The sequence below is a fragment of the Acipenser ruthenus genome, chromosome 36, assembly GCF_902713425.1.
Source record: "Acipenser ruthenus chromosome 36, fAciRut3.2 maternal haplotype, whole genome shotgun sequence".
In the NCBI taxonomy this organism is placed as follows: Eukaryota; Metazoa; Chordata; class Actinopteri; order Acipenseriformes; family Acipenseridae; genus Acipenser; species Acipenser ruthenus.
The window spans coordinates 7,086,706-7,212,278 of NC_081224.1; the positions used below are offsets into that span (position 1 = coordinate 7,086,706).

The window sequence follows — 125,573 nt, forward strand, 5'->3', positions numbered from 1 at the left end:
CAAACTCCATATGATTTTCTGTACATGTCAATTTTTGTATTAGTTCTTTGAAGGAAATCAAGCCCCAAAACCAAAGGAAAAATTAGATGTTGGTCCTTCATGACATAAGTATCAATTTTCCATTTGACGCCATGGAAATTATACAACAGAAGGATCTTCCCCACAGCCCCGTAAGTACGCCCATCTGCCAGGACGAAAGCCTGCTCCTCACATGGTATGAGCGACTCTCCAGGTTTCCGAATCTGTTGCCAGAGTTGATTCTTCATCAAGGTGTAAGTGCAGCCTGTATCCAACAAAGCTGGACTTTGCATGTTTCCCATGCTGATCTGAACGACCAAAAGCTTTAGAATATTCGTATCATCTTCGGGAATCTTCAAGCTTTGCACCACTCCTACTTCAGTTTGCTTTTTCATAAAACTTTTAGCTCCCCTCTTGTCTGAACGTTCAGTTGACTGGTTGTTAACTTTAGCCCAATATTCCTTTTGAAACGACCAATCTCTCTCTACCATTGTTCCAACTTTTACGAGCTCAGCAACAGAAGTGACAGTACCACGCAGTGAGCTGGCCAGCTTTGGATTGCAATTATTTAATATCCTGCGTATTACTTCTGTTTCTTCCATATCCGCCTTCCACTTTATACAGAGAGCGCGATAATCGTAGGCAAAGTCTTGTATGCTTTCCCCTGGCGCTTGCACTCTGTCACGGAGCTTGTCTTCAATCATGGTTTGAAAATCGGCAGGTAGAAATGCTCTCAGGAACATAGTTTTAAACTGACCCCAATTCTTTATGGTCTGACGTTCGGCCAACCACCAACTCTTGGCTGGACCCTTAAGAACCGAAGAGAGGGTAGCAATTATTTCAAGATCTGACAAAGGACGCAGAGCTAAAAACTCTTCACACCTTTCAATGTATCCAATCGCATCTTTCTCTTCAGCCTTCTCACCGAACTCTGGGAAATTAATTCGAATAGGGAGCTTACCAGCCATCATACTGGTGTTCTCTCTTTGTACTATCGATGACGTAGATTGACGTTCCTCCTCTCTGGCATGTGAAGCCACCGGCTGGGTTCGAGGAAATGCTAACGATGATCCAAATGACACGCAGGGTGTACTAGCCTGTCTCTTTAATTGCTTCATTTCCTCCTGCCATATTTCTTCTCTACGACGCAAACATTTCACCACAGACCTCTCCAGCTTAGCAAGGGCAGATTTTACATAATTCTCTACATTCTCAAATCTCTGATCTATATAGCCTCTTAATGACTCTTCTCTATTAATCTGACTTTCCTGAGACTCCTTAAAATGTTTGCTTAAATCATCAAGCTTCTCCCGCACTTGATCTACATCAACTGATAAATTAAGGGCCTGATCTAACACCCCTTCATTTTCCAATTGGGACAGGTTATCTTCCAACTCTCCTTCTGCTCGTTCTAAATTATCTAAATAAAGCTCATCTAGGGAATCAATCAGTTCCGACACTGGTTCACGTCTGGTTACAAACGGAGCCGCAGCAAAATCAAAATGCTCAAGAGTTAATGTTTCACTTCCTAATACAGACATTTTACTTTTTTTTTTTTTTTTTTTTAAATCCCAATTAAAAAAGTCTGTAAACAATAACACACCACTCTAAACGTAACCCAGGTCCCCGTACGGGCCACCAATTCTGTAACAACCAGACTTTTAAGACACAAGCCAAGACTAACTGTTTTCAAAAACAGATAATTAAAGACTGATTGACAGCAAATAATGGGACCAAAAGTTCGTGGGTAAGAGTGTCGTAATCTTCAGTAACCTTTTTATAGTGGCAAAAAACTGTAGAACAGTACAATGTCGATACAAAGGAAGCAAAATATACCTTAAACATTGCTCTAAGAAACCTCATAGCACAATAGAATGCATAGTGTATACACTGATATAAATATTTTGGCAGTGAAACAGCAAGTAACACAGTAAACAGTCAAAATGACCCTGTTAACCCTGGGTATTACTGGTAAAACCGATTCGCAAAAACAGCTTGAAACACAATGAAGTAGTATTAACCAAAATTAACCAGTCCATGTAAATCAATGCGGTTATAAAGTTCCTTATTGCAGAAAGACAAACCAAACAAAGTCAATCCAAAAAACAAAGTCAAACGTGCTTCAAAACAAAACAAACTTGCAAAAAAAACATATTCCAGAGAAAAATAAAGTATCAAAATAAACACTCATAGTACTATGAAGAAAAAAAAACAATTGTAATCCAGCATTGTCCAGCGCAAAAAGGAAAAGTTTAACAGACCGTCTCACCCCTTCCTGCCGTGTGTCCAAGGACCGGCTGCAAGTTGTTCCTGGGACGTAAATCGATCTGTTTTCTTCAGTTTCAAATAATCCATATAAAACGAACGGTATTTCAAAGCTGTATTCGCGACAATTAGCTCAGTGACACTCCATAAAAAATGTTACATCGTCTCTAGATAAGCTTAAATAATTTAAAAAGCAAAAAAGAAACCGCAACAAAACTGCAAACGACACTCAGCTCTCCTTTCAGGCCATCCTCTCATTTCCCACAATACGCTCTTTTATCAATGAAACCAGGTGGCTTGAATTAAAACAATTACCGTAACTGGCAGAATATAAGAGCCTTCACATAGAAAAAAGAAATAAAATGAACCCCGATGAATCCCCCCCAAGCCTGGACAACTAAGCCAAACGGGAGATAGGCTAATAAACAAGGCAGAAATGAACAATTTATTCTAACCTGGCCAGGTATAATCCATTCTAATTAAAGAACAGATGATGATGTATTTTTAACATCATTTATGTGGCGGTCGCCACAAGTATAATCACGTTTTAGCGCATTTTCTATATCAAGTAATAAAAGTGCTGTCCTTAAGGTTTATATTATCCCAGGTATGGGGATATTGAATCTCTGCTAAGCAAACTTCCCATTTTCCCCAGTAGATTCAGTGTTTTAACCAATTAGGTAGTAAAATTGGATATAGCGTTTTTAGGGAAAACATCCTGTGAAGCGTTACTAGGCAGAGTTACATAAAAAGAGTCTTGAGACGTCTTGAATAATGTTTTAAGTGTAATTAAATACACTCCGTACTTGTTAACTCTTTAGATCCACCACCTGATGCCCCACGACCCAACTGTTAAATTTTTCAGGCCAACCGGCCTATTTTATGAGATAAGACTTTTTGCCATTTTCCTCTCAGCAACTATCTTCTCTATCCTAAATAACCTATCAGTCTTGACATTTATTTTCTGCAATTCTGGTTCATAAAAAGGTGCCCATTATAGGTTCTCCATCATAATCACATAGTTTATACACCGGTGGAAATCTTGGTATACATTCTGTTATAGTAAAAATCTCTGCTGTAAACTTCTGTTCATAGCCTTTTATAAAGGGAGCTCTTAAACTTTCAAATTCTTACGTTGTCACCGACGGCAAACTTAAACTTTATATGTTTAGGGCTTTTCTTCTTAGAGTATAAAGTTTTAAACACTTTAAATGAATTATCTTCATTAACTTCTGAAGGTTTCATTTGAATACTACGGTGAAAGGAGTTGTTATAAGCCTGAACCATTTCTTGTAGTTTATCCATATACTTGTGAGTGTTAAAAGCGGTGAAATATTTCCACATTTTTGTTTTCAGAGTCCTGTTGTATCTCTCAACAATAGATGCTTTTAGTTCATTCCCCGTGGTAAAGTGTAGAATATTATGTTTTTTTAGCATGTGCTGAAATGCTTTTTTTAGAAATTCTGTCCCTTTATCAGTTTGTAGTTTTTTAGGTTTCCTACCAGCGCTGATGATCCTCTTGAACGCCTCTGTCACCGTCTTAGATGACTTATTTTTCAAAGGTATTACCCATGCATATTTGGATCTGATCTGAATTTTCAGTTTTCCTTCTCTGAGGAGTCGCTGCAGTGACCTTACTCATATTCCAGATTCTCATTTTATTCTCTTTCTACGCATTTCAAAAACTGATCAGCTTCGGCAAGGTCAATGTATTCAATTCAATTTCAGTTATCAAAAATTGACTCTCCTATATGCCCATATACTTCTATGATGAAGTACATTTCAGAATGTAAACCCAAATCTCCTTCCGACCCCCTGTTCATCAATGCAAGCGGGTCTGTCATTTCAAGGCATTGGCTTTCTTCTCAGCTCTCCACTTTGGTTTCCAGAGCAGGACTTCCCGCTCAATTCTACACTCCTTATTCATTCAGAATCGGGGCAGCCACTTCAGCAGCAGGAGCAAAGATTAACCAGCATTTAATAAAAAATATGGGATGCTGGACTTCATCAGCAGTCGTAGCTTACATTCGTTCTTCACTAGCCGAAATAGCATCTGCCCATCAGTCCATTGCTAGTATGTCCGGAGTGGGGATGACCTTTTTGCCTGGGCCACCGAATGTTTCCTCCTTTAAATAAAATTTTAAAAAATATCTAAAATAAAAACAATTTTTTTTTCCTTCCCATTGTGCAGAGGGTCTTCACAGCCAGTAGGATACAGTTTCTAACCCCTGTGTCACGTTAAGTGTTTCTTTCTTTTTGTGTTACGTTTTCTTTTCTATATACATTGGCGGTTCTCTTTTTCTTCCCATAAACGTCTTCAGCGGGGAGCCGGGGGTCCATCCTTTGGGGGTTAGTGATTCCACTTTCTCCAACCCTTTGTCAAGCATCGCTTCATTTACCTCATAGAGGAGGGTTCTCCGTGAGTCAGAGGGGACCCCCAGCCAAACCCCTCCTTTAGCAAGCATGATTCCTTGTCTTTTCTCTTTCAGGTATTGATGCCTCTATTTATGCGAGTGCCCCAAGCGGCAGAACCCCTTTTGTTTGTCGGGTCTCCTCAAAGACGATGACCCCTCTCCTGTTTGTCGGGTCTCCTCAGCGATGGAACCCCCCTTCTATAATGTTGGGCTTTTGAAAGAGGCGGAACACCTGGCTCTATATGTTCTAACATCTACTAATTTGTTTTCTTTCCTGTTTGCGAGCCTCTTCGTTTGTCGGGTCATCTCAGAGACTGTGTGCCCCTCTTTGTATGTCGGGTCACCTCAAAAGACTGTGGCCCCCCTCCTGTTTGTCAGGTTTCCTCAATGATGGAGCCCCTCTTTATATGGGTAGGGCCTTTGAAGGACGGAACCTCTCTTTTATATGTTATACGTTACTAACTTAATGTCTTAAATCATGAAGTTAGTAACGTACAATTACTATAATATTTCTGTGGTGACATTACATTATTGGTGTAACACTCAAAGCAGGTTTGGATATACAGTCCTTTTGTATAGAACATTTAATTGTAATTTGCATGTAAAAAAAATAATGTGATATCTGTATAATGTGAAATAATGTGATATCTTGTAACAATTGTAAGTCGCCCTGGATAAGGGCGTCTGCTAAGAAATAAATAATAATAATAATAAGAAATTATATCTGACATTCTCTAGAGTTTTGAGATCATTTCAATATAGGTTTATCAATAGAAGTGACAAAGCTACAAAAAAAAAAAAAAAAAAAAAAGAAAAAAAAAAAAGAAATCAGTATTCTGGAGGACCTCACATTTATTTGTACAATAAGCAGAAATAGGGTGCGATATGTTGTCTTGTAAATGTGAGACCACAGGTTTCTTCTAAAATGCTTGTGATATGGTTGGTCTATTTAAATGAATCCATTCATGCATGTACTTTTTTCAAGAAAGAAATGGGGGAAATAAATGTAACCTTCTTTCCACAATTTATCTATTTACAGCTCTGCATATGAATGTAATTCCATAAAGGTTTTTTTTATATCTTATAATAATGCAGCAATTTCATTTTTCTTTATTATTGCCACGAATATATTTGATTAACATTGAATTCCTGGAGATCCTCAGGTACATCCTAACTTTCAGCCTCAAACTCCAAGCCCGTTGATGGCTCCAGGCATATGTTGTGCAGGATGCCACATGCTGCAATGGCTGTACTTATGTTATGGACTCCATGCATGTGTAATCCTTTCAGCTTCTGGAATCTGTTTTTTAACAGACAGAAGGCTCTTTTATCACCATTCTGACTGATGACAGTTTCTGATTGTATCGTTTTTGTTGCCGAGTTAAATGGCCATTGTCACGGAATGGGGTCATCAAATACTGTGATACTGGGTATGCAGCATCGCCAATAATGTGCAGGTCATGTGGTGGAACAGACTGGCTTTTCCTGGACTGCTGTTGCCACCTGTTTCATGTGGAAAACACAAGTATCATGCCAGCTTCCAGGATGGCCAAAATGCACATCAATGAAGCGTGAATTATCAGAAAATGCAATGAGGTTTATAGAGCACAACTGTTTTCTGTTATAATATGTTTCAAGGTTTTCAACACTCTGTGGTTTTTAGATGGGTATGTGGCATCCATCAACTACACACGGTGTTTGAGGGGAAACCAGCTCTCAGAAATTCCTGTTAAATTTTATTGACAGCATGGTCTGTAGGCCAAGAAATCTTGTATGAAAGGTGGTTAAATCAGGGAACACAACTCATGAAGGTGTGTGCATATGACAGACTTGCTGGTGTTGAATTTGTCTGCCACCCATCTGTACGACTCCTGGTTTGCTAGTGTCCAAAAGGGAGGCTAGCACAGTGTATTGAAAAGACCATTTCCTAGTTTGGAGATCTGTATACTAGGGCTGTAAATCTCTCATCAACTCCTGTGAAAAAGAGAGACATTTGTTTTCTTTAAGCATGGTTGCTTGGTCTTACCAATTACCAAGAAGTGTATTATATAATTGCATTATATGTTGAGAATCTGGCTACCTACATCAACTTGTCCTGGAGTTAGTCAAAAGTGACTGGAACTCACTCACAGTGTAATGTGGCACTACTTCCGAGACATTAATCAGCGATTTTAACAACCTCTCTGAAAACATAATATTGTAGAATGCATTGTGTATGGGTATGATTACAATTAGATATTCGTATTCATGAACACACATATATGTATAAACATAGAGAACAGAGTGAAGGAGAGATCTCTTAGAAATGTTTGTAATGCACCTTTTCCGACGATGCTGTGAATGCTCAAGTTCGTGGAGCACGAACAGAACTTCTAATGGGTCCACCACTTCTGCAATAAGGATCTCACACAATTCAGCCTCAATGTTTAGCAGTCGATGTCCCAAAGCCGTTAGCGCTCAGTTTGCAAAATCTGTGACGTCAGCCGCAGATTTTTTTTGTGGATGCAATCTAGCCAGGCAAAATAGTATCACGAACGCAGCCACTATCTCAGAGCACGGGAAGCCTAACTCTTAGTCTTATTTCTGTTTTAACTGTACATATTAACATTGCTTACATTTACATGTTAACATTCCTATATAGAGTGAATAGGTATGCTTGCTTATAAAACAAACTTAACTACGAAACACTTGAGTCAAATGGCAAGAATTTGAAATTATTATTTATTTCTTAGCAGACGCCCTTATCCAGGGCGACTTACAATTGTTACAAGATATCACATTATTTTTACATACAAATTACCCATTTATACAGTTGGGTTTTTACTGGAGCAATCTAGGTAAAGTATTGAACCCACGACCCTCCGGTCAAGAGTCCAGAGCCCTAACCACTACTCCACACTGCTGCCCTAAAAATGTTGAATAAACGGTGTCACATATATAAAAATAAAAAGAATCTTTAAAGTCAAACACTTAGATGCACACTTCCTATAGCGTGTGATATGTGCTGCTACGTCGCATAAATAATGACTGTGGAGAGAAAATGATGACTTTCTAAGCTGGGTGAAAACCCGGCCAGTGACCGATTGCCTTGTATGTATCTTCTTTATCGTCTAACTCAGACATGTAGGCGTCTTCCTCCTCTACAGCTTGAGATACAAAAAACGCTATAGGTAATGCCTTTCGCTTGCAGTTGTTTTTGCCTGATGCATTTTAACATAGTAGCATTAGACCATAGGAATCTTTGATAATAAGTGTTGAATATGTTGATACCAACCAATTCCTGATGTATTTATTTACAATGGATAAACACTTGCTTGGGTACCAATTTTCTTATGAATAGGATTCTAAATGCATTGCCAAGAAACACCTGGAATGTCTCAAACCGCTTATTTCATTTTAACAATATCATACAGGGCATGAGCCCATAGTAAAACAGCAAATGCTTCATGGTATAGTGGACAAAAACATCAATTACTGACATATTGGAAGAGGAACATACTATATGATGATTACAAAAATAAATACATTCTGTACATTTTTTATGATCCAAAATAATCACCCAATAATTGTGGTTGTGATGCAAAATATGAAGTTTTTCTTAAGATTTAGTTATTTATTCTTATCATTGCCCATTTTAAAATGTATGTGCAAGGATAAAACGGAAACCGTAGCAGTTCTTTAGAAATTATTGTAATCTTTATTGCAAACAAGATTTTCTCAAAAAAGGCACCTTTTTAATTTTCTTAGGTGTTTCCTCAGTCTATAGGAAGCACCATGCTGGTTGCAATTCTGACAGAAAAACTATACAATCATACATCCTCCTATACAGAGATCTACTCTCAGCCACTGCTAGTTCACAACTGATTCCATCAGTGTCACTCTGCCTGCTTATATACCTGCCCAGGCATCACATGACCCATTTGGGCAGGTCAGAGGTAAACTATAATACATTATTAAGCATAAAATAACTAGTCAATATATATACATAAACACGGATGCATACAAATAAAATGGTTCATTTATATATAAATGTATTAACAAAAATAAACAAACAGTGATTTTTAAAACTAAAATACCATAAAACAAACATTCAGAGAAAACTAAAACAAAATATGCCATCCATCCCGAATCTTCTTTTAATCTTGTAGTGGTGCTTGCTAATAACAAGAAGCAACAAGAGAATGTACTTATTTACAAATATATACAAAGATATATGATATCTGACATTTCCCCTTTGTTTGCTACAAAATGGGGAGTGGTCATGTGACCACCACAACTCATGCAAGGAGGAGGAAAGGTTTTATTATAAAACTTTAGCTCAAAGAATTATTAAGACAGCCAAAAAACAATGTTGGCGAAATTGGAAAAGAAAGTTCTGTAAGAAATGTGCAATAAAATAAGAAAAATGGATGGAAGTAATAGTGGAGGAAAAGGGATAGGTAATTTGAAAGACAGAAATACAAACATACCCAATAATGTGGATAAAGCCAATCTTTTAGGAAAGGCTTTTGCTGAGGTTAATTGTGATGAAAATCTAGATAAGAAATATATTGATTATGTATTAAACAAAATGTTATCACATTAAATAGAGATAGTTTGGATAATACTCAAGAAGATTATTTAGTTATCAATGAAAAAATATAATAATTGTTTGTGAAAATCAATGAACTGACATTTAAATTTGTGATTGAAAATGCAGTTTTAAAAAATGTAGGTTTTAAAACAAAATATTCAAATGTAACTTAACCTTATTTTTTAACTTGTACAGCACTCTAAGATTATTTATCATGAAAGGCACTATATAAAAAATAAAATAAAGATTGATATAATAAACCTGGTTCTGTGTGGTATTAAATCCAGCAACCGCAATGGGAGACAGAGCAGACTGCCTGCAGCTCTCTGATTTAATCTGTTTCAACTCAATACGTGTATTTGAATCCATATCAATCGTACATTCTTGCTAAGAAATAAATAATAATAATAATTCTTTCGTAGAACACATTCTCTGCAACACAGCAACACTAAACACAGTAGTTATGATTAAGGCTGGGATTTTTCACAGAAATTCGTACCAAAAATTATGGAGCAGTCAGGGTAAATTTGTTGAAAATCACAGAGGAAGTGGGTAATGGCGTGTGAAGTCACAGGGATGTAAATTCAACAATGACTTTTAAAAAAAAAATACAATATACCTAATAGAAAAATAATAGATATCTGTAAATCAATCTGAGATATCTTTATTTCATTTTTAGATATCTCTAATTGATTTACAGATATCATAAAATTAATTTTAGATCTTAAAAACTGCACAATTAAAGATACCTGTAATTCAATTTGAGATATCTTGATATGATTTAGAGATATCTTTAAATATTTCAAGATATGTTAAAATGCAATTTGAGATATCTCAATGATAATTTGGCTTGCCATATTCCTATAACTCAATAAGCGTCTAAGCGTATACAATGACAAACAAAAACATTCATTTTATAACATTCGGTGGGTTTTCATCCCAGCATTACAAGGCAGCAAACAAAAATATCGTTTTTACAGACCTTTGGAAAATAACGTTTCAAGTTCAAAAAGTCTCTTTGTGCCTCTACGGAAGCTCATTAGTGCCAGATAAAAATATATTGCGTTATTATGAGATAATATTGCCTTATTTCACAATATGGATTGCGTTATTACAAGATAATATTGCCTTATTTCACAATAATGATTGCATTATTATGAGATAGTTTTCATCATCGACAAAGATGTCCTAGTGTAGCAGAAGTGAAGTGCAGCTGGAAAGTGAGAGAAGTATCTCTATTACAGGCCCCTCAATGTGAAACATGTGTTTGCAATGGTGTCAGTTTGTGCAAGTCAGAATGCCTGGTTTTGTTATAATATAGTATAATTATAATATCTTATAATACAGTAGTCTCCACCTAAGTGAACACCACTCGGGAAGCAAGCAAAGTGTTCGCTTAGCTGAAGTGTTCTTTAACACGGAGCTGACCACCAGACACAATGTGAATTAATGAATAAATAATATTTATTACTTGTCATGATGCACATGCATCAACATATGAAATGAGCAGAATAAGTAAGTGAAAAGCAACAGGCAAGTGTATGTTAATAAATTATCATAATAAAGTAACAGACAAACTAACGTTAATAAACTAATTGTCAAACTAAATTAACACAGCACCTCTACACACATTACAAAATGCAACAGCCGCTCCATAGATTAATTATGAATACATGTACAGGAGCAATAGTCAAGACACGCACAACATTATTTAACAGAATGGTGAAGCAACTCACCAGAACGGGAAACACCAAATTGCACGACGACTTGTGTTGGTGGTTTTAGGTTTTTTTCAAGAGCTCGAAAAAATTCCATTATAAAACCTTTTGTAGCAAGAGAAACAGCAGCGCATTTCACTGTTTGTTTACATGCCGGTGACGGTTTTTATATATATATATATATATATACATAGGGGCGGGACACTCCGCCACACTGTTTCTTTTGGCCATTGTGCAGTTTATTTTGGTGTCTCAGTGTTTTGTTTTGTACAACCTGTTTGTTTATTATTAAATCTGCGCCTTAGCGCTTCACTCACCAATCTGGGTCCATTCTCCTTCCTGGTGTGACGTCACCATAAGCCATCCTGGTCACATAGCCATTGTGTAGAGATGTGGTTCATGCCTGGAAATCCGAATACAACACGAGCCAATGAACCAATCAGTGTTCCTCAAAACACTCTATCAATGACAAGTCACACGTTGAAAAGATTTGAATTTAAGTTTGATGATGATGAGTTATCAGGTTACAAAACAGTACTGTATCAGTTGTGAACGAATCGCTATCGGTGCCAAAAAGGTGTTCTTTTAAGCAAAGTTCCTGTTCCTTTAGGCAGAGCATTTACAATGGGAAAAATCTGTTTCACCACAAGGGTGTTCTTTTAGCTGAAGTGTTCTCTTAGGAGGTGTGCAGCAGTGTGGAGTAGTGGTTAGGGCTCTGGACTCATGACCGTAGGGTCGTGGGTTCAATCCCTGGTTGGGGACACTGTTGCTGTACCCTTGAGGAGGGTACTTTACCTAGATTGCCCCATAAAAACCCAACTGTATAAATGGGCAATTGTATGTAAAAAATAATGTGTAAAAAAATAATGTAATTGTATGTAGAAATAATGTGATATCTTGTAACAATTGTAAGTCGCCCTGGATAAGGGCGTCTGCGAAGAAATAAATAATAATAATAATAATAATACGCAGAGACAACTGTATTGTTATTGCAGTAAATTAATACATATTTTCGTTCAGCCCAGTTCTTGGTCGAGAAGTTACATTGTTTGCCAGAAATTATGTTTTGTTGCAGGTTTTTTTGGGTGGGGTAAAGCAACGTTCTGGTGAATGTCGCCATATTTACGAGTCAGCGACACTTAATTGCAAAGAAAATATTAAAAATAGAAAGATAGGCAGTTGTTTCTGTTTTATACTACAGTGTTATTTAAACGCCTTCAAATTTAATTAAACGGATTGCTGGTTTAGTTAAGAAGGCCATATTCGTTACAGAATCTATTTCCGAGATATGAATATACAAATACTAAGATATTGTGGCTGCAGTTTTTTAGATGTCATCACCCCTTTCTCTGATGTTACCGCCCCGTTTCATTCCCCTGGTTTTGCTATCTCTTTGCACCGTATCGGACCCCAAGAGACAAATAAGAGGAAGAAGGGACCCCCTCCTTGCAACGGTGGTTAAAGTGTGTGTGTGGGGGAGTGTCTTAACTATACAATAAATACTTTGTACTGGCTTATCATTAAATCCAACCAATTTTAAAGCAAAATGAAGAGTGTATGGAAATAGTGATGTGAGTGCTGTAAATGACCAAAACTATTTATTGCAAAATAATGCACTATTATCTCATAATGGGTTAATGTAAGGATATGCGCACAGTGGGTGAATCATGTTTAGCAGCTGTAAAGTCAGATTTTACCGGTCGCTAAAAATGCAGTGTATGTAAAGAATGGTGTTCACCTGCCGTTCTGCACCTGCTATCAAATTTGCAGTTTGCCATCATTAATCCATTAAAATTATATTGAAATGCATTAAAATAAAGAAAAGAGCATGGAATTGGGCGGGATGTGGATCCTCAGCAGGCGCAAACATTATAATTAAGGATACGATTTTGTCACGGAGGTCACAGAAATCGTGAAAATCGTGAATTTGAACAAAAGTCTGTGAAATCTTGGAAATGGATGTAAAACACATTTGGTTAGGCACTTCCTTTATTTCCTTTAAAAATGCAGTATGTCATGCACTGAAAATACAAATATGCGAGTATCTGGAAATTGTTTGGCTGTGTGTGGACGCAGCATTTACGTGTATTATTAACGGGGCGGAGCTATGCCACCTGATAGTGTTTATTGACAGAGTTAGTAAACATATACACATGGAGAGAGGGGCTCCGCCTCTTCCAGGCCCAACATTTACTTGATCGATAGACACGATAAACAGGAGGGGGGCCACCGTCTTTGAGGTGACCCGACATATGAGAGGGGCACCGTCTCTGAGGTTACCCGACATACGAAGAGGCTCGCGAACAGGAAAGAAAACATGAATTAGTATTGATAACACAAAAGAGGTTCCGGCTCTTCCTGACCCAACATATACAGTAGGGGGGTTCCGTCGCTGAGGAGACCCGACAAACAGGAGGGGGGCCACCGTCTTTGAGATGACCCAACATACCAAGAGGGGCACCGTCTCTGAGGTTACCCGACATACGAAGAGGCTCGCGAACCGGAAAGAAAACATAAAGTTAGTATTTGTTAAAACATATAATGCGTGGTGTTCCACCTCTTTGAAGCCCAACATAATAGAAGGGGGGTTCCGTCGCTGAGGAGACCCGACAAACAGGAGAGGGGCCACCGTCTTTGAGGAGACCCGACAAACACGAGGGATGCCACCGCTTGGGGACCCTCACATAGAGGCATCAGACCTGAAAGAAGAATCCCAAAAGAAACATACATGCAGATGGAAGGGTTTGGCCGGGGGTCCCCTCTGACTCATGGAGAACCCTCCTCTATGAGGTAAATGAAGCGGAGCTTAACAAAGGGTTGGAGAAAGTGGAATCACTAACCCCCCAAAAGATGGACCCCCGGCTCCCCGCTGACGCAACATGAAGAAGAAAAAAGAGAGAACCACCAATGCATAAGAAAGAAGAAAAGAGAAAAGATTTAGACGAAAGAAAACAAACATTTAACATGACAAAGGGGTTAGTAGACTGTACCCTAATGACCATGTGAAGACCCTCTGCACAGTGGAAAGAGAAAAAAACCCTTTCTTTAATTTTGTTTTTTAGGGGGAAATCTTTGGTGGCTCAGGCAGAAAGGTCGTCCCCACTCCGGACATACTAGCAATGGACTGATGTGCGGAGGATATTTCAGATGATGAAGAACGAATATAACTTTCAACTTCTGATGAAATGCAGCGCCCCATGTTTTTAATTAAATGCTGGTTAATGTTGGCTTTTGCGGCTGAAGTAGCTGCCCCTATTCTAAATGAATGAGCAGTGTAGAATTGCGAAGGAAGACCTGCTCTGGATACCACGGTGGAAAGGTGTGTTGAAAACCAATGCTTTAGAGTACGAGGATCTGGTAGATGGGGCAAGTGCTGATGCCATGTAATCTTGAGCTGAATTAAGAAGTTTATTAATAGTTGGATTTAGTTGAAAATCAGCTGATTGAACTGTGGCGTTGCTGCTGGATATTGCAGAGCTGAGGGCAGCAAACTGTGGAATTTGGAAATCTGTAAACGGGAAAGAGCATCAGCTGCATTATTAAAAATGCCCGGTAGGTGGCGAGCTTGTATTGGAAAGTTATTAGAGACTGAAATCCATACTAGCCGCCGCAGCAATTGCATTATAAGAGCGGAGGAGGAACGTCCTTTATTTATAATATGCACTGTAGTTGAATTATCACAGTAAAATAGTATTGATTTCTTAGACCAGAGATGACCCCATAGCTGGGCAGCTGCTACTATTGGGTATATCTCTAGCAGAGCTGTGGATTTTAGATGAGGAGATATGTTCTCGATTTCCTCAGGCCATGTACTGCAAAACCATTGATTATTAAATAGACCTCCGAATCCCAGAGATGAGGCATCAGTAAATAAAGCCATATCGTGAGGAGCTGAAATGAAATCATCATAAAACATAGAGAGACCGTTCCAGTGCTGAATAAGCGCAGACCACATTCTAATGTCTTTCCTAGCTTCTGAAGAGATATTTAAATAGGAGTCCAGATTTTTTGCTGTTGATGCCAGCGCTAGCAGCCGAGATATAAACGTCCTCCCCTGTGGAATGATACGTATTGCAAAATTAAAGTAACCCAGCAATGAAAGCAGTGCCCGTTTTTTAATTGTTTTACTGATCTGAAAATCCTGAATGAGCAAACGAATATGGTTAAGTTTAGACTCAGGCAGGTGGGCTTCAAACTTTTCTGTATCTAGAATGATTCCAAGGAATTCCAAAGAATGAAGGGGACCGATTGATTTCTCTTCTGAAAGCGGAACGCCAACTTCAGAAAATAAGCTTTTAAGATTGGAAATCGCTTCTGCTGGTGCATCTGAAGGAGGAGAAATTACTAAAAAATCGTCCAGCAAGTGGAGCAAGAACGGGACATGATAGACATTAAGGAGAATCCAGCATAATGCTTCCGACAGGGTATCAAATATTTTCGGGCTGCTGCGGCAGCCGAAAGTCAATTGAGTGGCAAAATAAAACATCCCTTCCCAGCATATACCAAACAGGTGACGGAGAGAAGGATGGATTGGCATTACTTTAAATGCGTCTGATATATCTGCTTTTGCTAACCAGGAACCACGACCTGCTAATTTAATTGAATGTATTGCGTCTGCAATAGTGATGTAATGCAGGGAAAATTGATCTTGGGGAATTAATGAGTTAATGCTGCTGGTGCTTGACCCCCGTGGTGCTGATAAATCAATAATGAGATGCCTTTTTCCTGACATTTTCCTCGTGGCAATGCCGATAGGATTAATTCTATATACTGGAAAAGGAGGAGCTAAAAATGGACCGACTATAAATCCTTTTTAAATTACTTTTTCGATGAGAGACTGCACTGATTGTGGATCTTGAGTCGCTGAATAAAGATTTTTGCTTTGGAACGAGGAGGAAGGAATTTGAGTAAGACCGGTTGAAAAACCATTTTTTAATCCGTCGATCAGGTAATTAATTAAGTTACTGTCGGGATGATTCTGTAATTTACTTGATAACGCCAGGATGTTTATAGGAGTAAAGACGGTAAGCATCGGGGAAAGTCACTTGCGTTTTAAAGGGCAGATTGTATTAGCGTGAGCGTCACCGCAATTGCTGCACATGTGGATAAAATTGCATTGCCTATTCGAACAGAAGCCAGTATTGAAATTGTTGCAGATTTGTCTTCCTCCTGAAAATCTAATACTGCACCCGTATTTGTCTTTCCTTGTAGATTGATCGAGGGGAGCTGAAGAATGTATAGGATTAAGTACTGAAGATCTGTATGAATTAGCGGCGAAACCGGGTGCTTTAGAAGTTGATGCAATTGCAGCTTTAGGGCAGAGGGCTGTTCAATGAGCTGTTGAAGCGCAGACCCCACATGCATTAGCCCTTAGACCACCAAAAATTCTATTAAATAGATCTGGATCAGGTTTTGCCCAATTGATGATGTGATTATCTGCTGCCAATATCGCTGCTGCTTTTGCAGAGAATGCTTTATGATACGGAGGGACTATGTTTTATGAGTATCTGACAGACAGCTCCACGATGTAATATTCGTAAGATTCCAATTCAGCAATGCGGTTAGGATATACCGAGCATAACACATCTCTGAATATGGAGAAAGCAAGGACAAACTCCCCTAATGTAAGATTTTTAAGCAGTCTGGGATCTCTGGATTTTAGAGTTACCACCAATTCTCCACAATTGACTACTCTATGGTCCAAGAATTCCGAAGTCGTCATTAATAGTGAAACAAGATTAATGTCCTTACCTTCGAGAATGATACGTCTGATTTGTGGAGATATAGTGTGACGTCTAGCTGCCGTTGGAGAGGAGGATCCGTATGTAGATGCGGTAGCAAGGTTGTATATTGGAGAATCTGCTTCGCTGGCTGAAATTAGGGCTGGACCGGAAGAAGCTGTAGGCAGCGCTGCAGTATTTGATGCTGAAATTAATGACTGCGCTGTAGATTGTTTTCCCTGTTCCATAATAGACACCCTTTTTTCTAGATCCGACAGTTGAGAACTGACCGAAGATAGAGTATCGGAAAAAGGATGCATAAATGATTTTATCTCGTTGAATATTTGCGAATGTTGGATTTCAATGGCTGGCTGCTGGTTAGCGGTGCTAGTTGTGGGGGTGGTTAGATCCGGAATAGACTGCCTGCTGTCTGTTTTAGGACGCTGAATGGCTGGGCGCGGCTGATTATGTTTTTTCGGAGGAAAGACTGGTTCTGCTGAGACTGAATTGCAATAGAGAATGAAAAGAGACTCTCTATCACTCCCTGCCGGAATCGCATTACCATTTTTAAGGAGGGTTTTTATCAATTTATTCATGGGCCAGTCCTTCCAAAACAATCGATCCGGAGGGGCGTCCTGAGGCCGAAGACGCTTGGATCGCCGCAGATTCGATGTTTGGGTGGCAGGAATGGTAGGCAGCATTTGAACTGGAACCTGGTCGAGAGCCTGATCTGGAGCCTGATCAGATGTAACTGAAATACCAGAAGGGGAGAAAAAACGGAGACTGGATGGACCCTGGATTGAAGCTGAAGGAGAATGATCTGTTAATGACAGAAAATCCTGGGAATCCTCTGAATCCGATGACAACTGCTGTAAGTACTCCATTATTGAGGTACGCAAAAGTAGATGGGTCTTGAAATCGCTTAGGTTTAAGCCAAAAACGAAAAAACATAAGACAGCGAGGTAGAGGTGACTAATGTTTAAATAAGGTAGATTTAATTGATGACAGCAGATGATAGGTTGTTGGTGCCTAGCTCCGCCCCCTGAACCCCAACTATAGGTTAACATTTATTATTTATTTCTTAGCAGATGCCCTTATCCAGGGCAACTTACAGTCGTAAACAAAAAATACATTTCAAGAATCACAGTACAAGTAATAATACAATTAAGAGCAAGATAAATACAATGACTTTGGTTCTAGCAAGTACAAGTATGACAAAATACGATTCAATAACGGAGCAGATAACAACGTCAGTGATAGTTACATCAGGATATAATTAAATACAAAATACTACAGATTAAATAGCATTTGACAGATTACTCTAAAGTACAGGATTAAATGCAGTAAAATAGGGGGCAGATAAGAGCAAGTAAAGCGCATTTAAGGAAGAGTGATAAGTGTCCAGAGGGAAAAAAAGAGGAGTTCTACAGGTGCTGTCTGAAGAGGTGGTGGAAGGTGGTCAGGGACTGGGCAGTCCTGACATCTGTAGGAAGGTCATTCCACCACTGCGGGGCAAGGGTGGAGAAGGAGTGGGCTGTGGAGGCAGGGGAGAGTAGAGGAGGTAGAAGCCAGTCTTCTAGTGCAGGAGGAGCGGAGAGGTCGAGGCATCTGTAGGCTAGTACAAGAGTCTTGAACTGGATGCGAGCGGTGATCGGGAGCCAGTGGAGTGAGCGGAGCAGTGGAGTTGCGTGGGAGAAGCGAGGCAGAGAGAACACCAGGCGAGCAGCGGAGTTCTGGATGAGCTGTAGCGGACGGGTGGTGGACGCAGGGAGGCCAGCCAAGAGGGAGTTGCAGTAGTCTAGGCAGGAGAGTGCCAGGGTGGGTGGCGTAGTTGGTGAGGAACGCTCGGATTCTTCGTATGTTGCTCAGGAAGAATTGGCAAGTGCGTGCCAGGATAGAGATGTGCTGGGAATAAGAGAGGCAGGGGTCCAGGGTGACTCTGAGGTTCTTAGCTGAGGAGGAGGCAGAGAGTGTGGTAGATTCCAGAAGAACGGAGATAGAGTGATTAGTGGAGGGGGAGGAGGTTAAGAGCAGGAGGTCAGATTTAGAGAGGTTGAGTTTGAGGTGATGAGTGCATCCAGGAGGAGATAGCAGACAGACAGGTAGAGATACGGGAGGGGATGGTGGAGTCAGAGGTGGGGAAGGAGAGGAAAAGCTGAGCATCATCAGCTTAGAAATGGTATGAGAAACCATAGGATGCGATGAGGGAGCCCAGGGTACGTGTAGCTATGTAGGTCAGCGAATGAGATTTGTATTGTGTAGCTGAGCGAGTATGTAAATGAACACAGATCGTACGTTACTGTAAACTCTCGGTTGTGATCTTCACATACATACAATGCTTGTTAATTTATTTTTTAAACAAAAAATTGGGCTTGCATCTTCAAAAAATATTAATTAATACTTACATGTTATTTCTTGAAACTGTTTTTCATACAATGTAGTGTACCCAAGTAGTCTGTTAAAAATAATCACTTTCTCTAAAACTAAACATTGCTAAACAAAATACTTCAGACATCTTTCTTTATTTCCTGCAAACTGTAGATAAAACGAGAGGTTCATCTGTCTTGTAGTCTCTTTTTCTAATCTTTGTGATGCCCCGCTTCTTGTACACGGTGCCTGCCTGTGTGATTTGACTTTGTGTGACTTTTCTGTGAATTCTTGTTTTTTTTCTGCAACTCGCCCGTGAAATGTACTGTGCCAAAATTGTAGCCTTAATTATAATGTGCAGGCAATTGCTGCCCCTCCAAAAACTTTACACCTTTTATCAAATTTAATTTTTGATAACTATAAAGATTATTATATAGAGAATACAAAATAAAAAATAAATGATAAACAAACGTTATTTACCTTGATAGCAAGTGTATGTGCTGATTAACTAATGTATGTTTCTGTTATGAATAAGAATAATAATGAACTGAATTAATTATTAGAACATGTATTTATTTACAAAACATTTTCTGAGGTAGTTGACTGATTGATACTGCCCCGGCACCTGATGCCGCTGTCAGTGGAGATGTGAATCAGCTGACCCAGGCCCCGCACTTCTGGAGATGTGAATCAGCTGACCCAGGCCCCGCCCTTCTGGAGATGTGAATCAGCTGACCCAGGCCCTGCCCTTCTGGAGATGTGAATCAGCTGACCCAGGCCCTGCCCTTCTGGAGATGTGAATCAGCTGACCCAGGCCCTGCCCTTCTGGAGATGTGAATCAGTACACTTGGCATCTGTTTTTTTTTCTAAATCTAATACTGGTGAACATGTTGAGTTTATAAATTTAAAAAAAAATAAAAAAAACTACAGTAAATACCTCCCCAATAATGTGCTGCTACATATATAGCTCAAAATCATGTGTATCGGTGAAATAATTATCGGTTATTTATTTAATTGGTGAAAAACTGCGTTAGCAGCTGCTGTATACGATGACTCGTAACTTGTTCTCCCATTGGAAAATTAATATATTGTTCACGTAACTTCAGTGATCCTCTGAATTACTAGATGACGCATCGACACAAAACAGGTACTGCACCCGATTATTTTCTGAAACGACCCAGTGGCATGAAATCTCAAGTAGCAGATTAATGAGTGGAGGAAGTGAGTCTTTTTTGTCTCTGTATCTAACTATTTGTGGTTTTAATATATTAACCAGCTCCATTACGCTTTCTTTTCTCATTCTGAATCCTTGTATAAAACCTTCGTCACTATTCAATAAAAGGATTGTTACAATCACGAACAACACGATATCTAACCATCCAAAATAACCGACCATCTTCACAAGAATCTAGACTCTAGAATGTCATCTAGGATTGAATTTGAATCTCGATCTGCGCAACGGAAAAAAATATCAATCCAAGATTAAATCCGAGATCGAGGCTGATCCAGACTGAATCTCGATCTGCGCAATCCACCCTAAGAGCTGTATAAAAGCACACACCTGCAGAGACCTGTCATTGGCTTCAGGGTGGCTGCTGTGATACACTTCCTGATGTGGTGACACTTGGCTCTTGTTGAGGAGAGGCAGGAACATGTTTGAATGAGAAGGGCAAGACGAAGAAGACCCTGCATATTCATTCCCAGGGTAACTTTGTTTGGGATGCCGGAGGATGCGGTGCTAAAGCGTTATCGTCTCACTTCACTGGTCATCCTAGACCTAATAGCTGAATTGAGGGATGAGCTAGACCCCCACACCAATCTAGGGACAGCCATCCCTGCCATGTGAAAGTGCTGTGTTCTCTCCACTACTTAGCCTCTGGTTCCTTCAGTTGGAATGAGTGGAGAGATGGCCCAATCCACCTTTTCCAAAGTGCTAGCCAAATTTCTGGATGTCATGCTGAAAAGGGCTGGCCAATACATATAATTTCCTAAGGATACTCACATAACTGGTGTGGGCTGAGGCTTTTCCAAACAACTCAGTTTCATGCTGAGTGACCTCAGCCGTATGCTCCTTCTCAGAAAACGTTTCTTTTTTTTTCTGTGCACCAAAAGGACTTTGCTGCCCTTCCTCTGATATATTTTTGCTTTGTATTTTCGGCTCCACAAATGTCATACAGTGACTACTGATCTCTGTTCTCCTAACTCTGCAAGTGTGGCCGCTAAATAGACTGATGCACTTATTGAGACCCTCATTATCATAATTGCGGATCATTATTTGTGCGTCTTGAGTAATTTGCATTGCTCTTAAGTTTAGATAGGGCGCAGTGCAAAATAATTGCTACTAATCTCATCTCTAATCTCTAAAATATTATCCCTGAGTATTCTTATAGGAATTGCAATGAGTGATAGTGATGACTCATTGCATGAGGGGTCTTTCCCGGAAGCCGCCCTAAGAGAGGGAGAGGAGTTAGAAACACAGGCTGGCAGAAGCCTGCTAAATGTTAGTCAGGAGAGAAATGAGGAGCTTCAGTATTCCACCTCTGAATCAGAGGAAGATGAACTGATCACAAACAAGAGGGATGGACCCCTTAACCCTTTGCGGTCCATTTATTCAGCGTGTCTCAGGCGTGTCAGGTCCAATTTATTTTCACATGCGCAGTTTATTTTAGACGCGCTGTTAGAAAATATTTTTTATTCACAGTAAAACAGGTTTAAAGGGCACTGCATATCAACAGGACACTCAGTACTGCATCTCCAGCACCGCCCCAGCCCTTGTTCGCTGTATTTTTCACATACCTCTTCATAGTCGTGCATACCGATAAATCATCTCCTGATCACTCGTTTTATCACCAAACTCCTCAATAATGCGATCCAAGTAATACTTTATTATTATGACATCTCAAAAAGCAGAAGCAGCTATCTTGTTTGTTTATGTCCGGGTTATCTCTGTGGTGCCAGGGCTATGTGTATTGCTCAGATATGGCCCTTTTTTTCGGCTTCTCTCGGCTCCTATCGGTCTCACTCGGCCATTGAATGGTTTTCTTGGCTTTTTCCGGAGAAAAAACAACTAGAGACCTGTGTTTTACGTATTTTTGAAAGAAAAGTGATAACTGGATCGGAGCAAATGGCCAGGTTAGGAGACAAGAAACAGCTGTCACTACAACTGGTCTGCTGCCTGCCACTAGTATTATTCATGTAGTTGGCCCAGAGGCAGGAGATCCTGATGAGTAATGGTTATTATTATTATTATTATTTATTTCTTAGCAGACACCCTTATCCAGGGCGACTTACAATTATTACAGGATATCACATTATTTTTACATACAATTACCCATTTATACATTTTTTTTTTTTTTTTTTTTTTTTTTTACTGGAGCAATCTAGGTAAAGTACCTTGCTCAAGGGTACAGCAGCAGTGTCCCCCACCTGGGATTGAACCTACGACCCTCCAGTCAAGAGTCCAGAGCCCTAACCACTACTCCACACTGCTGCCCCACATTCTCCACAATGGTTACCCTGTACACTGCATCAACCATAGGAGCTGAGTTAGCATGCCTCTCATTAGTGCAGGCATATTCTCCTGTGGGGTTCAGAACAATGAATTCTCATGAGGGAAACAGCGAAGGCTTGTCTTGTGTGGGCAGAGCAATATTAGGGCAACATAGTCAGGAAAGTTAACCTGATTCATGACCAAAGATCTGTTGCAGTGCAATAGGCAGATATTCGTATTCAAACTTAAAGGGAAAGAGATTTGCAGGGGATAAGTGGAGTTTCTTGGTATGAAATTAAAGATCAGGGTCTGAATTTAAGTACAGAGTACAAAGAAAAAGTAAGCAGTATCTCATCACCTAAAAATGTGAAACAGCTTCAAGCAGTAATGGGGTTATTTAACTATGCAAGGAATACAGTACCAGGGTACTCAGTATTAGCAGATACATTGTATCAGAAGATTTCCCAGTAAATATTTTCCTGGACAGAGGAGGATGAATTTAGGTTTAAACAGTTTAACCCTTTGCAGTCCATTTATTAAGTGCGTGTCAGGCGCGTCAGGTCCAATTTATTTTCACACACGCAGTTAATTTTAGACGCGCTGTTTAAAAGTATTTTTTTCCACAGTCAAACAGGTTTAAAAGGCCCTGCATATCAACAAAGCACTCACTAGGCATCTCCAGCCCCGCCCCACCCTTTCGTTCGCTATAGCTTTCACATATGCTAAGAAATAAATAATAATAATAATAATAGTCGTACATACCGATCAATCATCTCCTGATCACTCGTTTTATCACCAAACTCCTCAATAATGCGATCCAAGTCATTATTTTATTACTATAACATCTGAAAAAAGCTCTGCAAATGTCTGTGATATTCCCTGAGCGCTGATGCATTAGCAGGCAGCTTGTTTCCTTATGGCCGCTGTTATCTGATGCCAGGGGCAAGTATGACTATTGATGAGATACGCCCTTTTTTTTTCGGCTTGTCTCGGCTCCTGTTGCTCCCACTCGGCCATTGAATGGTTTTTTTGGCTTTTTCCGGAGAAAAAACTACTAGAAACCCGTTTTTTGCATCTTTTTGATGATGTCGGACAGGGTCCGACATTGGACAGGATAGGAATAATTGCAATAGGACCGCAAAGGGTTAAGACACTAATACAGGAAGCACAGGACATTACCACTTGAGTGAGCGGTAAACCTTTAGAAGCATACTTCCATATAGGAGAACAAACTGCAGTTGTGGTAGTGAAGAATAAAGGAGATGAAATGCCTATTAAGAATTTAGGTTTTAATTTCACAAGTACAGAAAAGCAGTTTTGTTATGAGGAGAGAATGCATACTGCTTTAACTAACTCTCTGTTCAACCTAGCCCAGGACAACCCTATTGAAGTTTTCAGTGATATCCCAGGACTAGCTACCCTAACAAAGGGGTCACTGGTAAGCACGAAAGTGCTGCAACCAACGTGGGATAGATGGATCACTTTGCTAGCTGATCCAAGAATAGTCTTTACCACCGTCGATTCCAGAATCTTCCCCCATTTGAAGAATGGGAGGAACAAAATACACCCGATAGTCCCTGACTGGTTGATATTTTCCAATGGGTCCTGCCAGAAAATTGAAGGCAACCCGACATGCGGTATAGGAATATCCATTGGAAAAAATAATAATGGAATTTATGATCTGCTCAAATAGCAGAAGCTAAGGCCCTCTTGAAGGGACTTCAGCTGGCTCAATATCTGGGGACACCCAGTGAGACTGTGTTACTGGTTACAGACCATCTATTGCACCTAACCACACGATATTAACTCTCTAGCATGGAAAGAGAATGGTTACTCGGACCGTAGGGGTAAACCTATAGCACATGCCAATATATGGAGAGACATTGAAAAGTTAAGGGAGAACAGAACCAGTCTTCAGCATGCAGCTGGCCACCAGAGGGGGAAGGAGGTTACGAATATAGGTAACAACCGTGCTGATGAATTAACACAAGGAGCAGTACAGGGACACCTAAATCTGACCTTTCAGGCAGCCGCTGCCAGAGTGTTTAATCTGCTTACTGACAGTCAATTGCTATTTGAATTTCCACCAGACGGCGACAGATACCAGTTGGAGCAGGGAGTATTATACAGAGTGTTTAAAACCAGTAAAAAAGTAATACCCCCTAAAGCAAGTAGACAGACCATACTGGTGGCAGCTCACCAAAGTATAGGAGCACTACATAGTGCACTTAAAGGGACCCTACATCAGCTAAGACAATACTGGTGCCCAGAGCTGAATGCTGAAACCGCAGAGATCTGCAGAGGATGTCTACCCTGCTAGGACTTTCTTGAACCCAGTACATATAGGAGGATTGATTTTAAACAATGTAAAAACAACCTCCAAACCTTGGTCACTACTAAAACGAATACCCCTATAATAATAATAATAATAATAATAATAATAATAATAATAATAATAATAATAATAATAAGTTTAGTGCCCTCTAAGAAAACAGAGAGGAATTGAATTAGCTGCTCTTTTGACATTATAATTATTAAATTAAAAGTTGCACAAGTGCTTATAAAACCTATACACAGATTAATGGTTATTAGGAAAATTCTTCAGGGAGAGAAAGTGCACATTACACTATTTAACTCTAGAGTATAAATAAAATAAATTAAATTCTGTTAATAACAATTTAAAAAAAAACATGTCATTGCAGTTTACTGGTAATTCTGTAATGATTAGAAGTAAAGCCTGATGTGGTTTTATTTTATTTTATTACATGAATTGGGGAAAAAAAACACACTTTAAAATACAAAATAGCAATAATAAATGTGAACAGTAATGAAAAACTGTTTATATTATGAATGTGCTTATTTTAATGGTTACATTCGGCTTTCATTAAGGAAAATTTGAAACATTTATCGCCTTGACTTAATGAATAATGCTAAATAACAGAGATTTAAAACCGCAGTTAGGAAGGTACAAAATACTTATGACTGTTTATTGAGTAAGTGTGTTAATATACACCGTCCTCTTGAAATACAGCAGGCAGCTTGTATATTGCAAAACTATAAAAAAGGAAAAAGAAAAGGGTAGAGTACAATGAAAGGTTTTTCTTTAAAAAAAAACTTTCTTTTAAATTCAGTGTTGATGTGTTCTGGGCGTTTTGCCAAACGAAGCGATAAGAAGTCTAGTCTCTGTGTTTTTAATGCATATATGTATTGAGTCTTGCAAGTTTTGCCTTGCTTGGAAACCATGGCTACACTGATAAGCAAGCCAGCTAGAGGCCACTTTAACTCCCTAGGTCCAGGTACAGTGGAAGCAGCTAATTGGGAATGCTACTGGAAGTTATAAGTTTGATGAAAAAATTATCTTCAAGGACAGCTGAGTCTGTCTTGATTTCAGTGATTCTATATAGTTGGTTAGGACCTATGGGCATTTGTGGTTTTGGGAAAGTAAATAAAACATTTAGCAACTTGAAAGTTTATTTTTCAAGTCTGGGTGATGTATTCATTATAACAGAGATAGCTGCTTGACAAAGAAAAACTTGCACTCATACTTCAATAGAGATCTTGAGAATTAATAGCCCTAAAGGTCAAACAGGTCATTGGGTGGAGAAGCAAGCACTTTTTTCTCTGTTATAAATTGCGTTCCCAGATAATAATAATAATAATAATAATAATAATAATAATAATAATAATAATAATAATAATAATACGTTTAAAAATGATATAATAAAATAAAATATATAAACTAGGTCTGAGCATTGGAATTTGCTGAACAGGTTCCTTATGCCCCAGGGATTTATGGGGATTCATTTATATGGGATTATCTTTAAATGCTTTTCCAGCACCTTACTGTATAGAAAAAACCTATATTTAGAACACCCCTGGATGTCGGGAATGACAAACATCCATTTCATAAAGCAGCAAGGAAACGTGTTAATATTTGAAACATTGAAGTAATAATAGTTGAAATGTCAGTACAAAATGAGCAAGTCATTATAAATGTTCCCTGGGATGAATAGAACGTAAAGGAGCATATGTACAAGGTAAAAATGGACTGTTTACAGTGTGAGCATTACAGTCCAGCCTCCACCACATATTCCAGATCGGGTACTGATTCTATCAAAAGAGCCAGAGGGAGAAATGTCACACGTGACCCTAAACCCTTCCTCTCTTGTACAAGATCCTTGCACCCTTTGAGTGGCAGGTGAATGTGGCAGAGATGCATGGCTCTTTGATAGAACCAGCTTAATTTCTTTTGCGGGGTTTTCCCACTGATGATGAGAATGAGAATGTAAAGATGGGAGCCCGGCTAACAAGGTTTAAGATCCTGTAGTGGCTTTGACAGACCCACTGAGAGCACAGCCTGACCAAGACTGTCACTCCTGCTGGAACCGAGCTGATCAGCTTGACATGAACTGGATGTTGTAAACAAATTGTTAAAACACATTGTTCAGGATAATGTTATAATATACTCTGCATTAGCCTATGGAAATATTGTAGGAGTTTATATTCCTTCTGAATATTCCAGTATAACAGTAGAAATGATTATGATAGGATCGGTGTAAGTTTGAGTAAAGAGAGCTCATTGAATTGAGGTTGTGCTGACTGGTAAACACATGTGGAATGAACTAGCTTTCCTTATCTGGGAGCTGCCAGATGCAAAAGTCTGTGACCTTGGGAGGAAAGGCAGAAACGAACATCTCATTTAAAAGGTAAGCTCCAACCTATATACAAACTTTTGCATGTTGCAAGCGCTCAATATGACATTTTCACTGACAATATTTTTTTCTTTTTGAAAAACGACTCTTGGTGACCAATATAGAACGAAAATGCCTGAAATGTATCAATAATTCCAGAAATTGCTGACCATGCTCCAAACGCTTCCAAAGTTACAGTGACGTCAGTTTGAGTACCTGGCAGACAAGGAAATGGAGTCCAATACAGAAACTGATGGCGATACCAGCGACAGGTATTCCGATTGCAGTAATTTGTACAACAGTGACAGCAAAAGTGAAAGTGACCCGGGACATGAAGACTCCCAAATGTCTGAAGATGGAAGAAACAGTAATGGAGCAGTGCCTTACTGTTTGTCTGTCTTATTCCCCGAACTCAGCTGGTCCTCCGTAGGGATTGGTTGAGTAGTGGGGACAGCCCCACATTTCTTGCAGTAACCCCATTGAAAATTGAACGTAATTTTTAAACTGCCGGGCAAGAAATGCTCTCCACAAATAGCTGAAGAACTAGTAGCTTCATTGAAGTCTTTTCTCTTTGTTTGTACAAACTGGATCTTTCAGATCTTTCAGATGCTATGTCTAGTATTATTATTATTCTATTATTATTTATTTCTTAGCAGACGCCCTTATCCAGGGCGACTTACAATTGTTACAAGATATCACATTATACATTATTTCACATTATACAGATATCACATTATTTTACATACAATTACCCATTTATACAGTTGGGTTTTTACTGGAGCAATCTAGGTAAAGTACCTTGCTCAAGGGTACAACAGCAGCAGTGTCCCCCACTGGGGATTGAACCCACAACCCTCCGGTCCAGAGTCCAGAGCCCTAACAACTACTCCACACTGCTGCCCAGAACTGTCTGAATAACACACCGCTGTACCACGGCAACATTTTTTTGTACAGTAGGGTTGGATGATAATGACATTTTCAGCTATTGATTAGTGTCTGTAAATTATTATTTGTTTATTTAGCAGACGCCTTTATCCAAGGCGACTTACAGAGACTAGGGTGTGTGAACTATGCATCATCTGCAGAGTCACTTACAACTACGTCTCACCCGAAAGATGGAGCACAAGGAGGTTAAGTGACTTGCTCAGGGTCACACAATAAGTCGGTGGGATTTGAACCGGGGACCTCCTGGTTACAAGCCCTTTTCTTTAACCACTGGACCACACAGCCTCCTGTAATATCACCATACTTGTGATTATCAGCCGAATAATAAAATATTTCAAATTCTTGTAATTTATCAAATTTGTACTTGAGCTGCATGACAATCGCTAGTCTTAAGTCAGAGTTTAGAAAAGAAAAAAAAAAAAAACTAGACAGTATATGCCCCGAGTTTTTACATTTCTGTTGGGTGCCCAGAACAAACGTGAGTATAAAAATACACCTATTGTAATTTGTTGATAAATTATGTTGTTTTCCTATACAATAATACTATTTAAACATTTATGTTACTTTGAGAATGTTTACTTTCATAAAAAAGTGCCACCAAATGTATTAATATAATGAAAAAAATTGCTAACATTACCTGAAAGCATTTGCTTTCTTTACTTGTGTGGCGAATCTGCTATTAAGAGAATCAAACTGTGTGTGTGTCTCTGTAGATATATAGAGTTGTATAATATTAGGAACATACTGAGTTTTGCACGTCGCTGCTTGTATGCAGACAGTTCAGTAAAATAAACTGCCTACCCTTCCATTAAAAGTTAACTCTCTTCTATTTATGCTACCCTTTTTTACAATAGCAATGCCATGGGAACAGATAGATATATGAGGGTGCTGAGCACGTCTGCTTATTGTTCTCCATGTGGTGCATGGGCTGCAGTACAGTACTCATGTCTTTAGTGTAGATTAAAATAACGAAGCAACACGTTGTTTAGGCTATATTAAACATTTGCCATATTTGTCAATGTTTAATAGTCAAAAGTTCCACTTTTCCACAGTAATTTTACAGTGACCTAGCGTTTCATTTTTATTTTTCAAACAACACTATTTGTATTTTATGTTCAAAAACCACCGTGATGTAAGCCGAAGCATATTGTTTAAAATCAATACCTTCTGTAACTTCCCAATGTACGCTGTGCTCACTAGGGATGGGTCGGTATACCAGTTTAGGTACATTACGGTATTAATACGGTTCCTTTTATTCTACACCACCAGTTAACGCATTTTTTCAACTGCAAACACACTTCTTCTAAATCAAGCGATGGTAGTTGCAGCCTTAGCAAAGTGTCTGAGGAAGATCTTTTTGTGAATTGTGACTGTATTTTGATAAATGCAGAGTAAATGCGGGCTTCTGCAGTACACAGCCTGTTTGTTCTCAAAGTTGCCAGATCGCGTTGTTTTTTGGTTGGGCCACTCGGCAGAGACTTCAAATCCATTTTTATTGGAAGTTAAGCAAAAAAAATATAAACAATGTATACATTTTTAGAAAGGTATTATAACGTACTGTATTTATATGTTGTCAACAAAACAAATGTATTTTACATGCTACTTACATTTTAATTAACTTGAATATGTGTTCACAGTGAAATTTCTTATCAGAAGAAAAATAAACTGTTTTTAAGCCAAAACACAGAGCCTCTTAGGTATTGAAAAAAACAATAACAATCTCTGGAGAGAATTCATATGTTTGGTTAAATTTAAACAGCATATTTGAAATAAGTGTCTTACTTGTTCAAGGTTTTTGCTGTAATAAGAAAACAGAAGTATTATTACAGGAAAACTGTTAAGTTTAAAAGTGATAGAATCTAATACAAGCTATGACTTAATTTAATAACCTTGCTTTTGCCTGCCTGAGCGAGGCAGCATTAGACATTCGGAGATAAGGTGAAATGAGTCTTGGCATTTAAAGCAGGATTTGCTGGTCAGACGCTGTCATCAATTCAAGGCTGTTGCTCTGTATAATCCTGTATATTCACTAACGAAAGATACCTTGTGATACAAGGAAACACAGTTAATGGCCTAAATGACCATGACCTCATTATGTTATCTATACAATTAATGAGAGCTTGGTAGTGAGAATTAGGATGTAGGAATCTTCTTATCAGTGGAGATATCATTATGAGGAGTCTTTTGAATCTAGCGAAGGTATGACTTCAAGCAATGAATTTGGGGAAAATGCTTACAGTAGAGTTTCTTATTAATTAAAACTAAACTCCGGTTTGAAAGTGGGCCCCCTCGAGTCCTTATCTATAAGTTGTCAAGGACTGTTGAAGCAGGGGATTTTAGCTAGAGAGAAGCCAAGTTTGTTAAAACACATTTACACATGAAAATGAACCAGCCTATTGAGAACACACTGAAAAGTGTGTCTTTACTGTTAACAAGGAAATATATTTTAGACTAATGCTGGAAAAGTTAAACAGAACTGGTGTTATATATTAAAAACATCTCTCTATATATACTTAATAAACAATAAAGAACTCTGTGGTACCGGAAAATATGTTATCAGTCTGAGGATTACTTCACCTATTTTAGAGATTAGGAAGGAAGAGGACAGGAGATCATATCCAATTACTTTTAAATTTGAGTTGCCAGGACTTATTCTTCACTTAAAGATAAGAGTTGCCAAAACAGACCAAATGTTTAGACTTAATAAAGTCTTCCGACGCACGAAGAGGAGGAAAAGTTCTATAAAAACTCCAGTCAAGTATCATTCAACTTGCTAACACAAGCTGTTTGGTCCTCTGAAAAGCTGGCTGCTGTTTGGTCATATTCAGAAGCCTCTGTCCATCTATTATTTTTTATAATACATGAATGCCCTTGTGATGCTGATATTAAAGAAGACGAGCAGTACAGTTTGTTTTTTTTAAACGTAGTGTTTCAGTGCTGTGCAGACTTTCTATGTCGTTATCCGTTTCTCCAGTTTCTCTGAGATATGAGTGTACCAGCTTTACATCTTATGTTTTTAACGTATTCTCATTTTGTTGATCATTAATGAACATTTCTGTACTGTGGGTGTTGTCGAGTGATTGAAAACAAGACATTTTGTGTTTGAATTGAAAGTGATGGTCTCGAGGAGTCAAATGGGTCAAAGTTCAAGTATATTTTCCTCTAGAGGAATTATCACTTTTTAACGTCACTACTGTGGTATTATGTCTTTTTTTTAGAATGGCTCAGGATGCAAATATAGCCTTCATCCATATATATATATATATATATATATATGGATGTATATTCTATATATATATATATATATATACATACATATGGATGTATATTCAATATACATCCATATATATATTGTATATTCAATATATATTCAATGGCAAAAACTTAATGTTAAGGTTTCACTGCAAAAGTCCAAAAGGTCAGGAAATTGCAAGTTAAAGTAGCCATCATCAATGACATCAGCAATGATATCACTAAGCACATGACAAATTCTCCAGGAAGACCATAAGGGACATAACACTGGGAATTCATAGTCCTTGTGATTGGTAACATGTTCATTAACTGCATTAGCATTCCCACAATGTTTGCTGTCAATGTGTGCTTTAATGAACTTCATTGTGTACCGTTACATTTTCACAATGGTGAACTGCAGAAATCTGCAATTGTACCTAAACAGTTTAATGTCATAATTGGCTTCCAACATAACAGTATGTTAGCAAACATTCGTAGTCAACTGTAAAGTTTGAAAGAAGAATGGTTAACCACATTGCAAACATACACATACTGCAGAGAATTCACTGACTCCTTTTGCCACGTGAAACAGTGCAATTAATACAAGAAAGCCGATGTTGCAGATTCCAGATAAAGATAAATATTGTTTGTATGAATATTGCTGATAGCATTTGGAGAAATATGACTTGTTTAACATTAATTCCAGTAATACATGGAAGGTCCCTAATTAAGTCTATAGCACTACTGTATTCCTAGGTTGCGTGGCTACGTGGCAACTTGCAATTTCCTAACCTTTTGGACTTTTGCAATAAAACCTTAACATAAGAACATAAGAAAGGTTGCAAACGAGAGGAGGCCATTCGGCCCATCTTGCTTGTTTGTTTGTTAGTAGCTTATTGATCCCAGAATCTCATCAAGCAGCTTCTTGAAGGATCCCAGGGTGTCAGCTTCAACAACATTACTGGGGAGTTGGTTTCAGACCTCACAATTCTCTGTGTAAAAAAGTGCCTCCTATTTTCTGTTCTGAATGCCCCTTTATCTAATCTCTATTTGTGACCCCTGGTACTTGTTTCTTTTTTCAGGTTGAAAAAGTCCCCTGGGTCGACATTGTCAATACCTTTCAGAATTTTGAATTCCTGAATCAGATCGCTGCGTAGTCTTCTTTGTTCAAGACTGAATAGATTCAATTCTTTTAGCCTTCCCAGCACATCTCCACTCTGGCACACACTTGCCGATTCTTCCTGAGCAACATCCGTAGAATCTGACCCTTCCTCACCAACTACGCCACCCAGCTCCTGATCCAGGCCTTGGTACTCTCCTGCCTAAACTACTGCAACTCCCTCCTGGCTGGCCTCCCTGCATCCGCCACCCGTCCGCTCCAGCTCATCCAGAACTCCGCTGCTCGCCTGGTGTTCTCTCTGCCTCGCTTCTCCCACGCAACTCCACTGCTCCGCTCACTCCACTGGCTCCCGATCACCGCTCGCATCCAGTTCTACTCTTGTACTAGCCTACAGCTGCCTTGACCAGACTGCACCCAGCTACCTCCAGACCCTCGTCTCTCCCTACACCCCAACTCGACCTCTCCGCTCCTCCTGCACTAGAAGACTGGCTCTACCTCCTTTACGCTCCCCTGCCTCCAGAGCCCGTTCCTTCTCCACCCTCGCCTCGCTGTGGTGGAATGACCATCCTACAGATGGTCCCAGTCCCTGAGCACCTTCCAGCACCTGTAGAACTCCTCTGTTTTTCCCCCTGGACACTTATCACTCTTCCTTAAATGCGCTTTACTTGCTCTTATCTGCCCCCTATTTTACTGCATTTAATCCTGTACTTTAGATTACTGTAATCTGTCAAGTGTTATTTAATCTGTAGTATTTTGTATTTAATTATATCCTGATGCAACTATCACTGACACTGTTATCTGCTCCATTATTGAATCGTATTTTGTCATACTTGTACACACTTGAAGACCCCAGAGATGTACCCTACTTAGCTGAATCCAGACGGTTGTCATGCTGATGAGCTGGGGAGACCGCACTGTGGTTGATCCCCGGAGCCAGCATCGCAGCCGTTGTGTGTGCTGATGTGCTAGGGAGGCAAAATAAGCTGATCCGTGGAGCCAGCATTACACTTCAGCCATCAACACCTGACAGAAAGATATCTACATCATTATATGGAAGGAAGCGCAAATGGATGGAGACACCTATGGATCACACTAGTTTACTGTAAAGCTACATCTTAGTTGGTGCTTATCTTGGCGAGAGCAGAGTTCAAATCAGCATGAAGTTTTAACATCTATTCTCATGTAATGGAAATCTTGCTAGAACCAAAGTCATTGTATTTATCTTGCTCTTAATTGTATTATTACTTGTACTGTGATTCTTGAAATGTATTTGTTTACGACTGTAAGTCGCCCTGGATAAGGGCGTCTGCTAAGAAATAAATAATAATAATAATAATATGACATGCCTTTTAAATCAGGAATAATTCTGGTTGCTCTTCTTTGCACTCTTTCTAGAGTAACAATATCCTTATTGTAGTAAGGTGACCAGAAATGAACACAATATTCTAGATGAGGTCTTACTAATGCATTGTAAAGTTTTAACATTACTTCCCTTTGATTTAAATTCAACACTTCTCACTATATATGCAAACATTTTGTTGGCCTTTTTATAACTTCCTGTGACAAAGAGAGAGTGAATTCTTGTTTTAGATCTCCCTTCCGACCGGTGACGGTGCTGGGGAGGAGGAGCAGACATCCCCAGGAGAGGTGGAAGCCGGCCATCTTGGAAGGGGGGCGGGTCCACGGTGCGCAACGTCATCAACCCAGACGGGGAGCGCTGTGGCAATCGCGCATTGGTCAACGGCGGTTGCCCGCGCTGCCCAATGGGAGCGGGACGGAGCGTACAAAAGGGGGCGTGGCCCGGGGTTCTGTTCCTTCTGGCAAGGTACAGTGCGTGAGAGAGAGAGAGAGAGAGAGAGAGAGAGAGAGAGAGAGAGAGAGAGAGAGAGAGAGAGAGAGAGAGAGAGAAACCGAGCAGAGAAACAGAGGAAGGGATTTGGATAGCAGGTTCTTTGCTATTTTGGATTTGTGTGCTAACCCTTCTGCACTTTGTATTTTTAGAGCACTAACGGGACGCTCCGGGAGTACGCCGCAGGAGCGACAACCCGGAAGTGCTGGGTTTATTACCCCCCCCCCCCCCCCCCCCCCCGTGTTTTGGATCACAAGAGGAAGACGGATCGGTTTTTGTTGTTTGTTTATTTTTGGGACTGCAACCCCTTTTTCCCTTTGTTTAGTCGGGTTACACATCGCTGTGTATCCCGGCGATATTATAATTATTGGTTTAGCAGGTTACACATTGCTGTGTATCCTGGCGTCCTTATTGTTGGTTTTCTTTGTGTGGCAAAATAAAACCAAGGCGCTTAATTGCATAACGGACTGGAGTCTCTTGTTTTACACCACATTACGCCTGTCCTGACATACCCACTCAGCTACCTGTCACACGTGGTGTCAGAAGTGGGATGGACCCCGCTGCTTTATCGGCGATTCTGGAGGCGTTGGACAGCTGGAGGGAGGCTGAGGAACGGAGGAGCGGTACACAGCCCTCATCGAAAGGGTCGGGATGGGGATGACGTCGGCGGCAACCGGCCCTGTGATGGTGGCCCCGAAGGCCCGGGCTCAGAAGATGACGGCGGAGGATGACCCAGAAGCCTATCTCGTAGCCTTCGAACGGCTGGCTACCACCGCAGCATGGCCCCGGGAGTACTGGGCAAGCCAACTTGGCCCTTGCTTGATAGGAGAAGCGCAAGCAGCGTACCGGGCCATGACTGATGCAGACGCTGGCCAGTACGAGTTGGTGAAGCAGGCTATCCTCCGCCACCTTAATATCACGGGGGAGACTCACCGAGTCCGCTTCCGGGAGTTCCGGCGACCATCAAATACCCGGCCCAGGGTGGTGGCCCAACGGTTGTGCGACCACATGGCGCAATGGCTGAACCCCAGCCAGAAAACTGGGATCCAGATGGGGGAAGCCATTGTAATGGAACAATTTTGCCATGTGGTCGGGGCGGAGACGCAAGCGTGGCTACGCCGGCACAATCCCACCACTCTGGAACAGGCCGTGGCCCTGGCAGAGAATTTTGAGGACTCCCTCGTGTCCGCCCGCACCACGTTACTGGACTGCACCCCTCCCTCCTCTACCAAAGGACCACCACAGAACCTCGCTCCCGGACCCCGACCCATCAAATCACCAGCCCCGTCGGGTCATCCAGCCCCCTTACCATGGAGGCAGAGGTTGGCCCCCAGCTGGGGTAGAATGGCTCCCCCTGCCCCGCTGACATACCAACAGCGGGACAGATATGTACCATCCTCACCCTCTGCCCCTCCAATCTGTTTCAGGTGCCAGCAGTCGGGACACATCGCGAGATACTGCCCGGCCGCTATGGAGTGCGATGTGGCTGCATGTCACCTGGCGTCTGAGACGGGTAAGAAATGGGGAAATGGTCGGGAGGGCCCGTGTATTGTTGATGTGGCGCTGGGGAATGTGAGTACCCACGCATTAGTGGACACAGGGTGTGAGCAAACTCTGATTCGAACAGCTCTCCTTGGCGGTATGTCGTGGCAGCCACAAGGCCAGGTGGCGATCTCCTGTATCCATGGGGATACGGCGACATACCCCACTCTAAAAGTATACTTATCGGTAGGTCCGATAAAGCGCCACCTAGTAGTGGGGGTGGCCGAGAAGTTACCACACCCAGTTATTCTGGGTCGAGACTGGCCGCAATATAAGGATTTACTAAAAGTATCGGCAGCCTCGACCACACGTGTAAACAAGGCAGATTCCCGAGGAAAGGAAGTAATTGGTACCGTTTTTCCTTTCCACGCCGGATTGTTTTCTCCCCTTTTCCGTCCTAGGAAAACACGTAAGGAGAGACGGAAGGAAAAGTGGGAGGGCGCATCGATGAGACACGGCTGGGGACTGGCGGGGGAAGGTTCTGATGGTCCCAAACGCCAATCGAAGGGGGTGGGGACACAGTGTGACCGGGCGGGCGAGGTTACTGGACCCTCGAGGGCAGAGACTGCTCCAGCCCCCGTCGATATCCCGGACGTGTGGGCCTCAAGCGCGGACCTAGTGTGGGAGCAAAACAATGACCCCACACTGGTGCACGCTTGGGAACAGGTCCGGTCTACTGAGGGTAAGGATGTTGATGGCATTGGGACACTGGTATATCCTCATTTCGTTGTAGAGGGGCACTTGCTATATAGAGTAAATCCAGCCCCGGGCACAGGACAGCCTGTCAAACAGTTGATGGTTCCCCCGTCCTGTCGACCAGAGATCATGAGGCTGGCGCATGACGTCCCCTTTGCAGGACATCTTGGTGTTGACAAAACGAGGGACAGGATACTGGCTCGATTTTATTGGGCAGGGCTCTACACCGAGGTGGCGAAATATGTAGCTACCTGCCCGGAATGTCAGAGAGTAGCACCGGGTCGGGTGCGCCCCGCCCCTTTGGTCCCACTGTCCATTGTCTCCACTCCCTTTGAACGCGTTGCAATGGACATAGTTGGGCCAGTGCTGCCTTCTGATTCCGGGTACACACACATATTAGTAATGGTGGATTATGCGACGCGGTACCCGGAAGCAGTTCCGCTGCGGTCCACTAGTGCCACTGCAATTGCGAAAGAGTTGAGTCAGATTATGGCTAGAGTAGGGATCCCAAAAGAAATATTAACTGATCATGGAACAAACTTTTTATCGAAAACGCTACAGCAAGTGTATAAAATTCTAAAAATACGTCCCATCAGGACGTCGGTTTATCATCCCCAAACGGATGGACTGGTGGAACGTTTTAACCAAACTTTGAAGCAAATGTTGAGACGGTTTGTGAGTCAGGAGCAGAAACATTGGGCTACTCTTCTTCCTTATCTCCTCTTCGCTGTGAGAGAGGTGCCTCAGAGCTCGACAGGATTTTCCCCCTTTGAGCTGCTGTATGGTCGGCAGCCACGGGGCATCCTCGACCTGTTGAGAGAAGGTTGGGAAGAACACAAGGGCTCCTCTAAAAATGTAGTGCAGCATGTGCTCCTACTGCGAGATCGCCTCGATTTAATTGGTCGATTGGCTCAAGACAATCTTAGATCGGCTCAACGTCGGCAACAGCAGCATTACAATACCAATGCACGAATTCGAACTTTTCGGCCAGGAGATAAAGTAATGCTGCTTCTTCCGTCATTGGAGTCAAAACTGTGCGCTAAATGGCAGGGGCCATATGAGGTGATACGGGCCGTAGGATTAGTGAATTATGAAATTAGACAGCCCGATCGCCGTAATAAAACAGAAATTTATCACGTCAATTTATTAAAGCCCTGGAAGGCAAGGGAGGTCTTATTCATAGCCCCAGGTGAGATGGAGGATGACTTTGGACCCTGTATAGAGGCCCCTAGCCCCAGCCAGATTTCAATGGGGGAACAGTTACTTCCGGATCAGCAAGACGAATTGTGTAAGTTAATCGGGAAATTTGGGGATGTGTTTTCTGATGTGCCCGGCAGGACTAACCTTACAAAATATGCTGTTATTACTCCGCCAGGTGTCACTGTTCGGGAGAGGCCCTACCGGATCCCAGAAAGCCGGCGGAGTGGCGTCCAGAATGAGGTGAGGGCGATGCTTGAACTTGGGGTCATTGAACCTTCCAGAAGCGAGTGGTGTAGTCCCATTGTGATAGTGGCCAAAAAGGACGGCACTAATCGCTTCTGTGTTGATTTTCGAAATGTCAATGCTATCGCCAAGTTCGACGCCTACCCCATGCCTCAGATCGACGAACTCCTCGACCGACTGGGGACGGCAGGGTTTATCTCAACTCTGGACCTGACGAAGGGATATTGGCAGATCCCTTTGACTCGTGATTCATGTGAGAAAACTGCATTTTCAACTCCGGATGGTCTGTTCCATTTTAAAACCATGCCATTTGGGCTACATGGTGCGCCCGCCGCCTTTCAGAGACTGATGGATGAGGTGTTACATCCCCATCGTTAGTATGCAGCAGCGTATATTGACGATGTGGTTATATATAGCTCCACCTGGAGAGAGCATGTAATTCGACTTGAAGCCGTCCTTCAGTCTCTAAGGGCTGCCAGGCTAACAGCTAACCTGAGGAAATGTGTGTTTGCTAAATTAGAAACACAGTATTTAGGATTTATCATGGGGAATGGACGGGTGAAACCCGTAGCCACCAAAGTCCAGGCTTTGGTGGATGCGGCTATCCCCAAAACCAAGTCCCAGGTGAGGTCACTATTGGGATTGGCTGGTTATTACCGCCGCTTTATCCCCGAGTATGCCACCGTGGTCAATCCCCTGGTAGACCTCACTAAGAAATGTGCGCCAAATTTAATCAAGTGGTCAGAAGAGTGTCAGGGGGCGTTTGAGACCATTAAACAAAAACTGTGCCAGGCTCCTGCGCTAATAGAACCAGACTTTAGCAAGAGATTCCTCCTCCATACTGACGCGTCAGAGGTCGGTTTGGGGGCGGTCTTGTCCCAGAGAGTTAACGGGGTGGAGCACCCCATTCTGTATATCAGCAAAAAAATGCTTCCTCGGGAGCGCAACTATTCGGTTGTGGAGAAGGAGTGTTTAGCCATTAAATGGGCAACTCACTCCCTCAGATATTACTTGCTGGGACATTCATTTAATCTGGTCACGGACCACGCCCCACTCAGATGGTTAAGCACTATGAAGGATAGCAATGCTCGAATAACTCGGTGGTATTTGGCATTGCAGCCTTATATGTATCGTATGGTACATCGTGCAGGGAAAGATCACCAAAATGCGGATTATTTTTCCCGGGAGGGGGGAGTAATGGGAATGGTAGGTTTGGCCGAGTGTTCCTTCGGCTCCACTCTGAGTGGTGGGATATGTGACAAAGAGAGAGTGAATTCTTGTTTTAGATCTCCCTTCCGACCGGTGACGGTGCTGGGGAGGAGGAGCAGACATCCCCAGGAGAGGTGGAAGCCGGCCATCTTGGAAGGGGGGCGGGTCCACGGTGCGCAACGTCATCAACCCAGACGGGGAGCGCTGTGGCAATCGCGCATTGGTCAACGGCGGTTGCCCGCGCTGCCCAATGGGAGCGGGACGGAGCGTACAAAAGGGGGCGTGGCCCGGGGTTCTGTTCCTTCTGGCAAGGTACAGTGCGTGAGAGAGAGAGAGAGAGAGAGAGAGAGAGAGAGAGAGAGAGAGAGAGAGAGAGAGAGAGAGACCGAGCAGAGAAACAGAGGAAGGGATTTGGATAGCAGGTTCTTTGCTATTTTGGATTTGTGTGCTAACCCTTCTGCACTTTGTATTTTTAGAGCACTAACGGGATGCTCCGGGAGTACGCCGCAGGAGCGACAACCCGGAAGTGCTGGGTTTATTACCCCCCCCCCCCCCCCCGTGTTTTGGATCACAAGAGGAAGACGGATCGGTTTTTGTTGTTTGTTTATTTTTGGGACTGCAATCCCTTTTTCCCTTTGTTTAGTCGGGTTACACATCGCTGTGTATCCCGGCGATATTATAATTATTGGTTTAGCAGGTTACACATTGCTGTGTATCCTGGCGTCCTTATTGTTGGTTTTCTTTGTGTGGCAAAATAAAACCAAGGCGCTTAATTGCATAACGGACTGGAGTCTCTTGTTTTACACCACATTACGCCTGTCCTGACATACCCACTCAGCTACCTGTCACACTTCCCCACATTGCATAAATTTTGAATGACCTTTGCTGCTGCAACGGTGCTGCTGCATTTTTGTGTCGTCTGCAAATTTAACAAGTTTGCTTACTATACCAGAATCTAAGACATTAATGTAGATTATTATTATTATTAGTTTATTTAGCAGACGCCTTTATCCAAGGTGACTTACAGAGACTAGGGTGTGTGAACTATGCATCAGCTGCAGAGTCACTTACAATTATGTCTCACCCGAAAGACGGAGCAGAAGGAGGTTAAGTGACTTGCTCAGGGTCACACAATGAGTCAGTGGCTGAGGTGGGATTTAACCACTGGACCACACAGATTAGGAAGAGCAGAGGACCTAATACTGATCCCTGTGGTACTGCACTGATTCTCCTCTAATGAGTACTTTCTGTTTTCTACATGTTAACCACTCCCTAATCCATGTGCATGCATTTCCTTGAATCCCTACTGCGTTCAGTTGCTTTAACAAAGTTATCGCCATTGAATTTCCATTGTTTTGCAGCAGGCATCCTGGAAAATCAAACAACCACATCAGCCACATAATGTAGTGATGAAAACACAAATTGAGACACTAAAAAGCACAGAAGAAAGAGACACACATCAAGTATGTAATGTGCTTTTTTTTTTTTAAAAGACAGATTTATTGAAACCAAATCAAATGTGAAAAATGTTAATCCCTGCCCCTGAGGCTGGAGAGGAGGGGACAACTTTGAACAGTGGTGCTGAGGGCAGTTATTCTTCATGTAGTTTGGCTCTGTCTACTCTCTCTAGAAAGGTCATGTAAGAATCCTGCAGGTTTTTTGGCGGTCTGATGCGTTGTGGGCATTGCATATCAAATAACACATGCGCACGATGTCTAGAAGTGCAATATCATATAATTTTAATTAACAATATGGGGGATAATTAATTCCGTGTTTGAATTTTAAAATGGCGCTATATAAATCTGGTGATACAGAGCAGTATGCTTATTTTCTAACTCAGCAAGTAATTTTTGCTAGGAATAAACGTATAAACTGCATTCATGTCTACAAAATTATTTTCATTTTGGAATATTCTTTTAAAAACTGTAAACAGGAGCATGTTATTTATGTCTTGTTGTCAACCAACATTTTGTTATTGTTAAACTTCGCTAAATGTGGACATCAGTACGTACCTCTGAAAGAAATCTGTATGTATGTGCAGATGCGCCTTCTCATCAGGTCCGTACAGATTATAAACTGCACTGTATAGTATCTACTGCTTGAGATCGATGCAGGGGAACATCATTTGCTTGTTGAATGGAACGGTATCATTGAACGCCCAGCCGTACCATAACAACAAAAGAGAGAGGGGGAAAATGAAAATCATATTTCCTAAATTAACAAATTATTATTAGTTTCCCCATTGTTGAAGGCACAAACACACACAAAAAAAAACATTATCACTGATTACCAGTTTTAATCCAGACAGAAACACAGATGTGACCCTTCAGGCCGTTATCTTTAGGGTTCAATTTCTGTAAAACTAGGATCCCCCTAAAATATAAATACCCCGCTGCACATCTACACCCCTGGTAATATGTGTATGCCGAGTTTGGTTCCTTAAGTTGCTATACTTTTTGAGATACAGTTGTATAAAAAGTGTCTGAGTCATTTCTAAAAAACAATAATGAAAAACAGCTTACGCCACTCTGTATCTCAAAAAGTATTCAACCAAATTCTATCCTGTTCACAGGATTTGTTGAGCCTGCCAATCCGACCACTCAAGAATTGTCATGCATATTGGTGGGATTTTAAACCCCTTTTGAGCTGGTTGTAAAATCGACTTTAAACAGGACATTCGTTCAAACCGTAACTATGTCAAAAGTTATGAGTTACTATTATTGTGCTTATGTTCAAAATAAGTTCAAGGTAGCAATGTCTAGTAACCAACTCCCTAAAAAGGAATGTAAGTATAAGTAGAGAGGGATATGAAATAATTGCACCGTTACAAATTGTGGTTCCAGATAGCCTTACAGCTAAGGTTTTCAAGACTCTTCATGGACATCCTGTATCCGTCCATCCCGTATCTGTCCATCTCATATCCAACACTACAGCGTGCAAACAACCTTCGCTACTGCTGGCCATACATGGCAAGGGATATAACCAAATGATGTCAACAGTGTACTGACGAATTGCTGGACAAATTGACCAATTCACGAATTGACAAACAAATTGACAAATTAATGTCTGGATAGTTTTGGCACAAATGGTGCTCCATAGAGGTTAGTGACCACTTATTCTCCGCGGAGTGACTACTTATTCCCTCGGTAGGCAGGACCGAGGACGTCACTCCTCGTAGGGGCCAATCGGCAGCTCTGACATAAAACGCGCAGTACATACCTGACCTGTGGCAGGCATATCCCAAAAGTAATGGTTGTTGGTCGTCTTTGAATTGAAAGGGAGCGCGTTCCATTCGCTTCTCTTGTCTTCCCTTATGGCATGACCGAACTGAGACAATCTATTTGGGAGTGGAATATGTTTACAAATTTTATTATAATGCAACCGCTGCTTTGTAATAATAATAATAATAATAATAATAATAATAATAATAATAAACCGTTTGAATGTTATGCAAAGCTGTTGTTGTACGTTCCCAATGAAATAACAGAACTTGTTTTGTTAAAACAGCACAGTAAGTAATGTTACTGGTACAGTACTACGATCAGAGCTGGAAGGTTCTCCGCAGTCAGACAAATTCCCTGTGCTGGGACCAAGTCCAGCATTTCAGTGCTGATGTGGGGAAAATATAGGCTCGGCACAGGGCTAGGTGCCAGCGCCAACGCAAGACAAATACACGGCCGCAACAAACCAGCTGCAACACACAAACAGATGGGCAAAACAAACGAGCTGCGACACACAAACACACGGGCGAAACAAACCATCTGCGACACACAAACACACGGCTAAACAAACCAGCTGCGACACACAAACACACGGGCGAAACAAACCAGCTGCGACACACAAACAGATGGGCAAAACAAACCAGCTGCGACACATAAACTGTGCTGTTCAGAATCGGATTTTAAACATTAAACAAGACTAACCGGACCGACATGCCAGCTACAGGGGGAGAGTAAGTACCAACTCCGTACTCAACGTTATGTTTCCGTTTGTACCCCGACAAAACATTAACTATAAAAACTGAAATATTTTAATTATATGTTAAATATTATTAGAATGTTATATATGCTATTGATGACAACTGACTGTCTCTTTTTTTCACAATAGCGCTATATATTTTAAACATGTATATAATTAGATAACCTGTAGTTATCTACTGTATACTGAAATATATTCATATTTATTTAACATAACACTGTACTGCATGTAAATACGTATTTTTACCTGTATTCTAGCTGGTTTATTCTACATAGCTATGGCAATTAAATATATTTTGAACAATTAACAGCTATCCATTCGAATGTATGTCTATGTTAGCTCCCATAGATGTTATTTTGTACTAACATTCTAATATAATTTTCATTGTTAAATTGTAACTTTCGGTTTTGAACCCGTTTTCTGAGAAACATCAGCTATTAGTATAGGATGGAAGCACCTGCCAACCAACCGTCCGTCCTGTCAGATATGATCAGCTTTTATATATTACAAAAAAGTTGGGTAACAAATTAATACAAAGACAATGTGTAATTGTAATTAATTTATTTTCTCTTGCTGTCAAAATAAGCATTAAAAAACAAGCAAGCTAGAATCCAGGTATGATGGGTATTACTTCAGACAATCTGGTCTATCTAAAGGTCAGTTTTATTTTAAGGACTGTATTTTTATTTAGTGTTATAAACATTCTCTCAAGTTACAGTGCTTTAAAAAAAGAAACTCCCTTCTAAACAGCTTTCATACACTGCAAACTTGATTTGATAAATCAAAATGAACTTTCTTAACAAAACATTCCTTAAAATATTAAAGTTGAGTGAATATGGCCCAAATATTACGATGAAGGTCATGCTTTAGGTTTGATATATTAAAAGTACATTGAAAACTCAGTATTAAGTCCTGTCTGTACCAACACAATGTGGCATTAATACTGAAGGTGCTTGTAACAGGTTAATGCAATATAATTTATATATAAGTCATTCATTTAGCCAGTTCTTTTAACTGGTTAACACTTCAGTTTAATAACTCTATGTGTATTTGTTTTTTGTTTTTAGGAACCGGTCTTTTTTTTTTGTTGTTGTTTAATTTTCATTCAGGGCTGTATGGTCTCATACTAAGGTGTTGCAGTGTAATAGGACAGAAATCTGTTCCTGGTGTTTTAGATGTAACTCTTCAGTTGCTAGGCTATTCCAACTCTCTCTGTAAAGAAATGCTTCCTACTTTCTGTTCTCAACTTACTTTTACTCAGCTTCAATTGATAGTCATCATTTATTATTTCAAAGAACATTTACGAACAAGAGGAGGCCATTCGACCCATCGGAACATGTCCGGTTCCTATAATTCATCTCAGAACTTTGTCATGTTGGGTCTTAAAGGACCCCAGTGATTCAACTACATGGCTAGGTAACCCATTCCATACCCTCATCACTCTCTATGTGAAGAAATGTCTCCTTCCCTCTGTCCTCACTCTGTCTCCACTTCATTTCAGACTGTGTGTCCTCTGGTCCTGGTTTCTGTGCTGCACTAAAGTATTGATTCAGGCTAACTGTGTCACATGAACTTTCACTGGGACTAGAAATCTGCATTGCATGTTGTATCGCGGGGCTGTCCCACGGATGACCTTTGAGCCCTGCATGGATCACTGAGCTCCCCATTTAGAAGAGCCCCTCAATGGGTTTTAAAAAGACCACAAGGGCCAGTGTTGGGTTGAATCAGGTCCAGTCAAAATGCAAATGATAATGTTTTAAACACATACTGAGGCTTTTGCCTTGTACAGGTTGGCTAAACCCTTCAGTACCTTTATTTTTATTTTTAGAAACACTAAAATAATACATTGATTTTCTTTTAGTATTTCTATGGAGTGTTTAATGGATATGGCTAGCGTCTCTTTTTTTAAAGTATTTTCTGCTATGTCTAGTAAGCTAAACCTAGTTTAAATCGTATCGGTTTACTACAGCTGCACAGCTGACTGAATACTGTTGGATAGCATGGCTCTTTATCAGCTCCCAGTCATCAGTATGACTCTTTAAACCAGAAAATCCTGTATTGAATTGACAGACGGTGCAGCCTGCACTGTAATGGTGAAGACTGTTGGATTCTTGTGTTCATTACAGCACTTAGACCTTGGAGCTGAGGACTCTCGCCCACACATACATGCCTGTCAGCTCCTGTTACTCCATGTGATGTGTGCAGCTGAATATAGCTGACACAAGGGCTCTGTTTACTGGGAGCAAAGAGTACTGGCTTCTCACACAGACAGACAGCACACAGACAGACAGCTGTTCAGTGGGAAACTGTTATTTAACTGGCATGGGCTTCTTCATGCTAATGATGCCAGGCCACTGTGGGGTCATACTATAAGTTAATATGTGGTGTGTAGGGTCTCTCTTATTGCATTAGAGATGAGGTTGTATAATGCACTAGTGAGACCACACTTGGAGGACTGTGTAAAATTCGGGTCACTACAGCATCGAAAGGACATTGTGGCCCTGGAGAGAGTCCAAAGAGCAACCAGACTAATCCCAGGGCTTAAAGGAAAGAAGATATGTTGAAAGAACTGAATGTATTTAGCCTAGAACAGGGGAGGCGAAAGTTTTCCTTTCCATTTCTGGTGTTTGTTCCAACCCTGTTCTAAATTGTTTAATTGAACCAATTACACCTCCATCCAGACCTGAAGTAGTTCATGATCTCACCTGTTAAACCTGGAGTGGAATGGCCCTCCAGGACCGCGATTGGACACCCCTGGCCTAGAACAAAGAAGAATTAGAGAGACTTGGTTAAAGTCTTTAACATTTTTAAAGTAGTTGACAGTTAACCTTTACTAATACTTTAAGCACTGCATAAACCGGTACTAGAGGACCCAATTGGAAATTAACTTGGAAATTAAAATAAACTGAGGGAAGTTGTGAGATCAATCAGCTACTAGGACCGGGTGAGCTTAGATATATATCGTAATGCGGTAGAACCTTCACAGGACTTACTGTATCCTTAACACCTGCTGTGCAATCCTTAGCGATGATCAGAAATGAGAACCTGACTCACCCTGCACACCACGCAATCGTGCTTCTATAGTGTTTTAATGGGGCAAATAATGTTTTTTTTTAATGTATTGAATAAATTGTTTTATATCCAATTTCACATCAAACTTGCTTGATGTATTTGGGACTAACGATGGTGGCCTTAATACTGAATACAGGGGTGGTCCTTAATGTTGAAGGTGGCTTTATATTCCTGTCAATATTGGACCAAATTGGGCCTGTAATAAGGCAGCCTTTATTGTGAGTTGCTTCAGTCTATTTGCTTACCTCTCAGAGGTTCTTATCAGAACTTGTCTCATGTAGCAGTCTATTAAAATCTCTGCATATTCCAAATTGAATGATTAAATACACAAGACAAGCAGAGAGAATATTGCCAGTGGTAATAACAGGTATGAAACTGGAGTTTCAGACCTTGGCTGACACTCTTTAAAGCAAGGTTTGTTGAGTATGTTACTTTGCAGCTGCTGTTAATTTTATTTGCAAGATCTTAAACGCGCCAGGTCAGTTTCTGTTTCATTAATGACTCACCACTGGAAAACAACAAGTTTGCTAACAAGAAAGGGCTGCTGGAGGGCTGGGTAGTGTAGACAAATAGCAGAATCGCTGTACTCTCCTGCCTTTCATCTCTGGAGGGCTGGCTTCTAATCTGGGGGATATGTCGCACAGACAAACAGCAGGCCGAGTTACTAGCCTCAATCCTGCCTTTCATTTCTAGAGGCCTGGGTTCTGGGGTGCTAGGTGGCTAGACACACAGTGAGCTAATTCACTAGCATCTCCTTCTTGCCTTTCACTTTTTTCTGGAGACATGTGTTCCAATCTAGGGGTCTGTGTGGTGCATTTATTTCAATTTGTAATGGATTATCCCGTTGTTGCTAGTCCTTTACAATATGCCTCTTAGATGAATCAGCAACAAGTGTTGGTAGATCTAGCATTGACCACCTTTGTTCATAGTCAGTGCTATATAGAGTGAATCACTTTATTTACCGGCTGGCAATCGCACAACTCCAACTGGGTGAATAGCATTGTTCCAAATTAGCAGTGTTGTTAAGCAGACAAACAGCTTGCTGTAAATTCAGTTGTTTGATTTAGGTTTAAACATGCTGTCTTTGCCATAACATTGTTCTTGTTATATACTCCAGTAACGTACATGGAGGGCTGTGTTTATTTCTCTCACTCGTTAATTGAATGAAGTGCTGTTTGATTAAGTAGCGGGGTTCCGGAAAATATAGCATTATACATCCCAATGTGTTGCTCCAACTGTTTAAATAAGGTACCTGTAAATTTTCTTTTCATTGTTAACATCCTCTCAACTTTTTACACTTAAACTTTAAAGTCTGTTTCAAAGCTCTTTTCAAAATATCCGCTCTAGTACACTGGGGTTTGAGATCTGCCCTCTAAATCACTGCAGGAAGAGCGATTAAAAAACAAAACAAAACATAAATACAAGTGCTCTGGCTTTTCTGTTCTGTACCATATCGTGGATTGTTATTGCTGTGTTACGTGTTTGATAATGTGGGCAATAATCCTCACACTATCAGTGCTTTACAGCGGACATTTTGAAAAGAGCTTTGAAACAGACTTTAAAGTTATAAGTGTAAAAAGTTGTCAGGATGTTAACAACAAAAAGAAAAATGACTAGTACGTTATTTAAACAGTTGTAGCAACATGTGGGGATGTGTAACGCTATTTTTTTTGGAACACCACTACTCACTCTTTAAGGTCTGCGCCTGTCCTCTATTAATGCCCTGGATGTTGTGCTCTGTGCTTTCCCAGCTCGAAGGGGGAGGATTACTCCACCGCCATCCTGAAACAGACGAAGCGCCCGAACCGTCTTGTTGTGGATGAGGCTCTGAATGAAGACAACAGCATCATCTGCCTGTCCCAGGTCAGTCTGTTGAAGAGAGATCGTCATTCACGTCTTAAGAAACTTCAATTCCCATATTATTTTAATCGCAATTTTAAATGTTCCTCACTACAGCAATCCCCACAGTTCCTCACTACAGCAATCCAGCTGAAGAAAACTGAGTCAGTACAGTATGTGTCCACCAATCCCACGACCAAGTCAGTAGCCTCTTTACATCCATGAGCCACACAGTGGATGTCAGCGAGCTACTGGACCCCTGCAGGTGTCCTCCCTGAGCTAACTGAGCGTTTGGCCAGTAGGGGTCACTGTTGCACGGTGAGGATAAACAGTCACTGCCAAATTGTGCCTCCCTAACCCACGGGAGCACCACAGCCAATGAAAACACTAAAGCAAACCTGCGCCGCCCTGACTGTATCCCTGCACATCAAACGGCCGTGTCTTTACCAGGTGAGTGACTTGGGGACCCACTTAAATACTTCTTACCTGTCTTTAACTCCGAGTTTCCCCCTGCAGAATAAGATGGATGATTTGCAGCTGTTCCGCGGGGACACGGTGCTCCTGAAAGGAAAGAAGCGGCGCCAAACTGTTTGTATCGTCCTCACCGACGAGACCTGCGCAGACGAGAGGGTGCGAATGAACCGCGTCACCCGCAGCAACCTGCGTGTGCGGCTTGGCGATATTATCAGGTATGGGGGCGGAGCTCATGATGCTAGTAGGATTAGAAAGCCTAGTAAGGGGATGGTGGTAATGCTGCTAGTGTTAATAAGAGGAATGAAAATAGTTTTTAAAGGCTTGGTTAGCACTCCTTTAAGGGGGTGGGGCAGGGGTAATGTTGCTAGTGCTAACAAGAGGTATGAAATACCATTTTAATTCTGTTAGCACTCCTTTAAAAAGGGACCAGTGATATTTGGCCTTATTTTTTGACAGGAGAAACACATGTTAATGTTACAGAATGAGAGTGCTTAAGACAACTTACAATCTACAACCTAGCGGGCCTGACAAAGCAAAGAGTACAGAAGAAATACACGCTCAACTTGTAGAGACAGCCACCGAACACTCAAACATACATTACAAAAAATACAATCAACTTGATTGGAGGCAGCCAGTGAACTCTCATAAACATACATTACGCGTGTGTGTCTCCAGTGTCCAGGCCTGTCCTGATGTGAAGTATGGGAAGCGGATTCACGTGTTGCCCATCGACGATACCATAGAGGGACTGTCTGGGAATCTTTTTGAAGCATTCCTGAAGCCCTACTTCCTGGAGGCATACCGTCCCGTACACAAAGGTAGGATCCTCCACACTCAGAGCGGGGAGGGAATCTCTGGTAATAACATTCTGTGTACGACTCTTGGGATGTATAAAAGAGAAGTGAGCCATTCGAGGCTGTTAATTGGATTGTAAGTACAAGTACAAGATGTCTTTGGTAAGGAAATGAAACTAACACAAAAATATATTTTTTTTAATATTTTTTATTTATTTCCTTCATACTATGTAGCTTTGTAGCAAACTACATGTAAACCTGGTAAATTACACCTATTTACAGTCTGAAATGTCTATATTTTGTAAATGTTCAGGAGGTCCTATTAAGGTCTTCTACTGTTTAAATTAAAATGCAACCCTATATATTAACAAATGAGGCAAAAAGCATGGGTAAGTGTAATTTTACCAGGTCTCTCGTCTCCCATTCTCCGCCACTCTAAGGTGATATTTGCCTGATTCGTGGGGGGCTGAGGGCGGTGGAGTTCAAAGTGGTAGAGACTGACCCCACCCCTTACTGTATCGTCGCCCCGGATACCATCATCCACTGCGAGGGACAGCCAATCAAGCGAGAGGTAGGCCATTTATTTATTTATTTGTCAATATCCCTGTTTTTCTACCCACACTGAAATGTTCAGTTCCTGCCTTTCATGACAAACTACTGAGCAGTGGAGGTGAGGGCCCATCCTCGATATCCACCTGACCAGTAGGGGTCTCTAATGAGCGACAAGGTGAACTATCCACGGACAAACTATTTCCTCCCTAACCCATAGGAGTGCCTCTAGCAAAGATCATCAACTCTACACAGCCAGGATTCAAACCAGCACATTCCAGCCCACATGACTCTCCCTGCATGCCACTATCAAATACTAAGCTGCTCCTGTTCTCCATTCCTCATGCCCTAACGCTGCCCTGTCTCTGTAAGGATGAAGAGGAGAGCCTGAATGATATCGGTTACGATGACATCGGGGGCTGCAGGAAGCAGCTGGCTCAGATTAAAGAGATGGTGGAGCTTCCTCTCCGCCACCCAGCGCTCTTCAAAGCCATTGGAGTCAAGGTGCGCTAAAGTCTTCAGCACTTTGTGTCTCAGTCATCTCCTGTTTTTTTTAAAAATGGGACTCCAAAACATCTGATACAAATGGGATCCTTTCTTTTTTTGATTTCTTCAGCCCCCTCGAGGGCTCTTGCTGTACGGCCCACCTGGGACAGGTAAAACCCTTGTGGCTCGAGCTGTAGCCAATGAGACGGGAGCATTCTTCTTCCTTATAAACGGTAAGAAGTCTGACCATTTTTCTTGTGATTAAAAAAGTCAAACCTGTTTTAAGAGCAACTTGGTTTGAGTTATCCTAATTCTTCTACTTGTTTATTCCGTACTTGCTCTAAAACACATACCTACACTTTTAAATCATGCGATATAGAGGAAACAAAGTGTGCAATTGAATACAACCATTGGAAAAGCTGTGAGTTTGTTTGTTTGTTTGTTTGTTTGTTTCTTTATTCATTAGCATGTTTTTTCCAGGGCCGGAAATCATGAGCAAACTTGCAGGGGAGTCGGAGAGCAATCTAAGAAAGGCATTTGAGGAAGCAGAGAAAAACGCACCGGCCATTATCTTCATCGACGAGTTAGACGCCATCGCTCCGAAGAGGGAGAAGGTATACGCACACACCGCCACTACACCCACATGCAGACACACACACTCACATACACAGAGACAGGAAAACAAACACACACACAGACAGGCAGACACACACAAATACAGACAGACACAGAGCCAGGAAGACACACACACACAGAGCCAGGCAGATACACAACCACACACACACACACACAGGCAGACACACAGAGACAGGTAGACACATACATACACACATGCATATTAATAAGGACATTGCATTGACTTATATTATTTTATAACTTATGATTTTTAACTCCAGTACACATACTCCACAAAGGGTGGTAAACAAAACACTTTTAAACTTTTAGTTTTTTTTTTCTGAGGGGTAAAGAAAAATGAAATCTAAGTGAGGACTATAATTTTGGCTTCATTCTGTTGGCACAATGTTGTACAAAAATTGTCCTCCTGTCATACAAAAGTTGGTACTCACACAGACATGTACAGCGTGGCTGTATTGATATGATTTTAAACTCCAGAAGGGCATGGATCAGCAAAATCGTCAGCATTTGGGATAAAGCAAATACCTGTGCATTAAAAATTTGGCTTTTAAGCCAAAGTTTAGGGTTTGCACACATTATACAGACTGGTGCCTGTACACATACAGGCTGCTCAAACAAATTGCTGAATGTTACTGTAGTTTACATGTTACGTTGCGTTAGTTAACTCTAGACTGTGCTCTTTAATTGTCTTATCTTTTTCCATCATCATTAAGTTTCTAAATGCAAATAGTTGAGTACAGTTTACTTCAGCCAGTGTACATGTTTACAGATATTTGTAAACATGGAAGCTGTAGCACACACAGTCAGACACTTTCTCCTCATACTGTGGGAGTGAGGGAAACCCTGTTGTGTTCCCCGCAGACTCACGGAGAGGTGGAACGCAGAATCGTGTCCCAGCTGCTCACGCTGATGGACGGACTCAAGCAGCGCACTCACGTTGTTGTCATGGCAGCGACCAACAGGCCTAACAGTGTGGACCCAGCCCTGCGCAGGTTCGGTAGGTCAACAGGAATACTGGAGCCCAGTGTGGCATTCTGGGCCGGCAGAATGAAAGAGCAAACATTCGGAATCAAAGTGCAGAAAAAGAGCCTGTAGAATAATTGATAGGAGTTTGGTTTATCAGGAAATGGAAGTTGACAGTAGTAACAAGGTAGAGTTATGTAGAGTAAAACTCAATGTAAACTGCAAGTATGAAGAAATAACTAAAACAAAGCCAAAACGTAGAGTATAGGGAGGCGAAAACACGATTACCAGCTGAGAATATTGTATCTGAGATGCTGTGTGTATCATTGGCTTGGTTTTCTACATTGTGTATTTACATATACTCATTGAACGTTTATTAGATAAATACTATTTTTGTTATCCCACAGTATTGTCTTAACTATCATTTATGTGTATTTGACATTAATAGTCACCAGCATATTTTACCATTGAACAAGCTTGAGCTAGGTGGAATTTCTGTAACGAGGCCATGATAAAAATAACCACTAGCAATGTGCTCCAATAAGTCCCCCCCCCTGAAACTGTGAACATGTTAGATATTCATGAAATCTCATTATTTGGGGAAGAAATAATCAATAACCTAATTTTTACAATGGGCACATTTTAGAATGATTTTTTTGGGCTTGCTCAAAGACAATTCTGGTGACTTCTTTGAAACCTGGTGGAGATGTGTGTACCCTCTAAATGATTCCTTGTGTCCTGGCAGGCCGGTTTGACCGGGAGATCGACATTGGGATCCCAGATTCCACTGGCAGGCTGGAGATCCTGCAGATACACACCAAGAACATGAAGCTGTCCGACGATGTGGACCTGGAGAGGGTGAGCTCAGGGGAGTGAATACCCACTGCATTGGTTCTCAAAGAGACTGGAGTGTATTCACTACACTGAACTTCCTTATCGAGTGTGCAGCGCCAAATTTAATGCTGTCTTCTTGAGTGCAACTTACACAGCAATTACTCAGAATTAGTTTTCTTACTTTTTGATATTCCCCTAAGTAATTGTAGCTGACAAAATAATTGCATCAATCTTGCCCATTTTGCACTTCTGTTCGCTCCATTGTTCCCAACTGTGCAGTTTATAAAGAAATTCGTACTAGCAGACATGTATTTTCATTTTCAAACAGACATCTGGTACTGCACCAGATTAAAGAAAGGTCACAGTTTTTCTTGCTTTGCCTTCCAGGAAGTGTGTTACTTCTTCACTTCCTTGGTTATTTCACCCCAGCAGTGTCATCAGGGTGGAAGCATGTTACTGGCTCAAAGCTGTTAGTCAGTAGGGGAAGCAGGCAGGCTCCCGAGTGGTGCATCCAGTAAAGGCACTCCGCGTGGAGTGCAGGATGCGCCCTATAGCCTGGAGGTTGCTGGTTCGGGTCCAGGCTATTCCACTGCCGTCCGTGAATGGGAGTTCCCAGGGGGTGGTGCACAATTGGCTGAGTGCTGCCAGGGGTGGGGAGGGCTTAGGTCAGCCAGGGTATCCTCGGCTCACCGCGCACCAGCAACCCCTGTAGACTGGCTGGGTGCCTCTGGGCCTGCCTGCAAGCAGCCCAGAGCTGCGTGGTCCTCCTGTAGCTCTGAGGTAGCTGCATGGCGGGCCTGCAGAGTGAAAAGAAGCAGATGGCTGACGACACACACACTCCCGAGTCAGTGCGGGGGTTGCAGCGGTGAGCCAGGCTTAAAAATTTGGGCATTTCAAATTTGGGAGAAAATGGGGTAAAAAAAACAATTGGCAGATCTAGATCCCTGCCATAACGTGTGTGCACCAGGCTAGATCAGCCAACGCGTCTCTCATTCTGCATCCCTTTGCTCTTATTAGCACTAGCACTATGGTGATTGGTTTCTCATGTTAAGGTCTTGGTTCTTGACTAATATTGTATAACAATACAGTTATAGTATGCTGCTGCTTCCTGCTACTCAATCATGTAATTATTATTGTAGCACTGTGAACTCACCCAATGGACTAGGACTGCAGTCATGTAATTAGTTATACTGTAGCACTGTGAACTCACCCAATGGACTAGGACTGCAGTCATGTAATTAGTTATACTGTAGCACTGTGAACTCACTCCAATGGACTAGGACTGCAGTCATGTAATTAGTTATACTGTAGCACTGTGAACTCACCCAATGGACTAGGACTGCAGTCATGTAATTAGTTATACTGTAGCACTGTGAGCTCACTCCAATGGACTAGGACTGCAGTCATGTAATTAGTAATACTGTAGCACTGTGAACTCACTCCAATGGACTAGGACTGCGGTCATGTAATTAGTTATACTGTAGCACTGTGAACTCACCCAATGGACTAGGACTGCGGTCATGTAATTAGTTATACTATAGCACTGTGAACTCACCCAATGGACTAGGACTGCAGTCATGTAATTAGTAATACTGTAGCACTGTGAGCTCACTCCAATGGACTAGGACTGCAGTCATGTAATTAGTAATACTGTAGCACTGTGAGCTCACTCCAATGGACTAGGACTGCAGTCATGTAATTAGTAATACTGTAGCACTGTGAACTCACCCAATGGACTAGGACTGCAGTCATGTAATTAGTTATACTGTAGCACTGTGAACTCACCCAATGGACTAGGACTGCAGTCATGTAATTAGTTATACTGTAGCACTGTGAACTCACTCCAATGGACTAGGACTGCAGTCATGTAATTAGTTATACTGTAGCACTGTGAACTCACCCAATGGACTAGGACTGCAGTCATGTAATTAGTTATACTGTAGCACTGTGAGCTCACTCCAATGGACTAGGACTGCAGTCATGTAATTAGTAATACTGTAGCACTGTGAACTCACTCCAATGGACTAGGACTGCGGTCATGTAATTAGTTATACTGTAGCACTGTGAACTCACCCAATGGACTAGGACTGCGGTCATGTAATTAGTTATACTATAGCACTGTGAACTCACCCAATGGACTAGGACTGCAGTCATGTAATTAGTAATACTGTAGCACTGTGAGCTCACTCCAATGGACTAGGACTGCAGTCATGTAATTAGTAATACTGTAGCACTGTGAACTCACTCCAATGGACTAGGACTACAGTCGTGACCTACAGCAAAGGCTCCTGAATGAAGCACTTTATTCACAGTGCTGTACTTGCAATATCTGCTTAAACAGTTGATAAACCTGCACAATAAAAGCGGACTAGCAATCATAAAGAAGGCAAGGAACGGAGTTTGAATGAGCAGTTAGCACTCTCTAAGTAATTGCTATGGATGATATGAAGTGGGTTTATTTGCATCTCCCTGCAGGCTGCCATGGAGACCCATGGTCATGTAGGAGCTGACCTGGCTGCCCTGTGCTCGGAGGCTGCTCTCCAGGCCATCCGGAAGAAGCTGATTGTCATTGACCTGGAGGACGAGACCATCGACGCAGACGTGCTCAACTCGCTGGCCGTCACCATGGACGACTTCCAGGTACACTGTGACTGGGGGGGTAAGGAATCTGCTCCGAGCAGCTGATGAACTAATAACATTGACAGCAGCAGAAGACACATACTGACCTCTCCACTGCTAGTTGAATGGCAAGACGTTCATCTTTGATGCCAATTCATTAAAGTGGCTGCCAGCTTGCGGTTCATCTTCACACCTCATGTAGAGAATCACTGTTTCCTTACAGTTACCAGACAGCCAGTCAATAGAGTAGAGACACCGAAGTACTGAAACATTTCCTAGAAACAATGTAGGATAAGGTCAAATCCCAGACAAGGAGTAGCACTGAAATAAGACATACAGGTTCAATCCACTCACTCCAACGAGTGCTCACACTAAAATAAATATTGCTTAAGAGTATCTACTGATAAAAAGTATATAACATAAAACAGCATGTCTAAAAGGGGTATAAAAGGCATTTTCTGAGAGTGCAAAAGCAACTCGTTGAGATTTCAGTAGCACACATGTGACCAGTACAGGGGGTGCAGCAAGCTAGTCGTTCTGCTCCCTGCTGCAGGTGACGTCAGGCAGACTGCAGCCGAAGCCAGGTGACGCATTTACTCAGGGAAGCTAGAACACCTCTATGGGGTGGCAACTGGAACTGAAGTACAGCTTTTGAACTGAGGTCAAAGCAACACAGACTTATCAAAATAAAAATACAAAAAACAGTGTTTCACTTATTACATTAGCATCATTAAAAGATAACAGAACAGTAAGAATAAATGATAAAAATGTAATTTGAACACCTTTTATTTATAAGCTTTCCTGAATGTTTTAATAACTTGAGTAAGAATCTTCCAATGAAATTGCGTGATGCATTGACCTTTGAACTCTGCTGGTACAACTGAAGTTTCATTGTCTGTGTGTGTGTGTGTGTGTGTCTGTTAGTGGGCGCTAGGGCAGAGCAATCCTTCAGCTCTGCGGGAGACGATGGTGGAGGTACCGCAGGTTAACTGGGAGGATATCGGGGGTCTGGATGAGGTGAAGAGAGAGCTACAGGAACTGGTGCAGGTAACTCGTTCTTGTCAGTAACACCATGCACTCACTCCTAAACTATGAGCTTACACTTCAGACAAGTATGTAGCCGTCACATTTACACATTATAAATAAGATCCCACTCCAGTCTCAATCAACACAACCCCGATTTCAAACGCATGCAGATCAGTTTGATATAAAACTAAAACACTCCATTAAAGCAACAGCACAACTATTAACAGATATTAACAAAATCACACCACTACAGTATGCCAGAAAATATTATCTACGTTCCTCGATCCTCCCCCTCATTTATTTATTTAAATTTGATTTCCCGCTTGTACAAAGTTTTTACATATTTATTTACTGTTTATTTGTAATTTATTTAGTTTCTTTTCCTCTCTTCTATTCTTGCCTACATGACTAACTAGCCCCTGTCACCTCTGAGAAGCTCCTACTCGTGGATAATCAGCACACACCCACTCCTCTCCATGTGACCATTAAGAGACCATTCACACTGTATCAATTAGGAGTCCACACTCCAAAATTCATCTCAAACCACTGCATCATTTGAAGACACAGAAAAAGGCTTCTAGTCTAAACATTTGTCATTGAATTTAAGTTTATTGTAGTATTTCTAACTTGTAAGAACTTGACAAATATTTCTGCTAATAGTATTATCAGTGTGTGTCCTAAGTTTCCCTCCCCTATCCTAAGTTAAGAAATGAGACATGCCGAGGTTATGTTTCTTTTTTGTAAGTTACCTCACTGCTAGTTCATTGTTGGTATTTTATTATGGGATGCTTAAACCAGTAAGGTTCGCTACTAGGGCTTTTTTTCTCCCCCAACTTCACAGTTCGAAGGTCAATGCAGTGCTCCTTATGGATCAAGATCAGCACAAGCACAATACATACCAGCAAGTCCTGCTGCTATTCACTGGATGAAAGCAAAATCTGTAATCGTACCATACAAAACGACTACTGATAATCGTTCTTATTTTTAATGCAAAAAAAAAATTGAGCGCTATATCAATACATGCTGCTCATGAACTGCTTTCCATTTCAAAAGGAAGAATGTCCTGTTTTTTTTTTATTATGTAAGCAACATGTATTAAGAACTTAAGCACTTCCTGGATAGACAGATTATGAGCAGGTTACAGCTCTCAGGGCTACTGCGATACTGCATATCTTCCCTAATTCCACCAACTTGGTTAGGCACACATACCACCAACACGAGGTACAGACTGCACTGGAAACTGCAGTAACCAGGATCAGCAGCTCCCCTCCCTTCTTAAAGGTACATGTCACTTTAATAAGCACGACCAGCCAGCTCCTGCTTGTGTTAAACCTGTGTGTTAAACCTGTCCTGCAGTACCCTGTGGAGTACCCTGACAAGTTTCTGAAGTTCGGGATGACCCCCTCTCGTGGGGTGTTATTCTACGGACCCCCAGGCTGTGGGAAGACCCTCCTGGCCAAAGCCATCGCCCACGAGTGCCAGGCCAACTTCGTGTCCATCAAAGGGCCGGAGCTGCTAACCATGTGGTTCGGGGAGTCTGAGGCCAACGTGCGTGACGTCTTCGACAAGGTGAGGACCTAGGACAGGTAATGAAGACCAGTGCTGGTGTGAGAAACAAAGATCAGAGTTAACTAATGCATTCCACCTGTTCAGATTCATGTCATATCATTTTCTGTTTTACTCGTCGTGTCCTAGTGACTTTTAAAATGTTTGAAGCACCCCTGTGGCCTAATCTTGCTGTCTCAGTCGTATTTAAACTAAACAGGAGTGTAACCACTAACCTGTCCCCCCTGCAACACTGTCTTTAGTGGCTCTAAAATACCTCATTAACGGATACTACAAATAACAAATGTGGCATTTCTTTGTCAGAATTGTACATACTCTTTTAATTTATATATATATATATATAATATACAGTACTGTGCAAACATTTTAGGCAGGTGTGAAAAAATGCTGTAAAGTAAGAATGCTTTCAAAAATAGACATGTTAATAGATTATATTTATCAATTAACTAAGTGAGTGAACAGAAGAAAAATCTAAATCAAATCCATATTTGGTGTGACCACCCTTTGCCTTCAAAACAGCATCAATTCTTCTAGGTACACTTGCACAAAGTCAGGGATTTTGTAGGCATATAGTCAGGTGTATGATTAAACAATTATACCAAACAGGTGCTAATGATCATCAATTCAATATGTAGGTTGAAACACAATCATTAACTGAAACAGAAACAGCTGTGTAGGAGGAATAAAACTGGGTGAGGAACAGCCAAACTCAGCTAACAAGGTGAGGTTGCTGAAGACAGTTTACTGTCAAAAGTCATACACCATGGCAAGACTGAGCACAGCAACAAGACACAAGGTAGTTATACTGCATCAGCAAGGTCTCTCCCAGGCAGAAATTTCAAGGCAGACGGGTTTCCAGATGTGCTGTCCAAGCTCTTTTGAAGAAGCACAAAGAAACGGGCAACGTTGAGGACCGTAGACGCAGTGGTCGGCCAAGGAAACTTACTGCAGCAGATGAAAGACACAGCATGCTTACTTCCCTTCGCAATCGGAAGATGTCCAGCAGTGCCATCAGCTCAGAATTGGCAGAAAACAGTGGGACCCTGGTACACCCATCTACTGTCCGGAGAAGTCAGAAGTGGCCTTCATGGAAGACTTGCGGCCAAAAAGCCATACCTCCGACGTGGAAACAAGGCCAAGTGACTCAACTATGCACGAAAACACAGGAACTGGGGTGCAGAAAAATGGCAGCAGGTGCTCTGGACTGATGAGTCAAAATTTGAAATATTTGGCTGTAGCAGAAGGCAGTTTGTTCGCCGAAGGGCTGGAGAGCGGTACATGAATGAGTGTCTGCAGGCAACAGTGAAGCATGGTGGAGGTTCCTTGCAAGTTTGGGGCTGCATTTCTGCAAATGGAATTGGGGATTTGGTCAGAATTAATGGTCTCCTCAATGCTGAGAAGTACAGGCAGATACTTATCCATCATGCAATACCATCAGGGAGGCATCTGATTGGCCCCGAATTTATTCTGCAGCATGACAATGACCGCAAACATACAGCGAAAGTCATTAAGAACTATCTTCAGCGTAAAGAAGAACAAGGAGTCCTGGAAGTGATGGTATGGCCCCCACAGAGCCCTGATCTCAACATCATCGAGTCTGTCTGGGATTACATGAAGAGAGAGAAGCAACTGAGGCTGCCTAAATCCACAGAAGAACTGTAGTTAGTTCTCCAAGATGTTTGGGCCAACCTTCCTGCGGAGTTCCTTCAAAAACTGTGTGCAAGTGTACCTAGAAGAATTGATGCTGTTTTGAAGGCAAAGGGTGGTCACACCAAATATTGATTTGATGTAGATTTTTCTTCTGTTCACTTACTTTGCATTTTGTTAATTGATAAATATAAACTATTAACATGTCTATTGTTGAAAGCATTCTTACTTTACAGCATTTTTTCACACCTGCCTAAAACTTTTGCACAGTACTATATATATATATATATATATATATATATATATATATATATATATATATATATATATAAAGAATCAGAGCAGTAGTAGTGCTCTTTCGGTTCATTAAATGCTTTAAAAATTGGATTGGTTGGTTGCGCAGACCACCGTAAATCCCAAGTAATAAGCAATCTGGGCGATCCAGTGCTTTTACAGGTTTAACAGCATATGATATGGTTATCATATGCTTAGCCTTCAAGCTATAAAATGCAAAAAGCTAAAGCACCCACAACTACGTCCTATAACATTCAATAGATCACTCTCTTCAAACTAACACATCATTTCTATACCTTATAGCAATGCATCCAATATAAGATATATAAAGATATAAATTATAATATATGCTTCCCTTCCAGTTTACGCTGTATTGTCTTATATTCAAACTGAACAGTTCCTCTGTTTTTTGTTGCAGTAAAACCTTTATATAAACTAAACATGTATATTCGTTAGTTTAATTGATATTTTAATAATTAAAAGACTTTTTGTTTAGTTGGAGACAGAAACTGAACTAATTCTTAAATTGATCAAATTAAATTAACACCATCTCAAATGTGTCTTAACAATTTGTTTACCGCATTGTCAATGTCAGGCGTCTGTTATAATAAACTTTTAATATGTTCTTTCAATAGTTTAACTTTAAATGACTCTATAACATATATTCCCAATTCAGATACTTCAGTAATTTTATTTTACTCCATTGATCTGTTATGAAGTCATTTAAGCTTTCAATGGAAGGTCCAGTTATTTATATCTATTGTTAACATGTTAGATTTTAATAGTTTTATAGTGACTGAACTAAATCTGAGACATCCTAGACTTTTGCCATTTTTGGTGTTGATTAATATGAAACACTACTGTTAGCATTTTCTAATACTCATTATTTTAGACCAAATTTTACTTAGTAAACCAGTCCTATGCTTTTTGTTTCCATTTCTTCCTGCCAGGTTCTAATTCATTTCTGTGATATATAGAAAATGTTTATTTTAATATAAACTCCTATCTTCTGTTATCCTAAAGGTATTTTGTTCATTAACATTAACGAGATTGCTCATTATAGAGAGGATCTTGGCTTTTAACCCTTTGCGGTCCATTTATTCAGCGTCTGTTAGGCGCATCAGGTCCAGTTTATTTTCACATGCGCTGTTTAAAAGTAATTTTATTCATAGTAAAACAGGTTTAAAAGGCACTGCATATCAACAGGACACTCAGTACTGCATCTCCAGCCCCACCCCACCCCTTGTTCACTGTATTTATCACATATCTCTTCATAGTTATGCATACTGATAAATCATCTCCTGATCACTCGTTTTATCACCAAACTCCTCAATAATGCGATCCAAGTCATTATTTTATTACTAAAATCTTATACAGATCTGCCTCCTTTTTTTCGGCTTCTATTAGTCTCACTCGGCCATTGAAAGCTTTTCTCTGTTTTTTCCGGAGAAAAAACGACTAGAGACCTGTGCTTGACGTCTTTTTGATGATGTCGGACAGGGTCCGACATTGGACCGGAAAGGAAAAATTGTAATGTTAGACCTGGTCCGACATAAGACCACAAAGGGTTAAATCGCTGACCATCAAAAAATCCCAGCTACATTGGCCAAAACCAATGAGTCATCTTCAACACTGCTTTTTACTACCAGCTGGTAAGGACGAGGTTACAAATCGGTTCACTGTATATGTAAAGATACAGTTTATACTTTAAGTGATTTTATAACATGTAGTTCTAATTCAGATACTTCCATATAGCAATCTCTTATAAACTGCAATTCTATTTTACTCCATTGATATACACAGAAGGCAAGAGGTTAATTTTTTAATTAGGCGCCTGCTTGGCAGCAAATGAAACCTTGAATATTAAAACTTAAAACTGCTCATACATTTACTTAATGTTATTATATTAGGTTTCTTATTTATTTAAATACTTTTGTTTTTTCTTACTATAAATTGAACTTAGTTCGATTGCTTCTGGCATATTAACTCTGTTCCATAGAGTTTGCCATTCTGCTCTTGCGGGATCAGAATGTTTTGAGGCTCTGAGTCTATAAAAAAGATGCTTTTGCCTGATAAGGGAGGCTTGGAACATTCATCAGGTCAGCCTGACCTTTTGATACCAGGAGCTCTCTTTTTCAGACCTTACACAGACTTATTCAAAAGGATACAAAATACAGGATCATACAACATTACTATTAGCAGTGTATTTCATTCTATAGTATCCAATCCATATCTAATAAGTCAGCTTGTTCACAGCAAGATTCGAATTTTCCTCCTGGCTCAGCTCGAAGTGGTTCTGCCAACACCACAACAGGCCTGTGCATCCAGCGTTTTACATCACAGGTGTAGGCGACAAGGGTCTTTACTTGATACCTGCAAAAACTGAAATCTTTTTAGCTGGGCTCCTAGCTCTATATTCTCATTCCCATCATCAGTGGGCAAACACATTTTAACTGAATCTGGGTCCATCAAAGAACCACACACCCTTGCAACTGAGGCCTTCTATGCAAAAGGATCTAATGACTTACAGCACAAAAGGGACGTGCCATAACCGTCTGTGACATCTTACATCCACAATGGTGTTGCAGGGGGACAGGTTATTAGCTACACTCTGATGTACCAGATGTGCTTGGAGGTTAGACATGATTCTGAGAGCTCAGTGGATGCCTTAACTGGTACAGAAAAATGATACAAAATGAATCTAAACAAAAATAAGTTAGTTAAGATAACTAATATTTTCTACCCATACTAAATTGCCATTTAATCTGACTTCAAAGAGATTGTTGACAATAAGCAGAGACAGCAATAATGCCTTTTCCCTTTTTAAATTCCTCATACTAGTACATTGCTGTGTACTTTGTAATCTAGGCAAAAGCGGTTCCTTCAACCTTTCCTTTTTGTAGCATCATATGGCAGTCTGTTATCATTGCAGCTACTTTAAAGGTTTTCTTGTTATTATAATAGTAACCTATTTTAAAATACTGTTGTCTTTAAAAATGAAATACATTGTTAACATGTTATTACAAAACTGTGGTAACAGTAAATAAAGGCTTTAAAACAATACAGCTTTGACAATGATAGAAGTAGGTGTGTGCAGCTGTTGATTTCTGGTTGCTTGTCTCTCTCTCTCTCTCTCTCTCTCTCTCTCTCTCTCTCTGCAGGCCAGGCAGGCAGCCCCGTGCATCCTATTCTTTGATGAGTTGGACTCTATTGCCAAGTCAAGGGGGGGCAGTGCGGGGGACGGGGGAGGGGCTGCGGACCGTGTCATCAACCAGATCCTCACGGAGATGGACGGCATGACCAACAAGAAGAACGTCTTCATCATCGGAGCCACAAACAGGTCCTGACGCATTCATCAAGAATGTAGCAAACTGTATTTTAATAAGCAAAACAGAAATCAAAACATTCTTTAAATACCTCACAAGAGCAAGCGGTTTCACAGTCTAACTAAAGGAAATATGTTATCTCCCTGGGTTATTTCACATGAGCAGTGGTTTCTGGGTCTGTTACTGGCTGAAAGCATGTCAGTCAACAGGTGAAGCAGCTGATTGGTTATTGACAGGAAAGAAGCCAGTGAAGGGGTGGGGACAACTATTTAAATCAAACAGAGGTTAAAAGGAAAAACATCATTAAAAGGTTCAGAGATGGTCTGTGTAATGGGGCTTTTACCAGAGTTCTGAAACAGCTCTTGTTCTAGTTGCCTGGCATAGATACATACTGAAGAAATATACCCAACAGCATTGGAAAGAGGCGTGAGAGTGTGCACTCAAGCAGGATTGGAAAAGGCGTGAGAGTGAGTGCACTCTACAGGATTGGAAAGAGGCGTGAGTGAGTGCACTCGAGCAGGATTGGAAAGAGGCGTGAGTGAGTGCACTCGAGCAGGATTGGAAAGAGGCGTGAGAGCAGGTGCCACTGTAGCGAGGACAGTCCAGCTGGTTAGGCTGCTCCAGGAGTCAGCAGAGTGATGGACAGAAAAAATATGGCTTGTCAAGCCTATCATATTAATGACTAAATGTGCTGTGCTAGCATCCCTCGATGCTAGCACACCTTCCAGCACCTTGTTGAGTCACATCGTGTCAAGGCTGTGATCAGGGCAAATGGTAGCCCGGCCAAGCAGTGTTTGTAACATATGCTAGGTCAGTGTTTTCATATTAGTAAGTGCCAATACAATAATACACAACACTGCCAGCAAAGCAAAAGGAAATTTGGCAGATCACTAGATGGCGCCGGCTCTCACCTCTATAGCTGATCCAGCCCATGTTACATATATCTATGGCAGGCACTAAAAAGAGCAGTTTTGAACTCAATACCATTTTAACACCATTATTATAAACATCATCAAATTATTAGTATTTAAGAAAATGTCTTTCACTGAATTTGGTGCAATGGCCCATAGGGTCTGAACTGAAACCTGCTGACTCCCTGTTTGTACTACTGCCTGTCCCCAGGCCAGATATCATTGACCCTGCAATCCTGCGGCCTGGCAGACTGGACCAGCTCATCTACATCCCCCTGCCGGACGAGCGCTCGAGAGTGGCCATCCTGAGAGCTAACCTGCGCAAGTCGCCCATCGCCCGGGTACCCATGCCATGCAGAGCCTTAAACGAGTGCCACCCAGCGCTTCAATAACCATTGGGATTGCTTTATTAACATTAATACTGACCTCCCGTCTGCTGTGCTGAGAATCTAGTGGTTCTTCACTTGTTGTAGAAAGGCTTTGTTTATAGGACTGGAGATTGAGAAAGAACCAGAACCTAGAAGAACATAAGAACAGTTTGGGATGAGAAAAGGCATCAAGGCCTCGAATAGGAGGATCTGATTTAAAAGGACAGGATCTAGCTATTTCTTACACTCTACAGTGTTTTAGATCCTACTCTATCATCTGATAGGCTATTCCACACATTTACAACTGTAAAAAAAGTGCTTCCTACCTTCTGTTCTAAACTTTTATTCAGTTTAAATTTATGCCCTGTGAGTTTGAACTACAAAACATTGATGGGCATTGCTTTTGTTTGTAGGACGTTGATCAGAATTACCTGGCTAAGATCACAGAGGGCTTCTCCGGGGCGGACCTCACTGAGATTTGTCAGCGAGCTTGCAAGCTGGCCATCCGAGAAGCTATCGAGGTGGAGATCAGAATGGAGAGGGAGAGACAGAGCCATCCAGAGACAGCCATGGTGAGTGCAGACAGAATCCCACTCCACGGTGAAGCAGACACCTCAGACCCTTCTGAATTGAGAGGCTGACTGATTTGGACCTCACGCTCATCTCATATAAACATTTGGATCAAGGCTCATCCCTCCCCACCTACTAAGGGGATCTTATTTAGAAGACACATAAAATATGTGTCATCCATGCCATTGAGTTAAACAAGCAATAGTAACGCCTTCAACGATGCAAACACAATACATTCAAGAAGTCACACAATACTGTAGTATAGATTGCAAGGCTGTACTTTTAAACTTATAATTAGGGCTTCTAACTGTTGGTTTTAACTGATAAAAAAAAAAAAACCCATACAACACCCCTGATGCAAAAACATATACAATAAACACCGAAAAAACACTGGAAATGGTTACTCAATTCACATTGACTCGACCCCTTTCCCCGTAAAAATAAATAGAAAATTGCGTATGAAAATAATCAAAAATACTTTCCCAATGTAGTTGGGCAATGTCCCTCCTTCCTGACTTATAATTCGCATTGATTTGTTCTGAATACTTTAACCCCACCCCAACTACTGAGTGGTAGCAAATAACTACATTTCTATAGGATTGTACACGCTTCCCGAGATTTAAAAAGAGATTACAATTTATTACGGAGCATTGTTCTTGCTCACGAGACTTAAAGCTATATTACAGTTCAATAGGGTTGATTTACACTCACGTGGAATTTAAAACAGAATTGCAAATTGTGGCGAAATGTAAAAAAAATGCTTAAACACACAAAAAACCCCAGAAGAATGTGCCTGTGACCATAAGGATTTTGTTGTGGAAGACAGCAAAGGAAAGAAGGTACAAACGTGCAAGTACTGTGCAAAAACTGACAAAAATTTTGGAAAGTAACCGAAAACTATTATTTCGTACAGTAAATAAAAAGCGAAAGCTAGCTACTGGGAAGAGAGGCAGCATCTGAAAAGAGTTTTAAACATGGTATTCTTACATGTAGTTTATGGAGGGTTTGATACATGAGCAGTTGTATTGGGCAGGCAGGATGATGTGGGGCCCTGGTGACTGTGTGTGTCTCTCTGCAGGAAGAGGACTCAGACCCAGTCCCTGAGATCAGGAAGGATCACTTTGAGGAGGCCATGAGATTCGCACGCCGCTCCGTCAGCGACAATGACATACGCAAGTACGAGATGTTCTCTCAGACCCTGCAGCAGAGCAGGGGCTTCGGGACCTTCAGGTGAGAGCAGAAGAGCCAGGATCTGCAATCCACTCATACTAAGGTTATTCGTTATTTATCCCCATTAGCACCTAGCCTGTAAATCTTGCTTTCTAAGGTGTCTAGCGGCTGATGAGTTAATAATACTGACATCAACATCAGACATGTACTTACCTCTAGAATACAGAGAGCTTTTGTCTTGAACTGCGAGGTTAGCGGTTTGTGATGAGCCCTTGCCTTCACATTCAATTGAAAAGGCTGACATGCCCAGCTGTTACAGCCTGTGTTTCTGTGCTGTTTTGTTCCAGATTCCCCTCTGGGACCCAGTCTGGCAGTGGAGAGAGTTCAGGACAGGGAGACAGTGACCGGGGAAACCTCTACAGAGACGAGGGAGATGAGGACCTGTACCAGTGAAACAGTAAAGACGAGGGCCCAAGACAGCACACAGCCTGGGGCTCGCCTGCACACTGCCTGGTAGCATGACTGGATACACAGCCTGGGCCCTCAACAAAGTGTCCCCATGGCGCTTTGCCACCAGTATATTGAACCGGGTTTAGGAAATAAATATAAATCACCTGTGTCATGCACTTGGCTTTGTAAGTCTCGCCTGAAAGACTTTAAAAAATGATCTCTGGTACAGTATTAGGTTAAAGAAATGTGTTTGCGAGCCATGCTTTCATCTAGTCCTGCACTTCCTAGGTCAGTTCACCTGGTGAGTGCTTCTCCTGGTGAGTGACTTGCTTTGCTTTGCAGCCAGTGATGTGGCCTCAGAAGACACTGACGACACTGACTGACTACCCCAAAGTAAGGCATGAGATTTCTGAAACAGTAGCTCAGTTTTGAACCTTTTTCTGCATTGTTAGCTTCAGTTTCAGAAACCATGTTGTCAAATCTGATTTTATTTATTAATTTTTTTAAGTAATTGTAGCTAATAAAACAGTTCCAGAAAATGTGTTTGCCATGCACATCCATTCATTATTTATGTTTAACATGTATTTTAATAGCTGGTACTACACTAGGTTAAAGAAAACTGTTTACAAGCCATGCTTTTAGACTGTCTTGTCTTTCCTGAGTCATTTCAACTAGAAGGTAAAATTATCCCCACCCCTTCACTGGCTTCTTTTCTGTCAACAACCAATCAGCCCCTTCCCCTATTGACTGACATACTTTCAGCCAATAACAAGCTTTGACTCAGTGCAAACAGATGAGAATAAGGCATAGAAAACGAAAGCTTCCTTTAATCTAAAATATTACCAGATATCGTGATTTTATATTAAAATACACATGGGCTGTAACGTGTTTGTTTTAAAACTGCTCATCTGAGATGTATGTAGTTAATGGAAGTGCAACACAGGTAAGATCAATTGAATGAATTTGCTAGCTACAATTACTCAGTCAGTTTATATTTGCCCTCATCAATATTGAACTTGATTTGCTATGACTTTCCAACAAGATCAGAACAGGAACACACTTGTTTATTTTTATTTTGTATTATTTCTGTGATGATTTCACTGAGTTCAAGAGCTGCTCTTCTCTGCTAGTTACCTGCCATAGACGTATAACCAGGGCAAGATCAGCCAGAGTGTCTTTATGAAAAAGTAAGAGCCAGCGCCATCTAGCTAGAAGTTATTACTGGCAAAGCAAACAACAACAATAGCAAAGCTGTGCCCAGATGCTGCTGGCTCTGACTTCTTGCCTGTCAAAGGCAACTGGAACTGAACACCTTCAAAGTAACGACGCTTTTTTCTCGTTACAGAGACACATACGTTTTTTTAGTATAATTAACTTGACAAATACTAGGGTTGATTTCATTAAGATTGTCATTTAGTTGTATTTCTTTTGGGTTAAAGAGCAAGTAACATAAGAAAAATAAGAACGTTTACAGACGAGAGGAGGCCATTCGGCCCATCTTGCTCTCTTGGTTGTTAGTAGCTTATTGATCCCAGAATCTCATCAAGCAGCTTCTTGAAGGATCCCAAGGTATCTGCTTCAACAACATTACTGGGGAGTTGGTTCCAGACCCTCACAATTCTGTGTAAAAAAAGTGCCTTCTATTTTCTGTTCTGAATGCCTCTTTATCTAATCTCCATTTGTGACCCCTGGTCCTTGTTTCTTTTATCAGGTCGAAAAAGTCCCCTGGGTCGACATTGTCAATACCTTTTAGGATTTTGAATGTTTGAATCAGATCACCACGTAGTCTTCTTTGTTCAATTCTTTTAGCCTGTCTGCATACGACATGCCTTTTAAACCCGGGATAATTCTGGTTGCTCTTCTTTGCACTTTTCCTAGAGCAGCAATATCCTCTAGTAGTGCAAAGACAAGGGTAAGGTGGAATATACAGTAATCCGTCGCTTATACGACTGCAGTGGGAGCAGAGTAAGGGGCGGATATGTAAAAAGTCAGATGAATGAATCCTGTTTTAAATACCATTATACACAGCTGTAACAATTATTATATTCACACAATTTTTGTTTTAAGATTCAGCTTTTATTAGGCAGCTCCCCTATATCCCTTGTTTAGAAAGATACAGGGTATTAATGCTTGTGACAGAATATCCATCTGCCGTGTGGGTGCGTGCGTTCGCTGTTGAGTGACAGGCAGGAGAACGAGACGGAGGTTGAAGTTGATACGCCCCCTGCAGGAGAACAGGATTTATTTACAAATCAACACTGAACAGCTCACATGACACTACCAGCAAAGGCAGCACACGGAACACATACAGCACAATGTACGGAAACTTTGGTGGGATCTACAATCTCTGAACTAATCTTCTCTGTTCTATAATAACAGCTTGATCGTGGCGGATATGCGATGGGCGGATACACGATGGATTACTGTATAAAGAAACATTTGAAGCCAGTTGCCCGTGGTTTGAGTTGCCTCTACAGCTTCCCTCGGTAGACTGAGCTGAGGGAGTCTACAAGTTGCTACAAGTTTGCCTCCCTGGATTTCTTACCCCTCGTGTCATCTATAAACCTAACGGTGTCTTGCTTTACTTTAGTACTGGTGGCAACCCAGTCCCCATTGTGTCTCTGCCCCTCACTCTGGACAGACAAGATATTTTACACGTGGAGTGTCTGTGTGTGTGTATTAATGTGAGTGTGTTTGATGTGCGTTTACAGAATAAATCAGAGTCCTTGGTTACTTACCCTCATTGGCTGTTTCTTTCTTTTCAAGGGCCTCTACAGTTTTCCTAAATTAACCACCAAACCTATTGGCTTGGTTCACTACACACAACATTGCCATATGTTTCTTATTATCAAGTATGCAGTCCTGCATAACCCTGGCTGTAACTAGCTATGAGGACACCAGGTTTTGTCCTTGGTTGTTTGTTTTGCATCATAAATGCTGATGTAAAAATTCTGGTAAAGTACAAAAGACTCCTTCATTTTCGCTGTTGGTTTGCCATGTAACATAGATTTGGAGGTGGAACAGTAAATACCAAGCAGTCATACAAATACTGCCAGCTAGAGCTTGAAGCCTAAGTTTGACCTCGGTAGAATGTCAGCTCTAGTTATGGCGCTGTGCATAATCAATTTCTTTTGTGTGCTACTCTAATAAAATGTTCTTGTAGTAAAAGCACAGCGAAAGCATAGGTACAGCAAACAGCTGTAAAGCACAGAGGCACAGTAAAGCATATTACAAATCATCTAATATATTAAGCACTGAATTTAGAAATACTGAAAGAAACAATTCAGTGACTTCAATTGAAGACATTGTCACAGACTGTCATTGAATTAAGAACATTTAACGACATGGCAAACAATGGTAAGCTATGGTAAATCCATAGCTTAATCACGGAAAACACATGGGGGCCAAACTGCTAAATTACCGTGTTTGCTACATTATTCTATAGAGTAGCATCCTGTGCACTTTGACTTATTAGAAACCATACATTGTTGGCTCACCAGTTTGTTTACATTATCAAAGGCAGTTTGAGCTGCAGGCACACAAGCTTCCTCCTTCCTTGAAGCTTCACCACAGCTCTGAATTAAACAGCCACCCTCCAGCAGTATGAATGCCGTAGAAGCTCTGTTTGAGTTCAGGGAACCCAACACAAATGGAAACGAGGAAAAATGTGATTGAATATGCCTGTCATGCACTATATAGAGAGAGACTTTTCAGAGACTTCATGTGGGTTTTGAAAATCGAGATCATTCCAGATATTGCCTTCAAGAGCCCAACATAGCAGGCATTCAACCTGAACCCACTGACTGTGCGCTGTAACTGCATAAATAGAAAACGTAACATGGAACAATTAGGTGTCTGAAGGGGATATAAGTGTACCTTTAGTGTTGAATATCGTATGTATTTTTGTAAAATATCGGATTAGTTATGCGCATAACAACAATTACCAACTTTTAAAAATCTTACATGTAAAGCCAGCACCAGTCCAGCAGGGAGGACCATAAATGCCCCCAGAACGTTGTTTCATACAGACTAGTTTACTTTATGGTGAAGGAAGGAATTGATCAGCGTACTGCAGTAAATTGCTTCCGACTGAACTTGACCGATCCGGTAGTAGTAAGCATATGTTTTCGGAGAGACGGTGGAGGTGACCCGTCTGTCTGTAGGACACACCGAAAAAAACGAAACCGAGCTGGAGCGGGTCAGACCATAACGTCGCCATGGGAGCGCACCTCGTCCGCAGCTACGTGACCAATCCGGACACCGAACCGGACCCCTTGAAACCGGCCGGGTTTGCCCCCGATCTGGGATTTGCAGAGAGAAAAGAGCGAGGCAAGTGTACCGATCGTGGCTTTATTTTAAAGATCCGGGTGAAGTTGTTGTTGTTCACGAACAGCGACATGGCAGGTTCTTTAAAATACACAAAAAAACAATAAAAGGACGGAGCTTTTGGTAGCATGGTTGTAGTGCACCTTTCTGGAGTCATTTGTCTTATTATTGAATGTTGTTTGTTTGTTGTTGTGTGGATATTAAAATACTGTCTGTATAGGTACCGCATTCGGTAAAACTAAACGTAATTAGAAGGCACGTTTTTTTTTTTTTTTTAATGAAAAATGATTTTAAACTATTATGTTTGGTACAACAATGATGAAGATATCTGTCAGAACTCAAGATACAGATGTGTAGGCCAGCTGGAAAATCTGTCATTGTGCTGCACCGGAAGCGAAATTATAGTGTGGTGGCAAGATGCGCTGATAATAAAGTCTTGGACATTTAGTTAATAATGTTAAAATAAATGCCCAGTTAGCACTGTGTGTGTGTGTGTGTGTGTGTGTGTGTGTCTCGTTGCAGTGATGGTACCCATGCAGGAGCAGATGAATGAGGCTCAGTTAACACTGTGTGTGTGTGTCTCGTTGCAGTGATGGTAGCCACACAGGAGCAGATGAATGAGGCTCAGTTAACACTGTGTGTGTGTGTCTCGTTGCAGTGATGGTAGCCACACAGGAGCAGATGAATGAGGCTCAGTTAACACTGTGTGTGTGTGTCTCGTTGCAGTGATGGTAGCCACACAGGAGCAGATGAATGAGGCTCAGTTGCCCGTCGAGCAGCGAGATTACTGCGCTCACCACCTCCTCAAACTAATGAAGTGCAAGAGAGACAACTGGCCCAACTTCCTAGCCTGCAAGCATGAGCGCCATGACTGGGATTACTGCGAGCACCAGGAGTAAGTCTCTCTGCACACCGGGCTGGGGGACTGGCTGCCCACGGTTCACATTACAAGATAATATGCAGTGTTTTTTGTGCATCTGGGTGTGATAGGAACACAAAGAGAAACTGAGCAGCTCAGACTGTGCAAAATGATTTATGTTATGAGACACCCACCAGACACACAAGCTGTAACGTAACCCTTAAAGTGCCGTTGTCCTCATTTGAGGACCGACTACTTCCATTTTTTTTGAGCATTTTTAACTGGCAGCGACCTGTCATTTTAATTTTCTCTAACTGTATTATGATAACTTACTCTAATTGTATTAACCGCAAAAGTCTAAATGTAATTTATCAAATTACATAAACACAGGTTGCGTTCTGATTTTTTTCAAAGAAAAAAATATTTGGTACTTAATGTGTTCATGTGAATCACAAAAATGAAGACCGTTCTTTATTGTTTTGTTAATCCTTTAAGGTGCAATGACAAGGAGTTCAGAAGCTGCTATTCTGTTTTAGTTGCCTGCCATAGACATATGAAACATAGGCTAGATCAGCTAAAGTGTCTTTGTTAGTAAACTCCATTGGCAGATCACTAAATTACACAGGCTGTTACTTCTGTAAAGACAATTTGGCTGATCTAACTTATGTTGCATGTATCTGTGGAGGGAAAGTGTGACTTGTGAACTCAGTAATTGCATTACAAACCACTGGGAGGGGTTTGAAGATGACAGTTTTTTATATATATATATATATAAATATAATTTAAGAAAACTGATTATCTAAAATTGTGCTACATATTTTTGCACAGTGCATTGAGAGGGCCAGAGTCTGTGAACTTTATTGTGACATGTGCATTCTGTTGATGTTGGCCAAGTCATGGTGAACTGCTATTTCATGATGCAGATGGTTCTGAGTTGTCTCTACAGCCATTGCAGCACAGATGTGTATTACAGACATGCTTTTTATTCATCATTTTGTTTTATTTGTCAATTGCCAGGATTTCAGTACATCATGTTTTGTACAGATGCCATCCTGTAGAACATAAAACACAATTTGAAAGTTAAAGGAACAACACTCTTTATGTTTAATAGTGGTCCATGAGTAATTTTTATTTTTTTTTGGTTTTTGATAAGTTAATACGCGTTGTGTAGGGTGTCTCTTATAACAGAAACCGTTTAGCAGTTTGAGCTTTGCTGTCCGTTTGCCCAAACTCTACAAGATGACATAACAATAAGATACCCTGTACCTGACGCATCACCTTGTAGCAGTTCTTGATTTGTGAGTACAATCCCTTTTCCTCTTCCCTGCAGCTATGTGATGCGGATGAAGGAGTTTGAGAGGGAGCGCCGTCTTCTGATGAGAAAGAAGAGGATAGAAGAAGCAGAGGCAGCCTGATACTGGAGACCATCACCCCCAGCAAGCTGCACGTCCAGGCAGGAGAAAGGCATCTGTTTCTGTACATAATCTTATTTACACAAATAAAACCTAAATGGATCCAACATAAACCTGCACTTGTGTCATTCTTACTGTAAGGGAGCGGCAAGCACGTGCCAGATTGATGTTTTAAATATGTTAAAGCCCCAACAAAACACAGTGCTGGTGTTAATCCACCCTAGTATTTATCGGGTGATTGAAATAAAAAATCAGCAATGTGACTTTTTTTCTGTGTTTTCACCATCACGCTGCATTCTGTTACGCAGTCAAAGCCTGCAGGTGGCTAAAGGGTGGACTTTTTTTTTCTTGTATCAGGAAAACTATTTATCCAATTGTGATGCAACTTGATAGTAACAGTTTAGTATTAGATTCTCTTCTATATGGGTGTCTGTCTGTGTCACACTTTAAAAAATAAATTATAAATGAGAACCACGTGCCTGATTTTGATTAATCTTGGTGTACACATTCTTTACCAGACGTTATTGAGAGTCACAACATCTGGGGACCTATGAAGATGTGTCGCAGCTTGGGAATCACTTTTCGGGAACCTTTTCTGTACATGCTGTTGATATACTGTAGGTCATGGTCAACTTTGCCCACGTACCGATAGCTCAGATTTTGAACTTGCGGTCTCGCAGGAAGATGTATGTTACTGACTTAAAGTTCATTTTATTCAAGTTTTAAATATACAAATTTAACTCCACAGAGGTCTTTTCTCAGGTAATGAAAAGAAAACACACACAAAACAACTGTTAATCAGTTTAATCTTCGTACTCACTGTAAACAATGTTATTCGTAAACAAGGAAAAACTAAACTACTGATTAACAGAAAAAAAAATAATAATCAGAACTAGTTACCTACATTGATTAGTCCACTAATACAGGCTAAAGAAATATTCACTATGATTTGTATCTTCAGCAGGACATGATTCTTAGAGGACTGTTAATTCCAGTAGTGCACTTTTTTTTTTTTTTAACATTTTATTTCCAAATTTAAGACCAAGAGCTTGTTAAGCATTGCAGAGAACACCACGACTTAACCTGTTATTCAACAGTTTACTGCACTGTATTATAAATGACACTTTGTTCACCCTGATGGAAATTACATATATACCGTGTTTGATTATAGTTAAGTTTCTTCTGTTGGTCTAAACTGTGGTAGATCTAAAGCCTTGTGTTTATTTAAATCATTAAAGAGTGCACCCTTGCATTTGACATTTTTAGAAGCTGTTAGCATTTGATTTTCATAGCATTGGCCCACTAAAGGCCTTTTTAGCAGTGACTATATTTAGATCTGCCAATTGAATACTCCACATATTCCTGACCATTTTTCCATGATTTTTACATTTTAGAGTATTTGAAATATACCAAATATATATATTATGATACATTTCAGTAGATGATTGATTTATCCAGATAGCAAAACCTTCATTTGTTCTCTCTATGAAATATCACAATGTTGTGATGTGTCAATATATGCCAAGATCACCCTTGATTCACAAAAAACTGATTTCATTCCTACAATAAAAGAATGGCTTTTTAAAATATTCTGAGCATTTACATTATGATTTCAATAAAAAAAGTGGGTAATTCCATTAAAAAAATCACACCAGACTGGGGAAAATATACATTCATGCAATAAATATAATCGAAAAGAAATATGTATTGGTTGACATTTGCTGTTTACTGCATCAATTTAGATTTTCCCATTGTGATGTGCCCTAAGATAACTACATATCATCAGTGTCTTGTACTGAAAAAGAAATACAAAATGTTTTGTCTGGGATACCCATCTTTCCTAGCCGTACCATTACCATTTCATTCCTCGTTCGGGGGACGGAAAGCACTCCCAGCGTGCCACATTCCCATTCTTCCAATCACTTTCTACAGCCACTCCTGGATTAGGCATGTTTACCAATTGTTAGGAATACCTGTCCTGTTATATCTGTTAAAACAGTATTGATCTCTAAGCAAGTGACAGCTGCAGAGAACACATGAATGAATGAATGTCAATATTGGGAGCAACAGAACTATTCAGCTGGGGAACCTCATAACAGGTATGGTAGAATGGTAAAGCAATTAAAAAGACATTTTAAACTAGCATACCTTTAATACAATTTGAGATTTGGTTAATCAGGATTATACTAGTCTTAAAATACTACACTTTAAAATGGTTCATACAATCAAATTGATTAAACTCCTCTAGATAGTGGTGGCCTGTTCAATTATTTATTTTTACTGCAGCCTACATTTCTGAAAGCGTGGTGTTGAACAATTGCACCCCGATGATTAATTTGAGGTAAATCTATTAATGGCTCAGAAAACGCACTTTGAATAGCATCTGGTTACTTATTATCATCATATATTGATTCTAAGAGGGAAACATTAAATTTAAATAGCAGATAAATGTTTTGGCTAATGCCAATCTATGGATCAGTATCTTGTTTACTGCTGGTTACATCAGCTGATTTGCCATCTAATGAAGGCAAACTCATATAGTGCCTTTCCCCAACACTAGAGGGAGCCAGATTGCCATCCAGTGACAGCTATGTTACATGATCTGGTTTACTGACAGAGGGGAAAAAATGAAGACAAAATATATACGAATACATAAGTGTGGACTAGGTATAACCTATGCTGGTTTGACCTGATAAGATGGAAAACTGAAAAAGGTTGCTATGATTGATGAACAAAAATGTCTATTTCAAACAAATACATACACATAGAGCAGAATTACATTCAGTGCTGTGCCCCTCTTAGCTCCTCAACCTTTCCAGTGCCATTTGACTGTTTCCCAGTGTGCCAAATTGCAATTCATTAGCCTGGAGCAGTGTGTAATGTAATGTAGTAGCACAGGACGAAACTACATTATCTGGTCAAGTACTCTAGTAGCCAGTGAATTGTCAGTAATTCTGTGAGCCAGCAGCAGGTTTAAAAACAATATGCAGTAGTCTGCAAGGTTCTGCTTTAGAAGACACTGACGAGAGGAAGTAATATTGGTACTACAATATAATGTGTGTATTTGTAATCAATCATGATTTCATGGGTTTGCAACAGTGTAAGTTTTTTTTTTTTTTATAAAAAGTTTATGACAGCCTGATGTATTGTGTAAGAGATTCCAGGCTATAATACACTTTTTAAATGGTACAGAAGATACTACTTTTAAGAGATGTGGGGGAAAAGACCCATGTACACAACTCCAATGAATGGGTATTCAGAGATGTGTCTATTAAGGATGTGTAGAAAAGCACACTCACTCATCGGCAGTATGTGTAATCAATCCCACTTACTGGTGATCACATGCCATATTGATGTCCTGGCTGGAGGGTGGATGACTAGTATAAAGTTAGTTATTTGCACAGTACCATCTCCTAATACCTCACCAATTATCTGTTTTACATTAACCCTTTGCGGTCCATTGTCGGACTGGGTCCGACATTGCAATTATTCCTCACAGGTCCTTTGTCGGACTGGGTCCGACATCATTATAGCAACGCAATAAACGGGTGTTTAGTCATTTTTTCTCTGGAAAAAGCCGAGAAAACCATTCAATTGCCGAGTGGGAGCGACAGGAGCCGAGACAAGTCGAAAAAAAAAAAAGGCGTATCTCATGAATAGTCATACATGGTATCAGGTATCAGATAACGGGGCGTTCATAGTAAACAAGCTGGCTGAGTGCGTCAGCGCACAGAGACTATCATGGACATTTGCAGAGCTTTTTTCAGATGTTATAGTAATAAAATGATGACTTGGATCGCATTATTGAGGAGTTTGGTGATAAAACGAGTGATCCGGAGATGATCGATCGGTATGTACGACTATTATTATTATTATTATTATTATTTATTTCTTACATAGGTGAACGCTATAGCAAACGAAAGGGTGGGGCGGGGCTGGAGATGCCTAGTGAGTGCTTTGTTGATATGCAGGGCCATTTAAACCCGTTTGACTGTGAAAAAAAATACTTTTAAACAGCGCGTATAAAATTAACTGCGCGTGTGAAAATTAATTAGACCTGGCGTGCCTGACGCGCAGTTAATAAATGGACTGCAAAGGGTTAAAATGAGCTTGTAAGGCTATAGTATAGACATCTGTGATTATCTCTTAATTATGGAGCAGGATATTTTCAACGTACTGAACTGTAGAGCTGCAATCATTAATTGCATCAAGGGAGGAGCAGAGTTCTATTGAGTGCGACAGGTATGTAAGCATGTGTACCAGGGGCACCACAAAATCCTTTGAAAGCGTCCGAGTTGCATTATAATGGTTATCCTCATGATTCTTAGTAATGAATTACACTCCTGCAGTCTCTGCTCACAGCATGAAGGGCAGGATGGGGGAACGGAGGCGAGGGTAGTCTCGGAACTCCTTCAGGTAGCTGCGGTGCTTCCCCTTGGCCCAGATCATCATCTGAATGAAGCCCACCAGGGTGAAGAACGCCACGGGCAGGCACTGCGTCATCAGCGTGAAGCCCACCCAGGAGCCCACCTGCAGAGGCAATGCACAGCCAGGTCAAACACGGCAACATGTCCTCCTTACAAAATGGCTTGGTCAAACCAAGCTCGGCCTATGTCTGGCCATGACTTCCAAGTGGACTTCATGACTTTGCTGACTGCATCTGGTTGTGGATTATATTCAATCGGCATTTAGGATTTGTCAGAATTTGTCAGTGTGCAGATATCCTGTGCATAGAACTTACCACACAATTCTAAAGTTAACAAACAAGAACAAGCGGATACTTTCTGTAATTCCTTCTAAGAAGTTGCAATGTTCAAGATTGAGACGGTCTATTCCTTGTGAAAGTTTAATAGCAATGTTGGATACTGAAGCACCTGCCCACCGAGCACCACCTAAATCAGTTAGATCTACTGGCTTACAACAGGGAGATGCAGCTTGTATGTATTTGTTTGTTTACTACAGAAAATGAGTCTGTGACTCCATTTGTATTCTGGTTCGTGACCTCACACTGGTGTGAGTGCTTCTATTACTGGCAGAGAGCAGTAGAGTACAGTTGATAGAACAGAAAAGGAGATAGCTCCATTCCTCTCAGCTTTCGTAAACATCCGAATGCCACTACAGCTCTTTACGGAAGATACATGACTAAAGATTTGATGATTCATAGCCCTGCTGTAAAGCTAAACCCTGAAAAGCCTCAAACTAAAACACTGGCAGTGTGCTGGATCCCATCTTGTGCTGCCCTGAAACACTAGATCAGTGGTTCTCAACCCCAGTCCTCAGGGACCCGTGTCTTCGGGGTTTTCATTCCAACCGAGCTCTCACTGACTTAACTAAACCCTTCATTGAACTAATAATTAGCTTAAATAGGCCTTTTTAAATGTTCTCAGCTCCTTATAACATTTTATCGTTATGTTGAAATCTCCCAACTGTTTAGGAGCTGATAACAAAGCCTATTTAAGCTAATTATTAGTTCAATGAAGGGTTTAGTTAAATAAGAGAGAGCTCAGTTGGAATGAAAAGCAGAAGACACAGGGGTCCCCGAGGACCGGGGTTGAAAATTCCAGCGAGTCATCTCTTGTGCAGTACAGTGTTGCACTGTGTTTTAAATGCAGTAAGGTAAGGGGATTGTTGGAAAATTATTTTTAGAAGTTTCTTGATTCTCAGATATTATTGGAACTAATTAATATTTACAAATGAATGGATTTTCAGAGTATATTAGGCGCATGTATACAGGTACTCATTTCCAGTATGAATAATCAATGCTAGGTATTGGTATGAGTGTCATACCCCATATACTGTAGACACTGAATGGAGGGTGGACAATAGGGCTGGCATGGAAAGTGGGCAATTGGGAATCTCTTTAGTAAAGTTTGCTTATTACCATCATCTGACTCTTTAGAGGGGTGGTATGCATTATTTTATTAGAGGACTGTGGGATATATAACATTTCAAATCCAGATTTCAGAATACCCCTTCCTTGTTTGGAGCAGAGCTCTCTTTTTAATTGTTTGTTTATTGCTCCCATTTCAGTGAGCATTACTATATATATATCCTCTGAATTGTTTATGTTAACTATCGTTGCCAAGACCTTTTTTAAAACATATCTTCATTTTAAAATATAGCATAGATAGGGAGCACCCAGTGTCCGAAGTGGGTATGTTGCTGTATGTACTGGAGAAGTGTAAGGGAGCTCTCCCCAAACTCACCTCATAGGTATAATTAGGGCAGGACACCAGCAAGAAGAGCCATGTGAAGGGATTCTTGGTGGGGTAAGGAATCTTTCTGGCCTTGGAGCCTGGAAAGACAAGAGAAATGATGGGTGAGTTCTGGAAAAGTCAGCTCCCAAACCTGTTCATTACCTGAAGCGCAAATGACATGTCTCATTGAGGCTGGCTCAGTATTGCAGAGAATCTAGGCCAGAATCAATCCAGACTGAATGAACAGGGGAGCAGCTATCAGACGGCTGGGCTGCTTGGAAACGCACCACACACAGCCACACACACCTACCAACTCACATATAAGAAGACGGGAAGATTTACCTGAAATTCCTGCAGCCGCTAAAAAGTGTATTGTTAAAGGAAATATAAAATCATATGACAAAACATAATTTCTTGTGTGAATGCACTCACCTGGTGGCCGAAGGTTTCTCAGTGCGATGTGAATCGAGAAGTTTCCGATCTGGCAGAACTACAGGGAGCATAAAGAGAAGGAAAGGTGTGTTAAAAGGCAGAATGCAGCCTGTTTATAATTAGGGAAAAAGACAAACATGTGATATACAGGTCATCTTTGTGTTATGTCCACATGCAGATTAGATTGTAAAGTACAGATTGAACTAGGCAGTAAGCTGTTTGATATTGCAACAGTAAAGACCCTTGTTCTGGGACCTCTTTATCTGGACATTGTCTTTAAAAGAGCTATTTAAATTGCTATACAGTATCAGAAACATTATTTGAAAGTGGACACTATTTTTGCTGTTTGTATGACGCCCCTCAGTGGATTTTTAACTTTAACTCATCCAGAATCTATTATTTTGTTGCATCATGAACACATATTGAAGTAAGTTACCTACCAGGAAGATGATGAGCGCCAACTGCACTTGCTGCTCTCCGTAAGCTGGAAGACATGGGTATCAAGACTGAGCAACACAGACCTGCATGTCCCCGACCTCTGTACTACACACTCCCTCCAGAACGTACTGAGCAACACAGACCTGCATGTCCCCGACCTCTGTACTACACACTCCCTCCAGAACGTACTGAGCAACACAGATCTGCATGTCCCTGACCTCTGTACTACACACTCCCTCCAGAAAGTACTGAGCAACACAGACCTGCATGTCCCCGACCTCTGTACTACACACTCCCTCCAGAACGTACTGAGAAACACAGACTGGCATGTCCCTGACCTCTGTACTACACACTCCCTCCAGAACATACTGAGCAACACAGACCTGCATGTCCCCGACCTCTGTACTACACACTCCCTCCAGAACGTACTGAGCAACACAGACTGGCATGTCCCTGACCTCTGTACTACACACTCCCTCCAGAACATACTGAGCAACACAGACCTGCATGTCCCCGACCTCTGTACTACACACTCCCTCCAGAACGTACTGAGCAACACAGACTGGCATGTCCCCGACCTCTGTACTACACTCCCTCCAGAACGTACTGAGCAACACAGATCTGCATGTCCCCGACCTCTGTACTACACACTCCCTCCAGAACGTACTGAGCAACACAGACTGGCATGTCCCTGACCTCTGTACTACACACTCCCTCCAGAACGTACTGAGAAACACAGACTGGCATGTCCCTGACCTCTGTACTACACACTCCCTCCAGAACGTACTGAGCAACACAGATCTGCATGTCCCCGACCTCTGTACTACACACTCCCTCCAGAACGTACTGAGCAACACAGACTGGCATGTCCCTGACCTCTGTACTACACACTCCCTCCAGAACGTACTGAGCAACACAGATCTGCATGTCCCTGACCTCTGTACTACACACTCCCTCCAGAACGTACTGAGCAACACAGACCTGCATGTCCCCGACCTCTGTACTACACACTCCCTCCAGAACGTACTGAGCAACACAGACTGGCATGTCCCTGACCTCTGTACTACACACTCCCTCCAGAACGTACTGAGCAACACAGATCTGCATGTCCCTGACCTCTGTACTACACACTCCCTCCAGAACGTACTGAGCAACACAGATCTGCATGTCCCCGACCTCTGTACTACACACTCCCTCCAGAACGTACAGAGACAGACAACATGCAGAGCGACTCATCATTTGCTCATTACTGTACCTGTCCCTAATCAGGAACTGGAATTGTTCCATCTTTAAAATTATGTTGATCTTTAACAATTTCCTGTTACAGTATAAAATATTAAAAGCACGGTTCATTTGTAACCAAGAAAGTATTTAATAAATGAAGGTAAGATATAATAATAAATAAATATTTACATTTTAGCCATCTGCATTGGGTGTTTCTGTTTGCCAGTAAATTGAACATGTATATTTTTCAGTGATGATTTCACTGGCCTCCCCATATTTTCTACATGTAAGTCAGACAGCAAGAACAGCTAATGGGACCTATTCAATTAATTTAAACACACCACTGTTATCGCTGTTTATATGAATTGAATAGACTCTATTGTTTCTTTGTAATAGAAATACTTGAAAAATGAACAGGATGACTAGGGCAGGTTACAGTTTAATTATTCTGATCAGACCATAAAGACCCTTACCTGGTGGTGTGTAGAGTGGGTGATTGATATAGTACGCCATCCACGCTGAAAACCCCCAGTAGTATGTACAGTTCTGAAAGAGGAACCCTTATTAGCCAAATCCTGTCACAAAACTCATAGCATTTTTAAAAATTAGGGTTAAATTCGATTTCTCAAGAATGAACTGGAAATCATCGCCCAGAATAAAGCAACACTGCAGAGTGCTCTAGCAGTATAGGAAAGAGAAGTCCACTCTCAACACTGCAGAGCGCTCTAGCAGTATAGGAAAGAGAAGTCCACTCAACACTGCAGAGCACTCTAGTAGTATAGGAAAGAGAACTCCACTCAACACTGCAGAGCACTCTAGTAGTATAGGAAAGAGAACTCCACTCTCAACACTGCAGAGCGCTCTAGCAGTATAGGAAAGAGAAGTCCACTCAACACTGCAGAGCACTCTAGTAGTATAGGAAAGAGAACTCAACTCTCAACACTGCAGAGTGCTCTAGTAGTATAGGAAAAAGAGAAATCCACTCAACACTGCAGAGTACTCTAGTAGCATAGGAAAGAGAAGTCCACTCTCAGCACTGCAGAGCGCTCTAGTGGTATCGGAAAGAGAACTCTCAAATCAACTCAAATAGTTTAAACTATTTAAAACTACTTTTGCATGAAACAAACTTCAATATGTTGGATTTCATGCAGGGCAGAAGTCCTAGAATCTAGGACCTAGATGCTAAACTGCTTTTTTTTTTTTTTTTTTTTTTATTAAATTCAAATATATTGTAATGAAAATATGAAACCTAAAAACCACAATGCCTAGTTAATGTGCCCTTACCTTGAATATGTTTCTCAGAGGCATGGTGCCATGAGAGAATCGGTGCACAAACAGCGTCTCCAGCAGCCTCTTCACATAGTGGAAGCTGTGACACATGCAGGCGAGGCTGGAGACAAGGAAGCAATCACACATATTAGTCTAGGACAGTGTTTCTCAATCTGTGGTCCACCGGCTCCTTTCTAGGGGTCCGTGGAAAGGTTACATAATTACAGAGAGGAAGCGGCAGCATAGTTTATCGATACCATAGCAAACCCAAAATGTAAGACCTTAAAAACTCAGCTACAGAAGCAGGAAGAAAATGCATACATGGAGAATATCTCCAAGTTAAAAACTGGTCTAAACTCTCCGTCATATATAGTTTTGGAGTGTCTAAAATGTATTCTTTATTAGGGAGTTTTCGTGTATTGGGCTCACTCTACACAGCAGCTGGTAAAGTAAGGGATAACACACGACAGGTCATGTGTTGTGTTGCATTAACATACTACTGTAGTCGGGTTGAACGCACAAAGCGAAGCCCCTTAAACAAGGTTCTATTTGTTGTAAACATTAAACTGGAGGTTTTCAACTTCGCATTTAATGAATGAAGCCTCCATGCCGGTCTCAATCGCTTCGTAAACAAAGCTGACAACGCACAATATTAGCCTTGTTAGTAAACAAGCATTTAAAAATGCCAATCGTGTATTTCTGTTGATAATGAAAAGATGCAGAAAAGGAGGCACAGACAAAGTTCACTATCCACACATTACTACCGCTGACCTGGAGAAGCTGATACAAGGCTGTAGCCAGCTATGAGGCACCCGAGGCACGGGTCTCGGTTAAAAACATACTAATAATGATTTATTTAGGCTCTTTTACATGTTGCTTTGTCAAAAATAAAATGCATTTCATCCCTTATTTGCATGCATTAAAAGTCCCGCTGATATCTATAGCCTCTGTGTTCTTCAAAATATTTTACTGTTATTGCAGACTACAGTGACACCATACGGGGTTGGGGTGAACGTTATTAACCCTTTGCGGTCCTATGTCGGACCTGGTCCGACATTGCAATTATTCCTATCAGGTCCAATGTCGGACCCTGTCCGACATCATCAAAAAGATGCAAAAAAAATGGTTTTTAGTTGTTTTTTCTCCAGAAAAAGCTGAGAAAACCATTCAATGGCCGAGTGGGAGCGACAGGAGCCGAGACAATCCGAAAAAAAGGGCGTATCTCATGAATAGTCATACTTGCCCCTGGCATCTGATAATGGAGGCCATAAGGAAACAAGCTGGCTGTTACTGTATCAGCACACAGAGACTATCACGGACATTTGCAGAGCTTTTTTCAGATGTTATAGTAATAAAATAATGACTTGGATCACATTATTGAGGAGTTTGGTGATAAAACGAGTGATCAGGAGATGATTGATCGGTATGTACGACTATTATTATTATTATTATTATTTATTTCTTAGCATATGTGAAAGCGATAGCGAACGAAAGGGTGGGGCGGGGCTGGAGATGCCTAGTGAGTGCTTTGTTGATATGCAGGGCCTTTTAAACCCGTTTGACTGTGGGAAAAAAAATACTTTTAAAACAGCGCGTCTAAAATTAACTGCACGTGTGAAAATAAATTGGACCTGACGCGCGCTTAATAAATTAATTGACTGCAAAGGGCTAAACCAACAGTCTATATGGATAATATCCACATTTCAAGGCTAGGATCCTTTGATAAAAAGTTTGAGAATCATACAGTCCAATACTGAAAACATCCGATGTAGGCTGTCCCGTGAAATGCAAGCCTCTTTTAATGTCGATGTTGCTTTCTGCTGTGCTGCAAGTAGTAGCAGGTGCTAGCGGCATCCATGTTTTAAAGAAGTGAGGAAATGTGTGTCCTCACAACTAAAACTCACTTTCGGGAATGTAAACAAACTGGACTGTGAACAAGATGTCTTTTTTCTGATAAAGTACGCAAAGCAGAGCTTGTAACATAAACGTTGCATGAAATTACATTTGTGTGTTAATAACACCGTGTAACTAATTTTTTTTTTTTTTTGGTTTCTGGGTAGTAAGTGTTATTTGGTGGGAACCCACTGACCACTCAAGCAACTGCTACTTCTGCATGGTGGACCCTTCCAAAATCGGACTGGCAAGAATGCACCTGCTATCACGTATCCGGACCTTCCTTCATCCATCGCCCCGGTGCCACACTGCCATGAGCTCCCCGTACCCACGAGAGCAGCAAGTCAGAGAGCGAGGAAGATGTTGTAGATCCAGATGACAATTTCAGAGGTGGAGCTGAGGAGAGAAACCCATACTACCCCAACCAAAAAGACCTCAACGACTTGATTAGAGATCTTGGTCTCACCAAGTCCAATGCCGAGCTTCTGACGTCTAGGCTCAAGCAGTGGAACTTGTTGGATGAAAGTGTGCAAGTCGCAGATCAGAGGAAGCGTCACCAACCTTTTTCCAGCTTCTTCACCCGTCAAGATGGGCTCTGCTTCTGCCACAATGTGACCAGTCTGTTCGAGGCAATCGGAATCGCCTGTAACCAGAATGAGTGGCGCCTCTTCACTGACAGCTCATCCAGGAGCCTCAAAGCCATGCTGCTCCATAATGGTAACAAGTACCCGTCTCTTCCCCTGGCTCACTCGGTGCACCTCAAAGAGGATTACAACAGCATCAAGACCTTGCTGGACGCCTTGAAGTATGATGAGTACGGCTGGGAGGTCATAGGAGACTTCAAAATGGTGGCATTCCTGATGGGTCTCCAAGGCGGTTCTACCAAGTTTCCCTGCTATCTTTGCCTTTGGGACAGCAGGGACACCAAGGCGCACTACCACAGGCGGGACTGGCCACAGCGGACCGAGTTCTCTGTGGGGAGGAACAACGTCAAGTGGGAGCCACTGATGGACCCCCGGAAGGTGCTGATGCCACCACTGCACATCAAATTGGGCCTTATGAAACAATTTATCAGAGCTCTAGATAAGGAGTCGGCAGCCTTCAAGTACCTTCAAGACTTCTTCCCTAAGCTGTCTGAGGCAAAGGTCAAAGCCGGTGTCTTCGTCGGACCACAGATCAAGAAGATCCTGGAGTGCAATGAATTCCCCAAGAAGCTCACTAGTAAGGAGGAAGCGGCTTGGAACAGCTTTGTCGCAGTGGTTCGGGGCTTCCTGGGCAATCACAAGGCCGAAAACTATGTGGAGCTGGTTGAGACTCTGGTGAAGAACTACGGCACAATGGGCTGTAGGATGTCCCTCAAAGTCCATATCCTTGATGCTCATCTTGATAAATTCAAGGAGAACATGGGAGCGTACTCGGAGGAGCAAGGCGAGCGCTTCCACCAGGATATACTGGACTTTGAACGCCGCTACCAAGGACAGTATAACGAGAACATGATGGGAGACTACATTTGGGGGCTGATTCGTGAAAGTGATTTACAGTATAATTGTAAATCTCGAAAAACTACTCGCTTCTAAATCTTTTGTAGTCATTTTTGTATTACTTTAGTATAAATACATGTTAATTTGGATTCATATGTTGTTTTTTTCTGACTTTATGTGAACGAAAAGACACAAATTCGTCCGTTTTCTCATTGGAAATAGGTAAATTTCAAAATATCACTGTCCTGGTCACAAAAGCAAAGTTTGTGGGGAAAAATAGCCATTTTCTATACTTTTGAGGCATAAGCAATTAGGAAATAACACTTACTACCCAGGAACAAAAATTGTGTTACATAGTGTAATATATGATTGAATGAAAAGAACTGGAAAGCATTACTTACTGTACAACCCAGTGCTTGCTGGTTGTGAAGTCGTACTTGGTGTTGTAGATGAAGGGAACTCTGAAGTAGAACATCAGGTAGAGCAGGAGAGGACCCCCATACTCCGTCAGGAACACCTGAAACGCACACGCAGCAGTTTGACTAGAAACGGGACCAATGAACGGGAGCTTACCACACAGTGGAATAAGAAAGGTAGAGCCGCGCTGCACATTACTATTCAGTTCAGAGTGCAGGGACGTCAATTACACTTCCTATTGTACAGGCTTTAGGAATTAGTCAAGGTTTCTCCACGTATCCCCAGATTTTGAAGCTTGACGTAAAGATGCTCATATCTGGGTTTCATCACATTGCATTAGTGGTTCTCCAGACATAACTTGTAATGAACAATGCTGTAACCAATGTCATCACAACAGCGGTTCTCCCAATATATGTAAAAATCCTAGTGTGACACACTGACCTACAGATTGCTCTACTGTCCTAATATTAATACAGGTCAATAAAGGACCTATAGACTGCTCTAGTGTCCCAATATTAATACAGGTAAAGATAAAAATTGGTAAGCTAACAATGCCATCTTGCTGATTGTGGCACGCACTAGCTGTACTCACCGTGACCCAGCTGATCTGAGCCCCCAGGTCCCTGAAGTACAGGGTAGCAGTGGTGCCCACAGGCAGGTTCTGCAAGATATCTTCATCCTTCAGGGACTTGCCCTCTGCAAGAGGAATTGGAAGACTTCAAACTGGGCCCATAATGGCAATGCCATGGCACTTACAATGGGACTCCATCCTAATACCTGCTACACTTATAGGGCTGGTTTCACATACCCCGATCAGAAGTAATCTTAGGTTATATAACACTGGGTAGTCCACGATTAGTGCTAATCAGGGTCTGTGAAACCAGCCCATAGTGTGGTAGCAGGATAAATGGAGTCAAAGTGAAGCCTATTGCTTCTCTGCCAGCCCAGGAATTCAGCACTCTACATCGGCTGGATAAGCCCCAGCAGGTGGATTTGATTATTTTGAAACAGATGATCAGAGACTGAGCAGCACTTACTTGCATCGAGTCTGATGGACTGCCGAGCTGGATACCACTGTGGATCTGAAACAAAGAGACTGATTAGAGCCTTCATTTTACTGGTACAGCAAAGGGAAGTCATGGGGGAAGCACAGCAAACTGCAAAACAGCTGTGCCGATTTACCATTGCAAACTACTGGCACTTCAAGAGGTGTAGCCGTCTCGTTTATGCTGGCAGAAATGTTCAGTAACTGCACCATAAGGTTACCCAGTTAAGTATAAAAATTGTTGTAAACTTTTAATGATCAAAAATTCAGTCTAGTTAAAGTAACTGTAGTTAATAAAATAATGTCATGAATCTTACTCATTTTGCAGGAGCTACACAGGTCTCAGATGTGCAGTCTTTAAAGAAACACATGTTACTGCAAACATGCATGTTCATTTTAAAACATGATATCTGGTACTACACAGGGTTAAGACAAATACTCAGTTTAAATATACTCATGACAAATACTCATGTCATTTAATAGTGGAAGCAGCTGGATCGTTACCGACAGGAAAGAAATCAGTGGAGGTGAAACGACCCAAGTGCAAGGCAGTCGGAAGTTTCTGCAAACAGAGATTTCTTTCACCTAGTACCAAATGTCATGTTTTAAAAAGGAAGTACATGGCAGCTAAAACGTGTTTTATGTAGAACAGGCACTAGAGCGAGTAGCACCGATGGTGTTTCACGTATGATAACAACCACTCCACAACAGGTAGAGTTTTTATTATTCATACTTCTCTCTCTTAATTAAATATCACCCAATGGAATTACTTTCTTATAATGCGGAAGACCATCTCCTCTTTCTCCTTTCACTGTATAATGAGAATGACAGGCACTGAAAATGAATTTAATAGATTAAAACTGAGGGCAAAAAGTTAGAAGTTAAAGAAAGATGTGACTTTTTTTTATTTGCTTCTGCTGAGGCTGATCTTAGTGCTGTGATTTGTATATTCCTGCATGTTATTAGAGTCGACTATGAATACCATTAACCAGATTGTCAGATTGTTTTGGTTTGGTTGACATACTCCCAATCAAATATGGATTTTCCCTTTTTTTTTTAACATGTTAACTTAATTTGGGTTCCTAACTGGCAGGATTGTGCTAATAAAGCAGACAAAGCTAGGCACTTGGAGTAGTTCTTGGTCTTGCAATGTGTTCTTAATTCCATGCTGTGTGGGTCATTTAAGAGAAAACCAGCCACTGATTTCTGTGCACGCCCCTTTACTCTTTACTCTGGTTACTTGTTTCCCACTGTCCTCTGTACTTACGGGACTTGTGGAACATTGCCTTTATCTCCCCGATAGTAGAATTGGGATCCACCTGCAAACACAAAACACCACCATTAATGGGTTCCCTCTTATTAGCACTAGTAATACCACACCCCCACTTTCTTGTAATGCAGACATTACTTTGCTTTATTTTATTACTTTAACCAAGTGTGACAGGGCTAAGCCCCTGCACTTGTAAATATTGTGTGTGTTTTGAATGCAAGTTTTGCTGGGATGTGCAGAATGTGGCCATGTGCTGATTGGTTGATTGATTATCAATCAGCCCTGGCTACATGGTATACACAAGGAGCCAGGCCCTTTGTTTAGGGGTTAGTTTAGTTTAGAGAAAGGACCGAGAGCAGCAGGCTGTGCTCACTCTCCTGCACCGACACAGCCTTAGCTTGGGTGTTGTTGTGTTTTGTGCACTGCGTTTATTTAATAGTTTACTTTGTTTTCATTAAATGAAAGTGCTCTGAACGGCAGTCTTCTGCATCCTTGTCTGCTATATCTCACACCAGTGGTTTAGACCATGTAAACCTACAGCAAAGGTACCAGCAGTTTATCTATTGAACTGTATTTGAAATATGTACATATACACATAAGTAAAGAACCAAACCGTTCTCAGCACAACAAAAGGGGCACCAGTAATACTGGGCAGGGCTGTGAATGCAGCTTCTGGTAATGAGGTCTTTGAGAATCAGGAACAACAAATAAGCAGCTGATACTGAAGGGTTTACAGTATGTAAGAGACACCCCAAGGGTTAAAATAACACATTCCAAGAGCCAGTAGAACCTGAAAAAGCAGGTCACTGTACCATACATTCACAGCATGTGGTCACTAACATACATTCACAGCATGGGACACAGACAGAAAGACCTTAATACATGTGACCCATTGTCTTCAATAGATGGCTCCAGTACCATGCAAACACTTGCTCACTATTTTCTACATCCATGGGTCATACACAGGTTCATCAACTTCAGAACAAGCAGATACTGTCCTTAGAGAATATATGAACAAGGAAATAGGGTCTATGAGTTCCCATACAATTTGAATACATGAAACCGTACTATAGAGCCCTGGATATCCAAGTATCTTTTTAAAGTCTGATATTCAAACACCCACACATATGATTGCAAACATCTACGAAAATGGAACTGGCAGCTTCCTGCTCTTAAAGCACCATTATAAGCCCATGTTGAAAATATCAGTGTGGAGGTCTAAACAAGCTGGTGACATTTCACTTGAAAACTAACAGCAAAGCCACAATAGCTGGGCTGAAGGTTGGACCGGCGGTTGTCAATAGGAGGCTGTAGAAACGTGCGGGGCTCATCCAACAGGACAGCTTCAATCACTGTGCTAGCACGGGATTCTGGGGTATTAATAGGCCCTGGCTGTGTCGAGAAGGAATAGCAGAGCCAGAAGGTAGCATTCCCAGGAAATCATCCAAAGGGATTTGATTGAGAGCCTGGCATTCTGTCCAAACAAGATCTACTGCATCTGCCCATTCTCTCCAGTCTGCCTTCAAAAGGCTCTGTAGTGCACTTATAATAATTACACAAAAATGTATATTAAAATAATCAGTATCTTAATGTCTTAACTGTTTATGTATCTTAATGTCTTAATTGTTTTTTTGCAATAATTGGTTTTGGGTTCTGTTGCTCCAGTAATGAGTTAAGATTTTCACTAACTCCTCTATACTGTATGTGTGTAGAGTAGGTGGCGCTGGCAGAGTTGGATGAGTGGAATAGGAATGCGGTTTAGTCCTAGGACTTTCTCCAGACAAGCTCAAACCAGGTAAAGGCAGACTTAAACAAAATGAGGACTCAAAATTGGAGCAACACAGGGTAATATACAGGGGGAAAAATATACAGATATAGACGGTGTATCACCTTAGTATATTTGACTTAATACAGGGCAGGATCAATATTAATGTCCTACTTAAATATCTGTATTGAGAGTGGTCTGTTAGTGCGATTTTGTATTGACAAAGCACCTTTGTAACTAGAGTATAACTAGCTGTCTATCTCTCCCCAGCTCCAACATTGATGGCAGAGTATTAAAGGACCATTCTCCTGATAATAAGAATCATGCTGGCCAAGTTAAATACATCATTACAAAAGTAGTGACTGATGTGACAAACAGCCAGATTTAGTGAGGAAAACTAATCCCTCTCCCAGTTTACTTGGCTCCCACTTGCTGGGGTGGTGCAATGTATTTTGAACAGTATTTTGTTAGCCTGCCGCATGCTTACTAGTCTCTGTAAGTCGCCTTGGATAAAGGCGTCTGCTAAATAAACTAATAATAATAATAATAATGCTGAATGTTAGCCTAGCACCTGCTTTGTGCTAGGCAATGGCACTCCGCTGCGGGCTGCAGTAACACCAGAAACATTACAAAGACCCCCAGGAAACACTGGTCTGTCAGCATCATTCAGACTGCCTGTGCAAAATAATTCATCCAGCTGGATAGTGCCGCTGTACAAGAAACTATTTAGAAGTCTAGGATTTAGTACTGTACACAGTAGAGGCATCATGTGTGTGATAAACAGAGCTGTGAATCGTTTGTTGTAAAACAAGACACAAAAAACACAACATAGCTCATTGCAGAGTTGTTGAATGATGAATAACTGTTTTATAGCTCGTATGAAAACACACTTTATTTCATTAACATGTGCCTTTTAACAAAACAGTCCTTCATTAAATTATCTCTTGATCTTATTATGCATCATAAAAGTAGTCATCAAGACCATCACATTTACTGTGATATGTAATCGACATCGATTGTATTGCAGCCAGCATATTGTGGTGCGTATTAAGGGTGGGGTGGTATAACATTTTCAAGGTATGATAACGGTCAAAAAAATACCATGGTAATCTTAATATCACAGCACATCGTGCAAGTTATAAAATGAAGGATTACTAAAAATGGAGAAATACTAAAATTATTGAAATTACTAATTCATTAAACAAACAAACAAAAAAACACTTATCACACTTCCTTTCACGGAATGCTTTAAACTTGGCAAATGCATATTTTAAAAGAACCAAAAGCTGAAAGCTAAAAAGACATTGAGCTGAATGAGGCAACACACAAGTGAGTACAATCATTAAGTTACTGTTTCAGTATCACTTTGCATAACTTAATACAGCCTTGGTGTGGGGTGGCATTAATAAACCTCTCCTGGGGGTTACATGGCATCTCACACCTCGGGAGTGTATAAATGCAAGGTACACGCGCCTCCCATTTATCTGTTTCTTGCAGATATGCAGCTGTAGGCAGTTTAAAGTGAGAGCTTTGCACTAACCATCCTCATTTGCATTGTAATACAGTACATGGGTGTTAATTAAAAATAAATAATGTTTTGCTTGTTTTATTCAATTTAGCAGAGACGTCTTAATAGGATTTACAGAGAAAAAGGGAAAAGTGCCCCCACCCAAAAATAAGGGGCCCCACTTTATTTTAAATGACATGTTTTCAGTATAAATACAAGTGTAGTTATGAGACACCTCCAGATCTCCTATCCACCCCATGAAGGAGTCATATACCCACGCCTCAGAAACGGGGCACCTGGCCATTATTATTATTATTATTATTAGTTTATTTAGCAGACGCCTTTATCCAAGGCGACTTACAGAGACTAGGGTGTGTGAACTATGCATCAGCTGCAGAGTCACTTACAATTACGTTTCACCCGAAAGACGGAGCACAAGGAGGTTAAGTGACTTGCTCAGGGTAACACAATGAGTCAGTGGCTGAGGCGGGATTTGAACCGGGGACCTCCTGGTTACAAGCCCCTTTCTTTAACCACTGGACCACACAGCCTCCTATTACTGTACAAATCTGCTGTGTGATGCAGTGACCGCCTTACAAACAGAAGTTTAAAACCTGTAACTGTGTGCTTTGGAATCAAGTAACGGTAATCATGTTAAGTTTCAATTCGACTCCTGATTTTACTTTATTAATCCTCATTGATAATGACAATACCAACATTAATGTTGTAATTATATGAAACTGAAGCACAGCCCTGCAATGGTAACGTGGATTTCATTTCCAGCTTGTTTTCTTCTGTTACATGTCCACCTGTCCAGTTGTTTCAGGTGGGTTTGATCTTACTGTTCCAGTTTCAGTGTTGTCACAATAGGCCCCATTTTCCAATGTGCAGCAATGGTAAGACCTGACCAAATTCATTTAGTTAGGTCACAAAACGATGCTATAAAATTATACTTTCTTTACGTCCCTTAAACCAGGATATACACTGCTGTGCAAAAAGTCTTAATGAGCATCAGCAATTTACTCAAAGCCTCCACTAGAGTTTTCTACTATTATAAAAACCTTGACTTGTATAAAGAAGGAAAAAACATTGAGTGAAATAGCTCGCATCACTCGATTTTCAAGGTGTGGTATCCAAAGTATAATCAACAAGTACAGAGAAATATCATCTGTAATTGACAAACCCAAGACTTGAAGACCCAAAAATCTGACTAACAAGGATGAGCGATACTTGAAGATAATATACTTAAGGAAAAGAAAGACGACAAGCGTTGAATTGACAACAGAACTGGCAGAAGGCACAGGTGTCGTTGTCCATCCATCAACAGTCCAAAGCACCTTTGACCATTGTTCCATAGTCCAATTTCTGTGCTCTTTTGCATATTTTAGCCTTTTAGTCTTGTTCCCCTTTTTTAGCTGACGTATTCTTACTGCAACACATCCTTTTAAGTCCTGATTTCAAGAGTGACCTTGTAACAAGCTTAGCTCTAGTGGGAAAGTCAATAGTTTTAAATATTTGACGATAATAAGATAACCACCCGCAATAAAGCATGCTTTAGAGATAGATGAGTGGAGTGCCAGATCCAAGAAAATAAACGCTGGGTAAGTCAGGCTTCATTTCAATTATAATGTATTATGTAAGTTAAAAAAAACAAAACACAAAGACAGAATAGAAATACCAGAGAACAAGAGTAAAAGTAATCAACAAGGAAGATAAGGGGGAATAAGAAACAATTAGAACAAAGAAAGAATTAAAGTCACAATAGGACCTATCTTATAAGACTTCACACACAGATAATGCACAATATTTACAATATGTCTGAGACAGTTGTTTCCACAAAATAAACTTATCGGGCAACTTTGAGTCCTTGTTTGACCAAATACCAAAATCAAACCGAGCCTTCTGTTCCTAGGCGTTCGTTTAACACCAACAAATAAACAATAACAAAAAACCAAAATCAAACTGATCCTTCTGTTCTGAGGTGCTCCTTTAACCCCAATAAATAAACCATACCTATTGGTCCCGGCAAAAAAAGGATATTTGAAAAATCCAAGTAATTGATGAAACAGGACGAAAAATGGATGTACAAGGTTAGCAAAAATGAATCCTGCACAATAAATGAATAAAATGGCTTGATCTCAGCCAGTGTTCAGGAATCGGTATGGCAGAAACTCCCTGGCTATGGAAAACTTCCAACAGACAATTTCCCCAATGGTAATGTAGTGTGGAAAGTAGGTTTTCTTTTAAATCCCAGGGAAGAACAGGAACCGATTGGTGAGACAGCAGCCAGGCATCCAAAGACTGACTATAACGGACTTGAATAATTCACTATGGTGTATATAAACTCAGATAAAGTTTCTAGCAAAACTGAACTGATTAAATTTCTTTCCTGAGTTTTTTACAGCGGTAGGTTAGAAAATACTTTTTCTAACACTAATAAACACATGTTTGTTTACAGTGTTTATGAGGACTCTGCATTGACTCTCACTATATTTTTATTTACTAGTCCTAACTCCAGTCAAACAAAACTCCACACAGGATGAAAGTCAACAACAAACACAATATTTGGGCACTTTTAGTTTGTTTTAAAAAACAATAATGACTGTTTAATATCTGTTTAAACACTACAAGGACTTGGCCTGTGTCTTCATAAGGTAGGTTTTGTCAGACTTTCCCTCCTTATGGAGACTTTTTTGACCCAGCAAGCACTATAAACCTGCCCCCCCCTCCCCCCCTTCTATCTCCTATCTTCAGGAAAACTCACCCCCACTAAACAATAAAGGAATGGCCAAATGGCTTACTGAGACAGCAATTACCGATTATAATTATCAATTAGATAGAACAATGCCTTTGCAAGGAGGACCCTTAAAATAATTAACTAGAAAACTAAGAGAACTGCTGCACAGCTTTCTTATAAAAGTGTTGTGTGGGAATAATGGATTGACTGAAGACTTTCTTAATTTACCAAGAAACCCCAGAAAGAAAGTTACATTTGTTTCCTTAATATTTAAATGCTTATTAAGCTTTTAATTGGACTTTAAAATAACCTGCCAGGTGTTCTGCCACCCACTTTAGTGCAGCAGGCAGCAAGCTTCTTATGCTGCACAGGTGCAGCTGATGCTACAACCTTCGTACTGTTGATCTGACGGACAACGACACCTGTGCCTTCTGCCAGTTCTGTTGTCAATTCCAGAAAGACGACAAGTGTTGAATTGACAACAGAACTTGCAGAAGGCACAGGTGTCGTTGTCCGTCAAATCAACAGTACGAAGGTCACTCTTGAAATCAGCACTTAAAGGATGTGTTGCAGTAAGAATACCTCTGTTAAGAAAGGGGAACAAGACTAAAAGGCTAAAATATGCACAAAAACACAGAAATTAGAATATGGAACAATGGTCAAAGGTTCTGTTATCAATTCAACGCTTGTCTTCTTTCTATTCCTTATGGATATTATCTTCAAGTATTGCTCATCCTTGTTAGACAGCTTTTTGGGACTTCCAGTCCTGGGTTTGTCAATTACAGATGATGTTTTTCTGTACTTGTTGATTATGCTTTAAGAACATAAGAACATAAGAAAGTTTACAAACGAGAGGAGGCCATTCAGCCCATCTTGCTCGTTTGGTTGTTAGTAGCTTATTAATCCCAGAATCTCATCAAGCAGCTTCTTGAAGGATCCCAGGGTGTCAGCTTCAACAACATTACTGGGGAGTTGGTTCCAGACCCTCACAATTCTCTGTGCAAAAAAGTGCCTCCTATTTTCTGTTCTGAATGCCCCTTTATCTAATCTCCATTTATGACCCCTGGTCCTTTTTTCTTTTTTCAAGTCAAAGAAGTCCCCCGGGTTGACATTGTCTATACCTTTTAGGATTTTGAATGTTTGAATCAGATCGCCGCGTAGTCTTCTTTGTTCAAGACTGAATAGATTCAATTCTTTTAGCCTGTCTGCATACGACATGCCTTTTAAACCCAGGATAATTCTGGTTGCTCTTCTTTGCACTCTTTCTAGAGCAGCAATATCCTTTTTGTAACGAGGTGACCAGAACTGAACACAATATTCTAGGTGAGGTCTTACTAATGCATTGTAGAGTTTTAACATTACTTCCCTTGATTTAAATTCAACACTTCTCACAATATATCCAAGCATCTTGTTAGCCTTTTTTATAGCTTCCCCACATTGTCTGGAGGAAGACATTTCTGAGTCAACATAAACTCCTAGGTCTTTTTCATAGTTCCCTTCTTCAATTTCAGTATCTCCCATATGATATTTATAATGCACATTTTTATTGCCCGCATGCAATACTTTACACTTTTCTCTATTAAATTTCATTTGTCATGTGTCTGCCCAGTTCTGAATGCTGTCTAGATCATTTTGAATGACCTTTGCTGCTGCAACACTGTTTGCTGATATACTGATCCCTGTGGTACACCACTGGTTACCTCACTCCATTTCGAGGTTTCTCCTCTAATCAGTACTTTCTGTTTTCTACATGTTAACCACTCCCTAATCCATGTGCATGCATTTCCTTGAATCCCTACTGCGTTCAGTTTGAGAATTAATCTTTTATGCGGGACTTTGTCAAAAGCTTTCTGGAAATCTAAATAGACCATGTCGTATGCTTTGCAGTTGTCCATTTTCAATGTTGCATCCTCAAAAAAGTCAAGTAGGTTAGTTAGACATGATCTCCCTTTCCTAAAACCATGCTGGCTGTCTCCCAGGATAATGTTACCATATAGGTAATTTTCCATTTTGGATCTTATTATAGTTTCCATAAGTTTACATATAATAGAAGTCAGGCTTATTGGTCTGTAGTTACCTGGTTCAGTTTTGTCTCCCTTTTTGTGGATCGGTATTACGTTTGCTATTTTCCAGTCTGTCGGTACAACCCCTGTGTCAAGAGACTGTTGCATGATCTTGGTTAGCGGCTTGTAAATAACTTCTTTCATTTCTTTGAGTACTATTGGGAGGATCTCATCCGGCCCAGGGGATTTGTTTATTTTAAGAGCTCCTAGTCCCTTTAACACTTCTGCCTCTGTTATGCTAAAGTTATTTAAAACTGGATAGGAACAGGTCGACATGTGGGGCATGTTGTCCGTGTCCTCCTTTGTAAAAACCTGTGAAAAGTAATCATTTAATATATTTGCTATTTTTTTTTCTTGATCTATGATTTTGCCATTTGTGTCTCTTAGACATTTAACCTCCTCTTTGAATGTTCTCTTGCTGTTATAATATTTTGGATACCACACCTTGAAAATCGAGTGATGCGAGCTATTTCACTTATTGTTTTTCCTACTTTATGCAAGTCAAGGTTGTTATAATAGTAGAAAACACTAGTGGAGGCTTTGAGTAAATTGTTCATAATGCACCAGAGTAGAAAAATGCAACATGTCTAAGACTTTTGCACTGCACTATATAACGTAAATGAAAGGCTGTTTTCAACAAAGCTTAATAAGGGGAAGTGGAAATATCCAGTATCCAGTTTATATGCCTTCAACTGCTAAAGAATAAAATAAGCTCTCAGCTTCTAAAGACTGGGTTATATCGTCTCTTGCCTGAATGTGTAACTTTGCTTTGACCCCTCTGGATTTTTGTATATCATGCCCCGGTGCTGTTGCGTGTGGCTGAGTGTGCAGCCAGGTTACAGCAGTTGTTTCTGCTGGCTGCTTTAGTGTCTTGCAGGGCCCCTTATGCATAATCAGATTCTCTTTCAACGTGCCGTTCCTGGTTAAACAAACAAACTTGAAACTCGAATGTGGCAGCACATCAGTCAGGTTTACAGAATATTCACTTACACGCTGCATCTGACCGCTACAACGTCAGGGCAACGGTACGGTTCTGTGGGTCTCTTGCTTGTCCCAACAAGTTGCGCACGTCTCGGGGTGACCAGAGCTGTGCTTCCTGGTGGGGTTTTCTGTGAACGTTACACTTCCAGTAACACCTGGGAGCCTGTCCTTATGAGCACAGTGGTCAATGCAGCCCATGTAAGGGACAAGCTGACTGCACGGGCTCCCGCTGACATGCCCCTTGTGAAGTCACCAAGATCCTTCTGCTATCACATCATTGTTGCTGAATAGTTGCACATACATGACGCATCACATCACACTACATCACCTTACGTCACCCCCCCCCACACCAGTGTGGAATTTAAAGGTTATAAAACCCTCTGCAGTGTTTACAAGAAACACAATACTTTGCTGTATCCCCTATTGTCTGTGTCACATTTTCATTCATACATAATGGGTGATAAATCACCAGTTCGTTACCGCAATAGCATACATTACATTTTCACACAACAACCTGAAATTTGCTACAGAACCCTATTTAAATCAGTTTCGGAAATGGATTTGCTGTCAACTTGGAGTGGTCATTCCAAAATTAAAAAAAAAAAAAAAATTAAAAACACAAGTAGAACTAATCAATAGTGTTTGAGCATCACTGCATCAGGGTGACTGTGTACAGCTATAAATCTGTATCAGTCTTTAATTAATCACACAGCCTCAAGAATATATCTTTCAGATCATGTAAAGTCATACATTTTCTGGGGCAAAACTTCAAATGAAAAACTTTGTGAAATGAAAAAGTCTGTACAAATATACTGCCTTAATTATATTATACCATAGGGAAATTGTAGTCAGTTTTGAAGGAAAATAAACACTATGCATAACTAGGGCTTCAATGAGACCTGATTTACATCATATTATTACACAGAAAATTGAGGGTACCAATGTAATAGTAACTTGAATAATAATAATAATAATAATAATAATAATAATAATAATAATAATAATAATAATAATAATAATAATAATAATGTGCTCTTACCTTGTCCAGGAAGCATAGCTTGTCCTTGGTCTTGGCGCACAAGATCTCCACCTCAAAGAAAACAACAGCTTTTTTAGTCTTTTTGGCAGGTTTGGCCGGCTTCACGGGGCGTTTTGGCCCATTGGCTTTCTTCGGCGCCTGTTTTGCCTCTAAAGCCACCAAGTTTATATCCATGATCAACCCAACACAATGAAAGAGCAAAGTCCTGTAATCAAAGCTTGCAATCCTCCTTCCTTTTTCCCCTAATCCAAGCACACGAGTTTAACAGCAAGTTGTCGTGGATATTTTAATCCCCAAAGTGAAGATCCTGGCTACCTTTCCCCCCCAGAGCTGTGTTACTGCACTGCGCAGTAGAGGGAGGAACGGAGGGCTAGAGAGACAGAACTATTCCTTGCAGTTTGGGGGCTGACTGAAGATGTAACTCGATAGGACGGTGCTGGGAACCAGTTACACTCAGCTATATATAAACTGCATGTGCAGTTACGCACCAACACCCTCCCCTCCCAAAAGTAAAGGAGTTCTTCCACTTGTTTTTCAGTCGCTTAAAAGTCGGATAAAATACATGTACATATTTTTAATTTATATCCTTCTTGTTGAGTGATAAAGCAGAAGATGTTCAGGGCTTAGCCCAAGCTCTGTGCTGTCATTTCTTCAACACTGTGGCGCAGGGTTTATTTTAAGGGCTGGTCGTATCCTTTGCTCTTCTCAGAAAAGGAAACAGGCTGCTACAGCTGCTGGTAGAGACAGTATAAGGGAAACGTTCAGGCCGTGGAAGGTTTTCTGCTATATATAAAGGAGCACTGTATTGAATATATTAATAAACCTCACTCTCTTAAATCAATGATAAAATATGCATTTTTTTTTAACCTGTTATTAACCTCCACTGGTAGTGCCCCTACTTTCATCAGACTTTATATAAGGAACAGTGAGACAACTTGATTAGGACACTGTTTAGAACAAGTTATTGAGAGTATCAGAATCTGAGGGGTAAGGATGTTCCTGTGCATACAGTGAACATGGATTATCACTTCATTTTATACTTCTGTTAAAGAGCAAGGCTGGCTCGATATTCTACGGTATTACTAATGTGTATGGACTAGACTGGACTTGCTTTGCATGTGGCTGTTCATGCAGCTTCCCTTTCATGACTCTCTGTGTGTCTCTTCGTGAGTCACTTGTTTTCTTGAGATCAATTTCAAAGTAGCAAAAGTATCTGCAACAATCTAAAACTTTATTATTAACTGTTGTAAACATTACAGAGGCTAAACTTCTACAGAAATGGAAACATGCCGGTTACTACAGATCATTTGAGTGGATATGTCCCAAAAATCATTTTCACTGAAATATAAAAGGGGTTGGACAAAACATCGCTGGCCATAACACTGTCAAAAGGGCAGCCACTGATTCAACGTGGCGGGCAGAGAGTCTGAGAGGTGTTTCAATTGTTCCTTTAGGGAAGTTGGGGCAAATCTACAGAGATATGCAGTTCCAACTGTACCCTTATAAAAGTTTCCCACAGTGGAAGCATAGGAACGTGTATTAAAGCACAGTGAAAGCATGGTAAAGCATAGGCAAGCACTGTAAAGCAGAGAGGTATGGTAAATAATGTGAAGAACATATCAAACGAGGGTAAACTATGGGACAATTTAAAAGCATGGGAAACCTGCAAATGTGCCACGGTAAGCTTTAAGGGTAATATGGAAGGAAGCTCCTGCCAACTGAGCACCAGCTATCCTGCCTCTATTAAAGTCTTATGGACCTGCTGTCTTACTGTCCCATTGTGATCAGAAACAGGTACCACACAGAAGCTGTTTAATTTATTTGCACTTGTCTTAATGCCATAAAGCTAAATATTTTCTTCACAATGAAAGAGAAAGTATTACTGCTAGACCTACAATCAACTATATAAAAAAACTGATCTTAACACCATGGTTAGCACTTCATTAAAGATGGGCCACTGTTCATAATATAATAAGAAAAACCTGAAAGGGAGTCAGTGATAATGCTACGCATGTTTTTAAAGCACTGATTAGCACTCCCCCAGTGATCATGTTGATAATGCCAAGCTGATGTAATAAATATCTCTCCTTTAAGAAGCAACCCTCCCCCATAGAGAGCAGTGCTTGTCTGTTTGATTTGTGAGTTTAATGTGGGAGCACTTCCAGCAGGGTGATATTCTGGTATCGCTGTGGTCCCAACTCTTTCACTGCCTTCATCTCTGAACACATTCAACAAGCAGCAGCTGGGCCGATCTGAAACATTTTATTTCTATATACAGCAGAAGAGCCACTAAACTCTCCCAGCACACAGTGTGTGAGAGAGAGAGAGAGCGAGAGACAGAGAGAGAGAAAGAAGGCTTACCAGCGTGTGGGGACAGACAGACTGACACAGCGTATTGAGAGGTAGGAAACTCAATAAACTTACAGACATTCTGAACTGGTAAAACTACAAGAAACTTCAAGTACAAACTTTTGGGCAAATTCTTTCATCCTATATAATAGCACAAACGAAGCACTTAACCAAAACCTGGCTACCTCTGGTTCTTATAGATTTAACATATGTGTTTATGATTGAGTGTTGGAAGCTTTGAAAAACTTAAATGAAGATATTAGCCAAAATGTCTATAACAAGTCTTCTGTATTTGAGATTCTAGATTGGGCTATGAATTTAATACTGAGTTTTGTGAATTGCCAAGGAGATTACAAGATTGGCTTCACATAACACTGAAAGTATTATGCATGTTTCTTATAGTTTGAATTCATTGGAATTGACGTTTGAAAGTTAATTTATGATTGGAGTATTGAAAGTTGTCGATGAACACTATATTACAATACATCACACAGACCATTTTCTAAGCTATTTATCACAATGATGAAGGCACAGGGTAACCCATTTGTCTATAGTAGTTTTGGTGGAAATTGCCTGATAACATCACAGTTGAATTAGTAATTTAGCAGACGCTTTTATCCAAAGCGACTTACAGAGACTGTGAACTATGCATCAGCCACCACTGCTGCAGAGTCACTTACAATAGGACCTCGGTTTTACATCGCATCCGATTTCAACAGTTGCCCAAAAGTTTCCTTTAAAGAAAATTAAACACAAGGCAACTTCCAGGCAAATGTAGAAGCGACTTTTTAATTGCAACGTTTAAGCAATTTCAACAAAACAATTTTGTTGAAAAATGTTGCCTAGAACTTGTTACTTGAAAATGGGCCTTGATTTTTTATGCTGTAGAAAAAATTCAGCAGCCAAAGACGTGTTCTTAGTTTTACCTTTAAAGATGAACTCCCTTATAAATGACTTCCAGTGATAACCAATTAATAGAATCACTGGTTAACACAGCCAACTGCATATAGTAATCAAACATTACTTATTCAATGTATTGTTAAATAAAACAAATCTATAAAACAATGTACAGCCTGGAGGCCATGTCAAAAGTCATAGCTCAGAGGAAGAAGGTCGAGGGAATTGTTTAAAGATGCTAACTGGGCTCTGCCCCTGACGGCTGTCAGCACTGACGTACTTTACACTGTATATGTGACGAGAGTCCGGTTTCTGTGATTGGATTGGGTTTTTACTAGGGCTGACAATCGATTATAATTTTTGATCGGTTAATTTATGGGCATTAGTTGATTAATCGGTAGGTTCATCCCTGCACATTTTTAATAAAGGTAACGCTCTTATAGCAGCTGTCCTGCATAGTAATATTAAAAAAATCAATAGAATCTAAAATGAAAAATAAGCCCAATAGGAATTTGGTCTTTTTAAAAGCCTTTTTATTCGTTCGGATATTCGTTGGTCTTTCAAAAAGCAATACAAACCATTATATTGCTCGAACGCAGGCAAAGACAGCATAACTGCAGGGGCAGGGGGTGTGGACGTGGTCCCTGTGTGTTTGCCTTTATTTTACAGCAAGACCTTACAATATGTAACACATTAAAATAGGAAAATATCCCAGGAGTAAAGAATAACTTGTGTAGGACTTACTTTACCCCAGTGAATTAACTATAAAGCAAAGGATGCCAAATAGCAGTTCAAGTTAAATGTTGCTTTGTTTATTCTCAAAATAAATAGTACATAAAGCTGACAACGCATTTTATTTAACTTTCATTCCTTGCCATTGCCGTTACTTCACAGTAAACAGTGGCCAGAGACACGTTTTCATAAAGTAATAGCATGAGGTTTACTTGTGCCTTTTTGTAGCTGAACAAGCAAACGAAAACTGAAATTTAACTTTTAACACTTCAAAACAAAACAAACGTGGAAATGGTGTAAAGTGAAGGGGAAAAAAACTCACAGTTTTAGTTCTCATTTGTTACATTCCACATAACAGAAAGCCTCAAAAAAATATATATAATATATAGTCTAAAATCACTACACAACATTTTCAGGAAGTTGGGTACTGTTTAATTGCCTTTTTTCTGTCCCATGAAATTCTGGCTTGCTCTAAAGCAGCACAACACATTTTTGTCCCAGATGGCTTTCCATAAAGATCACTATGTGTGCACACGCATAATCTGGTACTTTTAAATAGAGGCTTATATATTATATATTAATCTCACATATCACACAAAGCTCTTTTTCATTTGCGCAAATTCTGGTGAGACGGTAAATAAGTGCAAGGTATTTTTGTCATTTGTAGAGAATACAAACATCTGATTTTTGTATCCAACTACACATCAAAAATATTCGTTCGAATATTTGTCCCAGCACTACTCTATAATAAGCAATATCGCGTGAAATTCTGCTATTCTTACACCCTTACCCTAGCATTGTTATGTCCCGCCTCTGCTTACTAATAATTGGACAGCTGCAAAACCACTGAATTTCCCCAAGAATTTAAAATGCAATGCCGTTACTTTGTGCTGTCAACACCCCCGGTTTGCTGTGATCGTTATTATTTCCACCAAGTACCATAATCAATATTGAAACGAAACTGAACAGATTGCTGTGCGTAACACAACAGACATATGGCTGGAAGAACTCAACATGTCCTTCTGTTGAGGTGTATTCAAATGGCAGCGCCTCCTTATAACCATGCTGAGCAGACATTTCTCAAAGCTTTTCTGATGATAGATAATGCAGGGATAGGTCCAGTAGGGTTTGATGACAATCAATAATCGAAAATAAATCGGCTACAAATTGGCACGATAATCACAATTATGTTTGATCATGTTTGATCTCCCATTCATTTCTGTTTTCTCCCTAGTAAGTAGATTTGTCTCTCTCTCTGCTTGTTGTTTTTAAAATAAAACTGTCCCACTGTCCTCTCCCACAATTGAGGTAATGTCTGATGCCCAGTTTAACTGGCGCATAACACAACCCAGCATCTCTTTAATGACAAATCAGTTGTCTCGGTTATTGCCGATATTGACAATTGATAATCATTTTTCAGTACGATAAATAATCGTCAATAATATCACGATTATTGTTCCAGCCCTAAGGTTCGGCCCTGGAGGCAGTAAGCAGTGAGCTTGTTCTGAACTCTACAGGGCTGAGCGGCTGTTCTGTTATTTCAGTCAGGGGTGTCAGGCAGTTCAGATGGACCTGACTGCGAGTGAAACACAATCCAGGACAGGAACTCAGTAACCAAATCACCCCCCCCCCCTCCCCCTCCCCCTCCCCAGGACAGCATCTCCCTCCAGCACAGCACCCTCCCCAGGACAGGAGCCTCCCTCAGGACAGCACCCTCCCCAGGACAGGAGCCTCCCTCAGGACAGCACCCTCCCCAGGACAGGAGCCTCCCTCAGGACAGCACCCTCCCCAGGATAGGAGCCTCCATCAGGACAGCATCCTCCGCCAGCACAGCACCCTCCCCCCAGGTCAGGAGCCTCTCCCCCAGCACAGCACCCTCCCCAGGACAGGAGCCTCCCTCAGGACAGGACCCTCCCCCAGGACAGGAGCCTCCCTCAGGACAGGAGCCTCCCCAGGTCAGGAGCCTCTCCCCCAGCACAGCACCCTCCCCAGGACAGGAGCCTCCCTCAGGACAGCATCCTCCGCCAGCATAGCACCCTCCCCAGGACAGGAGCCTCCCTCAGGACAGTACCCTCCCCCAGGTCAGGAGCCTCTCCCCCAACACAGCACCCTCCCCAGGTCAGGAGCCTCTCCCCCAGCACAGCAACCTCCCCAGGACAGGAGTCTCCCCCAGCACAGCACCCTCCCCAGGTCAGGAGCCTCTCCCCCAGCACAGCACCCTCCCCAGGACAGAAGCCTTCCTCAGGACAGCATCCTCCCCAGGACAAGAGCCTCCCTCAGGACAGTACCCTCCCCCAGGTCAGGATCCTCCCTCAGGACAGTACCCTCCCCCAGGTCAGGAGCCTCCCCCAGCACAGCATCCTCCCTCAGATCAGGAGCCTCTCCCCATTCCGCCCTTACAGTGAAAACATAACAGGCTCAATTCACTGTAATGTTCTTAAATGAGAAAATCAAAAAGATTCAGAAAATTGTAACAAGTTTAGGTCTTTTTTCTGCTTTGCTATGTATGTTTCCTTAAGTAATCAAACCCTTGTGCTAGCTGTCAATGTTTCGTGCAGAAAGAGAAGCAGCCCTGATAAGCAGGGGGAGTTCTGTACAGATTAAGCACATTCATATCTATGACCGTCTTTCTTGTATTGAGCACTACTGTTTAAAGTTACTGGAAGAACCTGCTTATTTATCTATCAAAACAAAAAAAAAGTACAAAACCAATGCTGCCAACTCGTTATTTGCTTACTCAACCATGCTATTGCACTTCAACCAAAAAGGATATGATGAACGTGAACGTTTAAAAAAAAAAAACGATTGTCTCACTCTTGGGAATCTTGTGACCGGTTTCAATCATTGCTCATGACATGCTCCAGTATTCTGTGTTGTGGACTGAGGTCATGTGATTTACTTTAGCGCTACACTGATGAAGGCTCTAACTTTGTACTTAGAGCGACGGTGAGGTGTGTGTTGTTACTTGTTGTTTTATTTATTTTGTTGCATTGATTTCCATGGCATCAAAATGAGGAGGTGGCTGTTATAACATTTTAGTATCTTAGAATGAAGGAAATTGTAGGTTTTGGATCTTTTCTTAAAAGTTTCTGTCATTTTGCTGGCGTCACAATTGTGTAAGCGGTTCTCTAGTAGGAGTGTTAGTGTGTCATGCGTTTGTACAGACAGCTCGAAGAAGCACCGTTTTACAGACCCAGATTCTGATACTCTCAATAACTGCTAAAGAATGTCCTTAGCCAGCTTGTTACTTACTGTGCTGTCACAGAGCCTTGGACATTTGAAAAACAAAACCAGCTGTGCAGCAATAGAGATTACAGAAGCAAGGAGCTCCCTCTAGTGTTGATGCATAAGAAGTTCTTTAAATATATATTATTTATTTATTTATTTATTTATCATTATTTTTTTTTTAATAAATTTAGTCTTTGCCAATTATTTTTATTATTTTCTCCCAGTTTGGAATGGCCAATTATTATTTGAAGCTCAGCTCACCGCTACCACCCGTGTTGACTCGGGAGGGCGAAGATGAACACACACTGTCCTCCGAAGCGTGTGCCGTCAGCCAACCGCTTTTTATCACACTGCGGACTCACCATGCAGCCAACCAAGAGCTACAGTGTCGGAGGACAACGCAGCTCTCGGGCAGCTTACAGGCAAGCCCGCAGGCGCCCGGCCAGACTACAGGGGTCGCTGGTGTGCGGTGAGCCGAGGACACCCTGGCCGACCTCCCATCCACGGTCGGCTGTGGAATAGCCTGGACTCGAACTTGCGTCGTCCAGACTATAGAGCGCATCCTGCACTGCACGTGGAGCGCCTTTACTGGATGCGCCACTCGGGAGCCCCCCTTAAATATATATTATTATTATGCATGTTTGTAAGTGTTCGCTGGCTACCTCCATTCAAGTTGACAGTAGGGGTGTGCTGTTACTCATACTCAGAATTGCTTATAATGTATTGGCAGGTATTCAATAAATCCATTTATTAACGTGCTGATTTCAAAACAAGAAAAGCTGTCCTTCACTCACGTTTACAAGTGAGTACCAATAAATGGCAATGTCCTAAATAGGAAACCTTTCACTCTTCCAGCCCCACCTGCTCTCGAGTTCCTTTTCTCAATTCACAGTCCCTAATTACCTACCTGCTTTACCCTACTTAACTAGAAAGTCCCTGCTAGAGCAGAAACATGTTGAAACATGTTGCAGGTAGTCATTTGAATCTGCAGCACTCTATGAATGCATACTGATGCACTGATATTAAATTAATGAAAAGAACACAGGGTGTTCCAAGAACCAAGAGAACTGTAAAGCCTTGGCTGTCACTCCACTTTATTGTGCAAGACCATTACATGGGACAGGCTGCATTGCAAGACCGTTCCCCTACTTTATTAGTGCTACTGTATGAAAGGTTTTAGGCTGCATGTTAAACTAATAACAGCATTTGTTTGCATTATTGAGCCGAAACTATTGTTTACTTGAAATTATTTGAAACACTTCTAACATGCAGCACATATGTTTTTTAACAATGCTGTTTTTAGAATGCAAATTAAATTGAAAATCCCAGACATATATTCTGTAATATATAGTTTGAGGGCAAAATGGGAGATCTGATCGATTTTGATAGTCTTGGTAAATGAAACTGTATCAAACACTAATTACTGGTATTTCACAATGACTATAAAACAGATTGTGCTGCAGATTTTTACCCCTGACATCCCTAATCGCTATTATAGGCGGGAAGAAACTGAACACCTTGCAGCCACGTGGAATCTGTGGCAGCCTAGCGACGCTGTTATGGCAGGTGTTTCTGTTTTTTGTTCAATCCCGCACCACTACAAACAAAGCCGTGTTTCCTTATTAAGACAGGGATTTCTTTAAGAGCGAGCGACACACTGTTGTGATGACAGGGTTTGACAGGTGGATTTCAGATGGTTAGATATTTATATCAGTGTTAAAGCGTAGGTCTTTATAGTCTGGTGTGTGGGCCTCTGTGCAGTTGTCCCGGATGCACAGACTATACCCCTGCCACTGTGTGTGCGTGAGTAGATATCCCATTTAAAGTGAACCCCTTGGATAAAGGCGTCTGCCAAATAAACTAAACTAATAGGCACCTAAGTACAAAGGCTACACGTTCACAATCCCAAATCCATTGCCCATGTTAACAGACCCTCAATATCCACCCCACAATTAATCCCTCCAGTTTGATGGCAGGTTTTACTGTACAAAATGAATCTGGGTCAGAAAGGGGTCATTTTCCAAGTTTCTGCAGCAGTTTAAAACGGGTACCTTAACAAGCCTGACCAGCAGCAGCAGTATAATCTTTACAAAGTTATACTGCAGCCTACATCAAACGAAGTCCGCAGACTACTGTACTGTATGTATCTGTACTGTAGGTACGAACCTGTTTATGTCTTTTCTTCTATGCATGAATGCATATCTTATTTTTCGCCTTCTCGACCACATTTTCACATCAATAAAAATACGTATTAACAATTTTTGCATTTATTTAATTGATATTAGCACTGTCCCCGTTCGGCCCTAGCGAGGTTTATCTTAATCCTCTCACCACTTGACACTTACATAGCAGCCAACTGCTATTACATCCGCATGAATTAAATCAACCGCATGCAATGCTAACGAACCCATGTAATGTAACAATACGATAAATATAACACGAATCTATTCAAATGAAACCTGTTTTTATTCCCCTCACCTCGTAGTGCTTCATCCTTGCTGTGACAGTTTGGACTCAAACACCAGTCTTCCTGACCTCTCCCCGAAAGCCAATCAGAAGAAAGAGGCTCTGGAATAGCCAATCCGCGATCAGAAATGGTATCACTTTCAAGCCAATCGGCGATCGGGTTAAGTAGTGACGTTCCAATGAGAAAACATAGAACCATCGTGACAACCAATCATCATGAACTAGTCCCATTCGATTTGTATGACTTGATCTCATTGGACAACAGGAACAATTAAATGCGTTTTTATTCAAGCTAATGACATCGTTGACAGATATATTTAACCGCTGTGAAATACAATCATCATTTTTTGGAAAATTGTAAGATTGTAAGATGGCGTCACGTCACGTCGCGTTTATTTATTTATTTATTTATTTATTTATTTATTTATTTTGTACTGTATGTGCCCCGTGGCCGTAGCTACAGCCCCGCTAATGTAATTACATTTGGTATGGAAAGAGATAAAGCCCATTTGAAAACCAGTTGAATTTAAATTAAATTAAATTAAATTAAATTAAATTAAATTAAATTAAATTAAATTAAATATAACAAGGCGGTCATGGGGCGTGGAAACAATAAAAACGCGATGCGCGTGCTTTGCGTCGGTGGGCGTGTGCGGAAGTGATGCGTGTGGAAGGATCTTGATGGCAGCAGAAAATTCTGGAACTTTCTGTTTGGTATAATAAAGGATGCGATTTGTGCTTCAGGGAGACTGTGAGGAACAGAGGAGTGTGTACGTGGGGGCATATTGATGTGCTGTTGTGTCTTAAAATATACAAGCGGAACATATTAATAATATAGATATATATCTGTATAGAAATCCATATAGCGGACAGGGCTAACGTAAAGTAAAACAGCGTCAGCAGTTGTCAGTAATAATTGTTGTTTGTTTACAAAACTAATATTGTGCTTTGTTGTTGTTGTTGGAATTTGATTGGAAAGTCAGTCGGCGTGTTTATACTTCAATTTTAAGGGGCCGGGAGAAGTGACCTGGCTTTGTAATGGGGAAGGATTATTATAAAGTGTTGGGGATACCGAAAGGTTCCTCGGACGATGAGATTAAGAAAGCATATCGGAAGCAGGCTCTTCGATACCACCCGGATAAGAACAAGTCCGCAGATGCCGAGGATAAATTTAAAGAAATCGCCGAGGCCTACGACGTCCTGAGCGACCCCAAGAAACGAGAGGTGTACGACAAATACGGAGAGGACGGTAAATACTTTATTACGTTTGTTAAATGTCGCTGTCGCCCCCAAGCGCGGGGTACACAGGTGCAGTGTTACTAGAAAGTGGTATGCGTACCCAAGTATGACTCGTGAGAAAGTGGTACTTTGTCAGATTTTGGTACATGTGCAGTCATTTGCGATCTGATGGGTGTTTGGCTGATGTGATAAATGTAATTCTCAAGGTCGCATCTACCTTTGGTGAACTGATCTTTTATTAGAGCGATTTTGGGGAGGCTTTCAAATCAATATAGAAAGTTATTTGTAACTAAATGATAGCTCACTGTAGTGTAGGAATTCAGTGTTTTATGTTTATTTCAAATCAATTCATTTTGTGAAACTGGGGTTGCATGGTTTTATATTAATTACTTCCAGTCTCTTGCCATGCCTAAATAGTAATACACAATAAGTTAACAACCTTTGTTATATAATATATAGAACACAATTACATCATGTAAGAATAAATCATGAATTTGAATGTAATCAATAACAAGTAGTTGTCATGCCGTCAAAAACCTATAAATACCTCCAATGTTTGGATTCAAACACAGGCTCCCTTGAGAAAGATATGTACAACATATCGAAACGTTGGGCAGCTGGCTCTTTGAGCTTAAAATATATATATATATATATATATATATATATATATATATATATAATGTGTATAAAAATAATAAATTATTTTTTATAACTTAATGGTTGTTCCTTTTATAGGCCCATGTTCTCGAAAGTACTAGTCTGGTAAGCTTTGCCTTTGATATGTTATCAGTAGGCTTTTTTTTTTTTTTTTTTCCTTTCAGTTTCTTTCTGACATTCTTAATGAATTACTGTGGGTCATACCGGCACTTCTACTAGAACTAGTTGCAGAAAAGTAGCATTAGTGACTGGCTGTCAAGGACATTTTATACTTTTGTGCCATCAGCCAGGAATTGTAGTATAAAACTGATCATGATTATGGGACAGCCGTACTATTACAAGTGTTTTTTTTAACAGTGCTACGCCCTGAAACGCCTTGAAAAACTCACTCAATCCAGAATACTTGCAGGTTAAAGCATGCCTGTGCACATTGGGATTTACAGCCGCCCTTAGGAGGGGTACAGACAAAGGCTTAATCAGCTTTCACACCAAAAAACTTATAGCAAAAGCACCCTTTTAAGATTTTAAAAACTACCACAACAAACTACACACTGTGGAAAATATAAAGCACTAGAAGGATATCAATATTCTGCAACTCTGGAGCCACAAAATACACAGTTAAGTAATTGAGCAGCTCAGATCACTGATGAAACCTGCTCTGAGCTGCTCAGATGGAGCGGAACTGAGCATGTCGTTAAGTGGGTTCTTTCACTGAGCGACTCACTCACTTAACGCACCCGCATTGCACAAGTGACAGACACCACCACAGGTATTTCCTTGTACTGAGGTCATAGTCACGTATGCAAATGACAGACTACCGAAATTCCTTGTGCTTTAGAACAGTCATGGTAACTCATGATAACTGCAACTGAAGTCCAGGGATGAAAAAGCTACAGTGAAATAAGGAATTTGACCCTTTATCGTTATTGTAATTTGATAGTGAAAAAATTAGGGAGGGGGGGAAGCTCTGCAAATATTAAATGAACAGCATACCAGGGAGGATCTTGTAAATTCTGCAGTCTCGTTGGGTGAGAGGGTGTACCTACCTTAGTACAGCTGGATTCATTGAGTTTATACCACAAGCATGGGTATATCTCAGGGGGATAGCATGCTTACCAGGACTCGTTTTGAATGTGTGTTTGTTTACATTCTAATCGGGTGGTGTGGTGCTGAAATTCGGGACGGACGTGCGCTTCGGCAGTTCAAACAATACTGCCACGATACGTGTTTTATAACGACTTTAACATTTCTGAAATAATTTCAAATTTCTATTGTTTTGATTTGGATTCTGATTTCCTTGAACGAGTATAGTCAAGAAATGCTAGTTACCTATCTGATTTATCTAAACAGCCTTTAGCCCCTTTGTTAACACCTGTAACAGTAGAAAACGAGAGGCTGCAGATTGACACGAGGCTCGTGATTTACTGGTTCATCCTTCTGCCACGAATAAAAACTGTATACCATGAACGATCATTCAGTATCCAATATCTAGCCATGGTTACAGAACTCAGCAGTTTGAATTATAGCAGCTTAGAACTCTGTAACTGCTCACCTCAGCTAAACAAACCAGGCATTTTAGCTGTTAACCTTGTATTCTGTGCCACAGATAGTTTATAAAAGATTCAAGCTGTAAATAAGGTAGCAGTATTGGGGTTAAACATTTAGTTTCCATTCCAATCTATTTCTCCTAATATATCTGCGAGCCTGTCTTGCCTGCTAATTGGTGGAGCTGACTGGGCAGTCTCTCGGCTTGCTGGACGTTTCTAACAGGCTTGTGCATAGTTGTTAGAGGCTTATTGTTAGTCTAACAGGATTATGCAACAGGGGTTCTCAACAGAGTGTGAGTTTCACTCTGAGACACCAGAACAAGCTTGACAAGCCCAGCCTGTGGGTATCAGACTGTTAAAGGGAACAGTTTACACACTGAGGGAAATGTTTATTTTCCTGCTTTATACACTTGATATTAAAAGTCCTCAATGGTTTTCTTGTACCTTTTCAAAAGTGCCATTTTGTCCATGTCCTACAGTATACTGTGGTGTAGTCTGCAGAAGCCTTGAGTCTTAAATGCATTTCTTTGGTACTTTGTTTACAGACATAAAAATATTTTTAAAAAGCAAAATTCAAACAATTTAGAAAATACTAGTGACCTTATGTATTATATAAAATTTGTAATGTTTAGTATGTTTCTGGTCTTACATTAAAGAGCGACTTGGTGTGGGTAACTAAAGCAATTGTCTTTTAGATTCGCTCTGTTTCAATCAGCATATCCTGGTGACTTGAAACCCAGCAGCTGAACGCACCCTCAACAGAGCTCTCAGAATCATATCTAAACTCAACCGTTTTCCCCCCCAACAACACTGCACCAGGGGATGTAAGAAGTCTTACATTTACTCTAAGAGTAAAACCTAGCTTGTAGAGCAAAGGTATTTCTTATGTCCACTAGGGGCAGAATATTGCAAGGGGCAGGTTAATGGCTACAGTCTGGTGTACCTGAGAGTTTAGTTTAAGATGGCAGGTGCTTAAAGTCCCCAGGATGTACAGTAATGACCAAACCAGAAAATGATACAAAGTCAACAAGAAGATTACAATATTTCCTACCTGAGTCTCTGTGTTTTGAAGTTGTGGGTGAAGGTCTGATATTGTGTGTCTCTTGCAGGTCTGAAAGGAAACCCAGGAGGAGGTGGTCCCACTGGCTCAAGCAGCTACACGTTCCATGGAGACCCTCACGCCATGTTTGCAGAATTCTTCGGGGGCCAAAACCCGTTTGATGCCTTCTTCTCACGCAGCAATGGAGGGGAGGATGTTGATATGGAAGACCCCTTTGGAGGGTTTGGGATGGGGGGCATGGGAGGCATGGGGGGCTTCCCAAGGGGGTTTGCCAGAAACTCAAGCCAGATGCACCACGACGGACTCGCGAAGAAGCAAGACCCTGCAGTGGTTCATGACCTCATGGTATCCCTGGATGAGATCTACAGTGGATGCACCAAAAAGATGAAGATCTCCCACAAGAGACTCAACCCGGATGGCAGGAGCACCAGGACAGAAGACAAGATTCTGACTATCGAGATCAAGAGAGGCTGGAAGGAAGGGACCAAAATCACTTTCCCCAGAGAGGGAGACGAGACACCCAGTAATATCGCGGCTGATATAATCTTCGTGGTGAAGGACAAGCCTCATCCAGTTTTCAAAAGGGATGGTTCTGATCTCCTGTACTCGGCTAAAGTCACGCTCCGAGAGGTAGGGATGGAGGGTGGAAGTGCTTGAATCGGGTAGACCTGTACTAATAAAGTTGCCAAGCAGTCTCAGTTTTCATAGAAAGAGTGGTCAGGTTTTGATTCTGGCTTAAGGAAATGGATGGCCTTGCACCTGTCTCTTTTTTTAGGGTGCTTCTCGCTCCTTATGTCTATGGCCGCAGTCTTAGATCAGCTTTAAGTAGTCTGTATATTTAAATAGAGCCTGAGTTCAGGAGCTGCTCTTCAGTTCAAGTTGCCTGCCATAGACACATGTAATGTAGGTTAGATCAGTCAAGGTGTCTTTGTTTTAGTAAGTATCCGCATAACTTGGTGCACAGCAGTGTTCTGCCAGAAACACAAAAATAAATCCCAAGTGGTTGATCAGTAGCTATTACTGGCTCTTCCTGCTATTAAGAAACTTTTGCTGATCTAGCCTGTGTTACATATATTTATGGCTGGCAAACAGTGCTGAAGAGCAGCTCCTGAACTCCTAGTCAAACTAGACTCAATGATTGCAGACATCATAAAAAGAGAACAGGAAACAAATGTAAAAGCTACTTCCTGTTTAAACAGTTGTGTCTTGGGCACTATTAGGGGTGTGCATAGTGTACACTGGGGACACCAAGGGTAACACCCATACTGTACACTATGGGAACCCTAAGGGTAACACCCATACTGTACACTGGGGACACCAAGGGTAACACCCATACTGTACACTATGGGAACCCTAAGGGTAACACCCATACTGTACACTGGGGACACCAAGGGTAACACCCATACTGTACACTATGGGAACCCTAAGGGTAACACCCATACTGTACACTGGGGACACCAAGGGTAACACCCATACTGTACACTATGGGAACACAAAGGCTAACCTCTATAGTTGCATATTTGTTTACAGTGGTTAAATGTTTAAGAGAACTTCTTTACACTTAGCTGGAATTTAAACTTTAACCCATTAACAGCCTGCACTGTGCAAGTGTATGGAGTATGAGCCATGGCTAACACTTCACTCCACCCTCTCCCCAGGCTCTCTGCGGATGCACTGTTAATGCACCTATGCTGGACAGCCGGGTAATTCCAGTCTCCTTTAAGGATGTCATCAAGCCTGGGATGAAGTGGAAAATCCCAGGCGAAGGGCTTCCCCACCCCAAAAACCCAGACAAGCGGGGGGACATGGTGCTGGTTTTTGAGGTGAAATTTCCTGACAGGTTACCGCAGAGCACAAAGGACACACTAGGACAGGTGCTGCCAGCTTAGACCAGAGTTCTTCAGAGACTGTATCGATACTCCTTTCAAAACACTTGCAGGCACACAAGGCCAAAATGAACAGGAAACATGTAAATGATGATTTAATGATGTGTTATTTTTGTCTTTTTTTTTTTTTTTTTTTTTTTTATTGGAGGTAATTGAAAGTGCTGCTTTTATCATCTATCTTTCATAGTATAAATTTAATGTCAGATTTGATGTTTTGTCATTCTATTGTTTTTGCTTAGACCTCAGTCAACCCCCCCCATGCTTACGAACTATTCCAGCAAATCAACCACGAGAAGTCTTTTCAGAAGCAATTTTTGCTGGCAAATAATGATCTAAGCAGAAATAATATTGAATTGTACAGAACATGTGTAATAGGATATTAATAATAATAATAGTAGAACAAAAATAGATGATACGAAGTTTCTGTTTAAAAGGGTAAAGAGCAAAAAAATATTTCCCTTGGTATTGAATAAGATCATTCATACTCGCTGGTTCAGTTGCTCCAGATTATTATTCTTGCTCACTTGGAACTTTCAGACTTTTCATAGAATTGGAACCACAGCCACACGGCGGAACAAGAAGGTTGAATAGCAACAGCACTCGGAATGACCGCACATATCTTTAAGAAGAGAGTGGTATCAACACATGTTGAAGCTATTTGTCAGTTTCAAAAGGGGCACATGTACACAATTACTATTGGAACTGCATATGGCACAAGAAGAATATGAACATTTAGTACAAAATGTAAATACATATATTGTATGTTTAAAATATATATATTGTATGTTTTAAAATATATAAATATAAATAAAATTTAATGGGCTAACCAAGTTGGCTCTTGTACTGCTGAGAGCCAGTTTGAATATTGGTTCTGTATGGAACCTAAATACAGCCCATTTTTACAGACTGACATGAAAAACAAGCTTATTGAATTCATGCGATGAGGTAAGGCATCTGCTGGACAAAAAATTTGAAACATCTGCCATAACATTGTCAGAGAGGAAAGGAGGTCCATGGGCAACCAAGACGGCATTGATTCAGCAAGACAAGTCTTCAGGTTCTTTGAATTGTTCAGGAGGAATACAGGATTATCCCTCACAAAGCCTCTCATATTGTAGTGGTTGGATAGCTTCAGCCCAGTGTAGTCATGCTTGAGTCCCTTCAAAAGCTGTCATTTGGGCAGGCTTAGTTTTGGAATCACTCACCAACCGATTTTCGATTCCGGCCCTCCAACAGTTGGATAGGGAGATGCAACTTTTCCATATTTCCAGAACACGTTAGGGAATCTGTGTACATAACAAATGTATGGTGAGTTTCAGCCCATTGCTCTTAATGTTCTAAAGATGACCAGGGCTTCTAATATTTTGTTCAATTCTATGCAATTCTACTGTTGCATAGGGAGCTGTTCAGTCCTGGGCTGGTTCTATGTGTATCCTATACTGAAGTTGATAATGAGAGAGACTTGTTCTGGGATATCAATTCAGTACAAAAGGATACTTCTGTGTTGGCATCTCCTCAACGTTTTATTTTATTATTATTTTCATTTATAATTCTTTTTTAATTCTGCTTTCTGATTTGTGAGGCAAGTTTAGTTTAATGAACATAAAATACTTCACTAAAAATTCAAAAGATTGCATTTAAAGATTGGTATTTTATTTGGCTTAAAAAATTAGGCCCATCCGAAATGGTATGAGGCCTCAAAATGTTTGTTTGTGATTTGGGCATACAATGTTGTTGGCTTAAATGAGACTGGCTGATTGAGTGAGTGATAAGGCCTGTTGTGTATATAAATCTGGTAACTTTTAAATATATATTTTCACATGTGCAGTGTTAAATAACTGGCGTTTTACATAGGAATTCAGTACTTTAGTGTGTGGTGTGTGTGTGTGTTTTTTTTTTTTAAATCCACTGTGTTCAGTATTAGATTAAGCTTTTGAGACTTGAATCTGAAACCTTTTCACTGTCTTTTTAAAGAGAAATACCTACTGCCTGTGTACAATATATTAATTCCAAAATTAGGGAGCTTCCATATGAAAAAGAAAGGCTATTCATTGTGTTGAAAACATATCTGAAAAACAGTGCCAACAAAACACTGTTAAACCTGAGTTTCAATACCAATGGGTCAGTTGCAGCGTACCAGTTATTTAGTCTACATCAAGTGGACTAAAATGCGGACCAGAAAATCCTGCATCGCTGTACTAACTTCATCCTAATTGCAGCGTACCAAACACATGATCCCGCTAATTGGTTTAACTGATCGGAACAAGTTAGGCTGATAATGGGGACTAACCTACAGCTGTAGCCAAAAGTTCTGCATCCCCTATAGAATTAACACATTTTGCTTCATAAAGTAGAATGAAACTTGTTTAAATAATGTTATGTTAATATATTAAATTACATACCACTTTAGTTTTTCATATACTTAACAAAAAAAAACTGACAAAGTGGTAAATGTGACGTTTCAAAATCTAACATGAAACACTGTACTGCAGACTTCCGGTAGACTTCTGCGATATCATTTTGTAGTTTCTTTCACTATATGATAAATAAAATATCAGTTATGTTCATATAGCTTTTTTTTTTTTTTCCCCCCTCTCAATCCTAAAATTTATCGTTGTATAAATCCTTCTTTACTAATCCGATATGTAGAATTCAGTGTTGGATAAATATAAAGGGATCCCTGTATAAAGATGCATTTTTATGACATCAAGCATATTTAAGTAAAAATAAATGTCCTGTCTTTTTCTGGCACTTTTCAAACTGGTGGATCATAGTGTAATTGCATTTAAGCTGCCGACACTGCTGCGTAGGCAGAGAAAACTTTAATTGTGTGATAATGGACCGTTAGTTGTTTTATAGTTAAAGCATATTAACTGAAATTGTATTGCGTTAAACTGAAAACGGTATCAAAGGTACATGATTAAAAAGTTTATTTAAAATGTAAGGCCTATATATATTGCGCAAGACTTTCTTCTCACGGATCTGACTGCCCAAATGGGACGAGCATAAGAAATGTACAGAATAAAGTTTTCAGATGTACTTGGCATGTTAGAGGAAAAATGCAGCTGTCTGCAAAAAAAATGTAAGCAGTAAATGCTTAGGACAAGCAAACGCACTAAGGCAGTCTTATCCTTCACTTGAACAGGGCCATCATGAATCTGATTTGGTACGCTGCCATCGGGATCTTGTTTAGTCTGATTTAGCAGAGGATCTACCTGTGATGATTAACTTCTGGTACGCTGCAATCGGGATTAGAAGGTGTCCTAACTAGTCCAATCAAGTGGACTAAACCTGCTTGATCCATCAAGTGGACTAAATTTGGTATGCTGCAATTGACCCCTTGTATTTTAAAATAAATATATTCTATTGTGAGCATTGTTTTTAAATTGTCAAATGACTTGTTTCACAGACCTCAATTAGCACTAGTCTAAAGTAATTTAAGATTGGTGCTAATTGTGTTCTTTTGAAATCGGACACCAACCGTGGTTGAAGAAAAGGGTTTAATACCAGGAGGTTCCAGGTTTAAATCCTGGCTCACTGTGTGTGACCCTGAGCAAGTCACTTAACCTCCTTGTGCTCTGTCCTTCGGAAGAGATGTAAAGCCGAGACCCTATTCTAACTCTGCACCAGCAGTTGTTGATGCGTAGTTCACCTAGTCTAAAAGCGTCTGCTGAATCAGTGTTTCCCAACCCTGTTCCTGGCGGCACACTGTCTCCTGATTTTCGTTCCAATGCGGCGCTCAATTGCTTAATTAAACCCTTTATTGAAGTAAAAGGGATTAACTGGGCATTTTCACGTTATTGTTGATATGGTTCAATTAAGCAATTGAGCGCTGCGTTTGAAAACCAGCAGACCCGGTGTTCCACCAGGAACAGGGTTGGGAAACGCTGTGCTAAATGACTAATGTAATTAAGTGTAGATTAACAGCTTTAGTAAAAATAACTTTAAACTTATATTCCACAATATATTGTATTTTTCATTTATGGGACCAAAAAAAAAAAAAACATTCCAACTATATTTGAACTGTAAATGTGCTGTATATTAGCATTTTCATATGGAACTCTTGGAACATGCTCAATAAAAAAAATAAATAAATCTTACTGAATTTCTATGTAATTTCTCACTTGTTTTGAATTGGTTACATGTGGAATGAACTTTAGAGTCTCGATAAAACATGAAAATGGAATTCTATGTCAAGAGAACACTTGGAATTTTTTTAATTTATTTTGAACTGTGCCAAAAAAGAAAGAAAGTATTATGGTGTATTATTGTTTGCTATTTTCAAAGAGGGGTATTGAAATAAAACTTTTGTTTATCTCACTGTGTTCTAGTTTTCTGTATTTCATAAACACCTAAAGCGTGAAGTAACACTTACTGTGTTAAAACATTATGGACTGTATTTTCAAAGTCTTTACTCCAGTCTTTAACAGTGTGTTGAAGGGTAAAACACCTGTTTAATTTTACAATACAGTAAACAAATATGTATTACTTGTCGTGACGTACATGCATCAACATGAAATAAACAAATGAGTAAAAGAAAAGCAATAGGCAAGTATGTTAATAAACTATAATAATAAAGTAGCAGACAAACGAATGTTAAACTGTCAAACTAAATTAACACAGCACTCCTACACATGTTAAATACAGCAGCAACTAGATTAATTACGAATACCTTTACAGGAGAAATATTCAAGACACACAAAATGGAAACGGAAAACACCAAACTGCTCTGCGACTTGTGTCTGATTCAGGTTTTTTTCAAGAGCTCGAACAATTTCCAACTTTTTGTAGCAAGAGAAACAGCAGCGCGTTTTGCCATTTGTTTACATGCCATTTTGTAGCGATGAGGTGCACTCGTGGAAAACAGAATACAAAACGAGGCAGTTCTGGAAAGATTGAATAAACCATTTAAATTTAAGTTTTATGATGAGTTATCCTGTTATAAAACAGTACTGTATCAGTTGTGAACAAATTTCTATCAATGCCTGTGGCAAAGTGGTTGTTGATTATGTACAGGTGCAGAGGTGATGCAGTGCAGGAATAAACAGGCAGAGATTTGTAATCCGGTAGGGAAAAATATCAGTTTTATTTTAGTTATAATCCAGGTCTGGTGACCAAATAATAAACTCTGGTTATACACAGCGATGCGTAAAACACGGAGAACAGTAACAGGGATTGCAGCCCTAAACAATAAACACAGTATCTCTCCCACAATATACAACCACGGTCACCAGTCCTGGGTGCGTGCTGTAGTGTTCGTGGTGGGTGATACAGTTTAAAGAGTGACAAATAGTGCAGTGCTGTTCCGGGTTCAGTGCTGGCTCTTAGCAACAGCTCCGGAACGTGTTAGCTGTCTATAAACACACAAGTAAAAATTATAGACAAGACAGACAAACACTCATGATACTCTCAATACACAGTGTACGGGTCCTTCCGGGTCTATTTCCAAACCAAAAGCGAAGGAAAAGATTTACAATTCTCCAGCCCCTTTTATGCGATTATGCATGACCCCTTGGTAAACAATTACAGCTGACTCTATTGCCTGCAGCTGCAACCTCATTTACCTTCCAGGTCAATACATTCCCGCACTGGAGTCTCGTCTTTTTCCAGGCTGACTGACTTCCCGACCCAGGGAATGAACTGTCAGGACAACCTGTCCAAAGCCTTCCCCTTTCGCTACTTCGTACCCTCACAGGCCAAGAGGGAGATTTACAACCAGAACTCATTATATTTCCGTCACAGTGCCAAAAAGGTGTTCTTTTAAGCGAAGTTCCTGTTCCATTAGGCGGAGCATTTACAATGGGAAAAATCTGTTTCACCACAAGGGTGTTCTCTTAGCCAAAGTGTTCTCTTAGGAGGTGTTCCTATATGCAGAGACTATACTGTACTAAAACCTACAACTATGTTATATATTTCAGGTTCATTTTGTACCATGAATGTGATTTTTTTCTCCTTTCCAAAAATAGGAGTGAATTACAGAATGTTGGAAATGCTTTGAAAAGATGGCCCTTAAGTGCTTGTAGCTAACAAAATAATTCAATTCAGTGAACTGTTTTGTTGGCTACAGTCACCTGGAATAGGTACAGAGGGAGTTTATTTAATGCTAACACAAATATACAGAAAACGTCTTGAAATATTTTTGAAAAAAGACAATTTTCTTGCTCGCTCTCATAACAGACTACAAGTGACTGTGTCAAACAGATATCATGCAAGCAAGCCAATGCATAAATGGTAACAGAAATAAATGACACACATACTACTGCACAGAAGAGCATTCCTCTTCTTTCTATGGGTCATTTCATAGTGCCACTGACTTTTACTCCTGAGAGGTGTTTTTTTTTTTGTTTCTGTAAAATGGTACAAAATGTACTTTTGTTTTTCAGCCTATTTGAATATTGTAGGAGTGTTCAAACACGATAACTCCAATGGAGTATTCAATTGATCTACACAATGACCGATATAAATAGAACCACACATGATATTTAACTTACTTTTAAAGTTCAAAAGTACCGAGACTCACACACCCTGACAGAGATGTTGTTTTTCTGCCCCCATTAAGATCAGTTGAATAGACTTCAATGTATTCATTCTGTTTTCTTAATTTTCAGTGCTGAATTTAAACTCCTAAAAGATGACTGACAGGCTATAAACAGGAAACTACAGAGCACACCTGAAGCTTCAGTCCTGGGTCTCTCTCAAGCAGACAATCACATCTCTGCTGAAGTTTGTGGTTTGTTAAGTGACGTGTATAACACTAATCTCCACAAGGAGCTAGGTTGACCACTGACCTCAAACTCAATTAGCTGTTCAGATTTGACCCCAGGCCTCCAGAGTTGAAAGGTATGTAAAGCATGTCAAAACTGGCTCTCACGAGACACAAATTACATGCAACAAGCAGGAAAAAGTATTTTATAGCCCACTCGGCACCTAAAATAAATACTGTCATGTCAATAAATCATGTCATTGCTTTACAGCCTGTCACATTCTGTAAGTACCCAAGAGGGCTGGGTAATTATTATAGACTCTCTGTTTCCATCCATTACTCCCCACGGAGGTTTTGTATCCAGGAAACACATGTCTATCCATTTCCATATTTTGGATAACAGAACCTGGTAAAATGTGTAAAGACAGCACCTCCATTTCCTTTTCCCAGTGTCACTTTTTTGAGTGTGTTCCTGCCTTGTTTTACATTATTGTCGTGCATTAGGTATTATTTTCAATTACTGGGGCCTCCGAATGACTCGCCTGGTAAAGGCATGGGCGTGTGGTGTCCTGGGTGGGTTGTACAGTCAGGTGGTCGCAGGTTTGAACTCTGGCTCTGCTGCTCCTGTGGGTAAGGGAGGCACAGTTCTCAATGACTGAGCTCAAGTGGTTGCCTGCTTTGTCCTCCATTAGCTTGTAGGTCGCTGATATCTGCTGTCAAGCTCCTGGTTATAAAGGGGGCATGCATACTTTATACTCTAATCATAATTTCAAATCCAATTTGACCATCTGCCTATGCTTGAATATAAGTGCATGCCTCTACTTGATGTGTCCTCTAGTTATACCTAATACTGTATTTGAATTAAAGTCAGTTATGTGCCAGCTGAATCAGTAACTCATTGGTAGGCTTGTCTGTGCTGTGAATGGGAGCCTTTGTGACGCCTGTGTATTGAAACTGTACTGCTGTCATTGCTGGATAGCACTGGAACTTCAGTGAAAGTGGAAATCGGATGTGGTATTAGAATTATTCCAGGATTATTATGTAATACACCTAATGTTTTGTCCAGTTTTCAGTGTTGGAATTGTGTGGAAAGAAGTAGAACTCTGTAAAGATAATACATAGAGGATATTGTATAGAGTGCTGTGTGATACAAGCTAATATCCTTTCCATGAGAGGTCAGAGCACTTACCTGGGAGTGAGTTTACTGGCTGCTTTGACCTTGAGTTAGTGGAAATCTCATACAGCACACTATATTTGTTTTGATAATACATAGTTAAATAAGAATAATTAAATAGTATAGCTAATTTTAATATGACGTCATTTCAATCTGATACAAAGACATTTCAGGTGGCTATCTCGCGTCAATATCAGAATCTGCTATAAAATATATGTTACAAGCAACATTATCAACAGCACAAGGAATTAATGTTCTGCTAAGGAGAAATAATACAATAATAATAAAAAGTTTTGAAATTGGTGAATACACCTTTAAGAGTAATATCAGGGATTGGCTTGTGACTCGTCTGTGATTGGCTGTCATACCTACCTTCTATTATTACCCAACCCTGTTTAACTGCACATAATAGGACAAGCTGAAAAGAGGGGATTTAAAATGTCATTAGAGAAAACTGAAAGCATGCTTTTTTCTAAACAAATCAAAGTAAAGAAATGAAATATAAAATATGGACAACATATAATTAAAGAAGTGGATGAGGCCAGATATGTGGGGGTTTATTTAGATTTAAAAAAAATATATATGTGGCATAAACATATCAAAATGATAACAGATAACGGTAAAGGAAGATCAAATTTGTAGAGAGCAATAGCAGGTACCAAATGGTGAGAAGATCAAAAGAGTCTTTTAATGATATATAAAGGTACAGTGTGTCAGAAGTACTCAGTGGGACAAGTACAGAGCAGTTAGAAGCAGTAAGGAGACATAAGAACAAAAGAACATAAGAAAGTTTACAAACGAGAGGAGGCCATTCTGCCCATCTTGCTCGTTTGGTTGTTAGTAGCTTATCGATCCCAGAATCTCATCAAGCAGCTTCTTGAAGTTGGGTGTCAGCTTCAACAACTTTACTGGGGAGTTGTTCCAGACATTAAACCTTTATTGCTTTAATCAGAAAAATACATTAATTGGGAAATTACTGCAGTTTAAATTCTAACAGCTGCTTGTCTTTATCTGATAACAAGCTGAACTCAGAGCAGCTGATTCAAATTTGGCACCCGTTCTGAGACAAGGGGAGGAGCTAACAGCAGAACCAACACACAAAAAAGCAAGGCAGTTTTAACAGCAACAGCGTGTGAGAAGTACTCTGTGGGACAAGTATAGAGCAGTTAGAAGCAGTTTGAAAGCAGGTTGACAGCTGCAGAAGCTAAACTTAAACTTACAAAAAAAAAATAATAATAACATGGCCTTCAAACCAGTAGTCTGTGACACCGGCATGATGTGGGAAATCCGACAAAACCCAGCAGAGCTAAACCAAGTGTGTGTAAAGTGCTGCACGATCCAGGACTTGCTTAAACTAGTAAGTATGCTAGAAATGGAGCTGCACAAAATGAGAGAGCAACAGGAGCTTGAGGAGCTGGCACACCCTCAATTCTTGGGTGAAAACAGCTGGGTTCAGGTAGGCAGAGACAGGGGAAAAAAAAGGAAACTTAGTCAAACACAACCACCAGAAATCAAAACATCAAACATATCTGAGCCACTTAAAAACTTAGATGATCAAAACCAACATCAAGAAAACAAAAGAAACAACATCCAGGACCCTATAAACAGTCCGCCAGGCAGCAGAAAGAAGGGAGGTCATGATTGTTGGGGACTCCATATTGAGAAACACAGCAAGTTCAGTTCGCAGTCTGGACCCCCTTACTACAACAGTGTGCTGCCTTCCACTGAGAACATGGACAGGCTCCTAGAACAAACAGGAGACGACCCGGTAGTAGTCGTCCACATCAGTACAAACAACATTGGAAGAGACAGACCAAGATCCCTGCAAAACAAATTCAGAGAGCTAGGAAGGAAATTAAAAGACAAGACCAAAACTGTGGTATTTTCTGGGATAGCCGGCACTTTGCAAAGGACCATACGGACAACTGGAAATAATCTAAATGCATGGCTGAAATCGTGGTGCACACAGGAAGGCTTCACCTTCCTTGAACACTGGACCACATTCTACAACAAGGACTATCTATATAGGCGGGATGGACTGCACTTAAATAAAAAGTGAACCAATCTACTCGGAGAAAGGACCCTCGAGGAGGTTCAGAAGCATTTAAACTAGAAAGGAAGGGGGAGAAATCAACAAAAAAACAGATGGGAAACTGCATCAGAACAAGGGCAACAACTGAGGTACTAACAGAAGTAGATTGGAGTAAAATAGAGGAAATATCCACAGAAAAAGGATGGCTGTTTTTTTTTTTTAATGTAGAAAAGTAGACAAAATCTAAAACAAAATTGCCAAAATGGTTTAATAGATCAATTTTAAAAAAATATTCAGAGAAAAAAGGCACTTTACAGAGCATTTAAAAGGGACCAAGAACAAATTACAGAAAGAGTACTTGGAACTGCAAACTCAAATAAAAAAG

General features: G+C 40.7%; 4 protein-coding genes and 1 long non-coding RNA gene across 8 annotated transcripts; 3 read left to right on the forward strand and 2 right to left on the reverse strand.

Moving 5' to 3' along the window:
- Positions 1–7,449: 7,449 nt before the first annotated feature.
- Positions 7,450–44,931, reverse strand: LOC117965629 (uncharacterized). Of its 2 annotated transcripts, none has more exons than XR_009310679.1 (3): positions 44,702–44,931; positions 11,306–11,391; positions 7,450–8,854 (listed from the first exon to the last, which is right to left on the reverse strand). It is a non-coding gene; the product is annotated as an uncharacterized LOC117965629 (long non-coding RNA). The 2 variants fall into 2 exon arrangements; XR_009310680.1 differs by lacking the exon at positions 44,702–44,931 and adding an exon at positions 42,511–42,692.
- On the forward strand, positions 42,814–69,601 carry LOC117402165 (transitional endoplasmic reticulum ATPase-like). Its single transcript, XM_059008036.1, has 18 exons — positions 42,814–43,243; positions 48,093–48,204; positions 48,697–48,869; positions 49,330–49,472; positions 49,889–50,019; positions 50,370–50,501; positions 50,614–50,716; positions 50,964–51,097; positions 51,981–52,116; positions 52,828–52,940; positions 55,392–55,556; positions 56,460–56,582; positions 57,918–58,130; positions 63,230–63,408; positions 64,517–64,646; positions 65,087–65,245; positions 66,322–66,473; positions 66,761–69,601. The coding sequence occupies exons 1-18, from the start codon at positions 43,224–43,226 to the stop codon at positions 66,864–66,866; spliced, it is 2,424 nt and encodes an 807-aa protein (XP_058864019.1). The 5' UTR covers positions 42,814–43,223; the 3' UTR covers positions 66,867–69,601.
- Positions 69,602–70,954: 1,353 nt separating this feature from the next.
- Positions 70,955–73,573, forward strand: LOC117402164 (NADH dehydrogenase [ubiquinone] 1 beta subcomplex subunit 7). Its single transcript, XM_034003047.3, has 3 exons — positions 70,955–71,192; positions 71,916–72,084; positions 73,379–73,573. The coding sequence occupies exons 1-3, from the start codon at positions 71,081–71,083 to the stop codon at positions 73,461–73,463; spliced, it is 366 nt and encodes a 121-aa protein (XP_033858938.2). The 5' UTR covers positions 70,955–71,080; the 3' UTR covers positions 73,464–73,573.
- A 676-nt stretch (positions 73,574–74,249) lies between these two features.
- LOC117962766 (very-long-chain enoyl-CoA reductase) lies at positions 74,250–109,033 on the reverse strand. Of its 2 annotated transcripts, XM_059008038.1 has the most exons (12): positions 108,903–109,033; positions 99,219–99,269; positions 89,124–89,175; positions 87,849–87,893; positions 87,404–87,507; positions 86,796–86,911; positions 83,036–83,141; positions 82,225–82,297; positions 80,530–80,573; positions 80,090–80,147; positions 79,667–79,755; positions 74,250–77,990 (listed from the first exon to the last, which is right to left on the reverse strand). In XM_059008038.1, exons 1-12 carry the CDS (start codon positions 108,915–108,917, stop codon positions 77,817–77,819), a joined length of 927 nt encoding a protein of 308 aa, XP_058864021.1. In that variant the 5' UTR covers positions 108,918–109,033; the 3' UTR covers positions 74,250–77,816. The 2 variants fall into 2 exon arrangements, with proteins under 2 accessions (XP_058864021.1, XP_058864020.1); XM_059008037.1 differs by lacking the exon at positions 108,903–109,033 and having other exon boundaries at positions 99,219–99,920.
- Positions 109,034–109,497: 464 nt separating this feature from the next.
- On the forward strand, positions 109,498–119,599 carry LOC117402163 (dnaJ homolog subfamily B member 1). 2 transcript variants are annotated; one of them, XM_059008039.1, is made up of 4 exons: positions 109,498–109,604; positions 109,901–110,139; positions 113,443–114,023; positions 115,052–119,599. In XM_059008039.1, exons 2-4 carry the CDS (start codon positions 109,929–109,931, stop codon positions 115,280–115,282), a joined length of 1,023 nt encoding a protein of 340 aa, XP_058864022.1. In that variant the 5' UTR covers positions 109,498–109,604; positions 109,901–109,928; the 3' UTR covers positions 115,283–119,599. The 2 variants fall into 2 exon arrangements, with proteins under 2 accessions (XP_058864022.1, XP_033858936.1); XM_034003045.3 differs by having other exon boundaries at positions 109,498–110,139.
- Positions 119,600–125,573: the final 5,974 nt, after the last annotated feature.

Bases quoted from the DNA above. Each gene is read 5' to 3' on its own strand.
- LOC117402165 (XM_059008036.1), top strand. From the start codon at position 43,224: ATGCCAGCTACAGGGGGAGA. The intron at 43,244-48,092 runs GTAAGTACCAAC...GTGCTTTCCCAG, and splicing joins ATGCCAGCTACAGGGGGAGA to CTCGAAGGGGGAGGATTACT. The intron at 50,502-50,613 runs GTGCGCTAAAGT...TGATTTCTTCAG, and splicing joins TCAAAGCCATTGGAGTCAAG to CCCCCTCGAGGGCTCTTGCT.
- LOC117402163 (XM_034003045.3), top strand. From the start codon at position 109,929: ATGGGGAAGGATTATTATAAAGTGTTGGGGATACCGAAAGGTTCCTCG. The intron at 110,140-113,442 runs GTAAATACTTTA...TGTCTCTTGCAG, and splicing joins CGACAAATACGGAGAGGACG to GTCTGAAAGGAAACCCAGGA. The intron at 114,024-115,051 runs GTAGGGATGGAG...CCCTCTCCCCAG, and splicing joins CTAAAGTCACGCTCCGAGAG to GCTCTCTGCGGATGCACTGT.
- LOC117962766 (XM_059008037.1), bottom strand. From the start codon at position 99,392: ATGGATATAAACTTGGTGGCTTTAGAGGCAAAACAGGCGCCGAAGAAA. The intron at 80,574-82,224 runs GTAAGGGTCTTT...CATGTCTTCCAG, and splicing joins CCCACTCTACACACCACCAG to CTTACGGAGAGCAGCAAGTG. The intron at 80,148-80,529 runs GTAGGTAACTTA...TGCTCCCTGTAG, and splicing joins TGGCGCTCATCATCTTCCTG to TTCTGCCAGATCGGAAACTT.
- LOC117402164 (XM_034003047.3), top strand. From the start codon at position 71,081: ATGGGAGCGCACCTCGTCCGCAGCTACGTGACCAATCCGGACACCGAA. The intron at 71,193-71,915 runs GCAAGTGTACCG...GTCTCGTTGCAG, and splicing joins TGCAGAGAGAAAAGAGCGAG to TGATGGTAGCCACACAGGAG. The intron at 72,085-73,378 runs GTAAGTCTCTCT...TCTTCCCTGCAG, and splicing joins GATTACTGCGAGCACCAGGA to CTATGTGATGCGGATGAAGG.